At 40.6% G+C, this 118,381-nt stretch overlaps 7 protein-coding genes across 15 annotated transcripts; all 7 read right to left on the bottom strand.

Moving 5' to 3' along the window:
• Positions 1 to 20,789: 20,789 nt before the first annotated feature.
• On the bottom strand, positions 20,790 to 38,569 carry LOC110958435 (zinc finger and SCAN domain-containing protein 2-like). 4 transcript variants are annotated; one of them, XM_022204975.2, is made up of 6 exons: positions 38,109 to 38,561; positions 37,193 to 37,268; positions 36,994 to 37,060; positions 36,656 to 36,905; positions 36,320 to 36,382; positions 32,722 to 35,453 (listed from the first exon to the last, which is right to left on the bottom strand). In XM_022204975.2, exons 1-6 carry the CDS (start codon positions 38,382 to 38,384, stop codon positions 34,152 to 34,154), a joined length of 2,034 nt encoding a protein of 677 aa, XP_022060667.2. In that variant the 5' UTR covers positions 38,385 to 38,561; the 3' UTR covers positions 32,722 to 34,151. The 4 variants fall into 4 exon arrangements, with proteins under 4 accessions (XP_051809914.1, XP_022060662.2, XP_022060667.2 ...); XM_051953954.1 differs by lacking the exons at positions 32,722 to 35,453; positions 36,320 to 36,382; positions 36,656 to 36,905 and adding exons at positions 20,790 to 22,842; positions 25,436 to 25,694 and having other exon boundaries at positions 38,109 to 38,569; XM_022204970.2 differs by lacking the exons at positions 32,722 to 35,453; positions 36,320 to 36,382; positions 36,656 to 36,905; ... (1 more) ...; positions 37,193 to 37,268; positions 38,109 to 38,561 and adding exons at positions 20,790 to 22,842; positions 25,436 to 25,694; positions 25,785 to 25,851; positions 25,997 to 26,096; positions 28,645 to 29,225.
• A 927-nt stretch (positions 38,570 to 39,496) lies between these two features.
• Positions 39,497 to 46,665, bottom strand: LOC127530186 (zinc finger protein 485-like). Of its 2 annotated transcripts, none has more exons than XM_022204969.2 (5): positions 45,781 to 46,665; positions 44,152 to 44,248; positions 43,960 to 44,059; positions 43,610 to 43,859; positions 39,497 to 42,562 (listed from the first exon to the last, which is right to left on the bottom strand). In XM_022204969.2, exons 1-5 carry the CDS (start codon positions 46,036 to 46,038, stop codon positions 41,387 to 41,389), a joined length of 1,881 nt encoding a protein of 626 aa, XP_022060661.2. In that variant the 5' UTR covers positions 46,039 to 46,665; the 3' UTR covers positions 39,497 to 41,386. The 2 variants fall into 2 exon arrangements, with proteins under 2 accessions (XP_022060661.2, XP_051809916.1); XM_051953956.1 differs by having other exon boundaries at positions 44,158 to 44,248.
• Positions 46,666 to 46,755: 90 nt separating this feature from the next.
• Positions 46,756 to 54,966, bottom strand: LOC110958431 (zinc finger protein 354C-like). Of its 3 annotated transcripts, XM_051953960.1 has the most exons (6): positions 52,985 to 54,941; positions 52,390 to 52,408; positions 52,096 to 52,201; positions 50,141 to 50,261; positions 49,802 to 50,039; positions 46,756 to 48,642 (listed from the first exon to the last, which is right to left on the bottom strand). In XM_051953960.1, exon 6 carries the CDS (start codon positions 48,191 to 48,193, stop codon positions 47,249 to 47,251), a length of 945 nt encoding a protein of 314 aa, XP_051809920.1. In that variant the 5' UTR covers positions 48,194 to 48,642; positions 49,802 to 50,039; positions 50,141 to 50,261; positions 52,096 to 52,201; positions 52,390 to 52,408; positions 52,985 to 54,941; the 3' UTR covers positions 46,756 to 47,248. The 3 variants fall into 3 exon arrangements, with proteins under 3 accessions (XP_051809920.1, XP_051809921.1, XP_022060660.2); XM_051953961.1 differs by lacking the exon at positions 52,985 to 54,941 and having other exon boundaries at positions 52,390 to 52,413; XM_022204968.2 differs by lacking the exon at positions 52,390 to 52,408 and having other exon boundaries at positions 48,199 to 48,642; positions 52,985 to 54,966.
• Positions 54,967 to 63,679: 8,713 nt separating this feature from the next.
• amotl2b (angiomotin like 2b) lies at positions 63,680 to 94,252 on the bottom strand. Of its 3 annotated transcripts, none has more exons than XM_051953952.1 (11): positions 90,816 to 94,252; positions 70,106 to 70,885; positions 69,459 to 69,627; positions 67,826 to 67,970; positions 67,623 to 67,712; positions 66,589 to 66,884; positions 66,304 to 66,479; positions 66,113 to 66,214; positions 65,805 to 66,001; positions 65,482 to 65,613; positions 63,680 to 65,010 (listed from the first exon to the last, which is right to left on the bottom strand). In XM_051953952.1, exons 2-11 carry the CDS (start codon positions 70,807 to 70,809, stop codon positions 64,925 to 64,927), a joined length of 2,097 nt encoding a protein of 698 aa, XP_051809912.1. In that variant the 5' UTR covers positions 70,810 to 70,885; positions 90,816 to 94,252; the 3' UTR covers positions 63,680 to 64,924. The 3 variants fall into 3 exon arrangements, with proteins under 3 accessions (XP_051809912.1, XP_051809913.1, XP_022060658.1); XM_051953953.1 differs by lacking the exon at positions 90,816 to 94,252 and adding an exon at positions 71,345 to 76,561 and having other exon boundaries at positions 66,113 to 66,166; XM_022204966.2 differs by lacking the exon at positions 90,816 to 94,252 and adding an exon at positions 71,345 to 76,558.
• Positions 94,253 to 94,375: 123 nt separating this feature from the next.
• On the bottom strand, positions 94,376 to 101,439 carry aire (autoimmune regulator). Its single transcript, XM_022204964.2, has 13 exons — positions 100,132 to 101,439; positions 99,676 to 99,850; positions 99,162 to 99,299; positions 98,887 to 98,952; positions 98,670 to 98,804; positions 98,349 to 98,485; positions 98,133 to 98,254; positions 97,932 to 98,001; positions 96,141 to 96,260; positions 95,847 to 95,968; positions 95,164 to 95,236; positions 94,961 to 95,059; positions 94,376 to 94,609 (listed from the first exon to the last, which is right to left on the bottom strand). The coding sequence occupies exons 1-13, from the start codon at positions 100,276 to 100,278 to the stop codon at positions 94,526 to 94,528; spliced, it is 1,488 nt and encodes a 495-aa protein (XP_022060656.1). The 5' UTR covers positions 100,279 to 101,439; the 3' UTR covers positions 94,376 to 94,525.
• A 108-nt stretch (positions 101,440 to 101,547) lies between these two features.
• On the bottom strand, positions 101,548 to 109,323 carry rab6bb (RAB6B, member RAS oncogene family b). Its single transcript, XM_022204965.2, has 8 exons — positions 109,119 to 109,323; positions 106,330 to 106,388; positions 105,617 to 105,670; positions 105,052 to 105,157; positions 104,800 to 104,911; positions 104,571 to 104,664; positions 103,592 to 103,658; positions 101,548 to 102,623 (listed from the first exon to the last, which is right to left on the bottom strand). Exons 1-8 carry the CDS (start codon positions 109,186 to 109,188, stop codon positions 102,559 to 102,561), a joined length of 627 nt encoding a protein of 208 aa, XP_022060657.1. The 5' UTR covers positions 109,189 to 109,323; the 3' UTR covers positions 101,548 to 102,558.
• Positions 109,324 to 112,189: 2,866 nt separating this feature from the next.
• On the bottom strand, positions 112,190 to 116,043 carry espnlb (espin like b). The gene is made up of 4 exons (XM_051953962.1): positions 115,963 to 116,043; positions 114,659 to 114,776; positions 112,702 to 112,881; positions 112,190 to 112,587 (listed from the first exon to the last, which is right to left on the bottom strand). The coding sequence occupies exons 2-4, from the start codon at positions 114,725 to 114,727 to the stop codon at positions 112,240 to 112,242; spliced, it is 597 nt and encodes a 198-aa protein (XP_051809922.1). The 5' UTR covers positions 114,728 to 114,776; positions 115,963 to 116,043; the 3' UTR covers positions 112,190 to 112,239.
• Between the last annotated feature and the right edge of the window lie 2,338 nt (positions 116,044 to 118,381).

Raw genomic sequence — 118,381 nt, 5'->3', positions numbered from 1 at the left:
CCTTGAGGTGGCTTTTTGCATTAGTGTCAGAACAGGGCACATAAGCTGGTTGACACACACACTCATACACACCTACACACAACGCCTACACACTCAGAATTTGAAGCAGTCAAGATATAATAAGTGGGTTTCAATCCTTTAGGACAATGTCCGGTTTGATATTTTACCAGAAAGCAACATTATTCAGTGTGATTATTAATGAGAAGGAGCTTTTTTTCGTTTTGTTTTGTAAAAACACAGCCTGTGTAATTGTCATTGATCTCTGCAGGCTTGCAGTGTGAATTTAAAACACGCTTGTTTAAAGTATTTTCATGCCTTTTTTGGCACCACAGGGGGCTCTAGACTGAATCCTATGCCAGCGTACGGGTGGAAAACAAGAACAAAAAAAGAGGGCTCATGTACGGGTCGCCAGTGCATCACAGGTCCAACAATAACTCACATGCATTAATATGAATGAATGTTGTGCACAGCTCCCCTAACCTGCACGTCTTTAGACCGTGTAAAAGAGGAAAAAAAGAACACAGAGAAATCAGAGAATGGGGATGGGATCAATCTCCGGGAGCCTCTATGTGAGGTCCAGGAAACAGCCGCTTTCATTCATTTTCAAACAATCTAATAAACAGAGGAAGATAAAGAGAGCTCTGACTCTGATATCTAACAGAAGGTGCATCAGCTCCGCAGCACAAAATTGTTGGAGCATTATTAACTCATTTTTTCATCATTTGCATGCAAGGCAACACTCTAAAACACAGCTACACTATGACATATTATGATTTGTATAAAGCCCTAATAGACAGCAGGTTGCCTATTTGCATATCCAGCAAAAATTGCAAAATTAGCATTGTGTGTTTCTGACCGACCAGCGCATGAAAGTCTAATATTCACTCTCTTTGTAGCTATTTTTTCTTCACCCACTTCTGAGGGAAATATTTGGCTCTTAGCTGTAAGATGTTCCACTATTGTTATAGCTGCAAACTTTGTCTGTCTGCTGTTTGCCGCTGGACTGGTGCTGTACCACTAATGATGATCGATACCGTGATTCATCAGAGCTGCTTTTTTGTTGTGTTTGCTTAAAATAGCATGGCAGAGCAGAATAGTTTTGGGCGATAGAACCGAAACAATGAGCCGTAAGACGCTGAACTGTTTTGTTTTGACTTCAAATACACAGTAGATCACAACCAGCCATTTCTTCAACAGCAGATGCAGAAATCTGATTTAATGTCAATATGAAAATATTAAGTTGTACACCTTTACATCTGTGACATTAAAAATACCATCTCTTATAGTTAGTGAGTAGTGCTGATGACCAGATATGGGCTTGATAATGTAGCTTTGAGAGCAGTAAAGTGTCGCAGCAGCAGCAGCAGCTCAGCTCTTCAGATGTAATTAGAATATAGCAAACTGCCACATAGACCTAATGGTTGGAGTTAACACGTTCCTCTAATGCTTAGTCGATGTGAAGTGCAACTTGGCTCATCAACATAATGTTAAAGAGGAAAAATTTAGTTACGATATAACATCAGCAGTCTAAGAAGGAGTTTGTTTTTAAAGGGAACCCTATTAGCTTTTTCTTCAGTGATACATTTCCACTGTTTACTACTGAGGTGGGTGTTTCAGCAGCTGGGATACTTTTGCCACCAACTGAGAATTTCACACTCTCTTCACTCAGTAACTTGGACTCTGAAGCTACTTTCATGCAGTCCATCAAAGAGCAGGAAAGTCATGCAGAACTTCTCACCTCTGCCCCCCCCCCCTGGGAATTTACTGTCACCAAAGGTATGATGTTGAATAAGGATTACGCAACTGCCTTTGATGATTTCCACACACTGGTGTCAGAAGCAGCCACTAGGTGTCCACCGTGGCAATCTGGGAGTCCATAGCAAAATGTCTGAGCTCTGCCACTGTGATTCCTCTCTGTGTGTCACATATGAATTGCAAAGGAGTCCGAAAGGTTGTCCCTATCCTCTTGTTTCTGAAGCAAAGTTGGCCTTCTGTCACAAACCTGTCACGGACATCTGTGTGTTTAAATCTGCAACCATGAAATTTTTCCCACCTCAACTGCCCTGAAAATGTATTTTCTCTGTCAGCTTTTTCCTTTGTGTGGTGGAATTCTGCATCATCACACTTAACTGCTCAAAATTAAGTCAGTCTTGATCATTTCTAATCACATGATTTCTTTATTTTCTTCTATCTAGTTTAAAGTGAGCAAGATATTTTTAAAAAGTGCAAAGTCGGGATGCAGCAATGCTTGATCTATTCAAACCTGACCAAACAACATAACTTTTCTTTTCTTTTGTGAGCTTGCTGTTGATTGTTTCTTTGTTGCTTATTCTATTATTAAAGCCAGATTTTCAAGGTCAGAAGTAAGCATTTTAGTTGCCTTATTCCAGCCATAACCAAAGGGATGCTCTGGTTGTTTATTGATGCTGTGGAGAGCAAAACAGAAAAGCCAAAATTATCCTCTTTTTTTGTCCTAATTGGGAGAGTTCCTCCAGAACAACTGAAGCCATACCACAGCTTTTTTTTTTTTTTTTAAATCACTGGGACACACAAACTGAACCTAATATATACAATCAGCGGTGTGTTGCCAACTTCGACTATGCTGCCACTATCATTTTAAGATTTTGCAGTAAAGAAACACAATTTGGAAATCTATTTCAGAGTTGTTGTTTTTTTATCTGGTGACGGAGTTCAGCCAGAGCACCTAAGGGAAAGAAACTGCTCCAAGAACAGACAGTATACAGCAGAAGTGAGTAACTGCAAGTAGGTTATTTCCTCTTAAGAACAATCAAAAACAGATACTTCACGGTAAAAAAAAGACCTAATTGAAAGTACAGGCTCCAAAATAGAAACTCAGTGCAACAAACACACATACATCTGTGATTTTCAGTCAGTTTCATGAGCATACAAGTAGACATAAAATGACTTCTAAACACCAGAGCTTTCTCAGCTTTGGATCTATCGATTGGTGTCTGCAGAATGGCCAAAGGACATGAAAAACTTGATTGTGAGATTTCACATAGATGGCAAATAAACAGGAAGAATTAGTCAAATAGTCAATTAGTCATCTGCCACAGTACTACTAGTCAGAGCAGCACTTCGTGTTCATCAAACCAAGACAGTGTAGACAACATGGTGCTGCTAAATTCTAAATTAAAAAAAACAAACAGACAGACAAGTGATTCAGACTTGGCACATTGACTATCAGTGGAAATCAGTGTGACAGCTGAGACACTGTGAAGGACAGTGAATAACATAAACCTTTACAGACTGTGTTCAAGACAAATCCCCCTGCTTACGCTTTGTCACAAAATTGCATGATTAAAGGGCATGAAAACAAGTTTGATGAATGTTAGGAGCGCATTCTTTGGTCAGATAAGACCCAGATAAATTTATTCAGCTCAGAATGGGTCCAGTTTCTTTGCCATAAATGACCACAGTGAATGCGTAGTCCTAAAAAGGGAGCATGGAGGTTGAGCGTGATGATACGGGAGCTGCATGTGTCCAAAAGGCGTTGGACAGATGATATCTATAGATGTCTGTGGATATACCAATAAACTAGCCAAAATGACTCACAGTCCATAGAAACCTGGCTGAAGATGAAAATTCCAGCATGATACTGATCCAAACCACACTGCCAAAATCACACAATAGTTTCTAAAGAAGAAAAAAAAGTGAAAGCTCTGACCTGGCTAAGAATATCACCTAGCTTGAGTCCAATAGAACACCTCTGGAGTGCTTAAAAGAAAAAGTCAGAGCAACACTTTCCTCTAGAAGCAAAGAGCCACTGAAGAAAATGCCTCTTTTTTGCATTAAGTTCCTTCTGTGTGGTCTTTAATACATTTTGAATTGAACAAAAGAACAAATACCTTACTGTTCTACTTAGTAGCAACGCCACAACTGGAAGATATTCCAATTTTGAATCTTTTGACATTAAGTGACAATGCAAAGACGTGTATTCACTTTATCTACGACTGAGTAACTTACTGTTGAGATCTTCACCTAAATGAAGTAGATGTGGATATTCTCCATAAGAGCTGTGAGTCAGTGACAAATCACTTAGAAATGTTGCCCTAAATAGATGTTTATGTGTTGCACGATGGCTGTGAAAAGGGCTGCTAAAGGTTATTTAGACCATTTGGCCTTTATTCCAGTCACTTGAAAATAAGCTGAAAGTGAGTTTAATATGAGGAAAATGTGAGCTCACGTCCGCTCATGTCCATTTACCACAAGGGGACCTTGATATGACTCACGCTGGCATAAAATAAAGCTCTGTCAATCTTAAGCACAGACTGTGCAAATGGCTGCTATGGGCAACATACGAGCTCAAAATCTACTCTTATCGCACCAAATGCCGGATAGCAGATCTGGCTCCGATTGAGGCCAGCAGGCTATATTATAGATATTCAGAGTGCCCCCTAATGGTCCAGTGGGGATCGTGACAAGCTGTAATCAAGAGCAAGTGCCATCATTATACAGTACATCACCAAAAAAATAAAATATCCACCGCAAATGTGAGGAAAGGAGAGGGTGAAAAAAAGGATAGACTGGATGTATTAAAATGAAGATAAATAAGAAAATTTGAGGTGGAGAGGAAGCGAGAGGGAAAGGGGAAATGTGCATGTGCCATGGTGCTTATTAGTCAACCTTGGACTGCCTGATGAAGGACAAACCATTGACAGAGGCAGAACTGTGCCTGCAGGCAACCAGAAAGGGGAACACACAGACACACACTCACACAAACACACTCTGACACACACACAGTCCCTCACTCTCCCTCTTTTGCTCTCTCTCTCTCACACACACACACACACACACACTGCTTTAATTAAATTTACAGATGTCAAAGCTCCGATCACGAAAGCAAATCCCCCTCCTCCCTCCTGTCACTCATCCGTCCATCCATCCCCGCATCCGTCCCTCCTTCCCAGCCATCCTGAGCCGTGAGGGCAGCTCTGAGTGCTGTGACGGCTAAAGTCGTGTTGTTCAAGCTGAAACACATGCCCTCTCTCTCTCTGAGACACACACACACACACACACACACACACACTCAAGATGGCATAAATACACTCTCTGTGTGTCACGCACACATGCTCAGACACACAGAGAGAAAGTGGATCCAGACAGCTATTGATCTGTTATGCAGCTGATAGGACAGTAATGAACTTCCTGTAGAACAAACGGCCTGCAGAAAGAGAATTCTGCTCCAAGCGTCCCTGGCACATCAAAGTTTGTCCGAGTAATGTTTTCATAGTTTTTTTCTTCTTTCCATTGTCTTCTTCGTTTTCGCGATTTTTGTGAAACTGCAGCACTGTCTAACTGTCTTGTTTCGCAGGTGGCGTTTCAGTGATACCCGACACGTCCAAGGACAAAGCAACCGGAGCAAATGTTTGAAATGCATGTGATTTTTTAAAGTTTAATCACCTCTCTTACTTCCTGCTCTTCTCTACATCACGGTTCTCGTCGGTATGCTGTGCTCCAAGTCAGTGATTCCCAGTCAGGGTTATGTTTTGCACTTGCCAGAGGGTGAAGATTGTGGAGCAACTGAAGAAATTTCACATCAAGTCTGCTACTATACGATGCAAAACACATGATACTGACTGCCCACAGTACTGAACACATGCCACTGATTTATTCAGTTATCTTTTCATTGTGTAAAAATACCAAGAAATTTTGCAATGCTGCAGTCTGTAGTGTTTTAATATTAGCTGAACAATTGGATTAATATCTGAAATTCTGTAGGCAGTTTGTTGAATGCACTTACTGGAATACAGTACAATAAATATGCAATGTCAATTCTAGCTCATTTAAATCTGCACTGCTGAAATGATTAAAATTTTGCAGTGAGTAATTGCACAAAGGCTTTTGATGCTTCCTTATGGCGGCTTCCTGCAGCCCCAGGCTCATGTTTAGAGAGAATTACAAAAATACAGAGAAATTCCCACGCGTCCAAGACAATAACCCATTATTTAAATGGAAACAAAATATAATAACTGCATAGCCCAGTCCAAATATGTCACAAAAATCAATCTGTCTAAATGCAGTCAGACATTCATGTTTGCCCTCAATCCTTTCTCTTCTTTCAACTCTCCAATGACGAAAACTTGTTTTAAGACTGCTTTCCTGTATCGTTAAAAATAATGTAAAAATGGCCAAATGACTGTCAAACAAAATCATAAAATCAAAGCTTAATATCCTGTTCCAAAGAAAGGTAAAAAACGATTTATATTTACATACATATTCATTCTATGTTTTGTAGAGGAACACTGTTATTTAAAGGTTTCTCTTGCGTTATACCCAACAAGCATCTTCAGTAAAGTGTTAAGATTGCTAAAAAAAAAAAGCAGTGTTAATACACAAATACAGTGCTAATTTTTTTTTTTAAACAATTCAGCTTTAAAACTAAATAAATACCTATTACTACAGGACAAGGTGCAAAAATACATAGGCAGCCAAGAGAGCATTGGGAGTTCCAGTAGCGTGGGGACAATACAAGACATTTAAGTACAGCAATTAAACTCATGATACCGTCCAAAAACTCTGCACTGCCTCTACAAGACTAGTGGGGGTGCAGAGGTGGCAACACACCACAAGTATATAGAAATATAAAACTCTTAAGATTTAAAATTACAAGGATACATGTTTAATTGGTAGCATGGGCACAAACTTTCATATAAAGAGTGACGTATTTATTTGGGGATAATTTCCATCATTTTATGAAAATATTCCATGTAATGAATACAGTACATTTTCAGTAAAAAGAAAAATGAAATCAATTTGTTATAGTATCTAATAACAGTTTAACAGGGCTGTTAATTTAGTGTCTGTAATTTTCAGAGAAAACGATTGCAAAATAAAATGAGATATTTCCTAGATTTGTTTATTGTTCAGTGTTCCTCTTAAATTGAGTTTCTTTTTTTTGTTTGTTTTTTGGACACTTCCTAAGATTTTCTACCACAGACTCTGCTATTCTGTCAGTTTCTGTAGCCTTGTCCATCACTCCCTCTTCAGCCCTTCTGCAAAACAGTCATTACTGATTGATGTACATCCCATCATCAATGCACAACAGCAGGAGTATTAGCACAGACGCCATTTACCATTTAAAACTCTGGTATACTGCAAAAAGATAAAAACCTACAGTATAAGATTTAATATATATTATATATATTATATATATATATATAATTCCAAAATAGAATTTAGATTTTACTTGTATTATGAAATAAATTAATATTATTATTTATCAAAGGGTCACATAAAGATTATTAATGGTTCAACTAAGAGGACGAACTCTTGAGGTTCTTACTGTCTTTTCACTATTACACTAACAGATAGTCGTGACTATAGGCTGAGAGCACATACTCTCCTGGTACATGAGGATGGAGTCACGTTGGCTCCATGTACAACTTTTCAGGGTCTTACATGGATGACCTAAAGTACTAATAGCATCATGAAACTCTCCAAAGGACAGCAAATGATCATGAAATAAAATGCTCAGGCCTGACCTTGGTTCTCCCCTCTTAACTGTGCAAAGAACTACTTCTCTTTGTTTCCCTCTTCGCCGTCTCCCTGTTCTCCTCTCTCCTCAGAGTATCACCATTAAGGTAATGGAGCTGCTAGAGAAAAGTCTGAGTGTGCATGTGACAGAGATGCAGAAAGACTATGCCTGCCCTAAATGCCCCTGGCACCTCCCTGGAATTTAGAAAGAAGCCCATCAATCCTCGTGTCCAGCTACAGTGGCACTACTGTAACAGTGCCTATATTAGTGGGCATGGATGTGTGTGAGTGTGTGTCCTGAAGGGACCTTCGGCTAAAGATAATGAGATGTAATGGAGATGAGGCATACTCTTTTCTCTCTCTTTCATTTTTTTTAATCTCCATCCCTTCTTCATGCTTCCTCTTTTCCACTTTCTTCTCATTCTCCACAGAAAAACCTGTGATGTTTCACTCCCTGACTGACGTACTATATAGTTAATACTTGGCCCCGGGCAGCGTCTCAACATAAATCTCAGATATTCCTGTAGGATGCACCGCAGCCAAAGAAAGGGTTTAAAAGTGAGAGAGTGAGATAGATTTTATTTCCCATCCTGACTTCATGGGAAGCTGAATCCAAGTAGAATTTTAAAATGTATTAATTTTGCCCGTCTGCTCTCTCCTCCTTCACGATAACAAGCTCTTAATCCACTTAGCATTTTTTTTGTCAGTTAAAAAAACCCCACTAGTAGTTTTCAACTTGTCAAGGATCATTCACTCCGCCCCCAACAACGTGCACAATCTAAAATTAAACCAAAAATTTTTTTGCTTCTTATCAAAATGTGTCCCTTCTAGTGATACTACAGAGAATATAAACCAGGCTCAGAAAGTATGTAGTTCACAGAACACACACACACACATACAGATTCATGATAAGCATCCACATGTATAAATGCAGTGGATACAACAAGCAGCCCCATCAGCAGGACTTTCACACACATGCAGGTTTCATAGGGAATGTTAGAGGCTGGTTTAATAGACAGGGATTTACCTTCGGGATTTATCATAAGAGCCCTGTAATAAGAGAGACAGAGAGAGAGCGTAACAAATAGTAAACTGTGAGCTGTGCTGAGCTCCAGGCTCCAGACTCAGCGCTGTTCAATGTGTGGGGAGAACTAAATTATAATTTCAAACACAGCTTCATTTTTTTCCACCCTCCTCCTCCTCCTCTCTCATCTATTCTCAAACACTGTCCCTCTTCCCCCTCCTCTGCTCTCACCTCTCTAGCCAGAACTTGTATTCCTACCTGTGTGTCAGAGTGTTGTTGAAGGATGATGTTTGAGGGAGGAGAAATTGATGCAATGCTCGCATGCCATATGGGACGGCCATTTTGACGCAATGTCTGTCATTTGGGACTCTAACTGTGAATGTAATAGCTTGGTTGTTTTTTTTTTGTCTCCGAGCTGTTTTGTGTATAGGTTGTGATGTATTGTCCAAAGGGACAGAAGTGAAATCAAGATGTGAAAAAAATATTGCATTTTACTACCCAGACCTGAAGGGATGGATGTGCAAAATGCTGACAAGCTGCGCTTTATTAAGCAGGTCCTGTGAGTGGTTAAGTAAGTAAATACATTTCAGAGAGGGTTACAAGGTGTTTCATCACTCAGCGGAGCATTCCGTCTTTCAGTCATAAATGTTTCAGAGAAGCGCATTGTTTGGTTCGAATTCTGTTAAATCTGCAGTACTGAGGACGTAGAGCTGTGAAATCAGCCCGTGTCTTCCTTGTTTGAGCAACTATTTACAATAAACCAGATAAGGAGTCTGTGCTAGGTTGACCTGATGCAGATGCAAAGGGACCGGGAAGAAAGTTAGCCAGCACGAGAAAATCTAAAACTCACATCAGAGATAAACAGATATTCTTTGTTAACAAGTTTTTCCTCATCAGGCTCTGTGCACACTTTACTTAAATGGCAGACTGGATGCATTATTTGACTATTCTTTTGCACAAAATGAACCGATAGTGTGCAGCCTGCTTTATTTGAAAGGAACAAGTTGTTATAATGGAAAGCTGTGAAATATAGAAAACACTCATTAGAGCAAACGGCACTGTTACTGCAAACAGAGCAAGAGAGTAAAGCTGGTAGGAAATCATTAATTGTGTGAATTAATATATGTATTTCATCATTAAGTGCACTTTCAATGCAACCGCACATTAGAGCCATTAAACTTTAAGCTTCCTCCATTTAAACGTGATATTCAAGAAAAGCATTTAGGTCTGACATGATGAAGGATACGAGGAAACCACTTCAGTTTTTGGCCAAATCAAAGAGAAATTAATAGTATTGATTGAGTACTCTTTGTGACAAACAAAATAGAACAATCAATTTTTCTAATCTGTGTTCTATTAGCTGCAATGCCAGCAGTGTAAAGCACATTTGGCAGCACATCAACCTTTGCATTTCCTGCATCACCAGCTGAATGCATGTAGGTTCCCATGGTAATGCACTGCTGTGACTGCACGGCTCTGCAGATATTTTCTTCAGCTCAGAATCTGCATCCCTCATAGAAAATATTATCAGGAAAAGAGTTGGTGACAGGGTGGTGCTGCTTACAGTTGATTTAAATCTGAAACTCTGAGCAAAACCTCCTCCAGGGCAGGTTAGCTGTGCAGCAACGATCTAGCAGGTTAAAAGAGAGCCACCTTCCTAGCAGTGAAAAGTCTGACTTTAGGCTCAACATACCTCCCAAAGCCATCGATCTTGCTCCACATCACATGCTTTATGTTCATCATTTGACCTAATGATGGGATAATCTGCATTACTATAAATCACACTGAGTGGATCTGATTTCAAGACAATCCATCCAATAGTTGTTGTGAATTTTCATTCTAAACCACAAATTCCTGTACACTATTTTAACAGCAGTTAAAATAGATGCTGACATGGCCAACCAAGCATGGTATAATATATTGTTTAAAATGTAATACGAGGTTTACAATGACCAAGGCCCTCCATGACAACTCTGTTTTGCTGCTTGAAAGAATTTCAACATCACTTCAGTAACTTCTTTCCACAACAACCTGCAGGAAGTTACTTTTTTCAGCTCCAGTGTGTAATAAAATGATTCACTGATAACCTTGGAACATCCTACACCTTTACTCAAGGTCTAACTAACCCCTTCAAGCTGAATATTCTGGTCATAGAAGTTAGTCAGCAGACCTTAACTGACCTAGCCTAGCCGCGCTAGACCCATGTTCTGAAGGCACAAGGGTCTAGGACCGCTCGACAGGGAGGGAGGCGGGCTAAAAGGTTGTCTTTCAAATCACTCTGCAGCAATTGGGTAGGTATACAACCGGTCAGCGCAACGAATAGGCTGACGTAGGTCCTAGAGCGCCGGCGGATTGTGGCTAAGTCCCATTAGCTTCCCAACCAGCGGAGCCAACTGGTATATTAAGGATTTGCCATATCCCGTCGGCATAAGTCCAAATACATCTTTCTTCTCAAAGAAACACTTCAGTGCCGTCCTTTGTTTATCTTTCAAGTTGAATTTTAGCTTCAAATCTTTAAGGGCTGTGGCCAAAGCCGAGTCGAAAGATAACTGTTTATTGTGCGCCGGTTGTTTCTGTCAGAATCGTCGCGCCTCTGTCGTCACTTCGTTACGCCCGCCTTCTGACTCTACACGTCATGGTGATTGGTCCGGCCAGTTTTAGGAGAATCCAGCCTCGAGCCTTATGGAGGGTAACTAGACCCACCCTGGCAGAGAATTAAATTTGTTGCCGTGGGTTGTCTAGTGCGGCTAGGCTATAACTGACCGTGATGTTGTCTAGAATCTGTACTGTCTCTCTCTCTCTTTCCTTTACATTTTTTCTTTTATGCACAACAGATGCGGGTTTTAAGAGCATTTTTATGTCACTAGGAGCTATGTGCTGTTCATGCAAAACATTCAAGCAAAGCATTGCTTGCAACACTACGACAGAACTGGGTTGGTGAAACATGGGTTCTTGAGAAATCAAGGCCACGCGGTTCCTACAGTGTGTATAGCATAAGATATATTTACTTTCCAACCTTCAAACTTGTGGCTCCTTCGGCATCAGGGCATGATAAATAATTTGAACTTAACTTTTCCAAGCTTACTCTTTTTTTTAAAAAACAAAAACAAAACGCAGCTCTGCATCACAACTTCATCCAAGACAGGTGCTTTGAAAATCAGTGTTATGCCAACAAGGTCATGCAGGGCCAATGATAATCATTTTAGAGTGCTTATCAAACACCATTACACACACCATATATCCTTTTATATGATCTGTGAATGGACTTCACTGAGGAGAATGTGCACTTTGTCCTTGGTTTAATGGCACTGTAAGTTGATAGAGTTGCAGCTACCGACACCATAATGTGCCTGATGTATCGCACTCCTCTCCGTCGCTCTCTACACAGTGGGACGGCCGTATCTATGCTGTAAGGTCATCGCCGTGACTTCACTGGGGGGTTCATTGCAAAGAAACGACCCATGGACTTTTAAAATGTGTCATCTAGGAGCAAATAATTTTCAGGCTCCTCATGTTGCTCAGAACCACTACAAGCATTCAGTTCATGATACACAGGCGGCTTTAAGAATTGGAAACTATTGCAAATGGACTATTTTAACAGTTGCAGACAGTAGGTGTACCACTTTAATCTTCTGCACAACTCATGTTATTTTACAGCAATACTGTCTCATCAAGCCCACTTATATGGCACATTTTAACACATATTTAACTAATACATATATAATGCTGAACTATTAGGACTATTAAGAGCAGCTAAAACCAGTTCAAAACATGTACATCTTCAGACTTTTCCTAAAATTGTCAGTGAAGGACCAACATCCCCTAGGGAAGGTCTAATTTCTTACCCCCCAAAGAGAAAATATTCAGATGGTTACATTAAACATTTCTGTAGAGCAGTACAATCCCTGCATGTTCAAATACTGTTGACTTCTATTATGAGAATATAGTGGTAATACCAGTAGAGCGAGGGCAGCAGCAGAATTTCTTTTTTTTTTTAAGTTAGCATGCACGGGGTGTGTCTGAGCGGCTGCAATGAGATGGAAAGATAACCCTGCCACTTTATTCACTGTTATCTGTACTCAGCGGTGGTATTTAGCCTGACAACCCCTTCTTTGAAAGCAAATGATATTTTATACATATTCATGATTCCCATGGTGTATCCTTGTTATGACCTCCGAATAGCTAGCTGATCTGCAGCCGGTATGCTCTTTCTCTCTCTCACACACACACACAGAGATACACGTAGATGCTTGATCTGAATAACATGTCCTGCCTCAGAGCATTGGAGCCAACAAATGCATACATTTCCAATCAAATCCAATTACTTCTTGTGTGGCTGGTAAAGCAGTGGTATGGAAGGAAGGGATGAGGGACGGAGACGCATGAGATGGGAGAATGATGGATAGAAACACAACAAGACAGAGAAAGTAATAGAGATGGTGAGGGATGCTGGGATTGTGTGACAAGAAGTAGAGGAAATAAGAAAAGGAGCCAGAGACAATTACAGAATGAGCGAGGAGGGCGACAGGGAAAGCATATATAGATGTACAAAGAGAGTAAGTTATGATAGCTGGGTGCAGAGTGAAACAGACAGAATGATGGAGGTCTTGAGTAGAAGAGCCAATGAGGAATATAAAAGGCATATTCAGTTTCAGTGCTGTAAAGCTGGATCAAAGCATCATCCAAATAAGCTGGCATAAAACAGAGGAGAGACGGGAGAATCGATGGGGGGAGAATGGAGTTCAAAAAGATGAACGCTCAGAGATGATACCACTTCTGAGGTCTGTTGATTGTGTTGGCGGCCTGTTTTGATCACTTCAGGTCAGGAAAAAAAAACAGCGAATGCAGGGGTTTTAGCAATGCAGCGCAGTACAGGACAAGGATGGCTGAAACAAGGAGCTGGTTCCTGTTAAAAAGAATGTAATGTATGAAGGCAGGGATTTAAATTGCAAGAGAACAGGCGAGTTTTCTGAAAAATGATAGTTAACTGTAATTATTACCGGGGTCTGGGTGAAAAATTAACCACATATGCACTTTAGAGGGGATTAAAATCACTGACCAAAGTAGGCAATGATAAAATCACCACACATGCCCTCAGGAAATAAATCCAGCCTGAATGGAGCTTAAAATACTAATGACTCTAAAAAAGTAAAAAGTTAACCTCATGGTGGCACAAGCTGAAAATTCACCTGGACTGTACGTAGGTGGCATCAACTGGGTACCATGAATGTCTGTACAAAAATCTACAGTGAGCCACCCGAGATATTTCAGTCTGGGTTAAAATGCGATGCCTTTTATAGTCTGTGGAGCTGGAGACACAAATACATAAGCAGCATTCTGGTATATCTGTATCCGAATTGTCTCCGGTGGATTCATGTTTCAAAAAAAAAAAAAAAAAAACAGTCGTAAACAGACATGCAGCAGTGTTCGTTCGTGCACGTACAGTATGTGAATCCTGCAGGGAGGTATTAATTTGCTGCGAGGACGCCAACATGTAACACGCCTGTGTCGATTTGTAGGAACACGGTACAGATAAGTGTCTCCGTCTCCGGCTGCCAGTGTCACAGCACACTTGGGGTTTTCTGTCACCTCTGATTTCCCACGGACTGCCGCTCCACATGTGTGCTGGTGAGTAATGAAGTGATTAACATTTAAGGAGGCTGATTAAAATTTTTTGATTCAAACGACTGTATCTCAGTAATGGGAAGGCACTGTGAGATTTTGTGTTCGCTCTTAAAATATCTTCCCCTCCTCTGAAAACAAATAAGTGTGAAGCAGGGCTGAAGGAATAATGTAAATATTATTTAAATTTTAATTACATTGCTGCCAGTTACTTACATTTTGAACCACTAGAGACTGAGTGACAATCTGTTCTGTCTCTGCATTGTAAATTAAGTGAGAAAACTTTTAAAATTGGGAACGCGCACGAGAAAGTGACAGCACGTCAGCACACTTTAAAGCTGATATATGCCAGATCTCACTGCAGTTTGGGCATCATTATTCACCTCAGCATTGTACACGAGTCGGAACTCAAATGGCTTTTCTCATTCTCTGTTTCACTCGGAGCCAGATTGCATTAGTATGGATGCCACTGAGTAGTAAATGTTGTTACATTATGAATAAGTCACAAAATGATTCTTTCAGTATCTCTAATGCGGCATTTTTTATTTCTGTATCAGCGTATTTTCTTATCTGCTAGTGTCTGAGGGTTTTATCCCTGCTGAGGTGAGCAACAGGCGGAGGAATGCTGGAGGAATGCAATATGCTGCAGCTCCTGTATGTTGATATTATCTGTCAGGGGTCATTAGTTTTACACTGGAAACTTGGAGCTGAAGAACATCGACAGGGCAGCCATCCATGTGAGTAGCCCACATTCAAAGGCCTGTTGTCTTACATTTAACTTAAACCGATCACGGTGTGGTTAAATGTTTCAATTACAGCAAGGGATGCAAATAGATTTGATAAAACATAGAATCAGCTGTAAATGGCAACATAACTGTACTTCTTGCTGCATTATTAGCGTTCAGTCAGTGTGTCGTTACCATTACTGTGGATGAAATCTAGTCCCATATGTTTGTTTTTCCATGACTGTTCCTTCATTTGCAAGGGAGCTGGATACACGCACATACATTTAGACACATATCTCTGCTGTGAACACTATAGTTGATGCAGGCTATGAAATATTTCAGAGTGCAATTGGGATCTGTGTATAAATTCAAAAAACTGACATTAGTATGGATTTTTGGGTCCCTCTGCCATCAACTTTATGCTCGTCTCTTACTAAGATCCAACACATCTCCCAAATCAGGGAGAAAAACTTTCTGACACTCTTGACGTACTGCTCGGTCCCTGCTGTTTTGGATTGACAATGCCGCGCTGTGACAGAGTGAGCAAACTAATACGTGCCAGTCAAGCAGGCTGGATAGCAGGAGACGAGTGATTGCGCTGTTTATGGGGGCAATTCTGCACAGATGGGGGGTGGAAGGAGGGGGCCGCGATAAATGGCAGAACACAAATGCCGTGTGATTGATAAACACTCTATGACAGCACTCTGTCTTCTCAGTGAAATTCAGCAGAAAAGGAGGCCATTCTGCATCAATGAATGACAACATAAACCACTGCTGGGGAACTTTACAGGCAAAGAGCGGCACAGAGACATGTCAGCGCAAAAAAAAACCCTGCGCAGACAGACAGCAGAACATTCTCTTTTTACATTTAATGGGGATCTTTAGACATCTCAGGTGGATAATCCTGCCATTAAAGCAATAGTTTGACGGCTTTGGGAAATGCACTTATTCACCTTCTTGGCAATTTAAAAAAAAAGCCTGACCCTGCTCTTACGTCTGCACAATAAATATGAAGCTACGAGCAGCTGTCAATTAGCTTAGATTAGCATGAAAATTGGAAACTGGAGGAAACCACGAGACTGGCTGTCAGCAAGGTGACAAAATCTGCCTACAAGCCCCTCGATTTCAGTCTTAAAACAAAGTATCGAGCTAAAATAAGTCAGCAGATATGGTTTTCCCCTCCACCCAAAATGTCAAATTTTGTATATGGGTGGCTGAGACAAGACATGAAGGTTACCCAGAGGGATGTACTGTGAAGCGAGATTAATGAGTAGACTAGATACGTTAAGCCTGAAGCTAGAGCTATACATCACCATGGTAACTGATGCTGCACTCCTAACTTGCTCCCAAGGTGGTTCTGTTCAGATTTTAGGATTTAAATCGGCTGCAAGAAGTGCCACTTTTTTACCAGTTCTTTCTCTATGAGTGGTACAAATTCTAAGCTGAAGGAATATTACAATACTTAAAAGAAGCCGTGCAGTTACGGCACAACAAAGTGTATGGATTGCAGTTCTACAGGAACCTACATGCGTTTAGCTCATAATGCAGAAAACGCATAAATATATTTTTATTCTTGAGCCTGATTTGCCACCTGATCCATTTTACAATGCTGGTATTGCAGGTAATAGAACACAAATATTGCGAAATGTACTATTCTATTCGTATTTCAATCAATAAAATTAATTTTACTCCGATTTGACCAAAAACTAAAGTGCTCTCCATACATCTTTCATTGTGGGATAGTGTCAAATCTAAATGCACTTGTTGAATATCATGTTTAAATGTAGGAAGTTTAAAAGCTCTAATGTGCAGCTGTCATGATAGAAGTAACTGAGATTGAATTAAGCAGTGAAATAGATATATTAAGTTACACGATTAACAATCTCCTACCAGCTTATCTCTTAAGCTCTTTTTGCAATAACAGTGCTTTTTGCATATCATAATATACGTTGTACATCCTAACATTTTCATGATTTAAGTAAGCAGGATGGCATCCCTCCTTTTTGTGTAGAAGAAGAGTGAAATGATGCATCAAGCAGCCCGTTCATGAGCGTGCACTCATTGCCTGATGAAGAAAACCAGGTTGTACGTTGTGATACACAGTATCTGTGATTGGGTTTTCTGAAGTCACCTAAAACAAACAAAAGCCTGACTATGTCAAACTTGCTTTGTAATAAAGTGTTCAGGTTCCTCAACTTGTGTATTGACAATGTTGAACAGATGAGTTGGCTTTAGCTCCTAAGTGAGCCAAAGTAACAAACAAACAAATCTATCTTGACAGCATAACCAACACAGCCTCATCAAAATCAGCAATCCATAATACCGCACTTCTCCATTTAGCATAAACAGGAGAAACAAGTTCAAAAGAAATGGTGGCTGACCAACACAAAATCTACAAGAGCAACAAATCTGCATCTCATTCACATGGCAAGAGCTGCAGGTGGACATGCAGAGTACAAGTGTGGCTAGTTGGAAAGGGAGGGAGGTGAGTGAATCTCCAGCACAGTTGGACAGCCATCTTGGCTCCTTATATTGAGGGCTGTGATTGGCCAGGAGCCAATTATCTGCAAGTAGCCTGTTGCTCCGCTAGTCACCATCTTGCACACTTCAATTAGCATGCACACGTGCATTCATGTTTTACACGCATCTTTCATACATTCCATTTGGGGAAAAGAAAACAGATTTGTGACAGAAAACCGAGTTGTATCAAAAAATAATGCTCTGATGTCTATCTGTGAAGATCTTTGCAAAGACAATCCTCATAAGTCTTCAACAGAAACGTACCACGGCCGGTAAAACATAAAACCTTGCAGGTTCAACAAAACAGCTTACGGGTTGTAAATTAGTGAGTCATTACAGGTGCTGAAAGTTTTGCATCAACCTTTTTCCACTCTTGGTATCACACTACCTGGCTGTTGGCTCCATCTTCATATTTACAGCACAGACAAGAAAGTGACTTCCATCTTCTCTAACTCTTGGCAAGAATGTCAATAAGCATATCGCAGGCGACATTAAATGTAATCAAATATCATTACATGCAATCATTCCCACTCACAACCAAGTTGCCAATTTGCATATGGTGCTTAAAGCTTTTAAAAGTGCCTACTTGGACAGAGAGTTTTTAAGGGGCCAGGAAGTTTATGACCAAACAGCGGGACTGCACTGCATATTAAAACTCAGACAGCAGAAGACAGAAAATGGGAACAGTCCAAAGGCCAAGTGCATTTCAATAAACAACCAAGTAATGTTGTCTGGGAATTGGTAAGTGAGAAAATGTCATCTGGCCCAGGTGGATTGCTATCTGTCTGGCTCATGGCATTTGAGCTTCTGTGGGGAAACCCATTTTCAAATGTGAGTTCCTTAGCAAACATGGAAACCATAAACGCAAAACAGTTGGATGCTGGCTCTAGCTGCTTGTGGATATGCTTCTTAAATTCTAATCTCAGCTCATATTATTTCACTTGTCTCCTAATCTTCATGCCTCTCTCTGGTTTGCTATAAAACAAGTTCATAGAAATATTGCATTGCCCAGTTCTGAGTAAGTTTGTGTGCCAAATAAATACGAACTTCACACTCATGGTGTCAACATGCCAAAACAGTTATTTTCTCCATGATGCACTCTTCATCTCAAGTCTGCCTCAAAGCATCAATCTCGTCTTCAGTCAAAGGAGAGCGGCTCAGATTATTTAACTGACATTTTAAGAAGACCAGCTTCGAGTCTTTACACCCAGAGAGGGAGGCAGAGATGGAGAGAGGGGTTTAGAGGCAGACAAACAGCACCATGGAAGCAAAGAGAGAAAACAGATGTGGAAAGAGGGGCCGAATACAAAGAAAGAACAAAAAAGAAGTAAAGAAAATAACTGCTATGATGTCCTTGTGACGTTGTAAATCACAGGGGTGCACGAATTTTGCAAGCCTCAGCAGCTCAGTCTGACAAGGGCATCGCAGCTCCTTTATAACACTGCTGTGCTCTGTGAGCTGTGGCTTTTTTTGATATCTGCAAGACCAGGTGGCCGCCTATGGAGAGTGGTGTGGGAGAGGAGAAGACACTGGTTCACAGGAAAGAGGATGGGAGACGGCAGGGAAAGAGATAGAGGCGGGAAGTGCAGAGAAGAAAGCAGAGCTCAGTTTCACTCAGCCGGCCAACTCGGGTACTGCAGCATCAAGAACAGTTACCATAGCAATTCCGGTGTCGGGATGATGTGGTGGAAAATAAGCATCTGTAGCACAAGGGGGACATCTAGTGGTTTTCCTGGCAATAGCAGAGCAGTGGTCAAGCCTAGGTCAAAAGGTGGCACTACAACAAATCATTCAATAATGTTACAATTAACAACATTACTTGTCTTCAAAAAAGTAAAACATAGCAAAAGTGAATACTGTAAAGCTCAGGATTTTGTCTTAAAATTCAGTGGTTTATCCAATAATTATTCTACACTCCAAAATGTTCAGGTTTCTATTATATATGTTAAAAACACACAAGACCCTTAGAAGTGCTAAAACTGGAGGAATGAAAGAAAAGGTAACTATAAAATGTGACAGTGTGGAATAATAATGTTAAATTCCACTGGTGAAATAAATAAACAAATCTAAAAAAAAAAAAATGTCTTCACTCTTATTACTCTAGATTATTAATGCATTTAGCAGCTGCCTTACAGTTTGTATTCAACAATTTGTTTTAAATTTAAATGCTGATTTAGGAAGCCTGACTGATTTATTTACGTATTTGATTGTATCGTCATCTCTTCCATCAAATCTCTAGGCCTTTGTGAATATATAACTTGGCAAGTAAACCTATGACCAATGAGCCAATTTTCAGAATATGAGACAAATAAGCAGAAGTAATTAAGAGTTCTGTTAGGCAACTTGTCAAATTTTGACACAATTTGGTCTAAATAGGTTACCCTTTTTAACATTTTTGCCTTATTCTTTTCATTTTTACCTAAAACTAATGCAATTAATGATAATTTACACCAATCATCAAGTGTCTGATACACATAAACCTTATTTATTGTCCCATCAGTGCATCCATGAAGTACAAAGGTTTGGAGCACTGTCAAATTCAAAAAAAATTCTTTCAGATAAGTTCTCCAAACAGAGGCCACATTTAGATCTGCCAACCATCAGCAGGTCTAATCTGCTAAGCAGCCTTTGGCTTAGCCAGCAACATGATTCCCAGAGAGAAAAGCTGCAGAAGTTTCTCTAACTTGCAAAAAAAAAAAAAACTTGATGGGCTTTAACACTGGCATACAGACAGAGAGAGAGGAAGAGGATAAGCATGTAAGCAGGGGGATTCATTCAGGATTTTTGATCAAAGTGGGAACTCTGAACGCAGATATACCGATGCAATTTAAATTCAGACACTGTAAGGTAGTGTGAAGAATCCACTGTTCAAATGTGCTAAACACATAACAGCTCTATTATAGCCTGGCAGGCATCCAGTTGTCTGATTTAGAGTTGAAAAGGGTAAAGATAGCAGACATGTAAAGTAAAAGATGGACACATTTATATTTACATTTTTCATGTGCCAAAGTCTGTCATCGACCTAAACTCGGTAATTATGCTTTCTTTCAAATTGCATATATTTTACATTACTTGCAACTACACAGTGAGCCAATTAGCCAGTGGAAAGATTCTTTACTAACCTGCTTTTCACTTTGTTGTTTATTTTGCGTCTAACAGAGTTGCAAGCAAGGACTATTTGCAAAGAAATCCAATGCATCTCATTAACCAGCAGTATTGTAGCTGATCTCTCTGTAGCTAATGGCTAAACAATACAAAAATAATGGTGGTCTTTTAAAATTTTAAAGCCTCTGAGGCACTCTAGCTATCATTGAAGCTCAATGAAAAATGGAGCCCAAACTCCACACTCACAATGAAATGGTAACGCCAAACCTACCGCAACGTAAATAAACATCCAACAGTTCATAACTTTAATTTATTTCCCTTTTATTGCAGAAACATGGTGATGCAGCTTCATGGAAGGCGTCCTGCTCTATCTGTAGATATAAAAGGCTCCTCATAAGCTAATGAAAACATAATTTGTAGCTACTGGTGATTATCACTAATAAAAACATATTATATGCAGGCTATGTATACTATACTACATTTCTAACAAATAGATGGCCCTAAATGGTTCATAGTAGTGTTTCAAATGACAGGTTTAATTCTGTAGCTTTATAGAGCTAGAAAACTGGCTGGCCCCATTTATAGTAAATCAAATTATCACACACGATTTATCAAGTTCAATAGCTTCCTAGTGATTCTGAAGAAATATTGACTTTTCTTTAAAAAAAAGAATTCAGACAAATAGAACTCCATTGTAATTGCAGCCCCACTCAGTTTTGTTCCCAACAAGATTCCAGTCTACACATCAGTTAACAAGATTAAACATATGTGAAGATCAAACAGCATGATGTTTAACAGAGGAAGACGATTCCATTCAAACAGACGCTGTCCGATGTGGATGTTTTGTTTCTCATACCAGCATTTGTTTTAATGTATCTACTAAGGGATATATCAGTACAGTTCTGTAAAGCCCTCCAATCTTCAGGGATCCTTTTGTTTTCACAGCTGATCTCAGCAAATTAATTCATCAGCTCAGTGTGCTTAAAGACTTCAGACCACCGCATTCTTCTTTGGTCTTCCTCTACGTTTCCCTGAGCTCTTACCACTGTTCAGGCTGCTGCGCCTCTGTTTCTTTGTTTCTTCTCCTGGGTCGAAATCAGAGTCACTGCTAGGTTTTGCTTTTCTTTTTGAGCTCGGAGCGTTCTTCCTCTTTGCCGTCTCCGCCTCCACTTCTGCGGTGCCAAAGGATAAGTCACTGTCTGATTGCTTATCCTCACTTTCCTCATCGCTGGAACCTGTTTTCTTTAATTTCTGCACCTTTGATTTTGATGTTTTAGCGTTTGAAGTTTGGCGTTTCACTTCCTCTGCCAAGTTACTTTCAGCATATCTCTTAGGCCTTCCTACGGGTCTACCTGTGCGCCTCCTTTTATTTTTTGGCTTATTTGCTCCCTTTTTCTGCACCTTCTCTTCTGTTTCTTGTTCTTTGTCTAACCTGTCAAACTCGGAGTCTGTGTCTCTCTTATTCCCATTGCCTTCAGCATCACCAGTAACATTTGCCCTTATATCTACCTTTCCCTTCCTCCGCTTACATCCGGAGCTGGATGCGTGGTAACGCTGGATGTGACTCTTCAAGCTCACATTGTGATTGAAGCTTTTATCACAGTGTTGGCACTTGTAAGGCCTCTCCCCTGTGTGCAGGCGCATGTGGGATTTCAGGTGGCTTGACTGGCTGAAGCCCCGGTGGCACACCGAGCATTTGTAAGGTTTGAGTCCTGTGTGCACAACAGAGTGTCTCTGAAGATGATGCACATCCTTAAAGTCAATTTCACAAACACCGCACTTGAACACCATTGGGGCTCTGTGGTTTGCCAGGTGGGCTCTGCGTTTTTTGCTGGTGGTAAATGTTTCTGGACAGTCCGGACATTTATAAGGATCTTTCTTATCTAGGTGGGTCTGCTCATGTTTAAGCTTGTCCACCCTGGTTTTGAAGGTGACGTAACAAAATCTGCAAGGATGTTCATAGGTTTCATCATGAATTTTGCTATGCTTTTTTAACAATAGCTCGGTCACATATCTTTTGCCACAGATATTGCAGGAATAGGGTTTTATTTTGTGCTCACATGTGTGAGACTTCATAACATTGAAGAAACTTCCACACTCTGCGCAGAGCTCGTTAATTTTGAGGCCACTCACGGAATCAAAATTTTCGCCCTCGTCTTCGGTTTCATCCTCCGAGTCTTTCAGGAGCTCCTCATCCACTGAAAAATCCTCCTCAGGATTCCACTCCCCATCTGAATTGTCCTCACCTTCACCGTCCTTCTCTGCATCATCTGAGGGGTTACTTTCTTCCTCACTAAGAGTAGCATCAGACAAAATTGCACTGTTGGGGTCTTCATCTGCTGGCACCTCCTGTGAACGATACAATGACAAGAATGAAGCTATAGTATGAAGAACATGTTGCTACAGTTGAACAGCACTGAATATATAATTATAGCCAAACTATTAAAAAGGACAGCACAATCAGAGGACAAAGAATAATGTATTGTTCTGTGAGGTTTTCATGCAGGGAGAGAGGCAAGCCACAATTCGGAAGAAAATTCATCTTTCTTTGTATCATAGCTCAGTTTCTGAGGAAAGCCTGTCCATCAGACATTGAGGTGCAATATATGTTCAAAACAATGACATTTCCAGGTTCTTCTCAGTATTGAAATGATTCAGTGATGGTTTTCTAAACAGGATTTTTAATGATGTCAGATTGACAAGGAGAAAACAAATACAGGCTAAATAATGGACCGCGTTGGAACACTGATTCATCCAAAAGCCTGGATAAGTCAAAATTTTCTGCAGCTAAACAGTTCCAAAACTGAAGCCATTCTTTTCGGCACCCCTCATCAGGTCCAAACATCTTCCATAACCACCATTACCATTTCTGGATAAGACATTCCCATCTCATCGACAGTTAAAAAACCCTCACCTAATCGTCAACAACCACATCAAACATCTGTGCAAGTCTTCATTTTTCCACCTAGAATTTTTTTTTTTTTTTTTTTAAATGGCCAAACTCTGTCCCACCCTCACCCCTTCTGATACAGAGAAACTCATCCATACCTTTGTCTCCTCCAGGCTGGACTATTGCAACGCCCTGCTCATCGGGATCCTTAGCAAGAACCTGCAAAGCTCCAGTATATTCAAAACAGCGCTGCTAGGATCCTGATGAGAGCGCAGAAGCAACACCATATCACACCCATCCTCTGTTCACTCCACTGGCTCCCTATATCCTCCAGAATTCCCTCTAAAATCACTCTTCTCATTTATCAGTGCATTTATGGCAATGCTCCAGATTACTAGTGCACTGCAGTGGTTTAGGACCCATTTGTCTGGCAGAACTATGAGTGTGAGCCTCGATATCTTTGAATCCACCCCTGTTCCATTGTCCTGTGGGGTCCCGCAGGGTTCAATTTTAGGGCCTCTCCTTTTTGCCTTATACCTACTTCCTATGGGATCCATCCTCAGGAAGCAAGGCATCGCCTTCTATTGTTATGTGGATGACGCACAAATTTATGTGCCATTGAAAAAGAAAGACTGTCAATCGGTCACACCACTTCTGTCCTGTCTTGATGACATTAAAGCCTGGACGGCCTTAAATTTTCTCTGTTTCAATGAAAACTGAGGTAATGGTGTTCGGTCCCAGTGGCCCTTGTGAGTTTCCCCCTGTTGACCTGGGCCGCCTGGCTCACTATGTTAAGCCAGTGGTTTCCAATCTGTGTTTTAAAATGGACTCTCAAATGTGACCATCAAATCAGTGCCATGGTGAAGGCTAGCTTCTTTCACCTGCGTCGATTAGCCAAGGTGAAGCCCTTTTTAACACAAGAGCACTTTGAAATGGTCATCCATGCTTTTATTACCACCAGACTGGATTATTGTAATTCATTGTACCTTGGAGCCAACCAGTCTGCCCTAGCACGTCTCCAGTGTGCTCAAAATGCTGCTGCCCGTCTTTTAACCAGCACTCGAAAATATGAGCACATTACACCCGTTTTAGCTTCCCTTCATTGGCTCCCCGTGCGTTTCAGGGTTGATTTTAAGGTTCTTTTATTTGTTTTTAAAGCTTTAAATGGTCTGGCCCCTCCCTACCTCTCTAAGCTGCTCCATCCTCATGCCCCCTCACAAACCCTCAGATCAGCTGCTTCTGGAGGTTTAAGATCTAGGTGGAAGCTCAGAGGAGATGGAGCCTTCTCTGTTGCTGCTCCCAGATTATGGAATAATCTCCCTTTGCACATCAGAGAGGCTCCCTCACTTTTGGTTTTTAAAACTAAACTTAAGACCTACAGTATTTTTATTCACTGGCTTTTAACAGCTTGAGACTCTGCTCTTGTTTTATTGTGCTGCTGTTTTAATATGTGTATGTTTTATTTATTGTTTTTTTTATGTTTTAATTTATTATTTATTGCTTATTGTACAGCAATTTGTTTCAGTGGCTGCTGTTTTAAAAGCGCTTTATAAATAAAGTTGAGTTGAGTACTTTAAAGAATTCATCTGTCATTGATCATCACAAAGAAACCTCTGCACCAATAACTTGCCCCCTCCTCTGCCTGTCCAGAACCAAACTTCGGACCACGGGAGACAGAGCCTTCACCTCAGCCGCACCTCACATCTGGAACTCCCTCCCTGAGCACCTGAGAGCTCCAAAGACAGTGGATGTTTTTTAACAGAGCTTTTAATTAAATGTGCTCCTGAATGCTTCTGTTTTTATTGTTATTTTATGTTTGCTCTGTTTTTGCTACATGATTGTTTTGTTTTTATCCGTTTTATGTCTTAAACGTCACACTTTGAGATTTTGTCTAAATGACAAGTGCACTACAAAAAACAATGTACTGCTGTAGCTTGTCTAAATGTCACACAGCCTGCTGCATGATGGGAACTGATGATCACAAGAAGTTAAAAAAAAAAAAAAACTTCTCAGTGAAACATGTCTTTTATATTATCAATCAAATAAACCAACCTGTTGGATCCCCGCAGTTACTTCTGTGCCTCCTGCCGGGTTTCTATCTTCAGCTGTTGGGACGTCCGCATTGATCTGACTCTTCCACTGGTTTCTGTAGTCACACTGCAAACACCGCTGGTTCAAAATGATCAGTAAGCCACAGGTGACCTTCTCCATCTGAAGTTTACTCCCACATGACGGGCATTTGCGGACAAACAACTCGAGGAGGCAGCTTTCATTCACAAGGTACTTTCCTTTCACCTGTAGAAGTGCAGCTCTTTAAAAAAAAAAAAAAAACCCACACAGAGAACAGCCGGTCAAACAAAACCCGACTTAAAATTTTTGAACATGTAAAAGTGTAACTTACCTTTCTTCATCTGAATCTGTATTCAGTGCCTTTTGTTGTGTCTGCTCGGATCCAGAAGAGGCAGCATCTGAAACATCAGGTGAGTATAACACTGAGGCACAGGACTTACTTAATAACCTACAAAATGATCTCATATTCATATTAAGAGAAATAGTGTGATGAATAAACAGCCCTTTCATTTTAAATCTGACGCAAAATGTAAAGATGCTTACCTTGTAAAGTACATTCTGATTTTTCTGGGCAGGAAGTTGGGCTATCAGATGCTTCAAGATCATCACACTGACAAGCAGCATCTCTTTTTTCCACAGACTTCTACACAAAACCACAAAAACAAAATCCTCTTGAACACAAGCTGCACCAAACTGTATGGATGTTTCCATTCACAGTACACTAAAGTACAAGAAACACATCTACTCCAGTTTATAAGAAACATAAAACTAAAGTGCTGAAACAACAATCCTATATCATAAATCTTGAGATTAGGTGCCTCTGTCATTAGTCTGCATTATTGATAGCATCAATACATAAATATTTTGAAATGATCTTTTTTTAACCTAAATTCAATATAACTATTTTTTAACCTAAATTCAATATAACTATTTTTTAACCTAAATTCAATATAACTATTTTTTTCCCCTTCATTATTACTGCCTAATGGAAACATCATGACAGTCGTTTTTGGCTCCAGTCATCGGCCAGCTGCAGCAACAACAAGAGCAGCACAGTCACCAAGGTCTTTAAAGATTGAAAAACGTGAAACATTTTCAAACAAGGGTGGTACTGGGGCCCCATGAAGTATATGCGGCCATATTGCCTACTAGAAATAGAGTCTGTGGTTGATATTCACCAATTTTTGAAGCCTCTAACATCAGAATTTGATGTATGGCATTTTTAGTGGCAAAATAAAGGATTTGCCTTCAACTGGACCCACTGAACTGTTTAGATTTGGTGTAAACAATTAACTAAATCTCACTGTGGAAGTTAAATTTCTGGGGAAACTGAACCCTGTCCTATGTGAGATAATTTGTGAGGACAAAAGTACACAATAAAAACCCCCAAAACAAAACAAAACATGAAATTCTGAAAAGTCTGCCAAAACATTTTGCAGAACTTAGTTTTAGGTCCCAAGAAGCTAAATCTGAGACACTGCTGCAACACTGCTATCTGAAGTGACACACAATGAGCCTCCAAATAAACTGACAACTGAATGTAAGCACTGACTATGAAAATATGAGGAGGTTGTGTGCGTGCATTAACTATAAAACGTGTGAACAAAAATAAATGTGAACAGTAAAATAGTCTCGTAGACAAAGCATGCTGAAAACAAGCACTCATCGCACTGACCTCAACAGCACTAGAGGATAAAAATCTGCACAAGGACACACATTAATTTGTGAATACAAACACATACAGCTGTTCAGTCAGTCATTACATTTTCCCTATCTGTTGGGATTTCTTTCAAGTGTAAAACAGAAATGTTCTCAACTGAGTCACAAATGTCTGCTAGCAAGTTAACAGATGCAAAAACTCTATTCTTTTAGGCACCTCTTAACAAAACCTTGAGGAAAGAGCACACAGACCTATTCAGAACCAACTATCCTATCTACTTATTAATTTTACATTCTACTGTTGTAACTTTTCTGTTGATGCACAGTTTATACGCTCTTTTTTTATTTTGTGTGACACAGTTGTGCAAGTTATCTTTAGAGTGAGCCAGTTTCTATCTCAGAGTGTTACTGGGTCTGAAGTGCACCGGCATGCTATTTTTGGAGAAAATCCTTCGGAGTTCTTCAGACATTCCAGCTGGTGTAACAATGTCGTTCATCCTGTTCTTCCTTTCTTTGCCATTTGCTGTGTTTTCTTGATCGTTTTGTTTATTTTATAAAGGCCATTTCAAGCTATTTAAATTTGAATATTTTTTGGTTTCTTTGCTCCTCCAGGGCTCCAGACTAACTTTTGTACTGGTCCCCCCAACTTTCTCGCACTAGCAAATGATTTGGTCTCCCCAACCCCTTATATTATTAGCTCAGCATTGCCACAGCTGTGAATCCACTATGAATGCTGATGAATAGCCGTTTTTTGCACAACCCAGTTATGCTGCACTGGCTTTCAGTGACACAAGACTTGCTATTTGAATAATGTTTCAACCGGCAAATGCATTTTTTTGTCACCAGTCTTCTCCTCATATCGGTCAGCTACCTGGGCTAATGGAAGGGTCACCAGATCAGCTAATGATCGTTGTTCACTCAGATAATACAACCATCTGAAATTTCAACTCGCACACTCTCAAAAAAAGGTTGAATATGAAAGCCCTGTCATCTATAACAGTAAACTCTTTGAGCTGTGGACAAAACACATAATTTGAGGACATCTTCCAGGACTTTGGGAAACACTGATTGGCATTTTACAAAGCAAAAAACTAATCAAATAATTGAGAAAACAAAATGGACAGCTTAATTCCCAATGGAAATACTGGTAAGTTGCATCCCTGCTTCCAGTCTGTCTGCACTGTGCGTCTGGTGCAGTTACATAAAATAAAGATGCATGTTTCTCTGTATATTGCATTGGAAAGTAGAAGTAAAAATTCCCAGTTAAATTGACATCATGCTTTGGAAGAATTTCATTATTTAAACCTCATCCTTAAAAAAAAAACAAAAACAAAAAAAACTCATTGCTTGTGTTCTTGTACACAAGCAATGGCACTGATCTGTTGTCTATGATTTATCACTCATTCTAGTACATATTTAACAACTTTATTCATTAAAAAGCTGCTGGGATCAAGCATCCAGCTGCAGTGTGACATGTAGGATGTACTGTGTGATGCTTCCAGATGTTGCTGCAGCTGCTACAGCAGACTCACCACGTGCTGGAGCTTCTCCTGAGCTTCCTCTGGCTCAGACTTGACACACAGTGATGGGACAGAACCGGACCTCAGCTGTAAACTCTGGTCTACAAAGCAGTCATTAGTAAAATGTTCGCTACAGATGGTGATATCAGTCCAGGTGGATTCTTTCAGTCGCTGTCCGTTGACTTCCAGAACAAACTGGACCCACTCCAGTCTCTCCTCCGGGTCTTCTGGTAACTTAAACCGCTTCGCATTTCGGCGAAGCGAATCACAACCGTCGACAGAGCACATTCTGGGTTTAAGTTTGGTCCTTTTGGTTCTTCAGGAGGTCGGACGGGGTTAAATTGCACTGTTCATGCGGACTGAGAGGCTGGCTTCCACCAACAAAAACAACCACGTGCTAACAGCTGGCTAGCCGCTTTGCTAGTGGCTGTGATAGTAACGGAAGGGGCGGGGCTCTGTGTCCGGGTTCGCCTGGTTTGGTGTCAGGCGTATCCCGGCTCCACATTCAATATGTAAACTTTAACTTCGTGGTCATTACTGACAGGATACAACGGTTCAGCATTTTATCCGCTTACAGTAATTGCATTACTTCTATTATTATTATTTATCTAGTATTACCATCTAAAAAATACAAGCCCCACAGCTGGAAGTCAATGCAACGGAAATCAGCGCACCCTTCATTACTGGGATCCTAATCTTTCATTTTTAAATACTACTTATTAGCGAGGAGGGAATTTAAAAAAAAAAAAAAGCACTTTGTGACAAGTTTTTGCAATTTGGCATGATGTATGGTATGGGCATAATGTTTTCAAAAACAACTGCATACAAGTTAGGTTAGCCATCTGGTGGCCATTATGCACAAAATCCAATATGGCCGCTATCAGAAATTGAAAATCTCATATCTCAGCTCTTATTAGCACTAGATCCTTGTATAATACCACTTTTTCCATGTTCTGGAGGTCAAGCAATCCATTTTTTAACCAATTTTTTTGTCTATTTTGACATAATTTTCAAGGTTAGGCTATATTCAAGGTAATTTTCAACCAAATATAGCCATAACTCTGGTACTAAGCTGCATAGAAATAATTGGTCCCTAACCTTCATCATAAAATAACATCTTCAAATGACAACAAGAAGTGAAGAATCCAGGGTTATTTAGCAATTATTTTCATCATGAGTGACGAACATCCTTTTGATCATCCTGTACTTTCAAGGAAGGACACTGATTGGGCATTGTGTTGTTTGTGCCAAGACAAATCTAATACCAAAGATTTGTGATGTCCATATAAGAAGGAGTGTTATCACTATGCATACAAAACCCTTGAAAGTGATTTGAACAAATTTGTTGATAATGCTGCCCTTTACCACTTGGACTGAACTTAGAGTGTTTACACGATGGGTCAGGGATCGCCAATACATTGCTAAAAAGTAAAGCAAAGTATAATGGATGCCGAGGACACTTCTGCTCACATAATGTGCAACGAGCACTGGACAAGAGAACAAGGGAAAAATTGGAGAGTTTTTTTTTCAGTCCGAAAAAAAAAACAGGTCAAGTTTTAATACAAGCATTGACCGCAAAAATCTGCAATGTGTCTGCTGTGAGAAGTTCCAAGATGACAGTGATGAACAAATCTACACAGCGAGGAGTAACAACTGTGGCAAAAACCTCTACAAATGGGCTATAGATTCAAAGAACTGGGTGGTTCATGCACGACTGAACAGTGCAATCAATGCAGATCATGCCGCTGCAGGAGATGTGCATTATCACACATCCTGTTACACAAAGCTGAAGAATGATGCCCGTGCAGCCAAGTCCAAGTCACCATATGCAGACAAAAGTTCTAACATCCTCTACACATGCAATCCCTTGGTTATTGCTCAGCTTGTAGCAGTTAAAGCATTCTGCTTTTAAGCTTGCTGACATGAGGAAGCTTCATGATCGTCGTCTCGAGCAAATGGGCTCTGACTGGATCGGGGTGTATGTGCACCAAACAAGGTTCAAAGAACATCTTATAGAGAAGTTAGGACCTGATTGGTCTGAATATTCTGAGGGTTGTGACATTTACATCTCTCACAAAAAGGCAGTTGGAGCAGCTTTAGCACAGACTGCTCATCTTCTGGTGACTGAAGATGAGGTTAAAAAAATAGTTGAAGTGGGTCTCATGCTGCGCAGATACATCCTTTTGCAACAGATGCCGTTCAATGGATCATTCAATTCAAACTGTCTAAGTGAGCCAGTTGCCAAGCCTCTACTGACCCTTCTAGACATATTACTCCAAGGTTCGAGCTGTATTGAGGAGCAAATGGAAGAGGATCGAGACAGCATTAGAGCCAAGACCAGAGTCGCCTGCACAATCTCTCAGCTGATATGCAGCAAAGCAATCTAGCAAGACTCTCATTCTGTATCAGAGAAAGGAAAGAGAGACACCCTTTCCACTCTGTCGGACTGAAACTGCATGCACATGATCGCCAGAAACGCACTATTAACACATTTCATTCATTGGGCATGTCAGTGTCTTATGAACGTGTCATGGATGTCAGGAGGGGACTTGCCCTTGCTGTGTCAAGATAACCTTGAAACCCTTTATCATAGTTCTATTCGGCAAATTAATACCAAATGTTTTGCTGCATTTGGCTATAAAAGACATTGCAAGTAGCCTCTGACCTTGAAAATGACATAACAGAGTAATAAGTTCAGAAATAGATTGCTCATCCCCAAAAACATGGAAAAAGTGGTATTATACACAGATCTAGTGCAAACAGTAGCTGAGATATGACATTTTCTACTTCTGCTGGCAGCCATGCTGGATTTTGTGCATAATGGCCAATAGGGGGCTACCACTAATGTGTATGCAGTTGTTTTTGAAAACCTTATGCCTAAACCTAGCCTCATGCTAAATTGCAAAAATTTGTCACAAAGTGCACAATCTTTATAAATTTTTGGGCAATTCCCTCCCCGCTATTATGTCCACCTTCTCAGCATGGAAGATAACATTTCTGAAGCGATATTCTGCCATTCTTCAAAAGTATTTTTTAGCTTTTCTTTGCTGATGTGTTTAATCACTTAATTCACTTTAATTGTTATACCTCCGTGCCTTGAAATGTGTATATACTGTATATTGAATTTTTAATTTCACTTAGCACATTATTGATATTAAAATTAGAATCGTTTTATATACTAACCTTTACTATTAATATTACTAACCTGCCTTTCTTGTTATTTTTTACTTGTGTTGCAGAACCTTTCCCTTTAAAATATCCTACAGATATCCTGTTCTATTGAAGTCAGGTGACACGCTCTGGTCAGTTTTCACTTTTTTTCTTCTTTAGAAACTCTTTTTTGGCAGCCTTATTACATTATCATGCTGCAATATTCCATGTCTGTTTAGCTTACACTGGTGGTGCCACCTATAAATGTTGTCTCAGTATCTTTCCCACTCATGCAGCCCCATATCCTAACAGTCCTACTTCTGTGCTTCACTGTTGGGACTATGCATTTACTGTGGTCGTCCTGACCAGGTTCACACCAAAAGCAAACACATTTATCGTGCAATTCTGTGCCAAGACACAAGCAAGGTTATATTTTTAATGTTATTCACAGTCCTTCACACTTATTGCTTAGTCTACAGCTCCTGATGACTGCTGCAGCTGCTTTTCCACTGATATCTAGTAGGCCATAGGTCCTTTTCTATCATTGTGAAGCCACACAGTTTGATGCTTTTTTAAAATATCTCTGGCAATTCTTTTAGTAGTGGCCCTATGATGTGGAAATGCAGACAGACACAATCCATCGTTCCAAAACCGAGGAAGTTCTGGTGCTGATGACTCATTTTATAACCGTATCCATACAGTTAGGCTAATAAAAAAAACCACAGATGTACTCAGTATAGCTTCAATGATAAGAGCATTTACCTCTTAAATACAGTATTACTTGCTTATGGTATAATGCAGACATTGAAGCATTTAATGTGTACTCACTGGTCCAAGAAGCCTCCAGCAGATCAGTATAAATGTAGAAATAATATCTTAACACACATTAACAGGCTCACCATTTACGTTTATGTGCACTTCAATAAGCCACTTCAGCAATGCGAGTCTCCCAAAGTAGCAGTTTAATACAAAATTTCCTCTGAAGTGACAGGACTGTAATACACAGAGGAAATCTGGACTGAGTATTTTACGTCGACAGAGCATCAGATAAACTTTCAAATATATTTCTGCACAAGAAGAAGACTATGCATGACGGGAATGATGCAGCGAGAAAAAATGCTGTGGAGATATCCACGTCTGTTTTGCCATCACTTTCTTTTCGAAAACTTTTAGTTAAAAAAACCAAAAAAAAAACATCCTTTTCACTCACTATATTGAGACTGGGGCAGAGGTCAGTAAATGTGGAATAAGAAAACCTCCAAACTATCTGTATGGTCAAGCTTTTACTAGGCATCTATGATATGGCATTAGGCCAAAATGCAAGTCAAACATCTGGACAACAGGCCTGTTTGCACATAAGATACTTTGTTGTGTCACATAATGTAAACAGAAAATAAATGAAGTATACATTTTCATTTCAGGGTCTCAATGTTTCACCGTGCACAGGAATCATTAACACATGATTTTGCCACTATGACCTCCTACAGGCTTGTCTTAAATTCTGTTCATTTATCTGACAATTCATTTAAAACATTAAAGAACTGCATTACAATATTATAAACACACACAGGGGAAAATCATTTTCTTCAAAGTGCTGCATTGCTGTTTCTGCTACCTGGTTACCAAATTATACAGGCCTTTTCCAGCTCTGGTGCCTCAAAGTTGTAAAAACACAATTGAAACCATTCTGATAATTGTCCAAACTATTGCAATGGAAGTCAACTGATGGCACTAAGACATGTGGCTCTGTTATGGCCAGTAACTCTTATACTGCGTGGCCTGGTAATGGAAGGACAAGAACAGGATGTTTATTGAATCAAAACTATTACAACTAAGGACAGGACTGTGGGGGCAGCGCAAAACCAAACTACACTAATACTAAAAACCAAAAACACAGAGCTACTGAGAGGTACTCACAGAATGAGGGAAGCAAACAATCGAGGGAGCAAACAGGCTAAAATAAATCCACAAAAAAAACCACAGAGTCCAAGATCGGGGAGTCCAAACAGAGGGAGAGCAGTAAAGTCCAAATCTGATGTAGTCCAGAGGGGTTTTGTGGGAGACGGAGACCAGGTCGGCATGAGGGTTTGTCTTACAATGATCCGGCCCAGAGGGCTTAAAAGGCAGAGGAGGGGAGCAGGTGAATGGAGTTGGCTGATTAACTCCAGCTGACGCCCATGCCGCAATCAGCCGGCAGAGCCAGAGGGCGAGCAACTGGGAGGGAGAGAGAGGAGGAGAGAGAGGAGGAGAGGACGGCAGACAGAGGGAGACAGAGTGGGACCATGACACCCAGTTTAAAGAGTTAATGCTTATTTCCTCATGATTATTATTTTATATATTATGGAAGTCCAACACTGAGCTGTGTCTTTTCAAGAGTCTTCTACTGCCTGATTCTTTCTTGCTCTTCCCAGCGGCTTCCCTGAGTCACTGTCGCAGTTTTTTGGTCTTCCTTTTGATTTCCGTGCCGTGACTTTCTTACTCCACTCATCGTCGTCTTCCGTTGAGTCAAAGGTTACGTCACTTTCAGTCAGTTCTTCTTCACTATCTTCATCACTGCAGTGCGTCCTCTTTCTTGCCTTTACTTTAGTGGCCTTAGTAGATGAACCTTGCACTTCTCCTCCCTGAACCAGGTTGTCTGCTGCGTTTCTCTTAGGCCGCCCAATGGGTCTACCAGTGCTCCTCTTCTTGGGTTTATATATTCTATTCTTTTGCACCTCCTCTTCTTTATCCTGTTCCTCCTCTAAGATGTCAAGCCCACAGTCTGCGCCTTTTTTGTTTCCATTCTCCAGAGCATCATCAGTGTCGCGCACAGTTTTTTTTTTTTTGCATTTTTTCTGTCCACGTCCGGAGCTGGATGCGTGGTAACGCTGGATGTGACTCTTCAAGCTCACGTTGTGATTGAAGCATTTCTCACAGTGCTGACACTTGTAAGGCCTCTCCCCTGTGTGGAGGCGCATGTGGGATTTCAGGTGACTTGACTGGTTGAAGCCACGTTGGCACACCGAGCACTTATACGGCTTTGCTCCAGTGTGAACCGCCAAGTGTCTCCGGAGAGGAGTACGACGGTTGAATTCAATCCCACAGATGTGACATTTTAACTGCCTGGGGCCTCTGTGCTCCACCAGATGGATTCTACGCTCCTTATTCGTGGCAAATGTCTCTGAACAGTCTGGACATTTATAGGGTTTTCCTTCACTTAGGTGGGTCTGCTCATGAGTCATTTTGTCCACCTTGGTTTTGAATGTAACGTGGCAGTATTTGCACCGATGCTCATAGTTTTCATCGTGGATTCTGCTGTGTGAATGTAGCGCGATCTCAGTAACGCACCTCTTGCCACAAATATTGCAGGAATAGGGCTTTGTTTTGTGCTCACAGGTGTGAGGTTTCACAATATTGAAAAAACTTCCACACTCTGCACAGAGTTCATTCATTTTGAGGCCACTCACAGAGTCCAAATTTTCATCTTCACCTTCATCTTCGGTTTCATCCTCCGAGTCCTTCATGAGCTCCTCCTCCAGTGCAAAATCCTCCGTTGGATTCCACTCCCCATCTGAACTTTCGTCATCGTCATCATCTTCCTCTCCGTCATCTGAGGGAGCACTTTCATCGTCGCTAAAAGTGATAATCTCTGACAAAACTGCACTGCTGGGGTCTTCATCCGTTGGCACTTCCTGTGAGCGATACAGTGGCAAGAATGAAGATCTAGTATGAGTAATTTTTTTATTGTAATATGTTTCTTATGTAATATTACAGTCAGTTTACTAAAAAGGAAGTGCAAGCTCACGGACCTGCAAAATATGCTTGAGAGTCATTGGGGAAAAAATGCTCTGTACTGCTCAAAATGACCAGTTTTTTATGTTCTCCTCAGTATTAAAGGTCATTAATTCTGTTTTTATTGTGTTCTGCGGTTGTTCGAAACTTAAATGTAGAAAGTGAAAGCTGCTAAAATATGAAGATATTTATATATAGAATTCCTCAAGCCCCCATACAACTATACAGCCTCCTGGTTTTTCAAGCCAGTGAGAATTTAGCCCAAGTGCTACATATCACAATTAGTCATAGCCATCTTGCTCAAACCATTTAGGATCCTGCCCCCTCACTGCCCACTGCGTTGCCAGGTGAGCCACTCAAATAAGCACCAACCTCACAGTAAACAAGGTTTATTCACATAATTACTTTCAGAAGCAGCTTCTGTTCAGTCTAAAATGTCTCAGCCACAAGCAAAACACATCCAGTCTGCTTCAAGAGTGAACGCAGGAGTCTTCATGCACTTCCAGCATCTGAGGGACTGAAGACCCAGTGCATTATTTATAACTTTGAAGGCACAATTTACCACAACAATTAGAAACTTCTTAGCGTTAGCACATTCTGCAGCTAACGTGGCTAACGTTACCATTAGCTCTGACTGCAAATCCACTGGTCAGAGCTCTGTGGAAACTGTAAAACTGGTTGAAAACCAACAAACAAAGACCGGCTGAATTACTTTGCTTTTCTGTCTGTTGTGCGCCAGGTAAATATAAGCTCAGCCAGTGTTTACCTCGGTTTGCTTCTCTCCTGCTCTCTGTGCTCCAATACACTGCATTTTGCTACAGCTAATTTTCTAAAAAAAAAAAAAAAAGTACCCATTAACATGTTTTTTTCGGTTGGTGTTGTCAGACAAAAGAACAGCTCTGACATAGCAACTGAAACACAACCCATTAAGACTACATACGCGTAAGGCAGATATGGTTTTTTCCCTATTCTACTTTGTATTTCTTGTCTTGGTTCTTACTATGCTTCATTTAGATAGATAGATAGATTCTTTTACATTTGCAATCAGATAAATTAGCTGTAATCTTCAGATAGAGTGCAGTATGTCTGTCTACTCTTTTACCTCTGAATTTACTTCTCTGCCTCCTGCCGGGTTTCTGTCTTCAGCTGTTGGGACGTCCGCATTGATCTGACTTTTCCACTGGTTTCTGTAGTCACAGTTAAAACATCGCTGGTTCAAAATGATCAGTAAGCCGTAGGTGACCTTCTCCATCTGAAGTTTACTCCCACACGACGGGCATTTGCGGACAAACAACTCGAGGAGGCAGCTTTCGTTCACAAGGTACTTTCCTTTCACCTGTAGAAGTGCAGCTCTAAAAAACACACAAAAAATGAAATGTCAAACACAGCAACATATTAAGCCTGATATGTATCAAAATATGTTGAAACAGTTTCATTTACCTTTCCTTGTTTAAATCTCTGCTCAGAACTTTCTGTTGGATCTGGCCGGATCCAGAGAAGACCCTATCTGAAACATCAGGTGAATATTACACTGAGAAAACACTTGACACAGGATAAAATACAAAACAGTTCCATATTCACAAAAGAAATGGTGTGACAAAAAATATTTCAATGTTGCAGAGCGTGAATAGATTCTTACCAGTGTTTTCGGGGCAGAAAGGTTTACTATCAGATGTTTCAAGATCATCAGGAGCATCTGTGTTTTCCACAGAATCCTACACAAAAACAAAAGCTTGTAGTTAATCGCAAACCACAACAATACACAAAAAAATATTTGCATGTTCAAATCCACAGCTAAAAGCACTGAAGGACCATGAATACATACACTCCAGTTTATCAGGAACATGCTCAGTGCCAATTCTGGAAATTACATTGGGTGGTGCCTTTGATTGTATTGTCCTATATCATCATGTGTTATCATTATTTGATCAAACCTTAAAACAGCGAATCTAGGCAAAAAAAAAATACTGCTGTTTAAAATTAAATACAGTTTAACAGCACCACTAAACTACACTTTCCAATGAGGAATTTACTACAGGACGGCATTAGGTATTTAGGTTAATCAGACTAAATAAATAGAAATCAACTCAACAGAATTATACCACAACAGTATGTGAACAAGTGATGTTAAGATTTGACTTTCAATACGTCTAAGATTTGTCATTTTTATTTATATGAAATAACGATGCATGGAATAAAATGTGGTTTTAATACGTCATTTTGTCATAGACTATTATGTTTCAAAGAAGGTACTAAAAATACCTCTAATGTGTATGTGCTTCATTAATTTTTCACCATCATTTTTTAAAAATATGCCATTGTTTCCAGCAGAACCATGCAAAAACTGTTTATACAGTTTTAATTGAGGTCACTGTCTGTCTTTATGATTGATAACTTATTATTAGATAACAGTCACAGAAGCAACTTTATTGATGAAAGCTGTGTGCTGTCTGTCATCAATCTAAGACTGAAGTGTAAGCATCCAGCTGTGACATGTAGGATGTACTGTGTGATGCTTCCAGATGTTGCTGCAGCAGCTGCCACAGCAGACTCACCACATGCTGGAGCTTCTCCTGAGCTTCCTCTGGCTCTGACTTGACACACAGTGATGGGACAGAACCGGACCTCAGCTGTAAACTCTGGTCTACAAAGCAGTCATTCGTAAAATGTTCGCTACAGATGGTGATATCAGTCCAGGAGGATTCTTTCAGTCGCTGTCCGTTGACTTCCAGAACAAACTGGACCCACTCCAGTCTCTCCTCCGGGTCTTCTGGTAACTTAAACCGTTTCGCATTTCTACGAAACGAATCACAACCGACAACAGAGCACATTCTGGGTTTAAACTATGATCATCTGGGTCTTAAAGAGGTCAGGCGGTGTTAAATTTTGATCTTCATGAGAACTGACACGAGCCTTCAGGAACACAACAACAACAACAAACACAAACACAACAGCTAGTCATAGATGCAGCTAGCTAGTTTCTTCTTCTACGGTTAGCAAACATCAAACAAATGCACTTACCGCCACCTAGCGGTCAAAGTGTCTAATATTTACAAAATTTGGTAGAAACTCATCAAATTTTTTGTTTTAAATACAGAACAATGTGATTTGATAACGCTCCTTTTTCTGAGCTCTTTTCAGAATTATATCAGATTTTACTTTTCATCCTCAGATGCCTTCTGTCTCCCTTGTATTTCCATTTTCTAGTATCACATTTTGGTAATTCTTCTTCCAAGCAGCTGTCACATCTGTCTGTGTTAGATTTTATTTTTTCAATAGTTTACTGTTTAATTTAATTGTGTTCAACTATGTGTCTTGATATTCTTGTTTCATCTCTTCTGCTCCTTCCAGCACACCTCATTTCTCCTACTTTTCTTTGAACTCTACAAAGCCACTATCCTTTGCTCTCTCCCTAAGGTGAAGACCTTACAATATTAGACATAGATATGTAACTGGATTCTCTTTGAGCAGGTCTTTGGCAACGTTCTAAAACAAAATTCATCAGATCATTACATTTAGCTTGATGTAGGGGAGCAAGGGTAATGTGGTCATATTTGAGACCTCTCACACTGCCAGTAGACTCAATATGAAGTACGTCACCTACAGTGTACTAAGTGGTATAATAAAGAGACGCAGGTAAGGATGCAGTAATTGTGTACTGATACGCAAGTCCAACAAGACTTTAGCAGATTGATATAAACCTGGAAAATTTCCACTTTACCACAAAATAAATGGTTCACAATATCGCAAGTCTGTCTTAAAATAGATGTGAATTTAACTTGCAACATTATGTCTTACCAGAATCAGTGGCACTCCTCTATTCTTTAAGAAATATAAAACATAAAATCCCTCTTCACTCACTACACTGAGGTTGAGGCAGATATCTATGAATGTGGACAAACAAAAACCCAAAGCTGTGTATCATGTATGACATGGCACTGTGTGAAAGTCAAACATGTGAACAATATTTCTTTTTTCACACAGGACACTTTGAAATGTCACATCAGGAATAGCAGTAGTTTAAACAGAAGATACATTAGGAAGTTAATTTAGTTTCAGGGTCTCGCTGTCACAGTTTACTGAGTATGCAATTCTAATTCAATACACTTATCAAATGTAGTCCATATCCCATTACACTCTGTTAACTGTCCATTCTGTGTGCATGCTGAAAGAGAGTCCAGTGTTTATACACCACCTCACAGTAAGAGCTACAGGGATAGTAAATCTGGCACATGATAACACATAAACATCTGCTGAAATAGGAACAATCTTTCACCAGAAACTCCACCTTTAAATAGAGCAGAGTCACTGTTAATGCTGAGAGTAACACGCAGTTTTCCCACTACAAAATCATACAGACTTGTCTTGACATTAGCTTCTTATTTATCTGCACAAACAAACAATTTGTTACAATTACTCCACCAAGGAACGCGGCAGAATTATGTGACGATTGCGGTTGGTTTGTCTGTATGTCTGTTCACAATATTACTTAAAAATGGACTAATGGATTTGGATGAAATTTTCAGAGGTCAGAAATGACACAAGGACCAATTGATTAGATTAGGACAGTGATGTGGATTATAGTCTGAATCCACGGATGTGTTAAGGATTTCCGTATCATTGCGAGACAGCGGCATGGCGTCACTGTAACTATGACAACAAGTGAACACTGCCTGCTGACGATCACATGATTGTGATCCTACTACAGATCCACCACTGCGGACTTATCCCTCAGAAATCATATATGACAGAGCAGCCTTGGCGGAGTACTGTGCTCTCTGAGTGCTTTTCATGTTGACATTATAGAATTGCATTACAACATTATAACCACCTACAGGGGAAACCTCAGTTTCCTCAATCAAACCGCTGTATTCCTTCTTCAGTTATGAGCTTCTTGCGCAACTGAAGTTGCTTTTCAGGCTCTGTTTGCTCAAAGTTGTTGAAATGCATCGTCAACCCTCTGATAACTGTAAATAGGGCTGGGACTGACACTTTTTTGTGTACAACATAATTCCATGTGTATTCTTTTATAGTTTGGATGTCTTCAGTATTAATCTACAATTATTACAATGAGGTATTTTAATTAAGGCCAGGAGAAAATAAGGTTTGATTGATATTTATCAACCTTACTTTGAATTTAACCACTTCAGCCTATTTATCAAGGTAAGCAGGTAATAATTTTAACATTAACAGAACAACAGCTTAAAAAAACACATACAAATAAATTTAGACATTAAAATAAATAACAATGAATAAACTATCTTACATTCATACATGTAAAACAAAAAAATGGAAGTAAATCGGTGACGATAGACTCAGCTGGCAGATCTTGGAAGCCATCACGGCAGAACAGAGCAGAGGGCAAATAGGACTTCACTGTCTTCACTGAGGGAGTTCACTTGAAGTTTGTTTATGAAACTTTACATTTTCATGATGTTTTCTTTGTGGAGCTCTGCCCATAATGATTTCTACTGAGTAATTTTCTTCTTGTATAGATGAAAAGTCTATCACCAGAATGAAAGATTATTGCCTTATCGCCTAATTGTACACACTAACCCAACAGAGGACAAACTGTGGTACAAGAGAACTGATGGCACTAATATGAGAGCACTTCTCATCCTCTTCTACAGCTTTCTTATGGCAGAAAACAGGCACTTGAAATTTTGCCAGTTTAGTTTACTTTTACCCACTTCTGACCAGTTAACTGGATTAAAATGGTGAAATAGAGTCTTAACAGTAATAAACAATGAAATCTGAAGATATCCCAGTTTACATTGAGCCCTTCATGTTTAATAGTTCATGTATAATTGTCTCTTCAACTCAATAATGTTTTTTAGGTCCGTGTCTTTCTAAAAGTCTTCAACCGACGCTTCCTTGAGTCACAGTCAGAGTTTTTTGGTCTTCCTTTTGATTTGCGTGGGGCGACTTTCTCACTCCTCTCCTCCTCCTCCACAGTTACGTCACGATCTTCGTCGCTGCAGCGTGCTCTCCTCCGTGCTTTTACTTTGGCGGTCTTCTTATTTGAACCTTGCATTTCTCCTGCCGTATTTCTCTTAGGCCGTCCTATGGGTCTACCAGTGCTCCTCTTTTTTGGCACATGTACCCTCTCCTTCTCTACCTCCTTTTCTTTAGTCTGCTCTTTCTCCCCATCACTCACAGTTTTGTTTACTTGACATTTATTCTGCACACATCCAGAGCTGGATGTGTGGTAACGCTGGATGTGACTCTTCAAGCTCACGTTGTGATTGAAGCGTTTCTCACAGTGCTGACACTTGTAAGGCCTCTCCCCCGTGTGCAGGCGCATGTGGGATTTCAGGTGACTCGACTGGTTGAAGCCACGTTGGCACACCGAGCACTTAAACGGCTTTGCTCCAGTGTGAACCGCCAAGTGTCTCCGGAGAGGAGTAGGGCGGCTGAATTCAATCCCACAGATGTGACACTTTAGCTGCCTGGGGCCTCTGTGATCTACCAGGTGAAGTGTTCGCTCCTTATTAGAGGCAAACGTCTCAGAACAGTCTGGGCATTTATAGGGTTTTCCTTCAGTTTGGTGGGTCTGCTCATGAGTCATTTTAGCCACCTTGGTTTTGAATACAACATGACAATATTTGCACCGATGCTCATAGTTTTCATCGTGGATTCTGCTGTGAGAATTTAGAGCGATCTCACTGACACACCTTTTGCCACAAATATAGCAAGAATAGGGCTTTATCTTGTGCTCACAGGTGTGTGACTTTCTTTTACTAAAAAACTTTCCACAATCCGTGCAGAGCTGACTGTGTTGGGGGAAGAGAGACGGATAATCACCTTCATATTCACTTTCACTGTCCTCCTCAGAATCACTCTGAACCTCGTTTGGCTGCGTCACTGGCTTCCAGTTCTCATCTGAGTCCGTGCCACCTTCATCACTGGACTCCTCTGCTTCGTCTGCTGGCTCACTCTGCTTGTCAGTGACTTCAACTGACTCAGAGACACGAGTGATGCTGCTGTGATCATCATCCACTGACACCGTCTGTGAAAAATACAGTGACAATAGGAAAAATGTAACAAGATTTGATCTAATTTTTTGTACTAATTTAAATGTGTTTTTAGTAAGAGCGAGGAAAAAATGCTTAAAGCAGAAACACGTACAAGGCTGCAAAAGATATGCACCAATCAGGCATAACATAATGACCACCTTCCTAATATTGCGGTGGTCCCTTTTATGCTGCTAAAACTCCTCTGACCCAGTGGGGCATGGAGACAGGAGCTCTGGGGATGTACTGTGGCATCAGGATGGTGGCAGTGAATTCTGTGGGTCCTGTGGGCTGCAGGGTGGGACCTACCTAGATCAGGTTTATCCTGGTATATCCCACAAATGCTCAATAAGATTTGGAACTGGGCAGTGTGGAACACCTTCGCTCTGTTGTGTTCCTCAGGCCACTCCTGAGCAGTTTTTGTAGTGTGTCGGGGTGCATTGTCCTGCTGAGGGTGGAAACTGGCATCAAGGACTGTTGGTACCATGGGGGACGGAGTGTTCCTTGACCTGCAATGTTTCGGTGGGCGGTACATGCCAAACACCCACATAAATGTCAGGACTCAAGGTTTCCCAGCAGAACGTTGCATGATAAGATGATCGATGTCATTCACTTCACCTGTCAGTGGTCATAATGTTGTGGCTGATGGGTGTATATTTATACAGACAAAACACTAGACATTACAAATAGCTGATGACTTATTGCAAAGCTTTGTTGGACGCATAATACAAGCAAATGACACCTTTAGAGGCGGCATTGCTCAGTGGGTAGAGTGGCCGTCTTGCAATCGGAGGGTTGCCGGTTCGATCCTCGCCCCGTCATGCTCATGTCGAGGTGTCCCTGAGCAAGACACTGAACCCCTAATTGCTCCTGATGGGTCGTGGTTAGGGCCTTGCATGGCAGCTTCCGCCATCAGTGTGTGAATGGGTGAATGTGACGTATCAAAGCGCTTTGGGTACCTTGCAGGTATAGTAAAGCGCTATATAAATACAGACCATTTACATGCAGATACGGTGCAGTATTTCTGACTACTGATGCTCTACCTCTGATTTGACTCCTGTCCCTCCTGGCAGGGGTTTCTCTTCAGCTGCAGGGACGCTGGCATTGACTAAACTTTTCCACTGGTTTCTGTAGTCACAGCTCAGGCACTGCTGGTTCAAGACGACGACGACCCCGTGGGCAGCCTTCTCCACATTTACTTTAGAACCGCAGAAAGGGCACTTGCTGTTGAACAGCTGCAGGAGTTGGTTTTCATTCACAACATACTTCCCTTTCATCTGAAGAAGAGCAGCTCTGAAAAACAACATGTAAAAAAATGCTAAACGTACAGACACGGGTTTAAAACACAGAACCTAGCACACAAAGCATAACGGTATATATCAGTGTAACTTACTTTTCCTGGATCATATCAATGTTCACAACTTTCTGTAGCAAGGATCCATAATCAGAGAAAGAATCAGAGGTGTCACCTGGCACTGGGCTTTCTGGGGCAGCTGCACATTTATAACAAGTCACATGAAAAGAAAATGTTGCAGTATATACAGACTTAATCTTTATTTAAACATACCAATGTAAAGATTCTTACTCATACAAATGGAAGACTTTTCTGAAGCAGACGCCGGACTGTCACATGCTCTGAGTTGATCATCCTGAGGAAAAACTTGTGTGGTTTCCACAGACTCCTACACAAAGCAGGAAAATATTTAAAGCTTGACGTTTTAAATAAAATTTACATATAATATTGCAAAAGTTTTGTATGGCTTAAGTTCCAGTTGATGGTACATCATATTAGCTTAGTGCATGCACCAGCTAATCAAACTGTGTACTAGTATGGAATCTTTACTTAAGCATTGTAATTAAGTACAAATTTGACATAATTGTACGTTATTTAAGCATTTCAATGTACTTCTTACTCCACTATTTTTGTCTGACAGCTTTTCTCAGTTTATTTCCAAACTACATTTTTTCATATCCTTCCTTTTCATTGAACAGCACATATCTTGATATGTGTTGATTTGAAATGCTTGTCATAAACTGCAGGATTAGGTGTTCTTATGTGGGGTGAGAAAATTGTGTGTACAAACAGTGCATATGCAGAACAACAGCAGACTGTGAGGAGATTGTTGCTGAATTTGACAAAAAGTACATTGGATTACAATCACACATTCCTTCTTTTAGCTAAATAAACTATTTTAAAACATTTTTGGATCATCTCGAAAGTATACCGTCATAGAGATAACAACAGGACTGTTTTATGAGCTCATTAAAGCAGAGTATGAGGTGTGAGGTTCTCGTTCTCTCTCACACACACACACCATAAACATCTACATCAATAAAATACAACATAAACATTAGTGCAGAGATCATATTTGTTGCATCTTAAAAATTTGGAGAAAACATTTAATTGTGATTTCCTGGCATGATTTGAAAGCAAAGTTTCAGTTTGACCCTCTCTGTGCAACAGATGAGATATCATCTAAAGTGTGACTGTCACAAGGAGGATTGTATGAAAACCACTGTATAAACCATCGTCACTGCAGGGTAGACCTTTGGTCAGAAGTACCGTCTGATGATCTCATAAACTGCAGCATTTGCTACCACTTGCTAATTGCATATCTTCAAGTTGTTGTCAGTTTGTTGAGCCCAAATACAAATCCAGAAACACAATATAAAAAGGCTTATTTCACATTATATTAAATAATTATATCATATATTATTTATTGAAACTCACAGCAACCTTTTTTTTGCAAAATGTGTACTTATACATACTTATGCTTTAAAAAACATTGAATAAAGGACTTTAATTTTTAGTAGAGTATTATTATAGTGTTGCACTTTTACTGAAGTAACCACAAACCATGTAATAACATCATGCACCTGTGATTCCAAGCAGCATTTCAGCTGAGGTAATGAAAATATGCCTCATGTACTCTACGTGTTCTAAACAGTCCTCCTTTAATGGCTATTGTGTGTTTCTGAAGGGATCACTTATTTAAACATGTAAACAAAATCAACACCTGACATCCCTGCGTAGTTCTCAAAGAAAAATGCACGTCAAATTAAAATATATAAAGAAATAAACAGCTAACCACTCAGTTTATACCAGTCTTTAACAGTTTACCTGACAGTGATGTTAATAGTGTGGTTCTGATCTGTATCTGTGTGCTGTTATGCAGTAGAAGCTGCAGCTTTCAGCTACATGTTTCTGTCTCACCTGAGCTTCCTCTGGCTCTGACCTGGCACACAGTGATGGGACAGAACCGGACCTCAGCTGTAAACTCTGATCTACGAAGCAGTCATTAGTAAAATGTTCGCTACAGATGGTGATATCAGTCCAGGAGGATTCTTTCAGTCGCTGTCCGTTGACTTCCAGAACAAATTGGACCCACTCCAGTCTCTCCTCCGGGTCTTCTGGTAACTTAAACCGCTTCGCGTTTCTACGAAACGAATCACAACCGACAACAGAGCACATTCTGGGTTTAAGTTCTGACCGTCTGTGTGCTGAATAAGCTAAATAAATAGTAACAAGGTGAGAAGAAAGGGGTCAAATCATCTCCATTACCAGCAGCCTTTAGCTAACAGAAGCCATATCTGCTGTTGCGGCAGTGACAGCGGCTGGAGGGGCGGGGCTTCACGGCGGAGGGCGAATGGTTTGGTGTCAGGCGTACACCGACTGGGGACGAACTACTAATACACTCACGTTAGGGTTTTTCTTTTGGTTTGTCAACGGTTCACATTTAAAAAAGAAACGTTTTGTATTAATCCATCTGTATCTTTAGGATTTATCGATCTATTAAGTTTCTTTCTCCTCAAATATAATTACACTTAAATAAAAAATAATGATAAATGCAGTTGTATTTAACATACACAGTCACATGTAAAATCACCTGGGCACTCATGTTTCCCATACATTGACATTTATATTCTACTTCCTCTTGTAGAACATAAAGGTAAACTGTGCTTTTGTTTTCTATGCCCCGTCCTATGTTTAAAAAAACAGATCAGAATTAGAGGCAAAACTATTTCAGCGATGGATTTCAAAATCCTCAGTCAGATACCATCACAGGACAGCAAGAATAAAATAAGATTTTTTAAAAATATATATCTGTAGGAATTTACCCAATTTAAGCTTTAGTCATTATAATTTCCCATATAAAGAATTTATCACAATAATTATTCTGGAAACATGTTCCCTAGGTGCTGTACGGGTTTATTGCTGTTTGTTTGCTGTCAAACTACAGAAGCAGTTGAAACAATTTCTCTCTCTGTTGTCACAAAATGGAAAATGCACTCCTAACCCTTCTGAGGGGATAATGCTTTCTCACATACTATTCCAAACAGTGATGGGATCAAATGTAGAGAAGTCTGCAACAGGTGTGAATAATTTCCGAGCACTTTACATATCAAACATAATTTTGTATGACTGTAATATAAAGAACATATTTGAAATCCACAGCAGACAGGAGCACTGTCACCTAATATATATTTAATATATTTCATTCCAGTCTGATGCTATATTACACATATTAGTGAACATGTATTCTGAAACTGCAATCTAAACTCTGGCCAAGATCTAAGTGTTTGTACCTCATATTGAGCCATTTTCACGGAAATAAATGTCCTCTTCATGTTTCTACTTCACAATAAAATAAATGATCTGAATTTGTACATTTTAAAAGTCTTCACATTACTAGATTTTTTCTGGGCCTTCTTCTGCGCTTCCCTAAGCTTTCGCCTTGGTTTTGGCTGCTGCACCTCTTCTTCTTTCTGTCTGTTGGCATAAAATCAGAGTCACTGTCAGAATGTTTTAGTTTTCCTCTTGATCCTCCTACGTTCTTCATCAGTTTCTTGCTTCTCTCTTCTTCCTCTGCTGCTGAATTGAAGGATGTGTCACTTTCAGACGATTTGTCTTCACTTTCTTCATCGCTGCATTCTGTTCTGTGTAGCTCCTGCACATTAAGTGTTCCAGTCTTAGTGTTTGAACCCTGACCTTCCATTTGAACCGACAGAACCGCGTTACCCGATCCAAAGCTCTTAGGCCGTCCTATGGGTCTACCTGTGCTTCTCCTTTTCTTTTTGAAGCTATGTATTCTCTCCTTCTGCACCTCTTCTTCTGTATCCTCTTCTTCTTCTTCTTCTGCATTGTCAAGACCAGAGTCCACACTTCTGTTGTTCCCTTTACACTGAGCTTCACCGGTGTCACTTTCCCTTTCATTTATCTTTTCCTTTGTCTGCTCACATCCAGAGGTGGATGTGTGGCAACGCTGGATGTGACTCTTCAAGCTCACGTTGTGATTGAAGCATTTCTCACAGTGCTGACACTTGTAAGGTCTCTCCCCTGTGTGCAGGCGCATGTGGGATTTCAGGTGACTCGACTGGTTGAAGCCACGTTGGCACACCGAGCACTTGTGCGGCTTTGCTCCAGTGTGGACCGCCAAGTGTCTCTGGAGAGAAAGCGGCCAGAGGAAGTCCTTCCCACAGATGTGACACTTCAGCTGCCTGGGGCCTCTGTGATCTACCAGGTGAAGTGTTCGCTCCTTATTAGAGGTAAATGTCTCTGAACAGTCTGGGCATTTATAGGGTTTTCCTTCAGTTTGATGGGTCTGCTCATGAGTCATTTTGTCCATCTTTGTTCTGAATACAACATGACAGTATTTGCACCGATGCTCATAACTTTCGTTGTGGATTCTGCTGTGAGAATTTAGTGCGATCTCGCTGACACATCTCTTGCCACAAATATAGCAAGAATAGGGCTTTATTTTGTGCTCACAGGTGTGAGACTTTCTTTTACTAAAAACTTTCCACAGTCTGTGCAGAGCTGACTGTGTTGAGGGAGGATAGAGGGATGATCTTCAGCCTCTTCTTCCCCTGCATCTTTGGATTCCTCATTGGGTTTGATCGGACGCACTCCAAGTGGCAAAAAATCCTTCATGGGCTTCCAGTCCTCATCGGAGTCCATGTCACCAGGCTCGCTGGATTCCTCCGTTTCATTCATGGGATCACTCTCCTCGTCGATAACTGCAACAATCTCAGGGACCCCTGTGATGCCGCTGTGGGTGTCATCTGTCGCCGCTGCCTGTGATACGATTACAAGAAAAGGTTTCAAACTCTCAACCCCAAGCAGTTTGTGTGTTTGTAACTCCTGTTTTCATTCACTGTGGGCTAATTCACTGCATTATGAAGTCATACAGTACTATTGAAGTAGCAAGAACTACAAAATGTCTTCTTAGTGGTATGGCACAGTTACAATGCCATACATCATAAAAAAGATAAATCTAAAGTTGAATTTCTTTTACAAGCTATTTCATGAAAACTTTTTTAAAAAACTAAATCAATAATACATTTCCAAGTGCCCACAATTGTTGCCAATGTTGGGGAAAAAATGGTGAGTCTGCACTACCAGTCAGAAGTTTGGACACACCTCATTCAATGTAGATTAATGCTGAATATTCACACTTTTTTGTTTACAACATAATTCCATATGTATTATTTTATAGTTTTGATATCTTCGGCATTAATCTACAATGTACACAATAACAAAAAAAAACACTGAATGAGAAGATGTGTCCAAACTTTTGATTGGTAGTGTACCTACTCTAGATATTTTACTAACATTTGAATATAGTTCCCATCCTTGTTTCCTCTCTGCTGTAAACGCAGCCTGAATTTCAGCCCCGTTCAACAGGAAACTCTTAATTTTTCTCATGTGACAGCTGGTTGCAGCTGAATGGCTGAAAGAGTAAAAGAGTGCAGAAATTTTGTTCTTTTCAAAAAATCTGAATATTTTATTATTGTCAGACTTTTTAATGTGCATGTAGAATGAAGTGATGTTAATGATATCCGTTTGCACGCCGGAAAGTTGAAAATTCAAAGATTCTTTCACAGTTTTTGGCCTTGATAAAAATTTTGAATTTTTACATTTTTTTTGAAAGATAACATGCCTTTCAACCCACCAGCAGGTTTTGGACTTCACGAGTTTAAGATTGCACAGAAGATGCTTGTAGCTAAAAAAAAAAAATCCAAAATGTCCAAATCCAAGTAATTTTACAAATGTCACAAAATCAAGGGGATTAATTGGAAGGCTATGCAAAACTTGATACAAAAAATCATGAAAAAAAACATGACCTTTGAGAGCTCTATATGATACAAACTAAACAGTGCATAATATTCTTAGTCTGTACACTAAACTCTTGCATGTGGATGCATAGCAGCATGTCTGATTACTGATGTCTTACTTCTGAGCCTCCTGTCAGGTGTTTATCTTCAGTTGCTGGTGCACCATCATCAGCCTGACTTTTCCACTGGTACGTGAAGCTACACTGAAGACACTGCTGGTCCACGATGACGAGGAGGCCGCGGGTGACCTTATTCATCTCAAGTTCACCTCCACATGACGGACATTTGGAGCTGAACAGCTGGAGGAGGCGTTTTTCATTCACAACAAACTTCCCTGTCATCTTTAGAAGAGCAGCTCTAAAATAAATAATTGAAGTGAAACATTATACACCAAAAATCACTTTTTAAAAAAAAAAAGTGGTCAAACTATGGAAAAATGCTTAAAGAAGAAAACTTACTTTTTCCTGATTAAATCCCTATTCACATTTCTTGGTTGCGTCCGATTATATGTAGATATTAATGCATCTGAGGGATCATCTGGACTTGAGACTTCTCTGTGGGCCGGGCCTTCTTGGGAGGCTGCAAATTAAATATAAACTGATCAGGAACAACATTATGACTACTGACAGGTGTTGAAGAAATTTCACTCTTGGTTCTGCAAAGTTTGCTGTAGTGGGCTTATTGGTATGGGAGACGCCAGTGTTTACAAACAGTTACGTCACGAAGCCACGTGATTACCGCGCTGTTGGCAAGAGGAAGCAGAGGAACAATGGCTGATGAAAACAATGCGAACTATCCTTCCATGAAATTGTCCGATTATGCTCAATCCTTATCACCTGAGGCCCGACAAATATACGTGAGTAAGCTGAGATATCAGGGAAACAGTAAAACCTTGCCAGATCCCTACAATTTGAAGACTGGGTGGGCTGACGATCCTTCATTGTGGCCGGACATTTCCTTCACCGACATTTATTTTTAATTGATTGACACCGCTGGGCAGTTCACCCACCCAAAAATATATAATTATGAATTAAAAATAATATATCTTCTGTTAATCTTCAACAAGATGTCAAAGAAACGTCAAGAAGTTGCTGTATTTTTTGTCTGCAGTATGGCTTCTATGTAACAGTAACAGACCCACAGCATTGGTGATCGAAAATAGGACAATTCTAAAAAACGATCGCTAGACGCATACAGAAACAAATATGGTTACAAATAGGAGGCTGCCGGCTTAAGGAGATGTTATTGAAGTTGGACATACTAAACATGCTAAACTGTTGAATAGTTTACCTGAAGAAAAGTGGGAGCCACAAACATAATCTCTGCTGCTTACTGGGGTACAATTTTTCCTGTTGATGGCTGAAGCCACCGCCATCTTCTCTCTCCTGAAATCGGTATTCGGTGAAATTTCAAGCCTGATCCCTTCTCAAAACGCTTCGTACAACTAACAATTACACACACTATTACCATTGTGGTAGATACATGTGCAATTTCATTCATGAAAAGCGATAACTTTACGTATTTGTTTCAAACCCGATACCGTTCTCGTAGCAAGCCGTTATGTTACTGCCGGTTCTTGCCAACCAGTAGCAGTCTTGTACCACGTGACCATAGCAAATGACGACACGCTGGCGTCTCCCATTCCGGCATACGGTGGGCTTACCAACACAGAGCATGAGCCTGTGAAGGTAAGCCGACCCAGAGCATTTTCAGGGCACACATTTTATAGGAATGTCAGAAGATGGATCAAAGGGTAGGGAGGGGCTGTATGCAAATACAGAGGATAAGACAAAAGGGACATCTCAGAGGATGGATAAAAGGATTGGGAGGGGGTTGTAAATAAATGTAAAACAACAGAACAAAAGGGCAACTGGGTAACAGGAGGTAAGACGGGGGGTATGGCAGAAAGGTGTGATAACAGGAGGTAAGAGGGGTATGGCAGACAGTATCAAAGAATGAGTCTGGTGACATGTAACAGTAGTGACAAAATGTGGGCTATTTCTCCATCACAGGTAAAGTGAATAACATTGATCATCTTGTTACAGTGCAACGTTCTGCTGGGAAATCTTGAGTCCTGACATTCACATGGATGTTTGGCATGTAACACCTAAACACTGCAGCTCAAGCAACCCCCCCAAATCAAAATCTTATTGAGAATCTGTGTGATGTATCAAGATAAGCCTGATCTAGGTAAGTCCCACCCTGTAACCCACAAGATCTGCAGAATTCACTGCTACAGGACGTCCCCAGAGGTCCTGTGTCCATGCCCCACTGGGTCAGAGGAGTTTTAGCAGCATAAAGGAGACCAACACAGTATTAGGCGGGTGGTCCTAATCTTTGCCTGATCGCTGTTTGCAAGTACACATAAGAAAACGCATCATTATAAAATACTTTTTGGCTACACATGATTTACCGTTGCCCAGTGAAGTCGGCCTTGAGTCCTCCGAACATGCAGCTGGGCCATCACATGCTCTGAGTGGATCATGTTCACGAATAACGTCTGTGTTATCCACACACTCCTACACACAGTGACAAAAGGAAACGCTTTAAAAAGACACACAACGTGTTAACAGCAGACTGTGGTTGATGATGTACTCCTTAAGTGTGGATTGGACGAGAAAAGATACGTAAATTTTGTGTGGGGGACTGACTGTATGATGTGTATACTTACACAGTATCAGAATCTAGACCTAATGTTCCTACCCACCTGTCAGTGTTTGGAACATCTGAGGCACAATGCAAGGACACGTGATGTGGATTAGACAATTTGCTTATTAATTTACAATTTGTTTTTGCACTCTTATCTTGACTTTTGCAAATATTATTGTTAATCACAGATAGATAGATAGATAGATAGATAGATAGATAGATACTTTATTAATCCTGAGGGAAATTTAAGTGTTCAGCAGCCTTACATACCACAACATAAAATAACAAAAAAGCAGGTTAGTAACACTAACAGTTGAGGTTAGTACATAAAACTAAAATTAAAATTCAATATCCAGTATTTACACATTCCAAGGCACAGAAGTATAAAATTAAAGTGAATGTAGTGATTAAAAGCGGCTTCCACAGGTAGTAAGAACACATAAAAGTTATATTGAACCACCTAAGGTGCATGGACGTTCTACAATAATCATCACATAGGTCCTAATGTGATTGCGACTGTGACTAATGGCCATACATTTTCATGTATGTACTTCTGCTGTTATATTTGACTAACACTCTACGACTCTCTGTCTGCTGTGACACCAGGGCGCACCATTGTGTGATGATGGTGCAGGTCAGAGGTCAACCCTCACCTCACATTTACTGCTGCCCAGGTCTGGTTCTGGATCCTCTGATTGTGGACTCACTGTTGGAACAGAACCAGGCTTCAGCTGCACGGTGTCAGTCAGCTGTACGAAGCAGTCATCGTTAAAGTGTTCCCGACAGATCGTGATATCAGTCCACGACGACTCTTTAAATCGCTGTTTGTTGACTGTAGCCAGAAACTGGACCCACTCCAGCCTCCTCTCCGGGTCCTCCGGTAGCTTGAACCGTTGCGCACTGCGGCGAAGCGAATCACATCCGACCACGGAGCACATCCCGGATATAAGTTTTACCCCTCTGAGTCTAAAGCTGCCCGAAACTCTTTACAAATGTTTACTGGATCCGGGATGCGGACAGGGTTTGCAGCTTTGAGCAGCGCGGAGCTAAATTCTTCTTCTTCTTCTTTGTGTTTAATGGCAGTTGGCACGCAACTTTTAAGTGCATTACCGCCACCTTCTGGAATGGATTGTGGGGCAGGAAGGCCCCAGCAGTCTTTAAACCCTCTCTCTTAAACCTGTTCTTTCCATAAATAAAAGCAATGCTTTAGCAACATGTTTCAATGATAAATTTCTCAATATTTCCCTGACCTCGAATTTGATTTTACTTTCACAGATTTTCCTCTTAAATATTTTTCTCTGCTGCTGAAACCTGGGGCAATAGATCAATGCATGCTCAACAGTCTCCTCCACTCTACAGCATTCACATTCCCCTGTATTATGTTTCCCAATAATTCTCAGAGTGCTATTCAGCCCTGTGTGCCCGAGTCTTAATCGTGACAAGACATCCTCCTCTTTCCGGCCTAAACAGCCCTGTTCTCCTAAATTCCCCTCTACACTTCTTTGAATTGAGTAATAGAAGTGACCTTTCGAGCAAGTATCCCATTGTCTCTGCCATTTCCTCTTCATTCATTCTTTTACTATTGTTGTAACTTCAGATCTACTATACTTCACAGGAAAGTCAACTACATCTTTAGCAGCCCCTCTTTTTGCATACTTGTCTGCTAACTCATTTCCATCCACTCCTATGTGTGCTGGAACCCACAAAATAATAACTTGCTTACCTTGTCTCCATAGCCTATAACCAATTTGGCCAATTTCACATATAATATCTTGCCTTGCCTCAGATTTCAAATTTTTAACACTTATTGTTGCACTGCTTGAATCAGTTGCAATCACAGTTCTCTCTTTTCCATTATCCTCTATCCAGCTTAACGCCTGTAACATTGCTGCCAATTCCCCGGTGTACACTGATAAATTATCGCTTGTTCTTTTATTAGTAGCAATGCCTAATTCAGGAATAACAAAAGACACTCCAACCTGACCTGTAAGTTACCTTGACGCATCAGTATAAATAACCAAATCATTTGAATAAACATAAGAAATATACCCATTAACAGAACCACTATTACACTTCTTTTCCAATAAGCTTAGATCCACCTTTATTTCTGTCAGTAACCATGGAGGAGTAAGAGAAATTGAAACCGTTTGACTTATTTCCAGTTGGTCTATGGGAGACGCCAGTGTTTACAAATAGTGACGTCACGAAGTCACGTGATTACGGCGCTGGTTGGCAAGAGGAACCAGAGGAACAATGGCTGATGATAGCAATGCGAACTATCCTTTCGTGAAATTGTCCGATTATGCTCAATCCTTATCACCTGAGGCCCGACAAATATACGTGAGTAAGCTGAGACATCAGGGAAACAGTAAAACCTTGCCAGATCCCTACAATTTGAAGACTGGGCGGGTTGACGATCCTTCATTCTGGCCGGACATTTCCTTCACCGACATTTATTTTTGATTGATTGACACCGCTGGGCAGTTCACCCACCCAAAAATATATAATTATGAATTAAAAATAATATATCTTCTGTTAATCTTCAACAAGATGTCAAAGAAACGTCAAGAAGTTGCTGTATTTTTTGTCTCCAGTATGGCTTCTATGTAACAGTAACAGACGCACAGCATTGGTGATTGAAAATAGGACAATTCTAAAAAACGATCGCTAGACACATACAGAAACACATATGGTTACAAATAGGAGGCTACTGGCTTAAGGAGATGTTATTGAATATGCTTCATTCGACTTTAGTATACTTTCATCGCCTAAAAAGCGATCGGTAACACATGACAACACTGAACCAAACCAAAAGTGTAGAGATCGCTTCACGCGAAGGATGCGACACAAAATCAATATCTTTTGGTAAATACGCTCAAAGTTAGACATACTAAACATGCTAAACTGTTGAATAGTTTACCTGAAGAAAAGTGGGAGCCACAAACACGATCTCTGCTGCTTACTGGGGTACAATTTTTCCTGTTGATGGCTTTAGCCACCGCCATCTTCTCTCTCCTGACATCGGTATTCGGTGAAATTTCAAGCCTGATCCCTTCTCAAAACGCTTCGTACAACCAACAACTACACACGCTATTGCCACTGTGGTAAATACATGAGCAATTTCATTCATGAAAAGCGATAACTTTACGTATTTGTTTCAAACCCGATACCGTTCTCGTAGCAAGCCGTTATGTTACTGCCTGTTCTTGCCAACCAGTAGCAGTCTTGTACCACGTGACCATAGCAAATGACGACACGCTGGCGTCTCCCATTCCGGACTCTTGTGTCATGCTTTCTATTACCCATCCAAAGCTATTAATCTGCACCTTTTCTTTTTCCTGACTTGGCTGTAACACTCTCAACACTGGACGACTTTGTCTGTGTCCTTGTAAGTTAGCCCAATAAGTCAGAGCTAATTGCATCCTTCTAAAATCTAATGGCATCTCTCCTATTTCCACTTGAATGGCATCTACTGGGGCTGAGCTAAATTAGCCAGCTGCTGCTGCTACGGTAGCGGTGACGGCTGGATGGGCGGGGCTTAGCGAGAGGGTTCGAATGGTTTGTTGACAGGCGTACACCGGCCAAAGCTACACATCATCGACCAGCTATTTTTTTTTTTTTTTTTTAGTGTTTATATATTTATACTGTGGAAAATAGCTTAGAAACTTTATTGACGGATGGATTTTCTAGAAAAATTATTTTTAAAAATGATCTTTTTCGCAATTTGTCAAATTTTTCTGCATTATTTATAATCAATCCAAGTGTTTTAAACAACTGAAATTTAACCATTAGGCCTCTTCTTCTAAAACGTAAACCAAAGTCCTCAAAAAATGTCCCACTCATTAATATTGATAGTTATAATAAACGCTGATCATAACTACCAAATGAAGAGTTTATTTGCAAAAACAGATATCTCCGTTTTGATAAATTTTCAGAAAACTTTTTCTTTTATTGTTTACTTGAGATAATATCAATCAAACTGAAGTTGAGTGGATTTGACTCAGTAGAAAACTACATGACAAAATAGAGAAAAACTAAATTATTGTTGTTATCGTTATTATTATCTCAAGTAAACAATAAAAAAAAGTTTTCTGAAAATTTGTAAAATGGAGTTATCTGTTTTTGCAAAAACCTCTTCAAATATTCATTAATTTTCAGGAGTTTATCTCTTTAAATACTTCGCTTGTTTACATAGTACCACTGTTGCTATTGTTTTTGTAATTTTCAGAAGCACAAACATGAATTATTTTGCATTTACTCAATGTTAAAAGTTTTTTTTATTATTATTAAAGAAACGTTGTTACAGTCTGGTATATGCCAATGAATAGCAACAATGTTGACTGAGGCTGTTTCATTTTTCTTTGTTGTTGTTTTGCTTTGTTTTTGCTGCATTACAGAGCACTGCAGGAAAATCAACAATGATTATTTGGTAGTCATGATCACAAATTTATATTTGCCACTTCTACAGAGTAAGATTTTTAAAAGCAACATTAGTACTTTAATTAAGCAAAGTTGATACAAAGAAACTACAGTCCCATTATATAAAGCAGCATAGGGAGCAGGAAAAGGATCATCCAAAAACTAAAGAGGCAACTGAGATTTCAAAAAAAAAAAAAAAATCAGGCAGGTGAAGAAGAGGTCTAACAGGAGGATAGCAACCAGGGCTGATTAACAGGAGACAAAATGGATATTCCAGCAGGGAAAGCTTTACAAGAAGAAACAGAAAAAGGTACACAAACAACCAGATGAAGACACAAAAAGGGAATCAAAAGAAACACAGGGAAAGGAAATCCATGTGGAGGGATCTCACACTCTCTTTTATTTACTTCCATAATATTACATAAAGCATGTCATTTGTTGAAGTAGTTGCCAAAAGCAAATACATTAAGAGGGTCGGAGAGATCTTATATTTTGTGTATAGAAAAAGGGAGCTCCACTGTGATCTACTTTTGACTTTTCCAATGACTTATTGCTACATAGTGTTACCCCAAGCAATTAATATTTTTACAACAATGAATATTCTATTGTTAAATTAGCTACAGACAGAAATAACAGATTCAACATAGTGACAGTGACTTAAACTATGTTTCTCTGTTGTTAAAGAAAAAATAGCATGCACTTCTTGACTGTAGAACTCTGAATGATGATTATTGAGCTTATAAAACCTTTCTGTCTTGGGAAATGTGTTAAGTCAGATGCATGTCAATAAAGATTCCAGCAGGTAGGGCTGTTTAGCTTTCAAAGTTCTGCAATTCAAATTACATAAAGCGCAGGATACTGTGACTGCAGTCAATCGTTGGCTGTGATATTGTTCAGTAATATTCAACAGCAAGAACCCAAGTTCTTTAAAGCATACCCTCTGTTCTGATTGATTTGGTCCCTGTATTATATCACATTTTGCTCCACACTCTGACATTAGGAAGTATATGTTCACAATGGTTTTGACACGTACAACAGAAGTGTAGTGGCAGCATCTTGTACATGTGAGGCTGTGTGTGGATTTGTGAAGCAGTTAACAACTCTAATCCCTCAACTCAAAGGACACATGTCTTCCAGGAGGTGGAGCACAAACTGTAGCTACAGTACAAGCTTCATGTTTTGTGTCTCAGGGGATTTGTGACTGCGCTGCTAAAAGTAGAGTACTGATTGAAATAAATCTCCTCTAACTTTCTGCTTCGTTGATGGAAAGTTATTTTTGTGGATTCTATCAACTTGAAATGTCATTTTCTACCATTAAACTTGGATTGTAATTTCAGTGAAAGTGCAAAAATGTGATCGTCTGACATCATCATGTGTGTGCTTCTTCAGATAAAGCTACAGATCGACAGTAGCTTTTCCTCTCAGCAAAGCAAATGCACAAGTTGAAAAAAAAGTGAAGGTAATTTCCTGTAAATAAGGTACAGCAATGCAAACTGTTCATTTGAGAGGAATCAAATGATTCAAATACATGTAACTTAAACCAGTTGCATGAATATAACTTCATCTGATTATATGTAATTGAATAGCCTAGCTGCGCTAGACAACCCACGGCAACGAATTTAATTCTCTGCCAGGGTGGGTCTAGTTACCCTCCATAAGGCTCGAGGCTGGATGCTCCTAAAACTGGCCGGACGAATCATCATGAAGTGTAGAGTCAGAAGGCAGGCGTAACTAAGTGACGACAGAGGCGTGACGATTCTGACAGAAACAACCGGCGCACAATAAACAGTTATCTTTCAACTCAGCTTTGGCCACAGCCCTTAAAGATTTGAAGCTAAAATTCAACTTGAAAGATAAACAAAGGACGGCACTTAAGTGTTTCATTGAGAAGAAAGACGTATTTGGACTTATGCCGACGGGATATGGCAAATCCTTAATATACCAGTTGGCTCCGCGGCTCCGCTGGTTGGGAAGTTAATGGGACTTAGCCACAATCCGCCGGTGCTCTCGGAACTATGTCAGCCTATTCGTTGCGTTGATTGCTTGTATACCTACCCAATTGCTGCAGAGGGATTTGATAGACAACCTTTTAGCCCGCCTCCCTCCCTGTCGAGCTTCCCTAGACCCTTGTGCCTTCAGAAACATGGGTCTAGCGTGGCTAGGCTAGTAATTGAATTGTATGTTACCCATTAAAGCAATTCATTTATTTTGATCTAATAATTCAATTTTTTCAGTGTGCAAATAACTCTCAACAGTCACTCAAATCTGTAACCTTTTCAACCGTGACTGTAGCACCATTTGCCGGGAGTCAGCCACATGTTCTTTTATTGACAGTGAAGCTGGTGACACAATTACACATTACACAGCCTGGTCTGTGTCAGAGGAAGATTTTCAACACATGAATCATGCCTCAAGAGCCCTAAATGCCTGAGTAATAGTCTGAATATAAGTGGATGTCAAAAGGTGAAGGATCTTAAGGATCATTTTCAGAGTTGTCTGAGAAAATATGTTAACTTTGCAGCAAATCTTTCACACACTGACGCTGCTCAGTCGCTTAAAGCCTGAGTTACATCTTCTGATGGCAATTAGTCCACGGTACGGACATGTTGTTGAAATATGGGTTCAGGGTCACCTCTGCAATTTTGAACACATGGGCCCTGAACAAACACGAATGACATTCACAACTGCAGCCCCTGCAGCAGCAGCCTTGTGTGGCAGGTGGCGACAAGTTGCTCTGCCGCTTCCCTCTGGGCATGAGGGATGTATTATCAATGTCCAAAAACATGTTAAGACTTTTGTGGCATGAAAAAAGACGATTGAGCGTTAAGGATTTACTTCACTAATGGGTGTTTTGATGACCTCTATCTGACAAGTGTGTCCATTAATCAGCGCAGCATTTATCTGCCCTGAGGAGGCCAGTCAGTCAATCTCTCATCACACTGCCTCCACATTCATTTGTACCCGTGTGTTTGTTTGTACACGCCTGTGATGTGTATGCAGTAGCTGTTATTTGTTTGTTGTGTGTTTTAGTGGATTAAGTTGTAGCTTTAATTCCCTAATGAGTGTTTATCCTCATTCAGAAATAGAACAAAGCCATGTTGATTTACTAAATAATCTGCTTTCCACATAGCTCCTCTTTACTGGCTTACTGTGATGGTGTCATTCGTCGAATGTGTTGAAACTTCAAACACTAATGCTTATTAGGAATGCGCCGTCAGACTGTAAACTTCAGGGCAGGGCAATAAACCCGGCAGCGCGCACAAACACACCGTGTGAGAACATCATTTTCACAGTTTACACAGCAGCAAACTCATTCCTTTCTCGGTCATTAAGTTTCACTATGAAGTTCCCATGTGACAGAGTTAGGGAAAATGAGCGAAAACCTCCCTCGCAAAATGTAGATAATTTCACTTTCTTGGATGTTTGAGCACAAAGGAATTTCACCCCTGACTCGCATTTACGTTCTATCCTCCTCCATCATACCAGTTCTGGGAAAAAACGCGAGAGAGCTGCAGTCGCAACATGTCAGCTGCCTTTCACATCCACTGAGGAATGTTGGCGAGTCTTCACAATGTTGTCAGTCAGTGCGCCAGATAAGAGCCCTCAGTTCATAAATAAGATTGATGGCGTTGCATACCACCAGTTCCTGCTCTGTGTTTTCCCATACAAGCTTCCCTGTCAAAAGCATCTGTGCTATCTCACCAGCTCATATCCTCTCTGTCCAAGTCCAGGCTTGCTTAGGTGTTTTAACAAAGTCCTCATCCAGTTATCAAGCGCACTACCGCGGGATACGTCCTGATTTATGCTTTCTTCATTGTGTATGAGCGAAATGGGCAAATCGGTTTTGTAGGTTAATAGATGACTTATTGTTTGTTGGCCTTGTGTATCTGACATGTTTTATATATTAGAAAAGTTCCCTCACAATGGAATCCAAGCTCCTTTAAAGGAGTGTTCAGTGCTGAATTCCAGTTAAAGACAAACAAGACACACGAAAGAAGGGTAAAAATTGAAGCAACAAAGGCCAAGAGGTCAAGTTTTTATAAAGCTGGATCCTACATTTCCCAAAATGCACCTCAATAACAAAGTAATGGCCACTTTAAGTGCCATGGCATTGATTGCATTTCAGTCTCTGTTGAAAATGTTTAGTATTGAAGCCCAAATCAAGATCTTTCTGGTTTATTTGCTCTGTATATACAAAGCTCTCTGAGGACTTTATACTACACTGGCTATGTTTTGACCCAATAAACCTTACTTGCCTGCTGAATTCTAGCTTCCATCCATTAATTATCTATACACCGCTTAATCCCAGGGTCGCAGGGGCTGGACTCTATCCCAGCTGACATAGGGTGAAGGCAGAGGACACCCTGGACAGGTCACCAGTCTATAACAGGGCTACATATAGAGACAAACAGGCACACTCATATTCACACCTATGAACAATTTAGAATTAGCAATTAACCTGAGCATATTTTTGGACTGTGGGAGGAAGCTGGAGTACCTGGAGAAAACCCACGCATGCACAATTAGAACATGCAAACTCCATGCAGAAAGATCCCAGGCCGGGACGCAAACCTGGGATTGTACTCTTAATTTATTTTAAAGTATTTTTTCGGATCTCTCCGAGGTTTTGTGGATATGTCGCTGTTTAATTATGTCTCGGTGTTTGAACAATCCATACAGAGAAAATCATTTGTTCATTTCCACCCTCCACATGAAGGTCAGAGCACCAAATCAGCACCCTTGGGGAGATTTAGTATTATTTCTGCATAAATGAAGCCTGATAAAGCTGGTGGGCAGTGAAAACACCAGAAACTGTGCTAGAAATCCAGGATTGTTTCTATCTGTTCCTGACAAAGTCTGATGTGTTGTGTTAATACTACTTGGGGTTTATAAACTGGAGTTGTTGACATAACTGATGGTTATTGGATAATTTACCCATAATTTAGCAGCCAATAAATGGAACAAACATTGTATTGGAACAAATCAAACCAGTATGTGTTTACTTTTTAGTAATGATGTAGTTATAAATGTGAGTAATCCATTAATCAGTGTTTGCATTGTAATCATCTCAAGTTGCAAGTGCTAATAAATCATTAACACATTTTTATGAAGTGTGCACTTGATATCCACTTGTACAGGTGTGGATTAGCCTGCACCTCTTTACAAAGTCAACAATGTGCTTTTAGAATGTCTCATAACTTTAAAGGCAAAATAAAATGAAAATAAAAACTTGTACCTTGTTAACATGTCCATATGATGTTGTTTTATATGCTAGGAGCATAACATGAGCAAAAAAAAAAAGAACAGGCAACAGCATGGCTGAGCATTTCCATGTTAAAACCAGCGTACCAATGACGGGTTTAACAACAGTGATTCTGCTTTCTGTGGTTTCAAACACAACAAACTTAAGGATCTTTACTGCCAGGTTGTCCAAAATCATTTCTCTTCCTCAGAATTGGTTTCGGCTTCAAGCATGTGTGACTAAATTACTTCAATATTAGAATTTGCCATTGTGTAGTGTCGAGTAATTTCACAGTGTTGAAGCAGAATGATAAGTGAGCTGATGTGCTCCAGCTGCAGTCAGTGGAGAGAGAATCTGGGACTCCATACATCTGCACACTTAAGAGGTACATCTAAGCTCTTCTAAAGCAGGAAGTGATTCTTTACATGTTAAATAACATGTAATTTTTATGAGCAGACAGCAGTTTTGAGCAGCTTTTTTTCAAATGACTGCAGAGCCACTGAACTGTTTAAAGAAATACAGTTCTGCTCAAGAGTTTTGGGCCCTAAAAAAGTGATTGTTTGTTTGTTGTTGTTTTTTTTACAAGAATAACCAAAGCATTCTTGTCTTCAGTTTAAGTGCACTAACCAGAGAGTCTTAAATTCAATCAGTTTTTGTTGTGACTTATTTTGCCTTTAAAACCACTACAGAACTTCTGAAAACATTTGTGCTGAGTTTTTCAGGCAGGTGAATTGTTCCATCCTCTTGGACAACTTGCTTTACTGTCTTCTGTCTCTCCATGTAATCCCAGATATACTCCATGCACCACACTGATGTTGTTGTACGATAAAAATTAATCTACAACATCTAAATGCTTTAACTTTGTTGAACTACACCCTGAACTAGAATGTCTGAATCATACATGTGAGCTGAGTAAAGCTGCCAGGTACTAGATTTGTTGCTATATTTTTAGCAAACCAAACCACAGTGGATGACTGGTGAAACATGAATGCACACTGATGACACCATAACATTCATTGTCCGTGTCATTGTCCTGCTGCGTTGTGAAATCTCATTGTCTGCATTGCTCAGCCGCCCCAAACTGGTACAAGTCGATATCTGTGGCTTTGTTGTGTGTATGTGTGTGTGTTCATGCATGTGTGTGTGTGTGTGTATAAGAGACATCTATTTGGAAACAGATACCACCCAACTGAGCTCTCCATTCTCTCATCTTTCTATCAGATGTCATGTCCCGAAATGATTGGTAAACACCTCTGGGTGCGAGATAAATCGGAAGGCAAGAATTTCAGAATGCAACACATGCCTGCAAAGGTGCACAAGAATTTCAAACGGCATTAGCGGCTAATCTGGGAGAAACCTGTCTTTGTCACGTATAGAGTTACGTGGCCCTATGAGAATGTGATCTATGTCAAGCATGCTCTTCATGGCAAGAGGAGAACAAGTGAGCAGGCCACCCGAGAAAGTTGAACCCAAAAGAATGCAGCTCTGGTATTCATTAATGAAGAGCACTCTTCTCTGTGGTGGAATGAGAGGATGGGAACGAGGAGAGAGAATGGTAGAGAGAAGCAGCATTTACCAGAGAAATGTGGGTTTTTTTAACACCTCCTGGCATATTTGAGATTTCATGTTGTAGCAGTTCACGGCAGCCAAAAATATAAATGAAATAAGCGAGACATTCAGCAGCCAGTTAATGTATATTAGAGTATTTTATTGCTTTATGAAATGTTGCATGAATTCAACTGTAAAAACCTTCATACTGTAAAGTTCACAGAAATGTCCGTTTGAAGTCAACACTTGGTTGGTTGTGTACAGCTTGACAAGACCGTGATTGTCGGCACATAACTTACAACAGACAAACATAAACTCTTTGGCGTCCTGCTCAAAGCACTATTATATCTAAAATAACAATACAAACATCTGTATAAAATATATAATAATAATAATTAACCTGTTTGTTAGTTCAAAGCTCACAGTAAACAAAAAAAAAAAAAACACGCTGTTTTCAACTTTTGCCCTTCAGCGGTGACCAAACCAGCAGAGTCGCCACATCAGGACACACACTCATACTGTAACCACACATGCAAACATACTTTGAGAAAGGAAAAGAAAAGAAACAAAAGACGATGAAATCAACACCATGATGCTGCACCGTCCCAAAATTACAACACCAGGTTTGTGTCAGTTTGGCAAAAATAAAAAATAAAAAATTACCAAATCTTATATATTACGCAGCTCAGCGTTCATACATCTCAGAACCTTTGCAGAACCAGCTACTCAGGCTTAAGAAATATGAACAGCAAGAGCGTTTAGATCGACAGTGTTTCATGTGTTATCAGCTTAAATTAATCAGCAAAAGGGGAGTCTTCCAAACAGACAACATCTACGTGATGGGAATGAGATTACTCAGATTAAATCCACATTTTTAGGAGAGGAGGGGAATGCAGGTCACACAGATAACCGCTTACTGAATATTTGTCTAGAGGAGCATGAGGCTTAAGTTAATATTTGGGGAATGTGGAAACCGGATAAGATAAATATGTAGCTTCTTAATTCAGGGGATTTGGGAAAGGAATAAATGGATAATAAAAAAAAAGGGGAAAAGCAGCAATTATATAGATATTTATATAAATACTTTGGCATACACTCTCTGAGAACATGTTGCCCTATTACAATCCACAATACTGTCCAAGTACCTCAGAGGATTTATCTTTTGCCACTCTGCCGGGCAAACTGCCTGCAGCCGCCTAGCTTAATGAAAGTGAGCGAGTCGGAGCACAGCTCTGTCTCAAAAATGTGAAAAGTCTTTTTTTTTTGTCGTGCGTTGGCCTCTTTTCGCAACATTCTCGCATCCCATATATTTGTCCCATCCTCTCTTCTTTCACTCTTCACAGAATTGCTTTTACGTCTCATTCAGAATCCACCCATCGATTCTTTAAATGAAGATCTCCACCGCCTCCGACTCCAGCTCATCCAGGCCTCGGAAGGGGTTTAATAGCAACTTCTTAGGCACTGTCTTGTCTGGGGAAAAAATGAAGAAAGAAAGATGGATAATTATATGAATGTTTTAAGGCCAAAACGGTGGAAAAAGTCCAGGATGCAGCTCGGCTAGCAATGACTAAAGGTTAACAGACATTTTCCACAAACACACCGCTCTGATTGAATGTGCTCAGTCAACAGATCCACATTATTTCCTAACCATGCACATTCCACAGGGCCCGCATTATGAACCATGACCTGGACAGATGGTATCTGATTGGCTGGTCAATCCGCAGTACGGTTAATCAATGCGAGTGTCCATGAAGCGGAGGCCAAAACTGCTCTCATGCAGACAAACAAAGTCTTACATGCTGCATGTGTGTGTGCAGGATTTGCTTATTCATGTTCTGTGCTGCATGAGCGCAAAAATATTCAGGTTTTCTACCGAGAGCATGTCTGCATTATTGGTGCTTGTAAACAAATGCTCTCATGCATATTTGATAGATCACTCACCACTGTTGAGCTTAGTAGTTCTGGCAGCCTCTTTGGTTTTGGATCCCTCCACCTGCCGTTCTAGTGTTCCAGGTTCAGACTGAACAGAGAACTGATGGCTCGGCAAAGTCTGATCATCTGAAAGGCTTTTACCTGAAAGACAGCAGCGTCGGAAATGTCAATTCAACTGCCTGTCGGAAAATCTTGCACACATTCGAGCAGTTTACAGCAACCGCCAAGTGTTTTAAATGGGCTGCACGGCACACATGTAATGTCAAACATACAGTAGGCAGCGCTGCCTCAGTCACATGAATTATTAAAACTGGGATCTCTATTCCCCTCACCTCTACTCTTAGTGTTGCTCTTGGTGGTGCTGATGGAGGGAGTGGAGGAGGCAGGTCGGAGAGGCGCCCCTGCTGTGTTCAGGAGGTTCGTTCGGGGACTTTGCTCGTCCTTCCGACCTTGATCCTGGTGCAGCCGCTGGTTGAGGATCTTGATCACGGCATCTTTTTCCAAGATCTGAGCGTAAAGCGCGCGGATCCTGATGCAGAGCACAATGAAAGACATCCGTGAGCAGATAGCCCAAACAGTGACAAAAGCACAAATTCTGTCGTGATTTCAGAAAACAAAAAGGGACAGTCATTAAAAGCACCTGTTTTCCATCTCCTGGTTCCTGTGGTCGGCAACTGGCAGGTCCTCGTTGAAGCTGTTGTTAGAGGAGTGGCAGGGTGAGTGGTTAATGATGGTGGTGTCTCTGTAAATGGAACAAGCAACAGACTGAGCTCGATTCAAATGAGATGAGAAATATGTGAAGACCAAACGTCAAGCTGTGGCGGTCTTTACCTCTGGGCTGCAGCGGTAGCAGCCACCTCCATAGCGAACTGCCTCATGGTGCTCTCCTCGAGGTACTTCTGCTCCCAGCGCACCATGTCTGCTTCCAGGGCCAGAATCCGCTCCTCACGCTCCCGTAGGCGCTCTTGAAGGGAGCACATGGTCACTCCTGGAGGCTGAGACTGCCTCTGAGATGAAGAGAGAGAGTATTTTTAACAGCTGGCAAGAAATACTCAGAATCTCGGCCCTATTAACGGCACCAGGATCCTAACAGCTTTCCTAGGAGAAGAGGTTTACCTGCTGCGCCCTCAGACTCCTCAGCTCCTGCTCCAGCCGTGTCCTCAGCTTCATCTCCAGGCTCTCCCTCTTCTCGCAGGTGGACTGCAGCTGAGCCAGCGCGCTCTGAAGCCTCTCCACCTTCTCCACATAGGCCCTCTTCCTCCTCAGTTCGTCCTCAAGCTGGCGACCTCGTCCCCGAGCCGCCTCCAGGGCCTCCTCCAGCCGCTTCGCCCTGGCGCTCTGCTCCTCGGCCGTGGCTCGCAATCGCTGCAGCTCCCGCTCCACACGCTCCCGTTCAAAGTTCTGCTCCTCGTCTGAATCAAACGCAAAGTGGGGTGTTCAGGTTAAGTGCATGCTAATGCGTGAGGATTAGAGTCAAGGATTTAGTTGAACGCTGCAACGTTGGAAAGGATGCAAGTGCTTTCACTTGAAATATGAAATCATTTCAAACTATTCTGAAGTCTGCTCTAGGAAAAAAAAAAAAGAGGGGGGATGTCTATGAGCATTCCACATTGTCTCCCTCTGGAGTCCAACGCAGTAATAAGTACCAGAGTTGCTACATGGTGGCCAGTGTTCTTCATTTAGCAAAGCACTCCTGGAATGTTGAGAGGAGGAAGGAGGAGGAAGGGGGGAGAAAGCTGCCCTATCCCTTTGACCCACATAGCACAGAGAATTCCTCATCAAGGCCATACAAACACCATCACTCTGCTTGAGTCCAGTTCCCTAAACAGACAACATAAATCACACTCACAACAGGTGGGGGGGGGGGGGGGGGGGACCTCATTTCTACCACTTCCACCGCTGCTCTGTGATTTAGAGATGGTTCGTTTCCTTTGGCAAAGAGGTGCATGGATTGAATTCCCTATTATTAAGCCCTCTTACCAAATAAGCTGAGGTTATGCAAGTGAAATTCTTGCATGCAGGATGCCCATAGCTACAAAAAGGGCCCCATGCTACGCAACAATCCCGTCCAATCGAGCGTGCTGATTCCAAAGGAGGATGTAACACAGAGCAGTGGAGAGGAATCTGGCTCAACAAAATGATCTGCTTACTTTGTTCGAGGAGTTTCGCCATGATGTGCTGGTTATGGTCGGCTGCCTCCACTTCTTTTGCAACGTGCGTTCTGGCATTTTCCAAGTTTTCTGTGATGCATGAAAGGTTTAAAATTAGATGAAATTGCAAACCATATAACTGCTGAAGCTGCTATTATTGCAGGCAGCCTCTATGTGGTATTATAGTGCTTTTATGTCAGTACCTCTTAGGTCTCTGTTGAAATCCTGCAGCCTCCTGATCTCGGCCACCATCCTCTTCCTCAGTGTCTGCTCCAAGTTCTCTCTCTTACTGCTGCCCTGCATCAGCGTCTCGTAGGCCTCGGATATACGCTGGATCTCCTGCTCCAACTGAAATGGGTGGGGGAACAAAAGGTGGAGAGGAGGGAAGGGGAGGTTTGGAAGAGAGGGAGAAAGAGGAACAGAAATGGAGAAGGAAAGAGGAGAAGAGGAATTTTTTTGGTTAACCTACTTCACATGCCAGAGAGGAGCTGGAATGTTGATTCATGTTGTTAGAGTAAAGATAAACATATGGGTACATATGTAACTGTGTGTGTACAGTGCGCCCAGTGTGTGCGTGTGTGTGTGTGTGTGTGTGTGTGTGTGTGTGTGTGTGTGTGGTATAATTCTGAGAAGGAATTCAAACCCGCACCACTCCCTCTGAGCCTGATCTACATTCCTGAGGACTGATAGCTGTAGTTCCAGGTGTGTGAGCACACAGGAGCGTGTGCATACACAACACACCACAAAGCACAACCTGGCACACAAACACACAAAGACTCACACACACACACACACACAGGTTTGGGAAGGCTGCCAGCGGAGGGAAGGTGTGCATGCCTGTGCCTGGGTTGTGGAAACGGCAAAGAGACACCCACCATTACAGCAGTCACACAGGCATGTTTACTCAGGGCTGCGGCCTGACGGAGAAAACTTTCCAACCCTGGCAATTATCATTCTTTAAGGCTGAGACAAGACGAGGGCCATGTGACATAACTCCCGCAGAGAGCGGAGTGAATTTTACAAAGATTGGCTAAGGTGTCAAATGTCACTGAAGCTGTTTCCACCATGCTGAACGACTAAGTATCGTATTTTAGAGCCTGTTTGGTCGGAAAAGCAACACAACGGCAGGAGAAGCAGTGCGGTGTTCAAAAGGAGCTATTTGGTGGAAGCCCTAGAAAGGCTTTTCATTATTTAAAAAGCAGTCTACCACCTGCTGTAGACCCTCACCCAGGCATCCATTAGCCGCATGGGGGTCACAACCCGATCGACTTGCTGTGTGATGAGCCCTAGATTACAGAAAATCTATGGCCTCTCTGGAACTAAAGCGCACACACACTCTCCGGCCTCCTCTAGGTCAGCTCCACAATGAAAGGAGTGTGTAAACACAGTAGCAGGCTGTGACCTCTGTTTGTGCCTCTGTGCTGTGGAAGGTAGCAGCTGCTGATCTCATCTGTCCGTCCAGATGAGGGAGCGAGCCTGGAGTTGGATGTCAGGGAAGCAACTGTGGACTAGGGTTTGGTTTCATGGACAGGTGGCTCAGATGGAGGGTGCAGTCTGGATGTTAGTATTTCCTTCTGATTGGGAAATTAATTTGTCATCATTTAGTGGCTGCCAGTTGCATTGTTGGCCAGATTTTAACTCTGTCTTTTATGTTGTTTGACAGATGTTGTTGCAACCCTTCCTTGTGTTGCGGTATTTTCAACAAAAAATAAAATCTCTAAGAATGAAATGTGTCAATCTAGCTCAACTGTGGATGTTCTAATGTCTTTAACACGATCTGTGTGAGATGTCAGCTTCGTGAAAATGTGAATTTCTCTCGTGGATCTTTCGTTTTACCTTCTGAATACGGCTGGTCTTCTCCCTGTGAGATTCCAGCTCTTGCCTCAGCCTCTCGTTCTCCATCAGCAGCAACTCAACCTGGTTGGGCTCCTCCAGGCCGGCAGATGGCAGACTGTTGTACGAGTTGTAGCAGGGCACTTCAGCTGACTCCACAGACTGGACATACCTATAAGAGATGCAAAGTGAGTTTCAATTAAAGCCTGCCTCAGTTAAATCAATCTGTTTGGTTTAGATAGAAGTATGAGACAGGACTTTTTTTGGAGCTCGACATCTGAAATATCACTCTATTGCTATTAACCAGCAAGCCAACTCCAGACACTTGAAAGAATGTAAAAGCCTATATGAGGAACATAGTTTTGTGAAAGCATCCAAGGCAACACAAGCATGTGAAGCTATCCTGTTTCAGTATGCCAAACATTACAAACACCTACAGGGCTCGACTTGTTCTCCAATAAGTATTACTAGGCGGAAATAGGAATCGGTATGCAGGCTACAGTGTGACTCACATTGATAAGCATGTGTTTACGCATATGAAACAAAATACTGATCACTGGGCGGGCTCTTGTATAAAAATGACACCACAGAATATGATGTAATGTTAAGATAATTTTACAAAACATGCACAGATATGGTCCCTTTAGTACCTGTGCTGCTGAGCCTGCACTGGCTCCTGGACCTGGTGGGGGATAAATCCTTGGCCCTGGATGGGGGCTGAGTACTCTGGAGGTGGGCAGCGTTTGTCCATGCTTGGCCCTGTGTTCTGTGGAGCATAGTAAGGGAGCTCAGGGTAGCTGTGAGAGGTGATCTTGATGGCCTCTGCTTTGGCGGCTGCGTCGTGCCTCTCCAGAGATATCTGCATGCGATGCTCGCTGAGCGACCGCACATGACTGCACTTTATCTCCATCAGATCGGCCTCCTCATGGAAGGCTCCATCATGCAGGAGCTTCCCCTCGTGGAGCTGCCTGATGGGGCCTGCAGGGGCCCAGTGAGAGGCCAGATACTGAGAGTGCGCCTTGGCCTGCTCATAGGTCGGCAGGGCCTCCCCGTGCAGCTGGAAGCCGCTCTCTGAATGGTGGTAGTCCCCCTGGTGCTCCTGGCCCTGGGGCTCCTGCCTGGCAGAGAGCTGGGGGAACAGAGGGTCTTCCTGGGTGAGGCTCTCTAAGGAGGACCGAGGGCTCCTGCTCATGTCGCCTCCACTGCTGGGGCCACTGTTGCTGCCACTGCCTCCTCGCAGGGCCTGCTGCTGGATGGCTAGTAAGGTGCGGGTGTCTGTAGGGTTTCCATAGCGGAGCTGCTCCTGGATGAGCCGGTGCAGGACCGTGCCAGACGGCTCCTCGGTGGATGACATGCTGCTTTTGTTGATTCTCTCTAAAGATCAGTTGCTTTTTCTTTTCTGGAAGTGTCAAAATGAATCAGCTGTGAACCTGGAACAAAAAGGGATGAGAGGCAGGAATTAACATATATGATAAAAATGATAATGTTTGAGGCATTGGAAATAACAGAAACATCTGCAACATACACTTTAAAATCAAGTAAATATACTTAACTGCCTTGAATACAAAAAGTGCAGTGTGGGGTTTAAACTACCAACAGCGACAACACAGAGATGTGGACACATTTTCCACAGCAGGCAAAAAAAATGCATGCGCCAAAAATTCCGCTCTCACGGGGGAGCAAAAGCGCACAAAACCGCATTGTAAAATAACTTCGCTCTAATAGCACAGTAGTCATATTTAAAACGCCGTAAATAACTACCAATTCCCTCACAACAGACAAAACTCTAAAAAGTTCACGAGAAGTTACACTGCCGCTACTTTATCCATGTTTTCTTCGCGTTTCGTTGTTTCTCTCTCGTGCGGCTCAGAAACAAAAACTCCTCTTACCAGCTCACGCGCTCATCGTCGCCAAAATCCTCGCTGTCGAAGTCAAATTCACAATATTTCCACTTAGTTTTTACATCCGTTTTTTTCGACTCAAACGTGTCTCATCTTCGTGGCCCCGGACACACTGCCGCGCTGCTCTCTCGCTGTGAAATGATTGTGGAGAGAGCAGGCGGCGATAATAAGTAACCGAGGAGGGACTGAGGTCGGAATGCCAGGAATGTAAAACGCGAGGTCCCTCGGGGATCAAAAGCGTAAAACCACACGGGAGGAGGAGGAGGAGGAGGAGGAGGGAGGTTGCACTGCGCTGTATTATTACCAACGAGGAGTGAAAAATAAGGAGCACAGAGAAGGGTATTTGTTTTACTGAGCTTTGGGTGAATGTCTTAAAATAAATGCATTCATGTTTGGAGAGAAGGGAAAGATATTCATCTGCTTTTCTGGAGCAAAATCTCCTCCTAATGAGGCTCCTCAAGTGACACAGTGGCACCGTTTTTGCTTATCTGGTTGATTAAGTATTTACATCATTTAGTGCAGTTAAAGTAGCAGTACTGCACTGTAAATATAGTACTAAAATCCTACTTAAGTTTAGAAAAATCAGCAACACCATGCATACAGGGTATTAAAAGTTCACAATATGCAAAAGTGTCAGTCTTAACTTATATTATTATAATGTTAGATCATTATATGTGGTGGATTTATTATAATGCATCACATTATCGGGTTGTGCAAGTATTACAACATCAAAATCTCAAAGTTATTAAATAAATGTAGTCAGAAAAAATACATATAACTCCAAACAAAACGCCTGTCAGTACAATTACCTCAAAATTGTAGATCTATACAGGTATGATACTTTTGATGTACTTTGTTACTTTTCACTGGAAAAAATAATTTAATGTGGCTAAATAAATAAGACAAAGTGTTAATACAGTTACATGTGTTAGTTTTCCTAAACTCAGAATTCATTCATTAGTCAGGCATTATTGGAAACCTTATTCCAATTATTTTACCAATAACATTTATATTTTCTCAAGTGTCAGTTGACAACATAAACACAAAGTCATCTTAGGGCTGAAGACAGAAACCCAACAAAGCCAGTGATTTTCTTTAGAGACAGGAGGCGGAGAAAATAAGTTTTAACAGGAAAAAGCGTCCAGGCAAACCAGGCTTATGGAAGCTGGCCATCTGTCTCCACCGATTGGTGAAAGGAAGAGAGAAAAGGATACCAGACATAAGTCAAATAGACAACATGAAAGAAAATAAACACATTGGAAGTTGGTGAACTGATCAGTAACGTGTAACTCCTCAGTCACAGATACCTACAGAGACAACAAAATACAAACTACAGGAGAGAAAAGACACAAAGTTAGTGACAAGCAATGGTGGCATCTAAATGCATGGAGAGTAAAGGAGAGGAGGGAAGAGGAGAGGCCTCAGTACATCATGGAAAGTCCCCCTGCAGTCAAGGCCCACAGCAGCATAACTAAGAGATGGTTCAGGGTCACCTGAGCAGCCGTAACTATAAGCAAAAAGGAGCATTTTAAAACAAACTGGGACCTGATTCCACAGCAGCAGGGCCTGATAGCTGAAGGTCCTGCCTCCTGTTCTGCTTTTGGAAACTGTAGGAACCCCAATTAAACCTGCAAGCTGAGAGAAAAGTGCTGTATTTTGACGTCTGTGAAGGTTCTCATTCATCCAGGTCATGGTTATCCAAAGTAGTTTAAATCAATCCACTGGACTTTACCACTAGAAATCCCAGGTTTTGCCATGTTTTTTACTCCCAGAACTGTGCCAGATGGCTCTGACTACTATCTATTCATTTTGAAATGAGGACCATTTCTGAGGAATGTGAGCATTGACCCTGATAATGGCTGGTGATCAACACTCGAAATCCCAGGTTCAAGTGGTAATGCGTACACTAGTCCCTGTTGTCATAACAAAAGGGTCTTCAAACCAGGGATTAGTGCCAAGTGGCTCTTCTCTGGGGTGCAGAGATATATGTGCCAAAGGGCTCAGGGCTGGGATTTCTAGAAGTTCCTTGAAGACGTTTCACCTCTGGATTTGTGGGCGGCATGGCTCAGTGGGTAGAGTGGCCGTCTTGCAACCGAAGGGTTGCCGGTTCGATCCTCGCCCCGTCGTGTTCAAGGTGTCCCTGAGCAAGACACCTAACCCCGAATTGCTCCTGATGGGGTCGTGGTTAGCGCCTTGCATGGCAGCTTCCGCCATCAGTGTGTGAATGTGTGTGTGAATGGGTGAATGTGACGTATCATGTAAAGCGCTTTGGGTACCTTGCAGGTATAGTAAAGCGCTATATAAATACAGACCATTTACCTCTCATCCAAGAGGCTTCTTCAGTTCTGGTGGTGGTTGTTGCTGCCTCAGCTTTTAAACCTCTGAGGTGTGTCCAGGGCTGTTATTCCAACGACCAATATCAAAACTCATCTGACTACTCAACGATGGTCGTTGTGAGTATCGGTGGGGGTCGTTGAAATGCACAGATGTCACTGAGCCCTCGTGTGCTAATGGTGGTCATTAGCATGAGTCTGCTGAGTAGTTCTTTTGGGGAGTTTTGAAAGGACCTGATTGTAAATTGGCAAAAGATGTATTTTGACATGAATGTCTTTAAGATAGAATGCATTTTGGTCATTAAGGGCTTTTTGGTTTTTTACAGGGAGCCAATAAACAAGAATTCTTTTTAGGTTCCAAGAGTCTCTCGATATGAGAAAAATATCTCTGTAGTTCCTTTTAAAACTCTTGCTGCAGTATTTTGGATCAGCTGGAGATGTTTCAGAGAGTTATTAGAACATCCTGATGATAGGGATCTACAATAATCCAGCCTGGAGCTAACGTGTATTGAACTACAAGCCTGTCTGAAGTCAAACGAGACTTTTGTTTGCATGTTGAGACTCTTAAGGTTGCGTTAGGAGCTAATTTGGATTAGTCATTTGAGGGTTTACCAACTGCACCCTTAGGATCTACCCATAATTACCATCAATTTTAGTTCTTTCCAGGAATATTCCCAAGACATCATTCAAAAACATGTTCTGAGTCATAAAATAAAGGATTACCTTGTATCTTTATGCACTGGCTTTGTAGGATGCAGAAGTGGAGGTTCTTTCATCTGGTTTATATACTGTTTGGCTTAAACAGCATTATGTTCATAACTTATGTTTTTTTATGCAGAATCTCTCTAACTTCTCTTAAAATTTGGTAGTTTGTCTCTTTTTTGAGCCCACAGAAATCCAGCCTCGTGGCCTTCCCTGCAGGTCACTATGGGTAAGTTAAACCTCTGCTGGTGCAAGTGTGTGGAGGCTGTTACATGCCTTAAACATGTGCGTGTGCCTGCAGTGCAGTGTGTGTGCAGCAGCTGTCCCCTGGAATCTGGGGTCTTTGTATCCCCTTTTCTACAAACATAGTGGCTCTTTGTGCCCATCATGGTGCAGACCAGAGTCTGGAAGACGCCACACTGAGTTCAACTCTCAAACCTGCAGACGCTGTTTCTCTCCCTACTGAGACGAGACTGCATACAGAATCACAAGATGGATGTATGCAGAGGCGGTCAGGACAGGCCAAACCACAACTTTGTTGGACATGTGGCTGCTACAGGAGAGGAACGTGCTTTTTTGTTTCCTTAAAGAGATAAACTTGCCGCCTTGAGAGGGAAAGTAAATCTTTATGACAGGCTTTATTTCTGTCAAAGCCAAAAGACAAGTCTGAGCTATTTATTACCAGATTCAACCTAACGGCGGCTATATTGAGGACTTTAGACACGAGCCTGACTTTTATTGTGGGCCCTTTAAATAGCCGAGGTTTTAGTCATAGCATACTAATCATATCTCCAAGCAGTAGAGGGAGAAGCAGAGAGAGGGAGGGTCACAGATGCTATCCTGCTTCTGCATAATCCACATTTCCCCACCACCCTTGAAAAAGACTCACATGCAAACTCCAACTGGATAGTTAAAGTGATGGGTGCAATCAGAGCCGAGTAGCTCACAGGAATTGATTGTTGTACAGTAGGCTGCTGGCCTCAGGCTGAATATCTCATTAGACTCAAAATCTATCGGCCCCATGAGGTGGTATTGAGCTGTTAATGGTGTGTGTCCACAGTCATCTGTCTGGCTCCTTAATTAAACACATACACACGCATTCCCATCATGTTGCAGATGCTGCATACTCTTAAAAGGGCTCTTCTTTCAAAAAACATGCAGACACTGCGTCTCGGTGGGCGGCACTCACATGGAGGCGACTGGTCATCAAAGTGGAACATGTTTGCATTTCCCCCTTCAGGTCCAAACTGTGAAGCAGCACCAGTCTCCACCTTTTTAAAAAGCCAGCTCATGTCATTCAACACCACCTCACTACTTCCTCTCCTCCCTCCTAGTGTGTGCGTGTGTGTGTGTCAGCATATGTGTGTGCTTGTGGACAACGCCTCTGGTCATTTTGTCCTCCATTGTTGCATGCTTCCTGTGAACTTGCAGAGGAATGTGAGGCTGACCCTTTGAAAATTATGGATGCCTTCAAAAAGTCATTACAGGAGATGAACATCTAAAATGCTGTGCCACAAAAATTCCTCACTGTCTGTCTGTCTACAAGTGTCGAAACCCCAAACCAGACAAAAACTTAGATTTCATGAGTTATTCCTTGTTTGTGAAAAGAAGAGTGGCACTGAGGAACATCTGAGAACACCCTGCAGACTCAAACACAATTGTGTTGTTGCTATATACAGCAAACTCATATTTCTCTTGAGGTTTTGGTGGAAACATGAGCACAAATGAGGCAACAGTGAGAGTAGTCAAACTACCAGTTACACAACTGGAAACAGTCTGACTCTAAATTTACTCATCTGAGCTGTGTGTTAAAGTCAGTATAAAAATGTCTTTGTCAAAAGGAAAGAGGCAGGAAGACAAATGTGTGTGCGCGGGAGTCCTTAAAGCTGCAGACTGCTGTTTTTGTTGAGGCGCTCTTTGATCAACTTGATGCAACTTTTTAAATTTTAAAATCATCAAATGCCTCCAGTACAAATTTCATGATAACAAAGATCATATAAACAATGTAATTTAATGTAACAGACATAATGTAAGCCGACTGAAGAATTTAGTAGCAAAATCAAACGATTTGACAAATAACAGGACAACAGAAGTAAGTAGTAGTAGTTTGGATGGAAGAAACGTTTCTATTGTTTACTGAAGTAGTAAAAGTACAAATGCAACATGGTAAAAAAAAAAAAAACTCAGCTAGAAGTAAAAGTCCTAAAAATTAAAAAATAAAAAGTTTTAGCTGCAAAATGTGGCCAAAGTAAAACTACAGATTTGATCACTTTGGCTGAATATCTTCTATTTGACATCATGTGATTATTAATAGTGAAGCAGCAGTGTGTCAGCAGCATGTTACTGCAGGTGGAGTTAATTTTAACTACATTACATCCAGTTTTATATACAAGGACAGCAGATAAATATATGGGCTCCCAACATGATTAATAGGAGAGGAAATAAAGTTCTGATACACAAATCTGTATTCAGTTTGTTTGTTTGTTTTTCTAATCTTTGATTTTTGATGAAATTTTGGATCATCTGATCATTTATTGAAATGAAACCATGTGAATAGTTTAGAGAAAGAATCACTGTTTGTCATTTAAAATGTGACCTCGACTACTCACAGATAGCATGGAAATACTCACGTACTTCAAAAGTGTACTTAAGGACAAAAGTTGGGTAAATGTACTTGTTGTTCATGTAATTTCCATGTAACCTGAGAAGAGGCACAGTATAGTGTGTGACAACAAACCTACTGTGATCTTCTGTGTGCATGAGCTTCAAGTGAAAAGGACATTTTGACTGACTGTCTGAAACTCAAAAAGTATTCACAGACTCACAACTAAAAACTTTTTTAAAAAGAATAGCACCTTACCAAACTATAGTCTGCTTTACTTGCTTGGCTATCATAGTATTTGCTTCTTTTACAACTGTCTTAATTACAAAAAGGGATTTATTAAGAATGATGACAGCAATCCAGGAGTAAAGCTCATGTAGCCTGTTTCAGAGGAAGTTTTTACTTAAGTGGCAAGTATGAGTCGCTCAATTGACCGATTAACTACTAGGAGCGGTCAATAAAAGTAGGAACGATTCTAATAACAGCAATTACTTGTCATTCTGTCAGAACAAATGATATACTGAGAATGGAAAAACAAAGTTGCTGTTGATTTTCATAAAACAAGTCCAACAGGTTATTTCTGTACCATTTTTATGTTATTGTGTGAATTTACTTGATTCCTAGTGTAATGAAAGGCAAGTCCAGAGGTTTCTTTTCCTTCATTTAGTAATTTGAAAGCACATTTTGGCATTCTGGCACTGTGTTGAAAATCATGAATTCTTCACTCATGTTTAGACCTGTGAGAACTTAATTTTCAATTTCCTCACTTTCAACATCCACCTCTTTGAACTAATTGTCAGGAAATAAAACATCCTGCCCTCACGTACATCCCGCAAATTACTTTTCTCCACCCAGTGTAAGTGACTCAATTATTAAAGCATTTCAGATATTGCAACTAACTAACAGATTTTTGACACAGTTCTGTATTTAATTGTACAAACTGTAACAACTGAATTTTCCTAGCCGTTTTAAGAATGTTTATGTTCCATTCATGTGCACTGAAACTGTGAGTACAGTATATTTAAGAGACGCGAACAACACCATTAAAGTATCAGGTGAAAGTCACATCAGTCAGCCGTCTGGATTTAGTTTGAGTCATAAACATCCCATGTTTGCATCGTGAAGCGTTACATAACGTTTCACCTTCCCTGATAATTACAGCCCACAAGTTCTGCTGCTGTGAAACAATCGAGCACCTGGACAGACGTCATCAGGTTGACAGTCATGATGATAGAACCGGTTGGCAGGTTGTGCTCAGGGTGTCGGTGAGTCCATGAAATATTTGCTGTGTCTGTGTAGAGATGTACACGGACACTCATGAAAGTGAATAGATGGTAAACAAACTTGCTGCCGAAACAAAGTTCCTCAATCAGATTGAACGCCGATCACATGAAGAAACATGAATTTTAATTACGAGGAAATCAAAGAGCACAATTGTACTTGTAGACACTGACACTATCTTTATGAACTCAGAAAATATACAACATTAAGGCCTAAAATAAACTTTTGACCTCCAATCTCAGCCCACAAAAGCCTGCAACAGAAGCAGAAAAACATATTTCTGCAACACCGGGTCAATTTTACCCCTCAGACCAACTAAAACACGAAAAAAATCACACTCGATTTGCTCATAGTTCTCCATACATACAGTGCAGCACAGATGAGGACACTGGACATTATATTGATATGATATCTGTAGACATTGCTTTGTTTTGAGGGTCAGGAAAGGTTGAGCATCACTGTTTCACACTGTCCCAGTAAGAAAAAGACAATGAAAGAGCTTCTATAACATGGATGTGGAATAATAATAAAGATGGAATGTGGCCACTTCTCATATATTTTACACTTCAGTATTTATTGAAGTATTAAACACTCTCCCTCCATGTAACAAATACTGTACAGTGTGTATGAAATAAGAATAAAAAAGAATGAATCGATCCTTCAAATTTCTAAATGAAAAAGCCTCAAACATTCTTTTGTTTAATTTCTCCATTGTAACCATCAAGTAACTGGAGAACTTTTATTGAATATTTGACGTTTTATATACTACAGTATTGATCATTTAATCAAGAAAAGAATCTGCAGAATAATAAATAATTAAACTCTATTAAGCTAACAGGCTTGTAATTAACATCTTTTTTTAATGTATTTGACTTTATTTTATTCCTATCTGCAGTTATTATAACTCATTTGTCAGAGCATGTGAGGTAAGTGATTTCCGTCAGGTAAGTGATTGTCTGGAGAGAGATTTATGTTTTTGTTCATCTTAAGCCCAGACAACACGATGCTCAGCTCTTTGTCTGTCACGCCGTCTCACTTTCCATCTCTCTCGCTTTGCTTTTGTTCCCTCAAGTGTGTTCGGGTCTTTGGACTCTTTGGATCACATGAGTCTTTGATGACTGTACGCGTCTTGAGACAACGAGTTAAAAGGCCTGCATAGGACCGGATGTATGTTACACTGTTGGACTGGTGGGAAAGAATGAGCCAGAAAAGCAGACAAGGTCATCTGATACAGCAGGACTGGGGAGGAATGTAACTGATAGTGATGGAAGGAGTGGGATGGATTCCTCTCCTTGACTCTCACATCCCTGCCCGGCTTCCTCCCTCTCACAGTACACAATAGACAAAGACAAGGTGCGCTCAAGTGGTATCCTGTTCTCAGGAAACCGCTGACGACAAGCTTCCCATGTATTCGTATTTGGCTGTGGCTTGAATTGCAATGCCAGGGTTGGTTTCCAGGTGAAATTATGTTGAAGCAAGCAGGTGAGCAAGCGCGCGTGATCTCACACCTGCTTCAGTTAATAAAGAAAATAAGAAAAGCTATTGGTTCCTTATTTGTTCAAAGCGCACAGTCGAGAAGCTCTGCATGTCGCTGCAAGTCGCATTGCGGCGAAGGGAATTTCCAGGCATTCATAGCAAACAGACTTCAGACGTGAGTCATAAGAGATGAATCTGTTAAGAGTGAGAAGATGACAAAACAGATGTGAAGTGCAGTCATATCTAGGACGAGTTTTAATGTAATGAAAGGAATCAGTCGGATTCTGTGCATACGATATCAACCAAAACCTTACTTGGACAAATGCTTGCTTTCATACCAAGACCTTAACCAGTTGGGACAGTGCTAGCATAAACCTTAATAAAACCACAAGTTATCATTTTTACGCTACTGATTTATGTTCCGATTCACCAAACAAGACTTAGCATATGTTTGCACGAAGCCTGGTTAGCTGTTTCCATCTGTTTTCAGTCTTTAGGTTGAAGTAACCTTCTACTGTGACACCATGAGTGATATCAACCTAACGCTTGGTACTTTGCAAAACAACCAACTACTGCAGCACCTTTACTTGACTCTGTATAGTTTCTGACCCCAGCTGTAATGTAAAGGTGTGTTTTCAAGAGACCACATGCACCCAACTCTCTAAGCCCATCCCACAGAACTGGAAAATCCACATTTTTCTCCTCAGTCATGATATCTGAGAAGTTTTCTCTTGTATTTGCGCTGTGGTAGTCAGTGTTACCAGCATTCAAAAGTGAGAGGAAATTTCAAATAAGAAAAGCAGCTATTTTTCTAATTATTTCAAGAACAGGGATTTAAGAAACATAATGATGCATTAGCCAACACAGCAGTCGTGGTCTGGTTTGTAATTCTGTAGTTGATCAGTAAAAGAAGTTAAACCCAGCAACCAAAGTGTCTGCTAAGATGCCAGATACTGTACAGTAAATGGCTTTATGTTCTGCTTTGTATGCCTTTAATGGCAAAAGGGTGTCAGTGAGACATTTTGGTGGACAATGATCATAAAAAAAGAACACGGCAATTTGCCCAGAACACTGAACTAAAATATGAGATATTCAGCAGTCTTCTTTGATTGATGGGGATTTTGCACTGTTGGTTAATAAAATGTTGACCCATAGCAACTTTAACACACTTAACTTGCATGTTGACAGCACCATGGCAACTTTAGTGTGTTTCTTTCTGTCTCACAACATTGCATATTTGGCCTCATTCTTAGGCGCATTACTCATACATCTCGGAGGGCAAATAGCTGAGTGTCACTGTAATGATGTTCCCTTTTCCATTTTCTCCACTTGTTTCTCCCAATTCTCTTCTTTCACTTCTCTTTAGGAAAACTGAAAACCAAAGGTACAAGCATCTTTTCAGCTAATTGTATTTGTGGAATTTGAAAGGTCCAGTGTCAGCATGTAAACGGGGTTCTAAAGCTATCAACCAAGAGCTGCTGTTGTCCAGATGTTTGATCATTTTGTAGACTGACTGATATCCCAGTTTTCTAGTGAGTTAGACTGTGTAACAAAGACTCTCAGAGGAGCAAAGCTGGTCTTCTCTATCTTTCGGGCAAAACTGAATCAATCTGAACATTGTTTCTCTGAGATGTAGCTCCAAGGCCTCTTCTAAATACCAACACAAGCTGCCCTTTTGAGGTGTGAAAACATTTTGCAGCCTTCTGCCCTGGAGACAACATGCCTACCACAGACGAATGATACAGCAACAAGCCACGACACTCTGTCCTAAAACAGTCCTCTACCCCGGCGGGCCGCTGCCATCCTGGGAGGTCACCAGCATGCCAATCATTCATTCGGGCCCCAGCATGCATGCCCCCAGCAAATAGCTGTGCTCCTCTGCTGCTGAGGCTGCACATAGCATGTGATCTGATGGCTGGCTTTGGCCAGCGGCACCATGGAAAGAGAGCGAGAGAGGGGGCTCTGTGTCTGTATACGAGCTCAGCAGCTCTGAAAATGTACCAGGGGCTTTCCATGGTCCAGAAGCAATGAGGGGAATGTGGGCTGGGATGGTGAGTTGGGGGTGTGGCAGGAGAGTGAGAGGGTTCAGAGAGGGGTGAGAAGAGACGGTTGGCAGGTAGATGGTGGACAGGAAGGCCTGTGGAGTGATGGGATGTGATGCAAGAATGGGAAGTTGTTGTTGGTAGAGTTTGCTATCGAGCCCGTAGCTCTGAGTTAAACACCACCTCTGGTGAAACTCAAGTTTGTTTATAACCTTGTTAACATGTTCAAATGGTGTTTTTTTAATGTACTGGAAGACACCACGAGTGAAATAAGCAATCAATACCATGACCAAGCATGTTCATGTTTCGATTTTTTTGTAAATGCTCTTAAAGGGGAACTTCGTTTTTTTTCAACCTGGGGTCTGTTTTCATATGTCATTTCATACATGTGAGTGATGGAGAAATGAATTTTCAAAATAGCTCCAGTATTCAGTCAGGCAGGCAGCTTAGCAGCTCAGCTAGCAGCTCAGCTAGCGAAAAGTATGGGGCAAGAGGCCCCCCCACGTCAAAGTCCGCCCTAACGTGCTTTTTTCCCACACTGACCAGCTCGGATAGTCTCAACAAGTGTCCCACAACATACTACAGATGAGAAGTGAACAAAAACCTCCACATTACCTGGCGATCGCTCTTTGTTGTGGTCTGTATCCAAAGCTCAGGACGCTAGAAAGCAAATCTCGTTCCGAAATCGCGCGATAGCTCGCGCCAAAACACTGATCTGTTCTATGTTACGTCCATTTCCATGCACTCCTACAACTGTCGTAATTCAGTTGTGGAATAAAACAGAGTTCATTCACAGCCGTTGTGCAACTCCTCGTAGTTATTGTGTAATACTACACACTGAACCGCCAACCCGGCACACTGGCTGAGTACTCTCCAGAAAGTATTTATTTCAACACTCCTTTTCTTTTTATTCCTTGCTTTTTTACATTTATGTTTCTTTTTTTTTTTTAGATTATTCATTGTCTTTTGTTTTCATCTGATCTTAATTTACTTGTTTTTTGTTTTTTATTGCCCCCATAAAGTACTTCATAATGACTAGTTTGGATACATGCTTTATTCTACATATTGCCAAATAATTTCTTACAACATAATGGAAAGGTCAGTTCACCAAGATTACAAAAAAATACATTTTATGTTACTACCTTTAGTGGCATCCAACCCTGAGATTAGTTTCTAGGTTTTCATTCAATGAAAAAAATGAGCAGAATTTCCTTTGATTAAACTCAGAGTCAAGGGGTTTAGCTGAGTTCCACACATAAAAACAAATCAGCAGCAGCTTTATGCCTCTGGGGCTACATAAAAATATGTTTTGTAGTTGGCTAAATATGCCAATTAAAAAGATTTTGACTGTAAAGATGCTTTTAAATGCTAGGATTTGATAGTAATTTGGTTTTGTGTAGCTGGAACGTGCCACGTCAGAGATCAGAAGCTGTTATCGTCCTTATGACACCTTCAACATCAATACATACCTTAAGGATTTACCAAATAGTTAACTCCCTTGTTTGTCTGCTTGGCTCGCTGTGTGCCAATTGTGCAAATCAAACAATTTCTAAAAGTGCTAAGTGGAAAAATCCTTTGTCTTACAGATGACTTTCAGCTTTTGTGTTGCTACCAGTAAGTGACGATGATTCAGCCGTGAGATATGTTAATGGTTGCAACTCAAGGCCTGGATGTGTCTGCTGACACACAAAGATGGCATTGTGTTAACTAAAAGAAGGTCATTGTCTTGTTTTGCACAGACAGACTATTTTTAAAGCAGGGGCAAGAAGCCACGGGGAAAACATCTATTCTGTGATTAATTTAAATGGTCAATAATATGAAATATGGGGGAATAAAAAAAGAACTGGAGTCTCTTTGAAGTTAATGAAGAGTCACATTGAGCATTAACCAAGATAGATAAAGCTATCAGAAGATTAGCTGTGTCTGCACTGTGTAGTTAACATTCTTCGAAAACTGACAGAATCTGTAACATGGTAGTGATGCTGATTGAATGTCATTATATCTGTCTCCATTATCTCCATGTTTACAATGTCTATCACTCATCTGCAGGGAAAAAAATACACTATAATCTTCAATCGAATGACATCGTAACACAATGACCCGAAGTCCGTTTTGCCGACGAGAAAATGTCAAGTTCCTTTAATCCTCACTGAGATTTAAAAAGAAAAAGCATATTCCTCATAGTTTCACTAAACAAAACCTGGTGATCACTTGAAAATCAGCTCTGAAGTCATCTTATCTGCTTCGAGCACAGAGACATGCCTTCAGTTACGCTTGCTTGCATTTATTTGGAACAAATCCTCTAATGTATTCTGGCATTGCACAGCTTTCCAAATGCTCCATATGACACTAAGATCATCTGTTTTGTTGAGACGACCTTCTTTCAACTGACAGAGGAGCTTTTCGGAGGTTTGACTGAGCTGTATAAGTCGTCCTAATACTTAGATGTCTGCAATTACAATTAAGAGCTATACGTGCTTAAACAGTCGTTCTAATTGTTACTTTAATGATATGCTGATTTTGTCTTTTCATGGTCAAGTTTACAAGATAAGCATTTTTCCACTTTGAGGATTAAAAGCAACAAAAAATGTAAGCAGCAGATGTGAATGTAACAGCCATATTAGTTACTATGAGGAAAATGTTTCTGACATAAACATTCAGCAATCTCAACAGCAATAGCAATCCTTTGGAGTCATGCATTTGGCTTTTCCACATGTTTAAGTTTATATTCATTCTTCTTTTAGCTCTGTTTTGGTCTGCACCATCTCCTGAGGTAAATAAATGTGCGACTCAAACTCTGTCTGTCGGGCACATATCGTACTTTGGGTTTATCAAAGGCTTTTTGTCTTTTGCTTTTTTACTGAACTTTTATTGGATTTGTCATGCGCAACACCTACAATTACAGTCATTTGATGCATTACTAATAAGTGCAGCAACAAGGGCTACTTTGTGATAATTGTAATGATACAATGAAGATGTGCTTTGTTCCTTCTGTAATTGTCATATTTTTATTGATTCTTAGGCAATACTGTTCAAACTTTCGCGCCTATGAAACAATGTGAATAGAAAAAACAATTATCTTTCTTGCGCATAAAAAGTTGAACTCATTCTCTTTTTCCTCATTTTGCTGTTACAGATGTATTTGGTCTGGTATTAGTGAGTCACTTTTGCAGACTGTTGCTTAACATGTGAGCTAAATGCTACACGGTGACTCTATTACTTGTGGTCCCTTCCAATAAACATAACATACCGTCATCCCCCTTAAACACAGCTATGCTATGGTCAATATTTTTTTCCATTACATTCAATGAAATGAAAATACAAAAACCATGTGATGAAGCAAAAGTGGGCAATCGTAGTGACGAACCCATAGGACTGTAATTCTGAGACTACAACATGAAAGTCTATTTTCCCCAGGCCCCAGAAAGCCATAGAAACAGATTGTAAGTGATAATTGTTATTTTTATTTCCAACATATTCGCAGGTCTGTCTTGAGAGTGAATTTAGCTCCAGGTTGAAACCAAAGGAAAAGTGACAATCAAATAGACCTGATCAACTAACCAGAATATAACACCTCAACTTCCTGTCTAGCAAAAGAAACAACAGCACACCTCTACAAACTCCACAAGACCAACAACAAAGCCATCTGCTTGACAAAAGCTAAAGGAGGACCTGGTGAATAAACGTGTGGCTGGTTGGAAGAGGAAGGAGACGAGTGATTCTTCAACCCTGTAGCAGTGTTATCTTGACTTTTTTGCCTTCACACTCCACTTACACACATTCAAACCTGATGCACGTCCTTCATGCATTCCAAATAAGAAGAGAAAGCAGACTGGTTAGACAACAAGATCTGACGGGAGCAATAACAAGGATTGTCAACTGAATTTGGAATTCCCCTCAGGTTTACAGAGCGTTACACTGAGTTTAGTTAGTGGTTCGGAGCACAACTTTGCCCTGTAGGTGGAAAAGTCAGGTATTCTTTTCAGGAGGTGAGTGATTAGTTGCTTTACTTCCATCAGGTGAACACAAACATGACCCAAAATCAATCTGTTGATCCATAACTGCTGCAAGCTAAATAAGCACATTGTAAAAAAGTATATTATTATTAATTTAAAAAATAATACAGGTGAAAATCTGGCAGCAAGGGTCCTGTAAAATATGTTTTATAAAGGGCGGAATATAATATTCAAGAACGGTAGAAACAATTAAAATAAGAGCTAATGTCTTTAAAATAATCTGATTTTGTTTTTTAGCTGACTTAAAAATAATAAGTAGTGTTTTTTACAGTTACACACTGTAAAACACAAAACGCTTATTTTAAAAATATAATTTTGTGATGTGAACAATACATGTGGTTTTGGCCTTATTTGATTTTTACTGTCGGCATGTAAATTTCCTTTTTAAATCTGATTTTACTAAATATTACCTGTAATATTGTTATTTTTTTTAAAGTAAAATAACAGTTTAAAAATAATAATTTGCTGTTTTTCCAGTTTTTAAATTACATTTTTTTCAAATTGTGTAAAACATCTTTAAAATAATGATGATGATGATGAATACATTTTTTGCTGATTTAAATACAGTAATAAATGGTGTAATTTTATGGTCAAACATTGGAAAAGAATAAATAACCATATATAAATTAAAAATGCAGAATTTTTATGTTACAGGTTTTGCCATTTATTATTTTTTGGAGTAAATGTACATCTTTTTTCTGTCTTTACTAGTAGGTATAATTTAACAAAACCATGAAAAATTTTAAAATAACAGTAAATTGTTTTTAAAAACAGTGCAGCTGTTTGCATTTGTTGGTGTTGGGTAATTTACTCCTGACTGCACCATCAAGAGGGGAAAAAAATCAGTTACTGCACATTTAAAGAAAAATCACTGTCTCAGTATGCAATACCCTCCAAACTTTAACTTTAGTATAAAAACAAGGAACAAATATATAGTGTGCAGACAGCATTGGTTGCTCCTGCATGTGTCACCAATGGCCAGTTGACAGTGTGCAGAGGAATGCCCGGCATCTGTTAACCTTCCTTTCCCCTCATATAATTCTCACTCAGAAGGGGCAGTGATCACAGGAGACTTTGTTAGCACTGCTGTCCCAAAGCAAGAATGCAAACACCCGAGAAGCTCTTCCAAGAATCCCCAGTTGAGGACTTTTCTGGAATGTCCTAACGAGCCTTCTCCGCTGTGTTTACAGTTCCAGACCGATGGCAACCCTGCAATCTGCCCTGCCAGCGTATCATTATCTGGCCTCCTCAGGGGACACACAGGGGAACAGCGACAGTCAGGAGAGTTTTCTTCTCCCTAACCAGAGGTTTTAGATGTTTGCAGACCTGACCATGCTACTTTAAACAGAACAAGAGAGACGGAGACGAAGCAACCACAGACGGCGACTTCAAGAGTCTTAATAAATCGCTGCAAACCGTTTCAAATTTGTGAGACGTCTGGACAAATAGCTGGACGCTGTGAAGCTGCTGTCTCATCAGTTTAATCTTGTTGTGTTGTGGTTACTCAGCGTAGAGAAAAGTCATTGATTCATTGAAAATAACACAACAAAACAAAAGGGATGCTTGTTTTTGACTTAAGCCTACAATCAGGTTACAGCTTGAGCATCAGTCAAACCAGGAAGGAAAAGTGACCTTGACATTTTACTAAAAGTGGAAACTTCATGTCAGGAGAGAGGAGAGAGCAAATGTATCTTGGCAGAATGGGAGAAGCATGTGACACAGCTGTGTGTGTGTGTGTGTGTGTGTGTGTGTGTGTGTGTGTGTGTGTGTGTGTGTGTGTGTGTGTGTGTGTGTGTGTGTGTGTGTGTGTGTGTGTGTGTGTGTGTGTGTGTGTGCGTGCTCAGGTGCTGGCTATACTTGTGGGGACCAAATGTCCCCACAACTGTAGGAAAACCGAAAACAATGTCACTTGTGGGGACCTCATTTCGGTCCCCACAAGTTTAAACAGTGTTTTCTTGGCCATGTTGTTGTTACTGAAAAAAGTAAAAGTGCAAAAACGTTTCTTTAGGGTAAGGCATGGTTTTGGTCTGGGTTAAGGTTAGGGTTAGGGTAAGGGTTAGGGGTTAGATATGAATGGGAGTCAATGGTATGTCCCCACAATGATAGAAAAACATAGTGTGTGTGTGTGTGTGTGTGTGTGTGTGTGTGTGTGTGTGTGTGTGTGTGTGTGTGTGTGTGTGTGTGTGTGTGTGTGTGTGTTCTGATCCACTTCAGTCAAGTCAGAAACACAAATAAGAACTCTTATTACGTAACGCAGGAATGTTGGCCCTGAACCACCCCAGTAAATCAAACAGGGACGAAGGTTACAGAAAATCTTCATATTTGCTCTCAACAAATAGACTTTCAGTAATAGAGTTTGAAGTTTATAATGTCAACATTCTACACATGATATCAAATAGACGAGTAAACTCCACGTAGCTGCACATGGTGCCACTGCTGTATTGAATTGTTTTATGCATTGATCTCCTCTTGGTTGTTTGTAATGTAGATTCCCAGCAGTGGTGGTTGAGCAATCATTGCATTTAAATAATATCATTGGGTTATGATTTAAACAAGTGTAAATAGCATTTTAATGTTTCAGCTGGTTGAGATTGAGGCACTGAATTAGTTTTCCTGTTGGAAAGTTAATATTTATACTACAATCTGTTACATAAATGTGGTATATTTTATTTGGCAATGTGGTAGGGAAGGAGCATAAAGTGAAAATGAGGTATTCAAAGGAGAACAACACTTATTCTACTTATTGGTCTCGGGGAGAACTACTGCATGTGTTGTATAAAGCTTTCTGTAGCTCCAGGGGATGCCGTGTGAAATCTGCAGAATGTTTTATGAATAGAAAATGTCCTGAGTTAAAAGAGGCACCTAAAGCAACCAACATAACCGTCAATTGTCAGTTAGCATCGACTTCTTTTTGAAACTGTCTGCTGAACGGAAGTGCAGCATTACATGGCTATGAAATTATAATCCACACACACAATAAGACTTGACAATAGAGCTACGAGGCAAAAGAAACTTCTGTAGTGCAAAAAGGAACTTCACACAACATCTTAACCTCTTCGAGGATTAAAATAACCCAGAACCTCAACATGCTCTGACCACAAATAAAACATCCCTTGTCATCATATGTCCCATCATTTAACAGCTAAACAAGTCTCTTTTTGTTGTGTCCCTAATTATAGCCGTAACACTTAAAATGACCCACTTTCCCAGTGTCATCATTTACAGTTTTCTCTGCAAGGCTAAATTAAAAGAACCCACTGGCTAATAATGTCTGCCTAAGAAAAAGAACAGCAAGTTTTTGTGTAGTCTGTGGATCAGTTGGGTTTTAGTTATTTTTGCATAAAACACAGAAGAGAGTGAAGCACCCTATTTCAGTCATAAAAAATGTCTGGTATCTGTGTCAGTTTATTTGCATTATTTGATCAAAAGCGGTGGTGAAAGGAAGGCCTTCAACTTTAAATTAAATCTAGGAAAATGTTTCTTGTACTCCCATTTATTAGCATCAAGAGGTGAAATGTTCACAGACAAACAGCACCAACACTAGGACCAAATATATCTTTTCATATTTGTCATGGGAGAAGCAGAGGTTCCAACAATCAATACGAATCAAGGCCAGTGAGCTTTTGCAGCTACAAACAGATCACCACATGGCAAAGTGGGTACACAGTTCAATAAACAACATTGAATCACGTACGTCCCATCACTGAGTAGAATGTGTTACTGAAAACATAAATATAACAAAATTTCACAATGTTAAAGAAAAAATCCTAACACAAAGTTACACAAACCACACATGCTGTTATTAGTCACTGATTCAGAGAAGTAACACTTTCTGCTCTGAAGCTTCATGCCAAGCCTGCGTTGGGCCCCTCGCAATTTCCTGCCCACAACAATAGTATGAACAAAGAGTGAAGGTCCTGACTGGAAGTCGCACAAGTTTCACCTCTTCAGACCAGACCAGCGGTGACCCAGCAGGAACACGTGCTGGAAAGCTGCCCGCCGTTTAAAAGTGCCAGAAAATGAGAACAGAGGATGGCCAAAGCGTGGGAATTTCACCTATCATATTCTTCCAAAGAATTCCAGGCCTGTGAGCAACTGACTCGGAACAACAGGATGTGTGTTTGAGGAATGTCACCTTGTGACTGATACTAAGTCTAGATATCTATCTTACTGCAATTTTCTTTTACTGTTGCTGAACCACTTCCCAAACATGAAACTGACAAACACTCAGCCTTCCAAATAAATTCTAAATATTTACCTATTGATGAAGCAGTGAGAAATTCACAGCTCGTGGATTTAGATTGATGTTGTTGAATATGATACCGCAATTACAGCTCAAAAGTAAAAACCAAAAAAGTAATGATTCAAGCTTTAAACAATGCCTAACAAATACTCTTTATAACCTTTGAGACCTCACTGTCTCATTAGACAACATGGGAGAATGCAGTTTGGCGGGAAATAAGGTATGCAAGACTGGAGAGGAGATATGATGCAACAGAGGTGATAAACCTACAACACAGTATTATTTAGTACACAACATAATACAATGCCAAATGTTAAGATTTTACTCTGAAAAATGAACCCTACATGTTCTACTACTACATGACATTTAGTTTTTAAACATAGTTTCTAAGAGCTTTGGGAAAAGTTTTAGGAAAAGGAGCCATGACGTTGTCTTTGTTAGTGGTATACGAGGAATTAAGATCTTGTACTTTAAAATAATTACATTAAAATGTGTAAATACAAGTAAAAGTGCTCCATTAGTAATCATACTTCACTTTACATAAGTATACGCTGCAAAATATACTCAAAGTGTGGTTATTCGACAGTACAGGGGGCCTTATTAAATGTTATGTAATTGGTATCAGTGATACTTTCTTATGTACACATCTGGTTTTGGTCATGGTATCAGTATTAATACATCATAAGCTGATCGTGTACTTTATAAATTGCTGATATTGTAAGTAAATCACATCTATAGTTGTAAAATAAATATAGGGGACTCACCAGTGCAGCATTTACATCTGAATTAAATACTGCAGACTTACAGTTTATGCTCCTCATAGAATTAGTTTACTTGTGTGAGGCATTGTTGCCTTTTTTTATGATAAAATCTTGGTAATTCCCGCTTATCAGCAACCATATGCATTGTTTTGCAGGAGAACATACTTCCTGTTATCACATTGCACCGGTTTCTTAAAGAAGCATGGTTCAGTAAGATTCTGTGTTTTGTGTTTAACTATCTCAGATGGGAGCCATCTAGTGGTGAGAAGGTGAATTTTTATTCTGTTTTTAAAAAGAGATCCCCTGGGATGTTTTATGCAACTAGAAAGAGGAGAGCTGTGTGATTGTGAAGAAGGAATCTTGATGAAAGTCTGCACAATAAACACAGAACACTGTAAGCAGAGTTTTGTGCAAAAATATTCCTGTCAGCTTGTGAGAATTGGAAAATGAGTAATGATTTTAACTATACAACCTGCCAGAGAGTCAAATTACTGGTATTTATACACACTTTGAGGCTAATTTATGCCGGATTTGGTATTGTCATCACATAAACTGTTTTTTGTTCCTCTTTTACAGCTTTTCATCTCTCAGTGTCACCGATGCTGCCTTCCCTGCAAACACACAGAGCCACCAAGTATGCAGGATGTTTCATGAACCATTAAGAAAGTGGGCAGATAAATAAACAGAGCTACACAAGCACAGATATACACACACTGCAACGAGCATGTTTCCCATCCTCTGTTTTGGGCCTGTAAGAGCTGGGAGCCATGGCAACCAAATACCGAGGGGAGAAAAATCTGTGCGCTGCCTGGCCGAGCTCCATCCCTCTGACAGTCATGCTAAAACTCATGAATCGCATGACAAAAACAACATTCCTCATCTAAGTGATATAGTCCTCCAGGAATTCCTGTTAAACAGAGGCATTTCTCAGCGTGCATAGCTCATTGTATTGAAACCATCTGCTGTTAACGTTTGGATGTGAAGTTTTCTCCAGATACAAATGGAGAGAGGAAACAACTCTGTGCACACATGGAAGTTTGTGTTGTCTCTTTTTTGACACAGTACACATGCGAATGTGTGCATTTATATGCAGTTATGAGACTCTATCGTATAACATTTGTGCATCTCTGAGAGGTTTGCAGTGAAACTATGTGCTGATATGGGATTAGTCTATCTTCCTTTCTGTTTTCCCTGAAGGTCTAAACACATGGTAACATAGCTAAAACATGGACATATATTAAATAAAATACAGCATGTGTGGGTTTCCAGGACCACAGCAAAAGACATGAAAAGGTTAAAAAAAAAAAAGTGTATTTCTGTTTTTTAGGCCCAGGTTGGCCTGAGCAAAGACAGCCATGGCCCACTGCCAGCTCCCCCACATCTGCGCTGACCCCGACACAGTTGTTCCTGTTCGGCCATGGTCTTGTATAACAGGACGGGACAAAGATAAGGGAGGAAAGACAAACTATGAAGTAGCAAGGTTGAATTTCAGAATTGTCAGGTTCAGTGCACGTCAGTTTTGATAAATCTGTACCTTTTAAATATGACAGCAGCTAAAGTGGGCGCTGAAGTGTAAGCTAATTTCACTGATGGGCCCGAAGTCTTTTTTTGTGTATATTCCTGAATAAACATTTTTACTAACTACGACTAAAAATGTTATTCCAGGATAGACGCGATGGATACACTGGACTTCATGGGAACTTTGTGGCAAAAGAGTTCATACACATTAGGTCATTTTCCAGTGCAGGAAACAGCAGGCCATTTTAGGGAGGCCTGAACCTTCTAGCATGTTCTGTTTGTAGGGACCACTTTTAGGGAGGAATAAAGTATCTACTGCAGATGCTGATTGGTAGAACTTGGAGTAGTCTTGCACAGTGAGACCATTCTGTCCGGCACACAGAATGGTCTGACTACTCTGGATTATCATTTCGCTATGGATGCAAATTACTCTGGCTTGTTTATTTGTCTTTAACCCAATCACAGTCAGCTATATATGAATATAGCAACAATGTCCCTAAAAATTATGACAGTGGGAATTGTTCTGGTGAAACATTTGCATACAGGGAGGTGGGCACAGTCAATACAACGGCTAATTCATAAAAGGAATTTTAAAAAAGTAGCAGGACTGGCTTATTGCACAATACAGATCCTCTGTAAAACATGGTTGTTGATTTTTATAATGGTACCACGTAGATAGCAAGAGGAGAGGAGAAAGATTTGTGAAATTTGCAGCCCATGACTGGTGTATACCCTCAGTCTACATCTGGTGAGTCAGACTAAATGCCATTTTTCTGCTGTCTTGATGTCCTCCATGAGTAGCAGTCTTCTCTTCTCCAACATCGCCATCAACAATGTAAAATAGTTGAAAAATTTGGGGATCAGAATTGATATCTACAAAAAAATATTGTAGTGAACATTACTAAAGTAACTGTTTGCAAACAATCCAATGTAAAAATGCATCTTAAAAGAGCATTTCCTATTTCAGTGACAGCAGAATTGAACGAATATTGACCAAACTATCAACATTGAATACTTTTAAGGAGGTCATTCCTCACATTGTGATTCATATTTGTCTGAACCACAGAAAACTTACCCAGGAATTAGTCTGACTCTTTACACATGTCAGCAATTGCAACCCCATCTCCATTTCAGATCTAGTCCAGGTGCCACATCTGTACCATATACTGCACCACCTAACCTAACAAAAAGGCTAACAGTAAAGCTTCCACTATTCCATTTGTATGTGTGTTCATATAACTGAATTTTCTGCAGTAACTAGCATTTGGCGATCAGATTCGAAACCACAACAGAAAGGGCTGATTACTAGCCTAGCCATGCTACACCCATGTTTCTGACGGCACAAGGGTCTAGGGAAGCTCGACAGGGAGGGAGGCGGGCTAAAAGGTTGTCTATCAAATCCCTCTGCAGCAATTGGGTAGGTATACAACCAATCAATGCAACGAATAGGCTGACGTAGTTCCGAGAGCACCGGTGGATTGTGGCTAAGTCCCATTAGCTTCCCAACCAGCGGAGCCGCGGAGCCAACTGGTATATTAAGGATTTGCCATATCCCGTCGGCATAAGTCCAAATACGTCTTTCTTCTCAATGAAACACTTAAGTGCCGTCCTTTGTTTATCTTTCAAGTTGAATTTTAGCTTCAAATTTTTAAGGGCTGTGGCCAAAGCCGAGTGGAAAGATAACTGTTTATTGTGCGCCGGTTGTTTCTGTCAGAATCGTCACGCCTCTGTCGTCACTTCGTTACGCCCGCCTTCTGACGCTACACTTCATGGTGATTGGTCCGGCCAGTTTTAGGAGAATCCAGCCTCAAGCCTTATGGAGGGTAACTAGACCCTCCCTGGCAGAGAATTAAATTTGTTGCCGTGGGTTGTCTAGCGCGGCTAGGCTAGCTGATTACAGGATCATCCATGCAAATGTTTCTGCAGTAGAAAGTACAGAAGATGGAATGTAAAGTGGTCAACAGGGGCCAAACTGCCAATTCTTGTTGTGGGACCCTGGAACAAATCAATCCAGCTGTGTATTATAGCAACATGTCCAATCAAAAGTCAGTCACCAGACATTTATTTCATGCACTTTAAGAAACAAAGAATCAAATCATCTTCACTTGGTTCTGTGTATTCAGTCAGCTCATTTTAATTGTCTATGCACTCATTTCATCGGTGTAGATTTGCAATATTGCCTGCCTGATGAGCTGTCACTGGTAGCATCCCTGAGAGTCTGGAAGAGGCCGAGAAATGTTGGTGAAAGCCCACTGCAAGATGCCATCAATGGAGTTCTGCTGGGATATACAAAAGGAGCAATCATTGTACCCAAGACTTAGTGACATTACAGTGAAAATCATGTGCTCAGTTCAGTTATTAAGTAGTTATACTTCTAGCACATTCACAACCTCCCTCTCAGTTTGACACATTTCAGACAGAAAAGACAAACTACACATCAACACAAACCCCACCATGACACACTGCTCAACTTTACTTATTATTTTTGTCCTCCTTGCTGCACGTTTACTGTGACAGCTCATTCCCGGTCTGTGAGATAAGAGGAGCAGCCATCTTGTGTCTGACGCGCACCGCTAAATTCGCATCACGTCTACATCTGTGATATCGACGTGTAACTGAGCCCCACTCACGTCTCCCAGGATGGAGTCCAGCTCATCTTTGTGGAGGATGGGCTCAGAGACGGTGACGCTCTGATCATGACTGAGTGTGTTTTGTAGCACCGGTGCTAGCTGCAGATACACAGATTACACTCTGTCACACTCAGATAATGAATGTTTTAGATTCTCTGTATAAATACAGATTTTTCAGTGTTGTCTTTCATGTGCACACACACCTGCCTGGATTCAGCCTCTTTCTGTGCAGATCCTCCCCATGGCCTGCAGCAGGACAAGCAGATGGACCTCCCTCTAGGAAACACGCAAACATTTTGATTGAGTCAGGCTGTTGTCCGTGCTGTATAATGTTTCTGTTGATCGATAATGTAATTTCCAACACTCGGGAGGATTACAGAGGACCCTTTCAGCTTCCACACTAAACTAATATGGGCTCTTTATGTAAAACACACTTCCAATGATTTTTAGGGAAACACTTTTTTAGATCAAGTGGTTCTTTGATGTTGCATTATTGGTTAGTTTTCTATTAGAAAGGGCATATCTTACTTTTTCATCAACATAAATGAGCAACAGTGTTACAAGATGTCATCACATGGATTCACTGGGTAAAATCATTAATCCTCACTCCAGTTATACATCATGCTATACACCCATTTCTAATCCATTAGCCACCATTAGCTAGATAATGATCACAGTCTCTTAATGCACACTGTTGATCAATACTGAAGGAAATTCCCAGAAAGGACTGCGTCTACTTTACATAATGTTGATGATGCTTAGGATCTCAGGATCTTGTGTAAAATACGCATACACTAAGAATTCTCCGTCACCTTCTAAAAATGCTTCATTGCAAGTCTAAGTGATGTAACACTGCGTTGGATGAAGAAATGAGTGGTTGTCTTACTTGGAAAAGTGGCAGCGTACGTGGAAATGTTCCAAACACTGAAGGCAATGAGTCAGGTCTCCTCCTCCGAGGTGACAAACACCACAAACCTCCCTCACATTAACCAGCTCGCCACCTGAGCACTGGACACGCAATATATATATTTTACACATATTGTTGTATCTAGCAGTGATGCAAAATTTATAAGCGGTTAAAAAACATAACTGAAGAAAAGGCCACCAACATGATGAAACTGATGGCTGGAACTGAAAAGCTGGACAAGAATTTCAAGAAAACTGAGAATGAATTCTTCACCTGGTTCTTGCCAGTGGACACATTCATAGATGCTGCGACACTTGTGAAGGACGACGACAGCGATGAGCAGGATGAAACATCGGTGATGGAGTTTGCTTGCTGAGGCTGGGCAGAAAATACCTAAACACAGAATGTCTACATTTTGATCAGTGTTAGAAAATGCAGAGCAAAAGTGTTTACTCAAAAAAACACTGTGATTTGTGATGCTGAACGACTTAAAAAAAAATTGAAAGCTGAAATCTGAAAGCTACATACAGAATTTCTTGAAACTTCTTTGAGTTCATTTACTGAAATCAAAAAGTCCCTTTAATCTAATACTACAGTGTCATTGTTAGCGATTCTAATATGAAAACGAACATGTGCTTTCTTATTGTTTTCCCATGTTGTGCTCCCATTCTGCAAAGATGGTTCATTTCATGGTGACTGAATAACCTTTGGTTTTAGTCCATTCTACATGGGCTGTTTTTGTATCTGCAGCTTTAAATGCAGCTGAGCTTCTGCTGTCCACGCCTCCTTCAGGAAAAACACTCTGTCTGTGACTGACATGATTCAAATTCAATCACAAGACAGCTGGCACAGATCCATATTTGTGTGGAAGACCAGAATTTTTGATTGCTTGTAATTTACTTTCTGATGAATCATTTTAGATGGAAATAACCCCATATTCACCCATAAGTCGTTTTTCACTCCACTAAGGAGGTGGAGCATCAGCAGAGTTATGGTGATGATCACCTTTGGTTTGTCTGTCTGTTTGTATGTTTGTTAGCAACATTACTCAAAAACAGACAAACAAATTTGCATGAAATTTTCAGGGAAGGTCAGAAATGACACAAGGACCAACTGATTGGATTGTGATGCGGCTTATAGTCTGGATCCATGGATTTGTTCAAGATTTCTGTATCATTGTGAGATAGCAGCATGGCGTCACTGTAACTACGACTACAAGTAAACACTCCATCAGCTGCCTGCTGATGATCACGAGATTGCAGTCCTACTAAAAATCGACTTATTGGGACTTACTCATCGGAAATGACACAAAGAACGATTGATTTCATTGTGGGGGTGTTTCCGAGTCCCTTCAGTTCCGGCCGCCCACTACATATTTAGGTTATTTAGGTCACGCGATTCGGTAGCCATACAGAATGTACACACGCGTAACACACGTCTACGCTCAGCCCAAGATCATTTTCTTTGTGGGTACATTACAATAAATGGCCACATTCTATAGTGCTGTGATTTCTGTCACAATTTTTTTTCAAGATTTCAGCTGTTGGAAATTATGCAAAGACTGAGCAGCCTTGGCAGAGTGCTGCACTCTCTGAGTGCTTTTCTTGCTCACTCATGCTGATGGGGAATTTCTCAGACAATGCTGTGGTTATAAAGTTGGTAATTTAGTCATGCAGACTTGTATCTTGGAAATGGCTCTGAAGTGACTGCCAGTTAACATGTAATCTTAATGGACTTTGTTTCAAAACAAAGTGTAAATTTAGTCACATTAGCCGCACAATGTGCTAACACTAAGGATTTTCCTGTCATCAGGGTGACATTACTATCAGAAATAAAAGCAATCCTGTGAGTCTTAAGGTCCTCAGATGCTGAGAATGCATGAAGACTGTTGTGTTCACTCTTGCAGCCAACAGCAGAACTTTTAATGTGCTTTTCTTTGTGGCTCAACACCCAAGTACAGTACAACTACTTCAAATTTGTACTCAAGTACAGTGTCTGAGTAAATACACTGACGTTTAGTCCATGTAAGCATCATTTTCTAATAATTCTGCTTCACCAACTTACCTGTAGAGGTATGTGGGCTTTCTCTGTTTTCACTCTGTGTCCACAGCACCGCTCACACTGCCAAGTGCCACTGCAGATGAAAAAATAGTAGCACTTTTTTTAGGGCAAGAGCTAAAACTAAGACATCTATGAATACAAATACACACACTAATAGACTGAAAAAAGTAACCCACATATACATTTAAACCTTTTTATACTCACTTTGGTATGGATGTGAGTGGAGGGTCAAGGCAAGTCAGATGAAAAGCTTGAGGACAGCCGTCACAACAAATCAGCTCCCCTCCATCCTTACACACCGCACACTCATCATCATTAAAGTGAATCTATACAAGCAGACAAACAAGACAACAGAAGGAAACCCGTTCAAATAGAAAAAAAGCTGTGATTAGTGAAGAGTGAAAGGCTGTTAGGAAGCACCATCCGTGTGTTTGTCTGCCCCTGGTGGTGAAGTGTCTTCTGAGCAGAAGCAGAATTGGACTTCACTGCATTTGTCTCCTCTGACGAACCACAAGAATAAAACTCCCCACCGACTTCAATGCACTTTCTGGTGGATCCTGTGGAACAGAAAGACTTTCAAAGGAGAGCTATTAAGGAGGCCAAAAATAAAATAATAAAAAAATCCAGGAAAATTATTTATTAGATTGCACTTAATTTAGAAATTGGTATTTATTTCCTCCCTAAAAATTCAACAATATATAGAAAAGACAGGAGAGTTGAGATATTCACCCCACTGCTCACCATCCAAGCTGTAAACCTGCTTGATATGAATATTTTCTCTGGCTTCTTGACTGACTGGTGGATCCGTAGAGGAGGCCGAGGAAGAGGAGGACAAAGGAGCTCCTCTCTGGACCGAGGAAGACACCACTTGTACACCTGGAGCAGATTTTTTTTTGCTGATTATGTCGTATGAGAGCAATTACTATATAGTTATTTTAATTACAGTTCATGTAGTTACTGTTTCCAGATGGCAGCTGCGGAGCTGGGGTCTCACTCTTCACTCTGTACAGCTTCACTTTACTCCCTGTGGAGAAAAAAAAAACACAGAGAAAGGCACAACCACAGAAGTAAATGTTGCACTGGCTCCAAAAGAAATTATTTTCATTGGGATAAAGTTCATTATTATTGGTCATCAGGAGGATGAAAATGTCTGTCTTTTCTTTCCCTTTCGCAATTTTCTAACAGAGTGGCCTGCATTGACAAATACAGAATAAATGCATTATGGGAGAGAACCTGCTGCGTCACTTTTCTTGGCATGATACTGTGAATGCTGAGACTTGGTCCCTCTGTCTTCGTGGCTCCTCTTTTTGCTGTGAGTCTTGTGACCACCAGAAGATCTGCTTTCACTTTTGGACGCCGCAGCATCTTTCCCTGCCGAACACAATCACCAACAATGTGACGCATGAAAGTCTAAACTTAAGTCGTATATACACAATAATGCATAAAGATTACCTGAACAGTGATGTGAAAACAAGATATAGCAAACACAGCACTGACAAAAATGGATTAGGACTCAGAAATGCCAGTTTCTGTTAAACCGAAATCTTTAAAAACGAAATGTATCCTTGGGTTTTATTTGACTTGAACAGCTGTTTTGTCTAGCACATCTTAACTAATGATTTAATCACTGAAGGGTGTTAAAATGTTGCATTATTCTGCGATTAAACTCCTCATGAACACAGCTCTGTCACTTCCCAGTGATTAGACAGAGAGACATATATTTTGACAGAATACAAGCGTCACATACTGGAGTGCAGGTTTGCAAGAAGTGTCTTCAGCTTTGGGTAACTGTCTCGATTGTACTCTTTGGATAAGTTGCTCCAGAAAGCCTGGACAGTGGATCTGCTCTGCTCCAAGACCCAGGACAGGAGGGAGTACATGGCCTTGTGGATCCCTTCTCTGCCCTCTTTCTCTAGAGTGTCCTGTGGAAATAATAAGTGGTGTCTCAGTGGTTGCAGTCTGAAAATTCCTTAAAATGTTTGTTCTAATATACTGTATGTATATAAGCAGTCCACGATTACAAGGTGATTAGCAACAGTGCATTGAGATGGGATAAATCTAAATTAAATGAATTAATATTTGAACAACATGGACGCGACTAAATAAAATTCAGTTGCATTGACAAATTTATCATTACATGACATTGAGTGGCATTTATGATAATAATAACACTATTTCCCACTACATCTTGTCCATTTCTTACCTTCAGTAGTTGCTCTGTGATGACATTTTTGTCTGCCAAGCCGTAGACGAGAGGGAAAGGGTCATCCACAGCCATAGCAATGTCAGTACGGAGCTCCTTCAGCAGAGAGCGAAGGTTCGTGTCCCTAAACGCCTCCACTCTGGACATGATGTGCAAATGACATCGAAACTGACCCGAGATCTTAGATAAGGTATTTTGGATGCAAGAGGTGTGTCCTTCTCAGGGAAGGAAACATTGTACTGGTGCATCAGTTCAGGTTGACTGAATATGTGAAATATTTTGAAAGTATCGTTCTTCTTTACTTTCAATCCATATATACACACACAAACATACATATATGTATATATATATGACTGTATGTATGCATATGGATTTTTTTGAAACTTTCAGAAACTCCATACTGCATGTTGCACCTCAGGGAGGAGACCCGGCGACCTTTTGTCTCTGTGGAGTTCATTTTGTCCATTAACTGCAATAACTGCAGGGGAATACCTGCCCTCTTACACCAGACGAGTTCAGTGAAGTGACCCGATGTGTCACAATGACAGTTTTCTTTCTAAAAGGTTCTTTCCACCTCAACTTCCCCTCATCAGGTTTGCAGACACTGACTCACTGCATGGAACTCAGCGTTGGAGCGACAACAATGACTTTGCAACAGGCATAAGACAATTAACACTGTAAACAATTAACTGATTGACAGACTGATTGATTGTTCTGCTCTCTGCCCATCATTTTTTTTCAATTGCTCTACTGTCACTTTGTTCCTCATTGAAAAACCTCCATAGCTCTTTCAACAGTCTCAACAAGGAAGAACTGTGCCGTCTTTCCCAAATCAAGCCAATATTTCATGACAAATACATCCTTTTTTGTGTGTTTAAGGTTACTTGACTGGCTGTCAGCTGCAGATTAAAGCTGGTACTTTGCCTACATGCATTCTTCACTCAAATTCTTGCCAGGGTTCTTTGGCAGCATGCTTTTTGTTGTTTGCAGACATTTCTCTGGCACTTTAACTGTGTTTCATCAGCATTTTAACAGAAGATTAACTGAGTTGTGTGCTAACGGGTCATTTAAATATCCATCAGAGATAAAGTGGGTGCAGCTAATTGGACGGATGGTTAATTTTTGAGCAGTAAGCCTCAGAAATATTTGACAAAAACACACAACTGGTTCAAAGAGTAAACATTCTAGCAAATCTGAACCAAAAACAGAATTTAAAATGAACTCTTTGTTATATGTTTTCCCCAAAATTAGCCACAACTGCTGCAAATCTAATGTGCATTGCCAGAAACCTGACATTTGTGAAAGGGTGTTGATAACATATAACGCAACATATAGGCTATTCTGTGAACTCCTTCTGTAAAAACAGAAATAAAATCCAGGATTAAATTGAATAGACTAGACCATTTCGCTGCCAGGTAAATGTTGATGGTTAGGAGAGTGAAGCCCTTTAATCTGTAATTTATTAATCATTAAACATTATTACATTTTTCATACTGGTGAACAAGGACCACTTCTACAGAGGGACGTTCACAACATACATATTACATTATTATATACAGTGCAGTGCATTACAGTGGATTGTTATATGTGTATTACCGGGATGGAGGGACGGGGGAGGCTGGAAGGAGAGACAGAGGGACAGAGGGAGGAGAGGAGGAAGAGGAGAGGACTTGTTGAAGGGATGGGGAGTGTTGATAGTAAGTTGTCTTTTTATTACTTCTTTTTTTTTTTCAACCACAGTACAGTTTGTTCTATAAAAGTTAAACCCATAGAGAGATAGAGTGCCACATTTTCACAGCTACTGTTAGGTGAACCTACTGGAAGTTGACTCTTGTGGGAATATCAAATGAGATACGTTTTGTCATGAGATGCTATAGAGAGATGCTATAAAACATTCTAAGATAGTCAACCTCCGTCCAGAGCGCGGAGACCCTGGAGGGCAGGCCAAAGGTCAAAGATCAGATCAGCGTGCATGCGTGCTGCAGACATTCAGACATGTTCAGCCGTCTAGAAAAACAGCTGAGCCCCGACTATTTCTCCTTCTGTGTTTAGGCATCATTTTTGGTGCTTTCCCATTTTATATATAAAAAATACAAAACATAACAGCGAAAAGAACTCCGTTGGTTGTCCCGTTTTTTTTTTCTCCCTTTTTCATTTTTCCCAAACAGTTTTTTGTCATTTTCATGTCATCATATTGTTGTTGTTGTTTTTTTTTATCTTCCCTTTTCTCCTCCAGTCACTTACATATTGACAAAGTATACAATATTTTACAACTGAACAAAGACTGAAAGATAACATTTGATTTGTCCAATCAGATACAAGGCCCGGATCCTATATCCAATTAGAGAAGTCAACTGGAAGCTAACCAGTAGTAAGCAACACAACAAGCCTATGGTGTGAAGGGAGCTGTCCAAATGCAGCTCTGCATTAACATGAGCACCCGCCTTCAGGGACAGTAGGCTCTGCTGGTTTGTCCAGCTTGATGTCGATCACTGAGGGGGGACCGGTTAAGGAAAAAACACGAAATGAAATGAAAGATTCATCATGTCACCGTGAAGTGCTTCCAATTATGGCTTCCCCTACATTACCCACAACGCAGCTCAACTATCAACGGTTTAGTGAAAGATCCGGGTGTGTTATGCAGGAAGCTTGCAGAGATATAGGCCAACATCACTCCTTTCTAACTCCACACCCCCGGACTTATCGTCTTTAGCCTGACCAGATTTCACGCAACTCCCTCTGAAGCCACAAAATCTTTGTACAACTTCATTACACATGCAGCAGTACTCCTAAAGACATGTGAACTTTACGTGTAAAATCAGTGGAGTTCACTCTGAATATCTTACAATCAGCAGGACAAAAAAAAGCTTAGATTCTTCTTGAATTTCAGTATTTAGATCCAAAATTAATAAACTACTATTCTGCAAGATTTTACAATAACCATTATAGCTATGAAGCTGCACCCTAAGATACCAAAATTATCTCTTTTTTCGATTGCATATTTGTCCTGTAGTACAGTATTTTATTGACAAATCCCTATACTACACTGTCATTTTCTGGCTGTAATCTGAAGTCAACTGGTCATCTTCTTATTAATTGTAAAGGAGAAAATAGAATATATGTTAGCTTTCTTGAATTAATTCACACTTACTGATAAGAATCCCTCTTTTTCAGTCTCTTCAACAAACATCTGTCCTCCATCACACATCCTCTCCTGTTGTCACCTCCCAGACAGCCACTGTGTGGTGCTGCAACTGAGCATCCCTCACCATCTTCCTGGCTCTGTGCAGCTCCTCTCTATTAAGCATAAAAGGTTTAATGGCTGATGCCTGGGTAGACAGTAGACTGGGCTGTCTGTTTGTACTAGAGCCAACAAGCACTAAGAGATTAAAAATAAGCCGGCCATTTCTCAGGCTGTTTGGCTCTCGGCACAGTGAGTCACGGTGGCTATAAAGGATACTGCCTTCAGGATTCGCGTCGTCCAAGCTTTCCATTCCAGGTAGGGCCGCTGCAACTCGACGAAACAGCTAGAGGGAGAGGAAAGGAGGAGGAAAGAGGAGGGCGATGTAGAGTTAGAGTGGAAAGACAATGTAGAAAAGAAGGAAGGGAGGGGAAGTGGGGATAGGAAAGTTAAAATGTGCATTACGTGTCCGGTATAGACTGCATGTGGGATGATGAGTCCCCTAATTATAGCATTTCTTTTCCATATTTACTGATGTTTGCTTTATCTTGAATGATAAAAAGCTGCCTCAATACATTTTTGAACAGCGGAGGCATTGAGATTCCTCGCTGGATTAAAAGTACTGTAAAATGCATGGTTAAAAATTAAAAACTTGCATCAAAACATGATCTAATGAAAAATCTACAAGAATTATCTGAGAAATATAGTTCAAATATGAAATGTAGAGGTACTCAGTGCAAAAAAATGGCTTCTATAATAAATAGCTGGTTGAGGTTGAGCTTATTTTAACACGTATTTACTGTAGAGTAACTTCAGTTATAATCCATCATGTTTCATTGGCTTACATACGTTTTATTACATGTAAAGTCTTAATATGTTAAACCTGCACAGTTGTCAGATAAATTTAGTGAAGTAAAAAGTACAATATACGTTTCTGAATTATACAGCAGCATGACATGTACCTCAAATTCATGTTTCAATGGAGTACTTCAGTAAAAGTATTAAATTACAATCCAGCACTGTTTCTGGCAGTTTGCAATATCTGCATTTGCAAACTACATCTTCCTCTCCTTTGTGTGCACATGCAGCTAACTGGTTTTGGATATGCACCATTTATGTTACCACTGCTGCACATATTCACTCATCTAAATTGCATTTGTCCACACCGATCACCTTGCAGGGACGCAGTAATGGCAGAGAATCGGAAATCAAGCGATGCCCAAAATGCTGCGAAATATGGTGAAACTGCAGGGATCACCTGTTTGACATTGCAGCCTGTCTTGGCACTGGTCTCGATGAACATGACGTTCAGCTCTTTGGCTCTCTGCTCTCCTTCCTCGATCGTGATTTGCCTGCAGGAAAATCAGGCCAGGCTCAGCATCTCAGGCCAATTCACTCTGCTCTGACGTGTTGCTTTCTGCTCATTTGATGAAACCATCCTGACATCAGAGATAAAAGCTAAACGGTAGAGACAACTAAATATTTACCTCTTCTCCTCCAGGTCTGTCTTGTTGCCTACTAGCATGATGATAACATCGCTTCCTCTCTCTGTCCTGACATCATCAATCCATTTGCAGGTCTGCTGGAATGAATTCACATCTGTGGAGACCAGAATCTCATTTTAAATCTTGTCTTTTCCCCTTTTTAATGCTGTTAAAAGTGCAGAAAAACACACTAATATATACATACATGCATAAGAATATAACCACAGCACATGTAAACAACAAGTTACGGCTCACTTGTAATGTCATAGACGACCACAGCCACTGTAGAGTCTCGAATGTAGCTCGGGATGAGGCTCCTGAAACGCTCCTGTCCAGCTGTATCCCACAGCTGCAGCCTTACCTGCATGTGCACACACACACACACACACAGAAACACACACCTCCAGCAGCTGCTTCAGCATCAACTGTCACACAGCACACAGGCTATACAGCTGTAAAGGCCTTGTAAGCACACTTGTGAGGGGATAAGCCAATATCAGCTCATGTGCAGGCAGGCAGGCAGAGCGTAATATCCTGACAAAGAAGCAATATTAATACTAGCTAAAGCAGATGATCCACGGGCACGGCTTTGACTTATTAGGGCTCCAAAAGCCAATGCATCGAAGCTATTGCTACCAGAAATAACCTTAGGATAATCATGTTAGTGTGTGAAGAGAGCATCAATTAAGCAAATCAAATCAAGGATTAGTCAAAACAGAGTGGAAACAGGGACATTTCATACTTAAGGATGTTCACTGACTAGAACCCTACGAGTGTGTTTCTACGTGTGAATGTTCAATGACAATCGAGGTTTTCCTACTGTTCGGTCTTCCAGGTACATTGTCTTTGATAGGAAGTCAATTCCAATGGTGGCCTATGGAGAGGAAAGAGCAAAAAAGGGGGGAAATAATGATGAGTGAAACCCAGACATTAAATTTTAAATGTCTCCCTGCACCATCTGTTGTTCCCAGCAGATAGATTGTTGTTAAGTAAGAGCAAAATACTAAAAAGCTGTTAAGAAAAAAGGAGGCAATAGGAGCAGAAATTGAATCAGACTGAAACACTAATTTCATTTGCGCTGCCCTCGGGGCTCTATCAGTCAGACTTGTTATGTACCTAACTTCTGAGAAAGGCAAATCCTAATCTGTTCTCTCTTTTTCAGCATACTAATACCTCGACTACACTATTTTCTGATCATATTTGGATAATCAACAACATTCAAATTAGGACTTAATTCATGCAAACTTAATTTAGCGAGACTGATTGTAGTTTGTACGTCAAGTGTAAATTTTTGGCCAAAAGCTGCAACATAATCCATCTTTATTTTACCTAAATTATAACATATCATACAGCTGCAGGGATTACTCCCATCATTCCTGCAAATGTGCCACTGTAAAAAGGGATGGGAGAGATTTTTTTTTAATGAATTTAATCAAAAGAAAATTGGAACATTATGACCATCCAGATCCGTCATCAATCAGTTCGTCATTATAAATTCATACACTCTGGTTCTGGATCTGCTTCGAGTCTCACCTGATATGTGTTGTCGAAACTGTCGTACATGAATCTAGTGATGAGAGATGTTTTCCCCACTGAAACAGAGCACACACGTGTTAGCTTTTAGTGAAGCGAAACATATCAATAAGCAATTTCTATCGACATTATTTACTGAAAATGCGTCTCCTTGATGAGACAAAATGGCAGGTAAGAACAGTCAAGAACACAGAATCCAACATCAAACCCGTAACAATTAGAATAATGAAGGGAAAAAAGGAACAGAATTGAAGCATTAGATGGAAATGAGGGGAAACCAGTAAAAGAAAAAAAAACATGTAAATTAAATCATGTCTCACTGGGACAAAATCTGCCTCGTAATTTAGCTTTGACTTGAAATCCTTTTTATTTTGTATTGATACAGCAAAAAGTAATCACTGCAAACTAAATAATCAAAATGGATTCTCTACATGTTCTGTAATCAAGAGAGCAGCATTGTGTGCCTTTATCTTTCCTTTATCAGATAATGTGTTCATGTTCCTCACTGTCAACATAAAAGACACATTTGACACAATGCAATGATGTTAAAATTATACAATATTAAGTTTACAATTATTCAAAATAAAGTAAAGCAGCAAACTCAAATACCATACGGTGACAATATCTGACAGTTCTGCTTAATCTAATCATTTGAATAATTAATCATGATTCATGGCTGATTTTGTCTTGTGTTATTTTGCATCTATTTTCTTCTTTAGTTGTATGTTTTGTGCCAATTTACATTTTCTAATTCAGTCTTGTATCGTTTTTGCATGTATTTTCTTGTTTGCTACTGTGTCTTGTTCTGTATTTTTGGGTGTTTTCTTGTTGACTGTTATGTTTTGTGGCAATTCGTGTGAATATTCTCATTAGGTTTTGTATCTTGGCTTTTGTAAATGTGTATTCTCCTGCTAAGGTTTTGCATCTTGTGCATGTTTGCATGTATTTTCTTGTTGTATCGTATATTTTGTGTCAATTTGCATGTGTGTCTTTTTTATGCCAGGCATCATTCTACGGGTATTTACTTGTTTAGTTTGTTTGTATTTTGTTGTTTTTGCAGATTTGCTTGCGTAGGATTATGTTTTTGTGCCAGTTTGTGTTTATGTTCTTATTAAGTTGTGACTCTATGTAGCTTCATGTGCTGTTTTGCATCTATTCACTTATTTAGCGCAATGTTTTGTGCCATTTTCTATGTATTTTCCTTTTAAGCTTTGTATCTTGGCGATTTGATGTGTATTTCCCTTCTGAGGTTTTGCATTTTGTTCTGTTTTCTGCGAGCTTCTTGTATTTGTGGCATCGGTACACCCAAATCCTTGCCCAGATACAAATAAGCATGAGCAATATCGATGAAATAAATAGTTTTGACTGGTTATTTCTGCTCTGTTGTCTTTAATTCTTGAAAACGTGTGTAAGAAGACCACTGTGAGGAAAAATGCCACTGAATAACAGCACAGAAAACATGACTTGATGAACTATTCTCCATAATCACCAAGAAAGACCGTGAGTTTTTACTTGACAGATACAAAACACAGATTTTTTGCAGCCTTCACGAGCCGGATGCAGACTTCTCAGAGCATCAAGGTGAGCCCAGTGATGTCCGTTTGTATTTACATCCTCCCGGCTGCATCGTTAGCTCCATTTTACATCGAATGTACAGCGGGTTGAGGACGGGATCCTCCGGCTCTCAAGCAGACGCCAATAGTTTTGAAGGTGGCGATGGGCAGTGGCCACAGCAGGCCTCTGTTCAGCACCATGGACAGCAACATTGCAGTGGAGGCCACACACACACACACACACACACACACACACACACACACGGAGACACACAGCCCTGTCATAGACATGCAGCACACACACACACACATACACACACACACACTGGAGGGAGCATCACAATGTAAAGACACAAACACCAGTCAGGCTGCTGTCATATTAGGCCCTAATTATGTGCATTATTCCCTTCTTTGCTGGTGTGGCTCCTCCACATATCTAATGTCTGAACACGTATCCAGGCAGCTTTACAGCGCTAAACCCTTATCGATCAGCTCCTCCTCAATTTGTGGCATCACATCAAAGCACATACGCAGCCCGTTCCCACCCTAAATAGATGGATTATTGAATAAATAGTATAAGGCTGTGGCGTTGTCTGGGCCTCGGTGGTTTTATTTGATTATTTATGGCACCGAACCGGAGACTGCGAGGTTTGGAGATGCTACAGACATCGAGCAGCCTAGGGTGTGTCCCGAACTGACACATGGGGGACTGTTTATTATCATCTTCTGCGAAAACACGAGCACTGGGAGAAATATCCAACACTGTCCTATGATAGAGAGGAGGATGTTTCGTGTCAGAAATAAGCGATGGGAGTGAAATAAACGTGTTATGTGGAAAAGCCAGAGCGTATTTGTCGGTCACTGCAGCACATCAAAACATCCCAATTCACAGCGTCTGCCGGGATGCGAATTATGACAATTTGCGACGAGAGAATAATCCTCAAGGATATTTATCACGATTGGAGTTTGTATTTAAGCGATCGCAAGGATTAGATAGAATTGAAGGGTTTGATTTTTACGCATGCGTTTTTTTTCCTCCTGCTCTCTTTTATTCCCCCTTCTCTGTTAATCAAATTTTCTTGAGCAACATGGGCGTCAGATTCACCAAAGCGAGCCGGCACATCCTCTTAGATTCACTTTAAACTTTACAGATCAACACGGATTACATGCATGGCCTTCAACATATACGCATGTTTGATCCACGGACAGCCCAAACCTCCCCAAGCACTGACTCACCGCTCTGCTCGCCCAAAAACACGAGTTTAAATTTCCTCAGGGGGTTCCCCAAATCTCCTCCAGCTGACATGGTGGCAGATAAAAAGCTCAACTTGGATTATTTTTATATGTTCTTATCGCTCGGCGTCTCCTCCGTCGTGGCTGCGCAGGGGGATCCTCCTCTCCTCACAGAATGATGGGAATGCAGCTCAGCATCCTCCTGTCAATTTGGGGAGCTTGTGCGCCTGCGCGACCTCACCTATTTCTATCCCTCACCTTTTCTATTGGACCTAAAACTAAACTGTACATTTTTTTATTTATTTGCCAACTATATTTGTGCCTAATTTTGTGACTACATTTTAAATATTGCAATTTTTGTTTATTGATTTGTTTTTCTTTTTGATTTGTTTACAGATAAAAATCTGGCATGAAGTACAGTTTATAGTCAGAATGATTTCATAAAATCTGATGCTGTATTAGGAACACAAATACCCAACATTGAGATAAATAGATAAATATAAATTAAAGTCAGAGCTGAAATGATTAGTCATGTGGTGAGTCAATTAGATTTTTTTTAAAGGAGGATTTTCAACTTTTTATTCTTACATATTTTTGTTCAATCTATGTTCAGCATAGTGGGTAAAATTTGATAAAATATTACTTTCTGCGGGCTGCTCAGTGGCGTAGTGATTAGCACTTTCGCCTTGCAGCAAGAAGATCCCTGGTTCGAATCCCGGTCTGGGCCTGGGATCTTTCTGCATGGAGTTTGCATGTTCTCCCTGAGCATGCGTGGGTTTTCTCCGGGCACCCCGGCTTCCTCCCACAGTCCAAAAACATGTTGAGGTTCATTGAGTACTCTAAATTGTCCGTAGGTGTGAATGCGAGTGTGATTGTTCGTCTGTGTATGTAGCCCTGTGACAAACTGGCGACCTGTCCTGGGTGTCCCCTGCCTTCGCCCGAGTCAGCTGGGATAGGCTCCAGCACCCCCCGCGACCCTAATGAGGATAAAGCGGTGTATAGAGGATGGATGGATGGATGGATTACTTTCTGCTGTTTTAATTAAATTATTTATTTTAGTCAGTATAGCAATGCAACTCTAGAAAGAGCCATTTTAGTTTAAATAGCAGTGTTGTATTTGTATAGTTATTTTAATATCGGTAGGATCTGAATACTTTCTTCAACAGAAGGCTTGAAAGAATTATCACTACTATTCCCAAACAGAAATCTGAGGAACTATTTTTTCTTTTTGAAAAAATTCCACTCATTCAGAATGTGTCAGCCTTTAAAGGGGCATTCCAGCTATTTAATATCACATTCATCCATAGTTTGGAGATGAGACACATTAGAAAGACAGACAGTTCAAAATCAATGCAAAAAGAGAAGAGAACCCCTAAATTTTACTCCTTAAATGTTGTAAACTCCCAGATTTGTAACACAGATCAACCCACAGCTCCCCAAGAGATGCCACTACAGAGTCATGTTGTTGAATTGGGTGGAAAATAAAATAAAATAGGGCAATATTTTTTGACAGAAAACATTTTAAAAGTCACTTTTTATAGCAAATAAACTTTGACATATGGAGTCAGTGGACTGCGTCTTTAAGTGAGCAACAGAGTGCAAATTGATTTTAAGAATTCTCTGTGATCTTACCAGCTGAATCCAACTGTAAGAAATGTTTTCTTTGGCCTTGCTGTCAGTTAATAAAAATACCATGAGACATTTTTAAGTGAATAAAATCATAGACATCTCTTTCAGTTTGCAGAAGCTGCATGACTGAGTGCTGGAGGCTTATGCAAACTCCCCAAGTCTATCATTTTTATTGCAATAACAGTAAATTAGTCAGGCTTTCTCAGTAGAATTTTATTAAGCTCCCATCAGTTTGCCCAAAAAACACATCAACATCATTTTGTGCAAAAAAGCTATTAAACCTACTGTTGAAAATCAAACAGCTCAGCTTCCTTCTCTTTCCAAAAAGCAAAACTTCGGTCGATATATTTACAGATGTCCTCATTGTTAAAGCCGGTGAAGTCTGTGTCACTGCAACTCTCATCTGGAGTAGCACTTTGAACTATAACCTTGGGTACTAATCTGGAATCTGGCACCAGTGATGATGATGGACAGCGACACGGTTTTGATTCACCAAAGAAGCGAGCTTTGACGTCCTCAAAGCCGTCCCTCCACTGTCGCCTCCCAGCCTGGATCTCCTTTAGAACAGCCTTGTGGAAGTCTCGCACCTTCTCCCAGGGGAAACTGCCAACATGGTCGAAGACCTCGAAGCAGAGCAGATGCCTCATCTTCCTCTCCTCAGGCGACAGGTCTTGCTCTAAGATGTGGAAGTAACCCAGCATAAAGAGGTCGAGGGTCAAGCTGTCGTGGCTCATTGCAACACCGTCCACATCTGGCAGGAACTGTTCGGGGGAGTAGGTGACCTGAGGGCGTGGGTTTTGTGAGAAGGAGGACAAACACGAGTTCTGAGCATCTTTCAGTTCTAGTTTATTCTTCCAGGAGTTTAACGTTTTGTCCACAGCACCTCGTTGTTGGCAGAACTGAAAAATGGAGGTGACTTTCTGTTGGGGCTGCGCTACTAACACTGCAGCTGGTTCCTGTCTCTGCCTCGCTGCTCTCACCGAAATCGCGTACGCAGACTTCTTCCAGTGGCTCAGGAACAGCACCACTATTCTCTCTTTTCTTAAGCTGGTCGTTTCCATTACAGGTGTAAACTTTTGGTGAGCACCACATTGGCTGACCTCACAGCTAAGGCCTGTGTTGGCATTGTGGTTGTTTCCTCCTGGAGCTCCAACCGCTACCTGTCCTCCTTTTATGATCCCAGCAAAGGGGTAAATGCCACCTATCTGGCCCTCAAAGTTGGATCTGAGGATTTTTACTGACACCCCAGACTCCTGGATCTCTCTCTCCACCCTTTCCCTCCGTGCTCTGCTGTAGCTGTTGCTCTCCAAACGATGGCTAAAAGCAGACGCCATCCCTATGTGTGGTATCCTACATCCACTAGAGCTCTCCATGTGTGCTGTCTCAGGGCCCTGTAGCACGAATCCCTGTCCTAAATCAGCTCCTGATCCATCTTTTATCCCTTCCATCATTCCATCCACTATCATCCTCCCACCCTCTTCTTCTGTGGTTTGAGTCAGATTAGCCACCAGCAGAGACATACTCCTAACAATCTCCGAGACACGACTGCACCAGAGTGGCAGAGTCGGGGCATTTTCCCCTCAGAGTCCATCTGTTGCAGGGCTTCTTTGTTGAGGGAAATGTTGACAATAGGATCAGGTAAAATTGACCTAAGCTCCTCAGTCAGCCTGGTCAGCTCCAGCTCATAGGCCTGGCAGCGTTTCTGCAGTGAAACAGACTCAATCTGTTGCTGCAGATACACCAGATCCTCCTCTGTTAGAAGCTCTCCAAAGGGCCCCAGGACTGCGTTGTGGGTTTGGGAGTACTTCCAGCCGTCTACGGGTATGTAGCCATTGGCCACGTCCTAGTAGAGAGGTGAAGAGATTTTGTGAAGGGAATGGTTCAACATTTGGTAAGAAAATTTATGTGTTTTTAAAATGTTCTGTGGATACAATACAACAGAACCAATTACCAGTACCTGCCTCCTTTGCTCCTCCTCATCCTGCAGTCTGACCTGCAGCTGCCGAACCATCACCTGTCGCTTCCACTCTGCGATGGGCCGACCGGTTTCATCGTGAGTGGGCACCAGGGAGTCAATGTCAGCCAGGATCACATCGACAATCGGTAACTCCTTCAGCACCTCCTCACCGTCAAGCTTCTGTCACCGTTCAATAATGTAAGACAGAGTGACACTGCTGAGCTCTAGGTCTGGAACCACTTCTTCTAACATAAAATCATTGTAATCAAATTCTCAAGAATCAATTCTTCTGATGCTTTTATAGTTATCTAAAGTCTGCTGAACAACACAGCAAAACTAAAATAACCCAAACACCAGGAGGCTAAAAGTCAACGCAAAATAAGAAACAATGTACATAATGTATAACTAACACACCTATGTGATCCACCCATATAGGTGGATTAGTTACTGATGCTAATTAAATGTCCACGTTGTGTACAACATGCACTTGATTAACATCATTCTTCTTTTAGCTTTGTTACTCTCATTTGTTTATGTGGTTAAGTGGCTATGCATGATTTGCAGCATAACTTCCAGCCACATACAACCTCAGCAGACGCTTAATTGCCTGTTTGCTGAACCCTTTTTTTGTAAAAGTGACTCTCCAATCATAGCTTAGGAAACATCATTAAGTACAACTGGCAGTCATGGCAAGCTTTGGATTTCTGAACATACCAGAGAGGCTTGAGAGTGTTGACATGCACGCAACCTTCAAATACAATTTTAAAGGCCCCCTTCAATGAAATTAAGTTTTTTACCTTGAAAACATTTACATTTGATGCTTTACATGCTCGGTTCATATGTTACGAACAAAATAGGCAATCAATGAAGTAACAGTGCATTTCCACCTTGAAATCACAATGTACTGATGGCAGTCTCAAAAACTTGTTTTTATATGTACCAAACTGAAGGGACCAATCCCATCAGCTTTGAGAACTGGATTCCAGTCCAACCAGCAACACTCAACACCTATTACTGAGAGGAAAAAAGTGGTTCACCCTAAGGTTAGCACACCCATACACAAGCTGAACAACGTTGTAAATGCAGTCCAGTGTAGCAAGGAGTGCGCAGACCAAACCATAGACAAAGCAACAGCTCTACAAGCATGTGGCTCAACACAGGAGATTCAGCTACATTGGATCAGACTCTGCAGTTCACTGCATAGGGTAAGATACAGTCCTGCGAGGACAGCAAATGTGAAGAGAGATGGGTTGAGAGAAGAGTTAAGGGAGCCATCTTTGTCCTACTGGAACAGCCATCTCTAAACAGAAGAGGGCGTCACCAAAACCACTTACCAGGTACTTTTAATGCAGTATTAAGATCCCTCTGCAGAAATCTTTGCCACCATTAACACCTTGAGTCATCCCTTACCTGCAAGTTTCACAGTCATTCACAGCTCATTAATGGGTCATTAGATGTGTTTTGTGGGTGAAAATATATATTTGGGACTCCTCACCAGTCAGTTAGAAATGAAGAAGCCTCATGGATGAAAGGTGAAACGTTTCAAAACCAAGAAAGAGAAATCCAGTAACACTTTTGCTTTTACAGATTTCTTCTTTTAAATCAAGTCAGTTAAAATGTTAAAAAGCTCTTTTCTGTTCTCTCCTCTGCTCTCTGAATGGCACTCTGGACTGAACAGCTTGACATATCAACAGTGGTAGTGACAGTAACTACAGGCTGTGCTTTCAGTGGAATCTGATTAAGTTGTGAGCCTGAATCTATGTGCATTTTCTTGCAATAAAGCAGCTTTAATCCTAGAACATTATATATTTTTAAAGCATTTCCACTGAGATTTTGGTATTACAGCTTATTAATCATGCTTCTTTCATCTAGAAGACAATATTATCATCCATATTTGCAGCGTTTTCACTTTGTGCAGGGTTTACATTTGTGTTGAAGGTCGGGCTAGTCAGCTCACCGTTTGTCCAGTGAAGACTGCAGTGATGCCAGCATGCCGCAGAGACTTAATAGACTTCATGTGAGACATCAGCGTGAGGTCCTCTCTGGAGGCTTCAGATGATTGAGCGATGTCACCACTTTAAAAAAAAAAAAGTGGTGAAAAGGTCAAATACTCACTTTAAAGAAATGTTTCTTTGGTTAACTGAAAATATGTGTGGAAAAAAATACTTTAAAGAGTTCGAAATGTGATAGTTGACTTTCAGCTCACACCAATTTAATTTAATAAAAAGAAAAAGGTTCCAAAGGTGGTCTGCTAGTGGCCGATGACTGTGTATGTAATCAACCATAAGTAAAAAAGGAAAGTAACATAACAGCCAGAAACCTGGGTGTCACGATTGATGACCAGTTGACCTTTAAGGTTCATGTGGCTTCAGTTTCTCGATCTTGTCGTTATGCTCTACAACATCAGGAAGATCAGACCCTTCCTGACCAACAGGCCACACAACTTCTGGTTCAGGCTCTTGTGATGTCCGCATTGAACTTACTGCAACTCTCTTCTGGCAGGTCTCCCTGCATGTACAGTCAAACTCTACAGATGATCCAGAATGCAGCAGCACGTCTGGTCTTCAACAGCCCCAAAAGAGCTCATGTCACTCCCTGTTCATCTCCCTTCACTGGCTTCCAGTTGCAGCCAGAATCAAATTCAAAACTCTCCTCCTGGCTTACAAAACATTTACAAGAACGGCCCCAGCCTACCTAGATTCACTAATGCAGGTCTACTCCCCTTCACGCCCACTTCGCTCTGCATGTGAGAGACGCCTGGTGCTTCCAGCCCAGCACGGCTCGAAATCTCTAGCCAGACTCTTCTCCTCTGTTGTTCCCAAATGGTGGAACAATCTACCAAACTCTGTGTGTTCTGCTGAGTCCCTTTACACTTTTAAGAGACAATTGAAGACTCAATTATTCAGAGAACACCTTGGCACTTAATCCGACTCCACCTTAGGGGTAGAATAAGTCAGGTGGTCCAAAACCCAGCACTTATTTAGTGCTGACAAAGCTGAATAAACAAAACAAAAAACAAACAAAAAAAAACAATTCTTCTGCAACTTGATGGCAACACCTTTGACCAATCACACTTTTGCACTTTTGCACTTACTACAGGTTTTTCCTTATGTCTGAATTCTTGCTTGTGTTGTACGTCGCTTTGGACAAAAGCGTCTGCTAAATAAAATTGTAGAATTGTAGAATGACTGACATGAACATAAGATTGTATTCACATCCCTAGAGATAATCAAATGCAAACGTGATCTGTGTGTAGGTCACCTGAAGAGGCCACCTGAACATGCTGGATGGAGCCTGTGGTGAGTTTTTTTGACATGCAGCAGGAGTCAGAGATGGGGGCAGGCAGCTGGCAAAGTATGGTGGGGTGGCGAGGCAGGGGGAGCACCTCCTTCACTGGCTGCTGGGGACACACATGCAGCAGCAATGAACAAAGCTTTAGAGAAGAGTTCGCAAAAATCAAATAAAGCATGTTTTCCTGTTTAACCTAAGAAAGTATAGCAGCATTTTTGATTTGGTGCCTTTTAGGGCTGTCACAATATCAGATTCTCACCACATGTTATTATAATATCTGTAGAAAATCTGGAAAAATACAGTGATAATGTTGTTGGTAAAATTCAGCTTGGTTTATTGAAAGCTTTGTCTCTCTTTTGGCAAATGAATTACAATGAAAATCAAGCATAGAGATGTAGAAAGTGTCTGAAACGAGATTATTTACAATATTATCTTAAATGTATTAATAACATGATACCGATAGTTCACTTATTTTCAAGAAAGGTCAGTACTAAAGCAGGACAGATTGTTTTTTGTGACAAATCAGCCAAAGCTACACTCTATTTGAACTTTTTTTGATATACATTTCCTGCATTAATGTTATTTTACCATCTTTACCATGTTCAGTCAGTTCTGGTTTCCAAGCCTTTTCTCTCAAAACCTTAAAAAATACATGGACAAAAAGATTTCTGTCATATTTACTCTCAGTTTTTTGGTGTGGATAATGGCTTCTTTCTGACATTTTGCACAACACGACACAGAATTATTCCAAAATACTGCAGCAATTTACTATTGTATCTTTCTATTTGACAAGCCCAATGTGTCTGTTTATGAAAATGGTTGATTCGGCATCTGTTCCTTCTATATTAGTCTTGGTTTCATTACTCCAAAAAGTAATATATTATACTTTACTCATGTTTAAAAAAATACATGTTTCCTTACTCCCCGCAGCATGTAATTTCACAATTATTTTTTACATTTCTCCTATGCTACCCTGCAGCACTACTGCAATCACATAATTTCCAATTAGCAACATAACAATAACCCTTCCCACATATCAGCACAACTCTCTAAACTAAAAAGGAAGACATAGCAAATGTATTTCTTTAATGTGTTTAATTTAGCATTACTTCAAAACTGAAAGCAAAAGTTGATGAAAACCAGACCAAAGAGCCTTTCACAGAAAATGGCGATGCTGAAAAGAACAAGGCTCAGTTGTTTATCAAGAAAACGACTTTGGAAAGAATTTAGGAGCCGTAATTCATTACATTACTGTGTTTATAGACAAATGTAATGTGATTACAGTAGTGCTTTATTTTGTAATGCCCTGTCTTCAGCACTGCTCCACATGTTTGTGAACCAGTGTTAAGTTAAAACTTTTATTTCAGTCCCTGGACGGACGACTGGTCACCTTATTGTTCTCCATGCTGGTACTGCTCATTCACACTCCAGTGTCACAAAGCTGCAGCAGCTCCTGTTTCTGAAGATGACAAGAACAAAACCAGAACACATAAAACAAGCAATGGAGGACACCACCGAGGAGAAATGTGACACAGATCACACAGGAGCGAAAGCAATCTGCTAAAAGACTGAGACCCCCCTAATGGCCACAGACACACACACACACACTTATACACACACAGTTAATGTAAAGACGCAGCTCGTAGTACTTGGAACTAAAACAAGAAGTGGTGAAACTGGACACCGGTCGGTGAATGTAGCGTAGCCCCACACAGAGCGCAGGAGAAAGCATGTTGGAGTGTGGAGAGACATGATAGCCTGCTTCGGGTGACCTTCCTGATTCACAGGACTTTTCACAAGCTTCATGCCATTCGATAGCCTTGATACTACAGCAGACAATTACAGTGTTTCTCCAAGTTTCTCCAAGCCTGTGACAGTTAAGAAACGGATGTCCATTCAGTGGTAACTGTGTAAAAGTTTCATGCACAAATTACACCACTGTAATTTAGAACAACTTAATGTCATTAGTCTTTCCATTAATATACAAGTAATAAAATAACATTTCACCTGTAACTGGTGTTTTACTACACTGCATATTTTACTTTTAATTTAGCTATGTTCATCTTACACTGACTTTGGGTTGTAATAGATTGCAATTCACAGAAAAATGCCATTGCTGGCATATCTTCGCTGGTAGCGAGGGTTGAAATGATAATTATTGAAAACTACGCGTTTAAATTTATTCAAAAAATTAGAAAAAAGTACCGATTATTGGTATAATGAATATATGTTTTGCAGTATATTGTTAGGCACTGTCTTAATAAATATAGGGTCCCTATATTCCAAATGTCCAAATAGTTCTTGAATATGATTTAATTAGCATTAGTGCTATTTCCTCCAGTCATAAAAACCCAAATGTATTTAATACTTACAAATATATTCCTGAAAC

Source organism: Acanthochromis polyacanthus, chromosome 9 (assembly GCF_021347895.1).
Source record: "Acanthochromis polyacanthus isolate Apoly-LR-REF ecotype Palm Island chromosome 9, KAUST_Apoly_ChrSc, whole genome shotgun sequence".
NCBI lineage: Eukaryota > Metazoa > Chordata > Actinopteri > Pomacentridae > Acanthochromis > Acanthochromis polyacanthus.
Note: the sequence above shows the minus strand (reverse complement) of the source record. Positions and strands in the feature narration are given on the sequence as shown.

Excerpts from the sequence above, each read along its gene's own strand:
- LOC110958435 (XM_022204970.2), bottom strand. The coding sequence starts at position 28,920 with ATGTGCTCTGTCGACGGTTGTGATTCGCTTCGCCGAAATGCGAAGCGG. Across the intron at positions 26,097-28,644 it reads AGGAGAAGCTCCAGCACGTG|AAGTCTGTGGAAAAAAGAGA; the intron begins GTGAGTCTGCTG and ends GGTTTTGTGTAG. Across the intron at positions 25,695-25,784 it reads ACAGATTCAGATGAAGAAAG|AGCTGCACTTCTACAGGTGA; the intron begins GTAAGTTACACT and ends TTTTTTTTAAAG.
- LOC127530186 (XM_022204969.2), bottom strand. The coding sequence starts at position 46,038 with ATGTGCTCTGTTGTCGGTTGTGATTCGTTTCGTAGAAACGCGAAGCGG. Across the intron at positions 44,060-44,151 it reads AAAGTCTTCCATTTGTATGA|CTGCCCCAGAAAGCCCAGTG; the intron begins GTAAGAATCTTT and ends ATAAATGTGCAG. Across the intron at positions 43,860-43,959 it reads ATTGATATGATCCAGGAAAA|AGCTGCTCTTCTTCAGATGA; the intron begins GTAAGTTACACT and ends GTTGTTTTTCAG.
- LOC110958431 (XM_022204968.2), bottom strand. The coding sequence starts at position 53,269 with ATGTGCTCCGTGGTCGGATGTGATTCGCTTCGCCGCAGTGCGCAACGG. Across the intron at positions 52,202-52,984 it reads TGGGCAGCAGTAAATGTGAG|GAGTGTGTGGATAACACAGA; the intron begins GTGAGGGTTGAC and ends CACTGTGTGTAG. Across the intron at positions 50,262-52,095 it reads GCCGACTTCACTGGGCAACG|CCTCCCAAGAAGGCCCGGCC; the intron begins GTAAATCATGTG and ends TTTAATTTGCAG.
- amotl2b (XM_051953952.1), bottom strand. The coding sequence starts at position 70,809 with ATGTCATCCACCGAGGAGCCGTCTGGCACGGTCCTGCACCGGCTCATC. Across the intron at positions 69,628-70,105 it reads GTGCAGGCTCAGCAGCACAG|GTATGTCCAGTCTGTGGAGT; the intron begins GTACTAAAGGGA and ends CATCTCTTATAG. Across the intron at positions 65,614-65,804 it reads GAGCAACACTAAGAGTAGAG|GTAAAAGCCTTTCAGATGAT; the intron begins GTGAGGGGAATA and ends GCTGTCTTTCAG.
- aire (XM_022204964.2), bottom strand. The coding sequence starts at position 100,278 with ATGTCCAGAGTGGAGGCGTTTAGGGACACGAACCTTCGCTCTCTGCTG. Across the intron at positions 99,300-99,675 it reads TCTTGCAAACCTGCACTCCA|GGAAAGATGCTGCGGCGTCC; the intron begins GTATGTGACGCT and ends TGTGTTCGGCAG. Across the intron at positions 94,610-94,960 it reads TGGACTCCATCCTGGGAGAC|CAGAACTCCATTGATGGCAT; the intron begins GTGAGTGGGGCT and ends TGTATATCCCAG.
- rab6bb (XM_022204965.2), bottom strand. The coding sequence starts at position 109,188 with ATGTCAGCTGGAGGAGATTTGGGGAACCCCCTGAGGAAATTTAAACTC. Across the intron at positions 104,665-104,799 it reads ACAGACCTGGAGGAGAAGAG|GCAAATCACGATCGAGGAAG; the intron begins GTAAATATTTAG and ends ATTTTCCTGCAG. Across the intron at positions 102,624-103,591 it reads CGACGCGAATCCTGAAGGCA|TGATCGACATCAAGCTGGAC; the intron begins GTATCCTTTATA and ends GTCCCCCCTCAG.
- espnlb (XM_051953962.1), bottom strand. The coding sequence starts at position 114,727 with ATGTCTCACATGAAGTCTATTAAGTCTCTGCGGCATGCTGGCATCACT. Across the intron at positions 112,882-114,658 it reads CAGTCTTCACTGGACAAACG|AAGCTTGACGGTGAGGAGGT; the intron begins GTGAGCTGACTA and ends GAACGGTGACAG. Across the intron at positions 112,588-112,701 it reads AGGAGGAGCAAAGGAGGCAG|GACGTGGCCAATGGCTACAT; the intron begins GTACTGGTAATT and ends CCTCTCTACTAG.